This window comes from Opisthocomus hoazin, chromosome 6, assembly GCF_030867145.1.
Source record: "Opisthocomus hoazin isolate bOpiHoa1 chromosome 6, bOpiHoa1.hap1, whole genome shotgun sequence".
NCBI classification, from domain to species: Eukaryota; Metazoa; Chordata; class Aves; order Opisthocomiformes; family Opisthocomidae; genus Opisthocomus; species Opisthocomus hoazin.
Window position 1 is genome coordinate 74,446,658 of NC_134419.1, and position 144,179 is coordinate 74,590,836.

General features: G+C 40.5%; 1 protein-coding gene across 1 annotated transcript; it reads left to right on the forward strand.

Moving 5' to 3' along the window:
• Positions 1-6,021: 6,021 nt before the first annotated feature.
• On the forward strand, positions 6,022-72,846 carry PLPP4 (phospholipid phosphatase 4). Its single transcript, XM_075423842.1, has 7 exons — positions 6,022-6,426; positions 28,517-28,625; positions 33,011-33,101; positions 36,912-36,975; positions 38,531-38,655; positions 66,228-66,398; positions 69,799-72,846. The coding sequence occupies exons 1-7, from the start codon at positions 6,371-6,373 to the stop codon at positions 69,996-69,998; spliced, it is 816 nt and encodes a 271-aa protein (XP_075279957.1). The 5' UTR covers positions 6,022-6,370; the 3' UTR covers positions 69,999-72,846.
• The last annotated feature ends 71,333 nt before the right edge of the window (positions 72,847-144,179 follow it).

Genomic DNA, 144,179 nt, shown 5'->3' on the forward strand with positions numbered 1-144,179 from the left:
CGAGAAAAGAGCTAAAATAGCCTTTCATTTATGTCTTTGAAAGAATAAGTAGATTTTCTTAACCCTAATTGCCATAAAATAAAAAGCTATTTAACTGTCATGCCCGGCTTACTTTTAGTGATTGTTTGGTCAGCTGTTTTTGCTTAATCATCTGGTTTTCTACAGAATTAGGCAACGGGAAACCGGAAATTTTGTTCATTCAGACATGTCTTAGTGTGCGATCTGAATGGATTTGAACCCACGTCAGTTTTATGTCCTGTGACAAACCTGAGTGTAAATAACTCCTAAGTGAAAGCTGGCTGCCAAGTTGTACCTGATACTGCATCAGAACTATGAACAGCTCACAAAATTATCAAGCTTTAGTTGACATCACTTGACTCATTCTTCAAACATACAAAATTATTTCACTTATATGTGTTGAGGTGAGACCCTTGTCTGGTTTCAGGGCTTGTTCCAAACTCCTTACATGGATTTACAAAGAACCAGTGCTCTGCCTCCTTCACCCTATGAAAACCTTGTATCACTCAGAGGTAGCACTGATTTTGAGCTATGTAGTAAATTCTATTTAATATTTGCATAAGATATTATTATATGCTGGAGGCATAATTCCTACTTTCTGAAAGGCTCTTCCTGAAAGTACCCTGCCTGTTGACTTCAAGATTGGTGGGGTCATCGCGGAGAAACATAAACTGAAGTTTTCTGCTCTCAGATACTCCTCTTTATATATAAACATAATAATAACCAGTGATTTCATGGCTTCAGCAGTGCGGTGTTTAATCGGTAAAAAGCCCAGTAGCATTATACAGGGTAAGAGAGAGGGTGTTTTGTCCATGGATAGCATGCTTGTTTCAGGTGTTCTGGACAAAATTCTCTGTACGATATCTCAAAACTTGAAGTTTGGCTTTCTTTTCTGGGGAATCTTTTAGATCTCAAGGAATCCTAATTTCATTGTAATACTGTAATAACAGTAATTTAACTTGGTAATGACACAAAATGATGGCTATTTTTCACTGTTAAGTAACATGGTTCTGAATCATTTGTGTAGATTTGACCCACCCGATGTAGTACAAACCTGTCACATAATCTTTCTTTGGGCAACCAGCTAAAGCATTCTGTAGATGTGCTTTTTACCATAGAAGTTAATAACAAAATATATAGGCTAGTTGTTTCTGCAATGAGCTCTAGTAATTAAGAAATGACTTATGCAGATTTAAGAGTTTCCCATAAGGTACTCATACATATACATAGAGATTTGCTCAGAAATAAATTATGTGCTTATACGTGCTCCAAATTTCTTATTCTCTTCATTCCTCATCATTTTGGTTTAGGTTAAGTAACCTAAAATAGTAAACGACAGGCGGAGGAGGGCTATGGAACTACAACATTTTGGAGAAAAGTTCAAAAAAGACAAAGAAGGAAGTGTGGCTCTTGTTCATTGACTTATGTGACCTGGTCACACCAGTTCAACTTAATGGAGGAGTTTCACACAGTTAATAATGTCACCTCAGAATCAATGAGACTGACTTGGGCAGGAGCCTAAATCTATACGAAGCCCTCTGGTTTTCACTAGGTATTCAGGCACACACGAGGGCCTGCCCGCGCAGGATGAAGTCCTCAAGCTGTGTTTGTGTCCTCGGGTTGGCCGCTGCCTTCAGTCTCACTGCCTCAGCGGGACTGTGACATCGCTCTTACTCACAGGGACACCCCTTGTAGTACATTAGCTGAGTAGCACAGGGGCATTGATACTGTCATTGCCCATTTGCTACCTCATTCGGGTAAAAGAGCTGACTGTACACATACACCACCTAAACCCATGAGTAAGGTGTACTCAGAGTGCAGCTCAATCAACTTCCACTACATTCTGCTAACCCAGACTGAGTTAGAAAGTCTGAGAAAACCTTTACTTAAGAAACGGGCTAGTTCTACTGTGTAGATGGGCTCCGAGCTTGCAAGCGCTGACTCTTACATATTTGACCTTTACAGTAAAAACTTGGACTTCCAAAATGTGCCTTGATCCACAAAATGGTTTTTTTGAGGAAAAAAAAAGAGAAGAAAAGCGACACAAAATAGAGGAGATACTCTATTTTCATGTTTTTTTCAATCAACAGGTACACTTTGGGGATCTAAATGACCTTCCATTTGAAATTTTTTAAAATTTCTAACAGTGTAATTTAATTTACATGATTTTGTAAAAAATACACCAAAGTATTTGTATTTATGTTCATAGATTAGACAGTAATACTAAGCATTGAAAGAACAAAAAAACGAAAATTGTGCTTTGTCCAAGAAAGTCTAAAACCGGACTGAACATAATAGCTACTTTAGATGGCTCAAGAATGAACAACTGTAAAGTCCTAATAGTAAACATCCTTTATGCTCTATTAATGATAACAATGAGCTATTTGGCGATACTTAGTTTTAAGTGGAAGTTCTTGAGTGAGCACAATGCTAGGAATTTTTAAGGATGGTTTTGCTATATTTCATTTTGGAGATACATGGCAGACTTTAACATCCTGAACCAGGAGAAAGATTCCTATCAATTTCAATGGGGCTTAAACATGACTTTCAGTCTTCTACATTTTTGCAGTAACGTGAAAAACAGGTTGTTCAAAAGTATCAATCTGAATTCTGAAATGATTGAAGAATACTGTTTAAAAAAAAATATATTCCTGCTATCACTTTTCCCTGAAACCTATGCATTCTCCAGCTGATGACACATTCCTTAGGATCAAAATGTTTTTCTTCATCTTTCAAAATGGTACTAGTGAATCTTCACAGATTATTTTTTCTACACCTGTGCAGCCTGGGAAGGCTTGATTTATCCATTTTTATAGGTAATCCTTGTCTCTGATACAAAATCATAAAAAATACATAGATGGAGATGGTGGAGTTGTCTGTCAGACACTTTGGGCTGGACCTGTGATTTTTTTTTGACTAACCAGTGCATGTAGCCACATCAGACTAAAAAAGTTAGACTTTTGTGTAAGCTTTTTAAGAATCCTTTACACTGAAGAAAAGCCATCATCAGCCCATGAAACTCCATGGACTTAGGAGTGTCCACACCTACAGGACCTAAGAATGGGTCAGACAACGTTATTTCTAGTGAGTGTTTTTCGCCCTTAAGATCCCAGAAGAGTTACAAGCTCTTAGGAAGCAGTCAGAAAAAACAGCTTCTGCAGTTTCTGTTGTTACTACCACTTTGGTTTTTGTGATGTCCCTTTTGCTGAAAGTTTGTTGTTTTCCACAGCTTTTTGACAGGATAAAGTTTATCTGCCTTGATGGAAAAATCACTCTTTTTTAAACTCAATTTACCACGAGCTGCAGGTTTTTGCCCCAAGGCAGGTAAGAAGCACGCACATGTCCTGCTGTGCTGGTAAAGAGCTGTAACCTCCGGCAAAGCTGTATCAGCTATGCAACTCTTTCTGCCCGTGAACATCTCTTTGTGGATGGAAAGCAGGCTGCAGGTGGCTCATCCTTTCCTCTAAGGATACAGTGGAGGAAAGGACTCAAGTAGCTTTCTCCTTTCTGCTCCACAACTGGAGTCAGTACAAATAGAGACTAAGCCTTGTGAGAGAAAAATAGAGAGCCCCAGCTAGCCACCGAACTGGCTTGATAGCTGCCTCCATCGGAGTGGGATCAGTTCTCTCTCCTTTGCAGTCACACCTAAGAAAATGAGAAGCATTGGAAGCACCTGCTGTGCCTGTTGTAGGGCTGGGATGAAAAGGGACTTGGGCTGTTCCCAGGGTTGTTGTGGTTTGCTCTGAGGATCTGCTGCAGCGTGGTGACTCTGCACTGCTCCCGCTGCAGGGTTGTAGCTTAGTGCTACAACGTAGCCTTAAACCTGTTCCTTGCCAATTACCGCAATAATTCCTGTTTGGTATAAAAGTCAAAACAAGTTTTGTCCAGCAGCCAGCTGCAAGCTGGGTCTAGTTTTGAAAAAAATCAATCTGAAGTATTTATGCTTCATAAATCACCAACAGCTGATACATATTGGAGAATCAGAATGCTGCAAGCAGATAGCTGCAGCAGGACAAATTCTGTTTAGTTTCTAACTAGCATTGTTTATTAGCTCTGCTGATAACTGTTGAATGGTCCCAAACACTAATACAAATCTGGGAGGAAAATCCCCCCTTCTGTAGCAGGATAGTAGTGAAGGTGCCGTAGCCAAGTCAAAGGGGTTGAAGGATCCACAGGCTGAGGCAACACGGCTGAAGAGATATACACTATTCCAGGACAAAAATGAAAAGGGGAAAAGATGTGTGACTGGTAACTGTTTACATTTTAAACACTATATATTGTCTAGATGCTCAAGCAGAACTTAGGCGCTTCTGTCACCTGCCTCCTCCGCAGCTTGCGTGGAGCCGGTAGCTGCAGCGCAGGCTGCCGGCATTACCTGAGAGTCCCTGCAGCTCTTCGTTCCGTGACTGGCTTGATTCACACAAATTATGAGGCTACTGCTGTAAGGAAGGGACTGTTCATGAAAACAAAGATTTTTCTTGCGCACACCTAGCAACAATGCACACACGTTCAGCCATCGGAGGCACAAACTAGAGGGAGTACAAATATTTGACAATAGAAGACAAACCAACTGAGTGTCCTCAAAGGAAGGGGACATGTCCTTTACTAACAACAGCAGCTTAATACGGAGATCTCACAATTTAGCTTTGTTTCCTGAAACAGAATCACTTTTTTTAAAAATCCAGAATGTAAACAGTTGGCCAAGCTCTGTCTTGAAAATTAGTGAAATAAGGCTTACGAGGGAGGCAGCAGACTTCATTTAACTAACACTAGCATTTTAAGTGCTCTCTCAGTTGCCAGTCACACACCTGTGTTTTCTGGGCTTCAGTCACCCTCCTTGCAACAAATCTACCACTGGTGTAGTTATCTGTAGACGAGGTTAGCACGGAAGCTTATGCCTCTGTTCTTCCACAAACGTGGTCAGTAGAGGTTTTACTATGTGGCAGTTAATTCAGAGTTCAAAGCTTTCATCTGATGCGTAGTGGGTATATTAAGCAGATCGGTTTAATAAAGCCTCTCTGGCATTAATTCTCTAGTAATAATCATGTACTAAAGTGAATTGGATCCCTACTGCGATATTGATGGTTGCTTTGTAACTATGTGCAGTATTAATAGCTATGAATACTTTCCTGAAGGATGCACCTTCAAAGGCCACAGGAAAGCAGATAATTAAATGTATTTAAATGCGAATTAGTTTGCTGCATTTTGTGGCTTAAGGCTGAATTTCTCTTACAATAAAGATGTTCAGGATTCTGTCCTTCCACGCAGAGAGGGAGTTAAACAAACTCTCTGCAAAACTAGGCTAAGGCAACACAAGTATTAGGGTGGCTCAGGGCTTGCCCTCGGGAGGAGCAGAGGAGGGACTGGAGGAACCACAGGAGTAAACCAAAGCCCTGGTTGTTTTGCTGCCTTTCTCCCATCGCAGCAACCTGCAGTCCCACGTTAACTACCTCCTCTGCCTGTTCGCTGAGCTGGACCCAGCTCCGGGAACGGACAGACGCTGAACTGAACGCGCATTCAGGCTATACCATTAAATACCGGGCAGAACCAGCCCAAGCCAAGCAGGAGTGACGTGCTGGGTTATTCGCGTTAACGAGAAGGAGCCGGGTTTAAAACGGCCTGAATGTCCGTATGGGCGGAAAGCCTGTTCTACCGCAGAAAGCATCCCAACGCTGTTAGCCCCTTCTGCGAAGATTAAAGACGTGCCAGGCTCGGTGTCAGCGTGGGTGGTCCGGGATGCCGCTGCCCGCTGCACAGACGACCAGCAGTCTAAATCTTTACCAACAGCCGCTATTCTTTATTCCTGGTGTTTCGGGGTGGGTTTTTTTCGCAGCATCTTTCCGCAAAGCTCTCACGCGGCGGCAGCCCGGCTCCCCACCGCGCCGTGCCCGGGCTCTGCGGCGGGGCCGCGGGTTCGCCCCCTCCCAGCCAGCGCCGGGCGGAGCGTCGCGCTGGAGGAGTCGGGGGGGGGGGAGCGCGCTCCGCGCCCCTTCGCCCCCGCACGGCACCGCGGGGCGCCCGGCCCCCTCCGCAGCGGAGGCGGGGACGGGAAATCCCCCGGATCCCCCGGCGTTTGTCACCGAGCGGGACCCTCCCCTCCCCGTGCCGGCGCTGGGCTCCGCCGCGGCAGCCCGGCAGCGCGGCACCTCCCGACGGGACGCGGCGCCCCCGCGGCTGAGGGGAAATGGAGGGGCCCGGGCTGCGCCCCGCGGGGTGCAGCGAGGCGGCCGCCCGCCCTCGGGGAGAAGGGGCCGGCTGCCGGCGGGCGGCGTGAGGCGGCCGAGCTGCCCTCGCCCCGAGCGGGGAATGAGAGGCGGCGGCGCGGGGCTGCGGGAGCCCGCCGGGACCCACCATGCGGGAGCTGGCGATCGAGATCGGCGTACGGGTCCTGCTCTTCGGGGTCTTCGTGTGAGTACCCGCCGGGCAGCGGGGTTGCGGGGGTGGGAGGCACACGGCTGCTGCCCGTGCGGCTGCCTCCGAGACCGCCTCAACTTTGCTGCGGCGCCGGATGGCCGGGGCGGGGGTGCGGGGCCGGCCGCCCCTCCGCGCGGGTTAACGGCGGGGGAGCCCCTCGGGGCGGCCCTGGGCGAGGGGGAAGCTGCCGCCGCTCCCCCGGCCGCGGTGCGGGGAGAAGGGCGTTTGTCCCGCAGCAGGAGCCCTCTCCGCCCCGGGGTTTTGCCGAAGAAATTTTTTTGTCGGGGAACCTACAGTTTTGTGAGGGAAGCGTGCAAAGAGCAAGACGTTAAACACCCCCTCCCCCCCCCCCCCCCCCCCCGAACCCCCCGCATCTGCCTTCGCTTGGACCCTGTAGTCGTTGCTGTAAGGTCTCGCCCGCCGAGGCTGTACCTGCCCCGCAGCGGCGGGAACCGGGGAGCTGAGGAGGGCTCGGGGTGCTGGGCTGGGGCAGCCTGGCGCAGGCTGGCCTGTGGGAGGGAGAGGGATGGGGATCTGGGCGCTGAAGGATGGCAGCAGTCGCTCCGGGAGGACCCTTCTTGATTCTTTAGGAGCAAGGAATTATTTCACTCTGCCTGCTTCGGGCAGGCTTCTCCCTTTCGCCCTTTCTCCCTGGCAGTTCGTGTTCTCCATGCGTTTGAACGATGAAAAGTTGTGCTCTTCATAGAAGTTTGCATTCGAGTTGCTGGATGTTTAAAGATGAGCATTTGCGATCTTTGTGATCTCTCGGGAGCATCACAGAAACTAGACGGGATTCCGCTGACTGTTCGCGCGTTCGTCTACGGAGCGATGGGTGCTGTTCAGGGGTGCGGGCGCTGGTAGCGTAGGGCGTCTGTCCGGCGGTGGTACTGATGTACAGCTGGTGACGCTGGAATGCTTCGGTGCTGCTCCTTGCTGAACTTCTCGTAGTTAATGAATGCCTTGCCCCATTTACTGATATTTGTGTTTTTCCTTGGTGCTCGTTTCTCTCAAATGTTGATGCAAATCTTTTGATTTGCGATGTGCCTGGTAAGTGTCATCCTCTTCCTTTTAGGATAAACTTTGATACCTTCAAAAACCTGTAAGGTACCTTTGATATACCCTTCAGTTCAGCTGCATCTTACATTGAAAGTAGACCTGTTCCTTCCAACAGAACTCTTTCCTGGAATATATGGAATTACAGGGTGAGCAAAGACCTCAGAAATTAATGCTGCATCAGAATCTTTCCCTTCATTACAATTGCACGTGTAGTTCATCACTTACACCATCCAGTAAGAGACCTCTTCATAGAACTTATTGCCATGGTATGTAAATCATGCCCCATTATAAGTAGTAATGTCTAGGCTATGCTTGTCTTCTCTCCTCATTTCCTCTCTAAAACATTCTGTAATTTTCGCTATTCTTTACGCTGTAGTTCTAAAATTGTCGGAGTGGTGGCTAAAGGAAATGCTTTTTTGTAGAGCCACCATAATGCTGAAGGGCTACACGAGCACTTCTCACGTTTTCATGTAGCTCGGCTTCTTCTTTCTTGACATTCTGGCGAATAATTGTAATATTGTAAGAGGTCATTTGGAGAATTCATTGACATTTAAACATCCCAAACATGTAGTATTCTAAATTCACATCCAGAGTGGTGTTTAGTATTATGAAGAACTGCACTTTGTGGCTGCAAAAACATGATCTCTATCTAGACCAGAAAAATGGCTTTTATATTCAGATAATCTTGATGCCAAATTAATTCTTTGCTATTGAAATAGTATTCAGTATGTCTCTCAGGTTTTTGAAAGAGGCCGTTACTCATATTTTGGAGTTTATGTGTTATAAAGGTTCAAGTACTGTGTTTTCTGTGGTTTTGTAGACAGGCAGGGCAAGGATGGAGTGTTGAGTTCATTGAAGTAATCTCTTTGAGTATAAACAATTACTGTTGAATTCGGAAGCCTTGGGACTGGAGTTCGGGCAGCAGCAATGTAAGCTCTACTGCAGAAGCTATTTCTAGGAGTGAAAAGTCTGTGGGGTTCCCACCTCCCTTGGGAAGGAATGAAGTTAACATCAACGGGTTGAGGCTAGGTCAGAGATCATCTCTGTTGTGAATGCCATCTGCAACACAGGTGTTTGTCCACCGGGAACTGGACTGAAGAGAATTAGTTCATTCGAAAAAGGTATTGATGACTTTGGGTCACTACCAGCCTTTGTAGTGCTAGAAATCTGACCTTGAAGATAATAGTTCTATAGCTATTTGCCAGTTGTGAACCATCTGTGCCTCCCAGATGTCTTTTTAGCTTCAACCTACTGATTAATGTCACTCAGAGTAATATACTGGCATATTTTGTACCATAAAATGCAAAAGAAAAAGGTGCATATTCCCTGTTGTAGTTTTGCTTGATGATAAATGGCATTTCATAAAAATGGAGGTGTGAAAACTTATGTTGGTGATTGCTGAAATGGAATGTATTGCCAATTTGAATGTATTTTACAGCAACAACAGCCGTATTTTCTATACTTAGAAGACTCACAACCTTTTTTTCCCCCAGTTGCCGTAATTATCAACTTTAGTCATTCCACCAAAGGCAAAAATCTATACTTGTTATTTGAGTTCTCTTCTATCATGCAAATGTACACTATTCCAAGTAATACGCATTTTTGATGGTTGTGTATTGGCTTGGATGAATTCAACACGCGTTGGATGAGGATAATGACAACAGCTGACTCAGTTCTAGATGTTGTGTTTTAGCAATTGCTAAGTGTTCACTTAGCAATTAAAGACCAGTTTAGGTATTGAAATGAAGCAGCTTGGGCTTCTGTGAATTTACAAAGATCTGTGCTGAAGGGCATTTGAGCCCTCAGGATTTACTGCTGTTGAAGGAGGGACTAGTTAGAAGAGAATTGTTAGAAAAATTACAACTGCCTGAAATTCAGAAGCAGGAGTTAAAGCAAACAAACAAACCCCCAAAAAACAAACCAGCCAAAACCCAAACACAACTGGTTGCAATCAAAAGCATACTACATGCAGACTTTACTGGCAAGGTAAATAGATGTTCTTTGAGTACCTTCAGCAAAGTAGCTCTGAAGTCACAAGTTACAAACTGTGAGGACAGCGATATTTCTGTTGTGTCCTACAGTTTTTCCTAGTTCCTTGACATTAACAAATTCATTTTTAGTTTTCAAAATATTTAGCCTTACACCTTTTGACTGGACTGAACTGATCCGAAAGAGCATAGATGGTTTGCTACTTTCTAGGCAAAGAAAATTTTCACGGTATAATTTGAACATTACATCATTGCTATATTATGCAGTTTCAAATATTAATCAATTCTCACTTCATATTTTTATATGTTTATTTTTGTATTTCTTAAGAAATATCTGTGAGTACAGAACTGGATTTTTTCAAAGGGAAATTTTTCATGTAAGGTCTCAGAAGTAGAAATGGTCAATGGTTTAATAGAACAACTGTGAGAGTGTACTTTGTTTACAGAAAAAAATAAAACACTAACTTGAAGAATGATTGAATTAAGGTCTCGCATCTCTGTGTTTTTTTTCATTTTGTACTGATTCCTATGACCTGGACCTTTTCAAGATGCTTGATTAATGCTAAAACGGGTTAAATGTGATCAGTCTTTTCACTGCTCCATGTGGACAGTAGCCTTTGTCACTTACAGAATGCTCGTGAAAGCAAATTGTTGTGATTGACTTTTTTTTCAGTTAAGGTAATTGTAGAAAGATTTGTGAGCAAGTCTGATATTTTTACACAGGAATGATGCCCTTAAAATTATATTGTTCATCTGTCCTAATAAGAATTCATTGAGTGGTAGCTCAGAGTAAGCCTGTAATTGCCAGTAGGGATGTCTTAGTTTCTTGGTAAAATACATGTTGTTCTGTTTTAGATATCCCCTACAAGAAAAACTTTTTCATCTGTTTCAGAAGACCACATCATTGTCGTGGTAGGAAGATAGAAGAATCTGCGTGTGTTGTAGTATATTTAGCACAATGACTTGTCAACAGCATACCGCTGATGTTTCTAGAGCTGTCTAATTGATTAAAAAGACAGTCTTTCAAGGATTGCCTCATCAAACCTCGAGCTCTTCAGTGAGCATGATGTGATTAAAACATAAATGCCGTTTGGAGTAATTGGATATCTTCCCTGCAGCCCAGTCTCATTAGCAGCCTCCCTTGGGGATAGATGTTTATTTGCAGGCTAACATACGTGTACATTTCACACATATCAGTGTACAGAGTTGACCAATGCTGACGTCTTTCATGTGTATATTTACCATGTTCAGACTCTGGTTTAAGTAAATAAAAATTGTTTCTGTGCATGTTGAGTTTCTTGTCAGTTTACAATATTAAGATTTTAATCAAGTTATGAGTATACATAAAATAATTTAGGCTGAAAGCCTCTGTCAGGTAGCTTGCATTGTCATGGGGTGGTGATCTTCTGGGTATTTTGCATATGTTGCGTTCATAAATGGTAGTATGTATTGTCTTGTTAACACAGACAGAAAATCAATTAGCTGAGGAAATTCCACAGTGCTGCGGTTCCGTTCCGCTGTACTCTTTTCTCACAGCTTGCACTTGCCTTTTCTCTGTCATATCTGCTGGATTTTTGGAGGACAGACTGAGTTGAGAATCATGAGCAGTTGGAGATCTGTAGGTAATACAAGCGAAACGGTATTGAGAAGAAATCACCAATCTGAGACAAAGATTTATTTCGTCATGCTGACACAAACACTGCCAAATTACACAAATCAGTTGGATGAAGATTTGAAAGCACGTTTTAAGTCTAGGCTCTTTAGCTGAACATTTCAAAGCAAACTAGGTATTTGGCTGCATGAGCTGCTTAGTCTTTTTGTGTCCTACGTTCTCAATTTGAGTATCCCATAATTCTGACTTTGGAACCTGATTTTTGGCTTCTGATCTTCAAAGTTTTGGACTTCGTTTCTCTGTACGCTGATTTCTCATCAAGAAAGTGAGAGTAATACTTCTTTTTCTCACCCTTTGTTCATTTAGTTGACAAATTCTTTAGCATGGGGTATGTGGACAGCAGCCAAACCCATTGAACATTGAATATACTTGGTGCTTTTTCAGTGTTAGTTTCGCAAATCACACAGAATCACAGAATGTTCGGGGTTGGAAGGGACCTCTGTGGGTCATCTAGTCCAACCCCCTGCCGAAGCAGGGTCACTCAGAGCAGGCTCACAGGACCTTGTCCAGGCGGGTCTTGAATAACTCCAGAGAAGGAGACTCCACAACCTCCCTGGGCAGCCTGTGCCAGGGCTCCGTCACCCTCAGAGGGAAGAAGTTCTTCCTCATCTTCAGATGGAACTTCCTGTGCTTCAGTTTGTGCCCGTTGCCCCTTCTCCCGTCGCTGGACACCACTGAAAAGAGCCTGGCCCCGTCCTCCTGACACCCACCCTTGAGATATTTATAAGCATTTATTAGGTCCCATCTCAGCCTTCTCTTCTTCAGGCTGAACAAGCCCAGCTCCCTCAAATAATAATGATAATAGGAAGTGGGAATATCAATGTGTTTGATTACTAACCTGCTTAAAAAGAGGTCCTGTATTATAAAACCGAATTTAGATGGCACTAAAACGAGGGAAAGATTTAGTTTTGTGGCCCAGCTTGAAGTCTAGTTCACTGAGTAGGTTAAGGGAAAGACCTGCTATAAAAAAGACCTTAGCCTCTCTGGTGCCTGGGATCTGAGAACATGTATCAAAGGTTGTGTATTGAGCTCCAGTGGCAAGCAACAGACTTGTTCCAGCGCTCAGCAGAGTGTTATACCTTTGAAGTCCTAGAAGAATTGGAATGCCGTGGAGCTTCTCTAACTCGCTGAATGCAGCTGATATATCACAAAGCAACCTGAATTTTAACTTTGCTCAGCTCTGCGTCCTTGAGAGGTTACTGTAAAAACAAAAGGCCGTAAATACTTATTCTACTTGGTGTAATAACACAACAAAACGACCGTGTGCCTGTCCTAATATCCATGAAATATCATCAAGCTAGCAGAGACACTTAGTACTTGGTGTTCCACTGAGCTGAAGCTTCCATTTCCATTGTTTTCTTATTTTATTTATTGAAACTAGTGTAGGAGTTTCCTGAGTTTAATAACAGCTATTCAGGAGAAAGTGTACCTGTTTTTTTTGTGCAGACTTTGGGCTATGGAAAAGATACACTGTTTTACAGACTGTAGTATCAATAGGTCGTAGAACTAAGTTTACTTCATTTGTCTCCCCTGGGTCCTGGGGCTGGGGCGGGGGGAGGGGAAGGAAGGGAAGAGGATTTAATGGCTGGAATTCTAATTATCCTGTTAATAGGATGGGATTTACAGTTGATGTCCATGGCTAATCTCGCAGCTGAATACATGCTAAAAAAGGATGTTGCTGTAAGTCCCAAACATCTGCTCCAGAGTTTTGAGGTTGTGTCTCTTCTTGCCGAGTTCTATTTACTCACTGACTTTGGCACTTTGTATTTATTTGCTCCCAGCCCGGATTGAGCATGTTTTGTAGTGAGAATGCTGCTAAGATTGACAGGATTTCTGTAAGGGAAATTTTTCTTTATAAAAATTGATTTTTATAGTTTGATCTGAGCAGAGTCAAGCTGTGGGACAACTGTGTTTCTTATGGCAAAGACTTTTGTAAAAAGCACAGTCTTATTGCTTAGAATGCATTCATACCTGGCACGGTAAACCAAGATCTTTATAGACTCCCAGTCTGTTGGTGACTTGGAAAAGTGACTACTTGGAAATAGTTGGCAGAATTATTGACACGAAAAATGGATTAAGGATTCATTTAGTGTCTTGTAAATTTTTTTTTGTAAGCACTGTAGCGATACTGAGCAGGGTGTTTCAGTGCTGCAGCTACATTGGCAAGGATCAGCGGACAGAGAGAACTCTAAAGACAATACCTGTGTCCCTGGTTAAAGTACTGGTTGTGACTGACTGATGAATGTCAGGGACTTGAAAGATTAAGGAAAGCTTCACAGGTTTCTGAATCCAAATGACTGCTTTACGGATGATCCAATTAGATTCTTTTCATAGCAGAGACAAACTTGTCATTAGGTGTGGTACTTGAAATAAGCTTTTCATAAGTATGTGGGTTTTCAGGTACTTTCCATTCATGTTTTTCCCTTGCCTTGTAAATGGTAAACTTGTGATTATTGGACCACAAGTCATTACTATGCAAGAAACTCTGTGACTGATCTATATGATTCTGCAGAAAACTAGATTAGGAATGTTTCTTTGTTGTAAATCAGATTGCTGCAGTCACTGTGTGCTGTATTTGTTTATTTCTCTGCGTTACAAAGCACTTTTAGCTTTTACTATCCAAGTGGCTCAATATTTTCCTTGTTAAAATACCGCTGAATTTAATTAAACTTGCATATATAGAAAATGCAATAAGTGGGGATTTCTTTTCTGTAGGCTAGAGTAACAGGTTTTACAACTGGTGTTTTCACAGTAAGTGGCTGATGAAGTTTACTTATGCAGGTGAGTTCCAGAGGATTGAGGAGGCATGAGAAAGATGGTAAGAAGGGTATACAAAACACCTTTTCTGAGAAAAAATGGAAATAATTGAGCTGTTCAATCTAGAAACCTGAGGAGACATGGCAGTAATCTTCACATGTAAGTAGCTGCCTGAAAGATGTATGAAGGAGGCAAACTGCTCTCTGTGTCCTTTGGGAGTTGTACAGAAAGGAAAGATTTTTAAGCTTGTAGCAAGGGAAACTTAGGCTGAGTGTGGGGAAATGCAACCTAATTGTAAGGACTTTTGAGCACCGTGGTAGATTGCCTGAGGCATACGTAGAATCTCCACCAATGGAAATTTTGAAAAGCATGTCACGCTAAAGTATCTTGGGAGTATTTTACATAACATCTGGCTTTGCAGCACAGCTGTGAGGAGACAGGCTAGGTGACCTCGTAAGCTGGCACGGATCTGCTTGGTGGCCTGAGGTTTGTACTGCCTGAGAGTGTCCCAGTGTGCGAGAAAATTTGAAAGACATTAAAGCAAAATTTCTTGTAAGAGATTTTTGGCTTGTGTTGATGGGCAGAAGAGGAAACGGTTACCAATTTGGAGTTACTTGGAGAACACTTTAGCAAAGACTGAGCAGAAGCTGATGGTCCTTTCTGGCTGGAGGGCAGTGGTGTGCCATATACTATATCCTAAATATTCTGCACTGACGAGATTCTGGGGAAAATGAAATCCTACATTAGGTGAAATGTTTCACTCTGCAGTCTTGCAGTTCAACATGTTACTCTATTTTGAGTGAAAAGTTTTACTGCTTCTTTAGGATTTATAACGGAGGTGTAAACATCAGCTCTGAAATAATTCAGTTTTGAAGGATTTGTGGCACCCTGCCAAGCGTTGTGAAGCCTTGCAAATCAAAAACAACAGAGGAGAGTATCATTTGATATAAAGTGTTATATTTTCATTAGCTGCCAATTTTCACTAATGGGAGAACAGATCTAATAGCCTGACTGTACTCTTATAGCCTGCAGAGAGACCATTAATAATTCCATTCATTTAGTGTCTAAGGTGCTTTACAAGAGTGTACCTGGTGCTATTGGACTTCAGTGAGTGCTACAAAATGCTAGAAGTGATGTTCCTGTTCTCAGTGATTATATATTTTTTTTTCACAAAGACATGCTTAATGCTCTGGAACATGCGGTTACTCACACAAGTGTTGCTGGACCGAGTGATTTTAATATGGTTGGATTTGATTGTGAATATTGTTAGACAGGTCTTTCTTTCTTCCCCCCCCCCCCCCCGGAAAGTAATGAAGTCATTGCATACAGCAACTGTGAAGGAAAAACTGGAACAAAATAACTTATAGATTGATATTACATGTAGTGAATAACTTTGCCAAAAAAGTGTCTGTTTATTAATACTGAATTGTTTTATTTTACAATCTGCATTTTTAAATGCATTTTTTAATTAAAATGAGTTTAATGGATGCTCAAACAGATTGTTTCAGTTTGGGTTAAAATGATATGTTCCTGCTTGACCAAAAATTACTATTTGAGTTTTACATAAAGAAACTCTTCATTGAGTCTTCTAGATTGGTCTGTAGTATTTCACACAGAATCACAGAATAGTAGGGGTTGGAAGGGACCTCTGTGGGTCATCTAGTCCAACCCTCCTGCCGAAGCAGGGTCACCTACAGTAGGCTGCACAGGACCTTGTCCAGGCGGGTCTTGAATGTCTTCAGAGAAGGAGACTCCACAACCTCCCTGGGCAGCCTATTCCAGTGCTCCGTCACCCTCAGAGGGAAGAAGTTCTTCCTCATGTTCAGACGGAACTTCCTGTGCCTCAGTTTGTGCCCATTGCCCCTTGTCCTGTCGCTGGGCACCACTGAAAAGAGCTTCGCCCCATCCTCCTGACACCCACCCTTCAGGTATTTATAAGCATTTATTAGGTCCCCTCTCAGCCTTCTCTTCTTCAGGCTGAACAAGCCCAGCTCCCTCAGCCTCTCCTCGTAGGGGAGATATTCCAGTCCCCTCACCATCCTCGTAGCCCTCCGCTGGACTCTCTCCAGTAGCTCTTCATCTTTCTTGAAGTGGGGAGCCCAGAACTGGACACAGTACTCCAGATGAGACCTCACCAGGGCAGTGTAGAGGGGAAGGAGAACCCTTGTCCTGCTGGCCACACTCTTCTTGATGCACCCCAGGATTCCATTGGCTTTCTTGGCAGCCAGGGCACACTGCTGGCTCATGGTTAACCTGTCGTCCACCAGGACGCCCAGGTCCCTCTCTGCAGAGCTGCTCTCCAGCAGGTCCGTCCCAAGCCTGTACTGGTGCATGGGGTTGTTCCTCACCAGGTGCAGGACCCTGCATTTGCCTTTGTTGAACCTCATCAGGTTTCTCTCTGCCCAGCTTTCCAGCCTATCCAGGTCACGCTGAATGGCAGCACAGCCTTCCGGTGTGTCTACCACACCTCCCAGTTTGGTGTCATCAGCAAACTTGCTGAGGGTACATTCTAACTCTTCATCCAGGTCGTTGATGAAGAAGTTAAACAAGACTGGGCCCAGTACTGACCCCTGAGGGACACCACTTGTTACCAGCCTCCAACTAGACTCAGCGCCGCTGATGACAACCCTCTGAGTTCTGCCATTCAGCCAGTTCTCTATCCACTTCACCGACCACTCATCCAGCCCACACTTCCTGAGCTTCCCTAGGAGGATATCATGGGAGACTGTGTCGAAAGCCTTGCTGAAGTCAAGGTAGACAACATCCACGGCTCTCCCTTCGTCTACCCAGCCAGTCATGTCATCATAGAAAGCTATTAGATTGGTCAGGCATGATTTCCCCTTGGTGAATCCATGCTGACTACTCCTGATAACCTTCTTTTCTTCCACTTGCTTGATGATGGCCTCCAGGATAAGCTGCTCCATCACCTTTCCCGGGATGGAGGTGAGGCTGACCGGCCTGTAGTTCCCTCTCTTGCTTCCTTACCAGCTCCCCTGTCTTGCTTCCTTACCAGCTCCTGAGTTTTTGGTCCAGAAGAACAATTGGAGAATGTGTTATGGCCGTTAGCTCTAGTTGTGGACAATTGGTTTGGTACTACTTAATCCTCACTTTTATTCAACCTATACCCTTCAGGCACAGCATTACATGGGAGTAGGCTTCACTGCCATACAGGTCCTCTTTCAGGGTCATGTCTCTGTCTATCCGTCATATCTTTAAAGGGAGCAGTCGTGCAAAGCGAATGGGATACAAATCATGAACATTCATATAATAAACATATTATAGACTAAAAATAACTTGGCAGCAAATTATGAAGTTGTGTTCATATTATTAAAATTCAGCTTCTGGCAAAAAGCTGGGCAAGTAAGGAAATGTCACGTGTAGAAGCGGTAGGCTTTTGATATGGGGCTTTTGAAGAGGTTGGGTGGGGGCAGCTGAAGGGAGATGAGATCCTGCAGAGTGGAGGAATGTGTTTGTGTGTTTCAGAGATTGCTCCTGAATAAGCTGCCAGGGCCAAGCTGTCACTGCCAACTGATTAAACCTTGTTCCCAGCAAGATCTTAAAGAGCTGTCGCAGGAGGGACAGGAGTGAGAAGCACTGAAGTAACAGCGAGCTACAAAGGGAGTTTTGGAGGAGGAGTGGTGGAGGGACAAAAATAACTGAGAGGGAAAGCTTTGGTCACTAAGAGAAAATTGGCATCTTTGTGAGTTTAACCCCTGACTTTCATTTTGGGTACAAACCCATAGTCAATAGGAGTGTGGCACGCAGGTATGGGAACAGAGGAATCTTTAGCACGCTACTCGGCTCTGTCAAATTGCTATGAAGCTAGGATAGTTGTCCAAGGAACAGTTGAGAGTTGTTTGGCTGAAAACTGTTCGAGATGTAATAAAAAAAAGCATTAAAAAACATCAAAAGCAAAGTTTTGACTGTCTGCAGTGTGTTTTGGTTCATTATTCAGATACGTGCTGTGGTGATTTAAGTCTGTAATATGAATTCTGTTTGTCACTTTAGAATAATATACAACTGCTGGCTTTGAAACTTCTAATGGCTACATTAATGTTCATATACGGATGATTTCCTTTTTCTCTACTCCCTGTCCCCAAACACACACGCATTGAAATGACTTTTGTGAAATAGCTTGTATTGTGGGATATATTTAATAAAATAGAACACAGAGGCAACAATTAATACCCTAAGTCGTGCTTTTTATTAATTAAAATGAGAGGTAATGCAACAAAACAAGTAGCCAATAGTTTTCACTTTGTTGGTATCTGTTATTTCTGTAAGACTACCACTGTTGATTATCTCTGTTACGGTAGTGCAGCTGTACTGGATTGCCTTAAGTACTGTGCACTGGCATAATAAATAGCAGCTCCGACCTGCTTGTCTTATGCTTGAAGTGCTATGCTACTGCTCCATGTGAGCAGGGAGCACAAGAGCTGAACTGCTTTTTCACCTCGGGAGCAGCTAAATGTCAAAATAAATATGTTTTTGTTTCAGAATGGTTTATTTTATGTTCTGCTGACCAGAATGCAAAAGATGAAAAGCTCACTTTCAATATTGGAAAAAAGATATTTTTAAAAATGTAAAACTAGCCAAAATTTGTCAATTTGACTCATATTACAGTGTATTTTTCCCATTTCTGTATAACCACTCTTGTCTCCTGCTCTCCTGTTCAAAGCTGCAATGCAGCGTGACCAACTGTTCCGCTTTCTTCCTTTCGCTTTGCTCATTTCCAGCTATTCCGCATCTGTAAGGAAGAAATGATGGTGAAAAGCTTGTATCTAAGCTAGTTAAGTAGTTTAATGCCTGGATACCCATTTTTTATTTCCATTGAATGGGAGTTTTCTAGCTCCAGTCACTGCATACTGGCGATGATGATACTCAGCAATATTTAGTGTAATTTGCATTCAACATGGTCAGCCTATGAGCAAGGAGAATGTATGGATTGGAAGTTTTTGGATTCTTTCAGGCACACAAGAACAACTGGCTGGCTATGTTAATTGCTTGTTCTTGTGCTGTTCATGCATGCTCAGATAATCCTTTCCCTTTCTTGTTAGGTTTAGTACAACAAATAATGTCACAGGAAGGAAATCGTTTATGCAGAGAAAGTTGAAATGCCAGGGATTGAGAAAGCAGTAGAGGTATAATTTAGGTACTAAGGAAACTAACATTAGGTTGTAAAACTCCAGGCTATTATCTTTTTTTCAGCATTGTGAAAAGATTGCTGGTTTACTATTTCGTATTAGGTAATCTGAGAACATTGACATATCATTTATATATTATTTCATAAGCAGCAGGACTCCTGTTGTGAATCTAGATTGTTGTTAGTTCAAGATCTGGGCTTTTAACTGAGCCCAGACTCCCCAGCTGAGTCCTAGCTGACTTCCCAATGAATCCTTGCTGATTCATTTAATTCATTTTGTTTCTTGAATTTGGACCAAGCATGGAAGAGAAAATTTGAGCAGAGGGGTTGGGTCTGGTTTTGACCTGTTTCGGTCCATATATTCAGTACGGGTACATGTGGCTCAAGTCAGAGGCTGTAGCAGACTTGAGCCTAATCTCAGGCACAGCTGATGAAGCCTCTATAAATACAACCCTAGATGCTGTATCAGAGAGAGTCCAGTGCCTCAGTAATCATTTAGAGACACTAACTGGCACAGACTCCATCATTTCATTAGACAAATTCTGGTTGAAGAACCGGTCTCGCGTCACAGTTGGCTTTGTTGACCCAGAAATAGCACAGCTCACCCTGACTGGGGTGCAGTGCTAGCTCCAAGGAGGAGAGTAAAGAGGGTGGCTGTTCATCTTTGGAAGATGTCACACCTAGGTACATATCTGTTAATCAGTGGCTATCTGAGGCAAATTTAGGAAATCTGCTAGTAAGACTGACGAAAAATACTGGAGATTTTCCTCTTCCAGCACATCTGGGAAATATGACAGCCAAGGTAATATGTATATTTTTAAAACTGCATCAGAATTTATTTTCAATCCCTGCTTAATCAAAATGATTTCTCGTCTATCTGAAGGCCTAATGTGGGCATAGGTGCTAATTAAATGTAATACTGCAATTGCTAGCTAATGTAAAATGTTCAGAAATCTTTTACATTGTGATACTGACTCATCTGAAGCCAAACCTACTCTTGAGAACCAGTTCTTGACTTCTCAGTGACATTAAATACAATAAAAACAACCCCCAAAAGATTGCCCTTGCCCTTTGTCCTTATCAGTCCCAGGATTTAATGTCATTGACTTTTGGCTCCGCCCTACATAAAAGTGCACCCACAAGATTAAAAGTGGGGAAAGCTGTACACATTCAGATTAGAATATCAAATAATATCAGGAAGTGGTATGAAGGCTTTGTTTCTAGTTTCTCAAAAATGCAGAAATTTAAAAAATCATCTTGCGCTATGCCCAGAACTGTATTGGGCACTGAATAAGGATGAAAGAAAGAAGCTTCTTGCAACAGCTTTCCTACCATTTACTTTCTGCCAGTATTCCTTTCAGTCTTCGTGAACACTTGCCTCCAAACAGAAGGTTACTGCAAATGAAGAGAGGCATCAGATGTTCTAATTTCTGTAATAATAAAACCAGCTTCTGTCTTTGTAGGGTGTTCCTGATGAGTATTAACTACCCTGTATCCTGCAGCATGCTCAAACCCAATAAAGCTCCATATTAGGGTTGTATGTAGACTGTTAATCAGAAGTGGTAGGTGTATACACTGCATGGCATTATATTGGGAAATAAAAGGTTTTAGCTGTTAAAAAGGTAGAGATAATTTATTTGTACAGCAGCTTCTGTATCTCTTAGTGCAAATGTACATTACTTAATGAATTGGGTTTAGTGCAGTTGCAAGACGATGGTTATAATAACACATTTCCATCAAAACCTATGAAGAACCAATAAAACCTTAATTTCTGTTCTCATGTACATGCTTCTTATGCAGTCAATATCTACTGCAATATAAATTCTAATATATTTTAGAATTTAACTCTTTACTTTTGATTTTTGTGGAGAAGTTGAAGCTGTTGCTTTCCTTCTTAAATCCTTCTCAGCAGTGAATACTTGGCATATGTGAGTACCAGTCCAGTTAATGAGCAACCTACAGCATTGGGGGTCTTGCTTTGATGCTGGTGTTGACGCTGCTTGCTGGAATGAATTGCCCTACCTAGCATTGTAAGACATTGGCAGAAAACATCAAATCTCTTGATGCCTTAACTATGTTTAAAGTTTCTCTTTCTGTCAAAACTGGAGCTCATATTATTGAAGTTATATTTTTAATTCATGTCAGGTTCTTCCTTGGTGAAGTTACAGTTCATCATTAATAGTTGGGCCTTGGTCATATTTTTTGTACCTCGATACATAATTCCCGTCGTGATGGCTGAGGAACTGTGGTTATCCCAAATTGCTATAGAGATTAAATGGCTCAGATCTCTTTCCTTACTCTAGCCTCTGAGCTAACACAAAGCTATCTCATCACGATAATACGCACAGAGAGCAGCATTTCAGGAACTGAACTCCAACATTCACGTGGTGAGCAGAATGACAGTGATAAACCACAGGCGTTGCTTCTTATCTCGCCTTGTCACTGTCCTGTCTGCTCCAGTTCTGTTAATTTTGCATTCCAGGCACAGACCACTTCAAGCTTTTCATATTTTGTCTGTCTTTGCAGGAGTTCCTAAAATAAACACTAAAATGTTACATTTTTTCCCTTAATGTTACCTACAGGGAATAAACAAAGCTAGGTTTTCTTATGGCATGAGAATGTTATTCTCTCCAGGTATATCAAATAACATGACATGAATGCTTTTCCCACTATTAGTATGTTTCAGAATGGAGAAGCTGAAGCCTTGGATTCAAATGTGAGCGGAGGTGATATGAATAAGCAGCATTCAGTGCAATGTGCCCAGCTAATGTAAACACCGGGCTCTTTCTGTTTAGCCTAGGTCACTTGTTGGAAACCCCTAAAGCAAATTCTGTCTTTCTTTTTTTCACGGCTGTTGTGCCCTACGATGTGTTCTACTTTATGGCTCTTCATTCAAAATGTTTGGGTGGCAAATGAGTTGTGTGAGAATCTCTCATTAAGTTATGTATTGTGGATATGCCCTGTAATTAGGCCAACCTGCACAGATCCCTGCCAACCTCAGCCTCACTGACGCTGCTCACAACTATGCAGTTTCAGTGTCAGGACAACTGATTGCACACTTTAACATGGCAGATACACTATAAAAGCTTTTACTACTAGATCTGAGACCTGGTTTGAGGAATACTCAAGGAAATATCCATGTAAGAAAGTGCAGAATGGAGTTCCAACAACACAGTCACAGCGAATCTCTTTCTGTGGGAGAGGCAGCGGTGAGTTTGCTCAGAGAGTTCTGCAGTCAGGGAATGGTATTCAGAGCCAAACTGTGTTTGTCACAAGCCCTTGTTGTTACCGGAAAGCAGCAAAATAATTCACTCTCTAAAACTGAAGTTTGGAGTTTTAGAAAGCAGGCATTTTTCATTGCAGCGCTGGATGCACAGGGGATAGCTGCGCCCAAGTGTGCGTACTGAAAAGACACAATTACTAGGGGTTTATGCTATGTTAACATACATATTCATTGCATTCCCCAAAAATGCTTGTCATATTCATGTTTTTTTCTGAGAACTCATTAGCATTTGTTAATGTCCTTCGCGCTTGTCTGTTGGTGCCACCAGGTGGTCGTCGGGGGTCTTCAGATGAAGGCTCGTACTCTTCATCACGGTGTCCACTGGTTGACCTTTGCTTCAGTGCAAACTCAGTTTTAAGATCACGTATACCATGTCCTTCAAGACTGCTTCATTACGCTCTTATGGCCACATTGTAGCCTCCTTATCTTCATGGCCCTGTGCATCTGCTCTCCCAAGGCCCAGCTGTCTAAGGGGGATTGTTCAGGACTCTCTTATCTTACAACCTTCCCAATTATTCACAAAGAACTAAGACTTGCTTTGGTTTTAATCAATCTGTTGTACAATGATTCTGAGACCTGAAGTGAGAACTTTTATCTACATCCGCAACATCTGCTACATTCACAGGTATCACGGCAAGTGATTTATGAGCGGTTCATGAACACCTGTGGCTTTGCTGCTACCTGTTCATTACTTGCTAACATGAGGAATTGCATACAAAGCCATTTTAGGATCTGTCCTGGCTTTGGCTGGGGTAGAGTTAATTTTCTTCCCAGTAGCTCCTGTGCTTTGGAATTAGTGTGAGAAGAGTGTTGATAACACACTGATGTTTTTAGTTGTTGCTAAGAAATCAAGGAGCTTTTTTCAGTTTCCTGTGTTCAACTAATGAGCAGGTGTGCAGGAGCTGGGAGGGAGCACAGCCAGGCAGCTAACCGAAGCTGGACAATGGAAATATTCCACACCATGGCCATCATGCTCGGTGTGTAAATGGAGGTTGTCCGGCGGGCAGGGATCCGTGAGATCTGTGAGTTCCATGAGTTCTGTGATTGTTGCTCCCAGACAGGCTGTACAATTGGTTGTTGGGCGGTGAGAAATACTGTATTGTGTATTGCTTGTTTTGCATATTCTTTATTGTTATTATTCCTTCTTGTTGTCTTATTAAACTGCCTTTATTTTAACCCACAAGTTTCACTTTTTGTCCATTCTCGTCCCCATCCCACTAGGGGAGAAGCGAGTGAGCGGCTGTGTGGTCCTAGTTGCTGGCTGCTGGGTTAAACCATGACAGGATCAGATCTGCTTATCAGCAGATGATGCTTAGAAAAGAGGAGGGTTGTTCATTAGATATCTGGTATGAAAGACTGACTATCACAGTCACAAGTTCATACTCATTCTCTTCTGGTGCTTTGTCATACCATATGTACTTCTCTGTCCTCTCTCTCCTTTCTTAGTTATGGCTACTTGTTACTTGGGACAACCCTTACCTGCATCTATGAAGAAGAGAAATTTTTCAGAGACAAAGCAGAAGGCAAAATACCCAACCTTCCCCCAAAAACACAAATAAAAACCCTCTTGTACATCCTTTAGTTGATGCTCAAAACCAGGAAGCAATTGCTAACCTTTCGATGTACTGTGAACACATCTCATGGAGAAGAGAACTAGTTCTCCAAGATTGCCAGGATGAAAGCGCCTGTGTCCTCTGTGTGATTTTGTATTGTTAGTCTCTGAAAATGGGGCCAGCAGCACTCCTTGTAACGCTAGTAGGTGCTTCTAAGGCAAATGCTCTTCATGATTTCATTGCTGGTAGCTTGTATTTTGCGCTCACAGGACACAAGAATACAATCTTAATGTTGCACCCATCTATCCTGTTCCTGTCCTGTTGTTGTTCCTAGATTGGGAACATACTTCTCTCCTTCAACATTTAAAGGTCTCTACCTTATGAACTTTGCCAATGCAGTACTGCTTATTGCTCTTTCTCTGATCTTGGCAACTTCCAAATGTCATTGCTTCTTGATTTCATGCTGCTGAATGCTGGGGAATGGTAGCTACTGTAAGCAGCATTTGAAACAACAAGGTGAGGTGCTAAGCAATTCCCTACTGTTAATTATGGGAGATGTAGACCATGATGGAAGCACAGGTAAATGACTCTGTGAGGGTATTAATGCAATATTTAATTCATTCACTACCAGTGAATAGTTTAATAAAATCATTATTAGTCCATATCATCACAAAACTACTGTGTACTTTTACCTTGATCAATCTGTGACGTGGTGATTTCATGGAATTTATCTTAAAGGGCTACCTGCTGTTAAATGGAAATTAAGTTAATGTAACCTGGAAGTGCTTGTGTCCTTAGAAAAGAACAGCAGCTTTATTTAGTGTAGTGTTGTAGCAAGTAACATTGGGATGTCCAAAGCAACCTCAAGCCCTTGGACACCTGTTCCTCACTGATGTTTTTAATTGAATTAGGGCTCCTGTTTCCCTTAGGTTGCTTTGAAAGTGACTGTTAAAGGCTCTTGAAGTTAATGGAAGTCTCTTTGTGCCTTAAATATACGTTATCAGGCTGAAGCGTTCAAAATCATGCTTGTTAATCTGTTAAAAACGTAAACATGCAGAAAACGTAAGACCAAAAAGCTCATGCTAAATTTTCGTATACTAATACGAGGTAAGCTTCCTAAGTGGCCCACCTGCTACCAGGGGACATTGTGTGATTGAGCCTGTGTTTTCAGCCATAGAAGGAAATGTCAAAAAATCAGTTTTCTTTATCCAAGGACTATGTCCATTTCTAATAACATCTAGTCATTTAAACAAGCTTGTGCTGGCTTATGCATAGTAATAGACTGTACTTTTGGTTAGGACAAAGGTATATAAATCACTAAGTGTCAGGCAGCTTAGAAACCAGTATGTCCTCATGATTGTTTAATAGACTACAAAGGGAATTGCCTTCGAACTGGGGAAATCTCATATCCAGTCACCCATCGGTGATGCTTCAAAAAGAGAAGAGAATTGTTCTCTTATGAGTCTTGGCATAAAAATTTAATTAGCAGCTGAGCTTTTTCATTTCTTTTTATATAGTCACTTTCTCTTAACTGTTTACTGTGCATTTCTGTGTTGTTCAAGATCTGCCGCCTTCTACATCTACTGTTTTTTTTTCCTCCTTCAGCAGTGATTTTCAAATTATTTTTACCCAGTTTCAGCATTTCTTTTTTTTTTTTGCATTACGTTTCAGTGTATTTGAATACTGTTCTTGGAAGATATTCAGAACACAAGTCAGAGGAAGAAATGGATACATAATCAGGTGTAATGTAGTGGATACAAAACTGCTGTCATTAAATAAAATAATTATAATAATTATTGCTGTCATTGATAGATTTGTTGAAATGAATTTTCCTTTAGAAGAGTTCAAAGATAGTGAGTATATACTAATCAGAAAATCAGTCCTCAATTGGAATCAGATACTGGTTATGTTATTTATTATAGTTTTCATCTCTTTAGCACATGTTATTTTCCTCTTAAAGGAATTAAATCTTATGACTTAGATTGTATTTGCAGTGTTGTAGTATGATTCCTGTGAAAACTATGAATTTGATTTTTAATTTATCAGATTTAAACAACTATATTTCAATCTTAGTTTTCATACATAACAAGGAGACAAGAAACAAAAGAACAAGAAGAGCCCCAAACCTTTAATTCTGTAGCATTTGCTCATAATGTCAAATGTCTTAATGTCAAATTCGTTAAATATCTAGTCTAATGTGACACATTTTCCAAAAGTGCACTGGTGCATGGATATACTGTGATGACCTTGAAGCATAAATGTTTGTGTGTTGTTTGGTTTTTGCAGTTGGTAGAAATGCTACAAAGCCTAGCTATGTCAAAGAACGTGTCTCTGCTTCAAGGCATTCCTTGGTGTATCCAGTGCTTTGGGAACTGCGTAAGAACAGTCATCAGACTGGCAGGTACCTGAGGGAGTATGTCAGGAAAGACGTGACTGGCTGAAAGACGTGGTCATTGAAACTCAGCTGGCGCCTATCATTTCTTGTATGCCCAGACATGCACATGCTTACCTATTTATTTATGTTTAAGATGAGAGCGGTGAAGTACCTTCTCGCCACAGGTCCTGTATTACATCGTCATAGCGAATGTTAAGTCGTGGACAGCATAGATGTGGACTTTGCTATTCGTCTCTCCCAGGTGACACGTGTTGGATGTCATACCCAGGCCTGTGACTTTGCTGGGCAACAGAACCCTTACAGCCAGCAGTTAATTGCTTCTAGCTGCCATCAATGTCTTTGAAGACTGAAAGTCAAAATGATATACTTTAGGAGTCTCAGTTCAAATTTGGAAACAAAGTTGCTTGCTTTGTCTAGAAATCAACCTTTATTCTTCTACTTGAAGACAGAAAACTGTAAAATGAATTTTTCTTTATATGAGTTGTTTTATATCCTGGAAATGGTTGTCTTTAGAAATGTTTCCCTCTTTCATGTTTTAACACAAGTCATTGTTTTTTAAACTTAAATTTTCATTTTGAAAACAGTGAAACAAAGTGTTTTGACTCTTCTGAAATTCACCTTGCACTTTCTTTGGAGAGCAGGGTCAGACTCTGGGTTTGAAGAAGCTGAGTAAATAGTCTCCTTGCAGTACCAGACTCCTTAAGTTTCCAGAAGAATCTGGTTGTCCGTGTAGGTCAGTAAGTGAAACATAACTATCGGTACAAGTGAAAAGACACTGTTTGACTTGTTTGGTCCTCAGATTTTGTTGTTTTCCTTTAGAAAGAAGAGGTTGGTTGGGCTCTTTGGAGCAGACAAAGAGTTTTGTACCTTCTGTCTAGTGGGAGTCAGAGTGTGCTTAGGTGAAGGGGGTCGGTAGTAGTGTGTGCTGGGGATGCGGGAGACCGTAGCTGATACAAAGATCGTAGACTACAATGAGAAAACAACAAACAGCTTCTCATTCCTCATCAGGAATCAGGTGTAGCTGTTATTTGTATAAAACCTGGTTTTGGAAGGGTTTAAAGACCTTGGCTTTGGGGAATTTACAGTAAAAAAAGCTTTGGGCCACTACATCTCTGTATTCTGGCTTCATGGGCTTGTTGGGTAAGACCAACCTGCATAAAACTGGTCCCTGTGTCTTCTCTCAGCAGCCGTTCTTTCAGTCCTGGTAAACTAGCCCTGAAATGAGTAATGTTAAGTAATGGCAAAACTTCCCAGGATAGTGAAGGACTTTGTGGAAAAAGGAATATGGTTTAAATGAAGAGAGACAGTTTATGTAGTCCTGAAAAGCTTCTGAAACTTCTGATTGCAGTCAAAGATCACAGTTCCTGCTTCCTCTTTCTGTGCTGGACAAAAGATAACCTGCACAAACAATTCGCTTTCTATAGAACAATGTAACCTCAACAGTTTATTTTGATGCTCTTCATTTCAAAATAACATAATTACAAAACTGTGGAGTTTTATTGTTTGTTTGGTGATTGTTTTTTGTTTTGTTTTGTTTTCTTATTTTTAAGAGAGCTAAATGACACGAGAATGAAATTAGAACAGTCCGCTTTAGTAGAATGAGACATTTCTGGTAGAGCTAGATACTTCTTAAGCTTGACAGTCAAATAAAAATACTGGGAGTCTGAGAAAAGAAAAAATGTTTTTCTACGAGCCCATCCTGTTATAGGAAAAAGTCTCTTCTGGAGATATTCTCTAGTTATCTGTTCTTTCTGTCGCTGGAAGGAATTGTCAGGGCTGCTTCTTTCTCCCTGCTTTGTTATCCTGCAAATGCAACTGTCATACTTCAAGTTCTGGATCTTGAGATTTGAAAGGCACGTTTTATATTTGATATCTGGTATATAATTTCTCCGGTGCAAAATGTCTGCTACATGCGATTTTTCTAATCCCACAATATTCTTTGCACACTTTTCCCACAAAAAAATCAAATGACAATTTATTATCTGCAGCAAGGCTTATGGAACTTTTATAAAGTTGTAGAATATAGACTTTTAAAAAGATATTTTCTATCTGTGTATTTATGAATGTTGTATTACTAAAAAGCAGTGAGGTAGATAGCAATGTATTATGAGGATAATTAATGCATGCTATACCATAATTAACTTTGGAGGGAATTTTAAATCAATAGGACTCCTCTGGGTTTTTTGGTCATCATTTCAAATTCTGAAAAAAAATGTATCTTTAATTGTTATTTTCAGTTTTACAGAATTTTTGGATCCATTCCAGCGGGTTATCCAGCCAGAAGAGATCTGGCTGTATAAAAATCCTTTGGTGCAATCAGACAACATACCTACACGTCTTATGTTTGTAAGTACTAAAGGTTGATTGGTCACTTGATGGCTGTGTATACTAAGTTCACTTTCATTTGATAAGCAGTAGGAAACCTCTCAGAAGTATAGGATGTTCCTTTAATTCTAATGACAACTGTTTTCCCAACCAGGGATGTGCAAAATGGCAAAATATACGAAATTGTGGGGAGTTTCTAAAAAGCAGCATTATCAGGTGGCTGAATTAATGAAATTTGATTTTACAGTTTTTTTAAGCTAGTGTTAAATTAGAGGGATGCTAGACAAATGATTAAAGAAACTTTTAGAATTAGCTGGTCAGGTCACCTGACAAAACCTTGCCATACTCTTACTAGGTTAAGAGCTTGAATTTTGAAATCCAATTTGTTTTAGGCATGTTAGGCACTGACATATTTGCCTTGAAATATTTTTTTTTGCCCCGCCTGTAGACAAAACCTTTATTTTAGCTTCTGCTGACAAGGGTACTAAACATATCATAGAGCTGCTCTGCTGTCACTGTTCTGGAACTCCCTGGCACAGCTCGTGTTGACGTGCAGACTGGCTGTTGGATTTTGATGGTTTGTCTGGTGATCAAAATTCATGGGTTTGATAACCTTCGCTAGCAATGATTAACAATCATAATAATCTACACATGTAACTGTAAGAGTGCAGTAAGATAGACTACTACAGAAATGCTAAGAAGTTACGGGCATAGTTCAGGCTATTACAACAAGTAGGTCAGTCGTTGCAAAAGCTTCATCAGTCAAAGTGGAGATTTTGCAGGAACGGGCATAGCAGATGAGGTCAAACCCTGGTGCCCATATGTCAAAGCAACCTTTCCTGTGTCTTCAGTGAAGCTAGGGTTTTACTGTTCAGATTAAGCCTTGAATTCAGAATAAATGCAAATCAATTAGGTAATTTGTCTTCAATGTTTTGTTTTGTTTTTTTTTTTTAAGGGCTCAAGCCTTCAGTTAGGGAAACTTTTTAATTATCTAAGGAAAAACCTGAGGGTACTTCCTATTTACAAGGTGACGATGTGTCTCAGCCTCCTAAGACAGAGGCTGAAGGCCTGGTTTTAAATTCACCAACATATTGTTTATATTGCATTAAGAGAAAGCTCTATTAAGTACTTTTTCAGCCTGGATGGGTGAAAATGTATGTTCTTCCTGAAATGGAAAACAGTGATGTAAAACCAAAAAAACCCCACAAAACAAAAACATGAAATTGTTGTGCTAGGAAAGACTCTTAGGATTAATTCTGCCAGTTGTCTTATGCTGAGCATTACCTTGCTACATGGTTTGTCTGGTCTGTGTGTACAACTGAAGAGTTCAAAAACCAATAGTGAATCATTGCACAGGGGTTTGCTGCCGTGGTGAAACTGTTTTTGAAACCAGTTAGGATAATCATTCGTCCTTGCTCTGTAGTCTAGGCAGTGTCCATTGGGAAGCACAGTTCTGGGATATAAGTGCAGCACATTCCTCTGTTAACTAGTTCCCACTGAGACAGTTTTTGGCATACTTTACAGCAGGTGGAACTTCCAGGCAGCTCTGAGTTAGCAACATTTGTGTAGTCTGTATTGTCTTTCTGGCTCAGACCATGACATCTCAGTAACTCAGTGAACAGCTTCTTAAATTAAGAAACGTAGATTATTTCTAAATGTTTTTTTCTTATTTCTTTAATTAAAAAGAAGAAGAATCCAACTCTAGCATTGATCGCAAGCTTTCATTATGTAAAGAATTTCTTTCCAATAGTGTTGTACTCTGATATTGAAACATACAGCTATGGCTTACCAGAAAGCAATCTCTAAGAGCTTATGAACTGCTGACTGATTTTATACGCTGAGAGATTTGAATTCAAGAGAAATGTTGTGAATACTCCAAATCCAGATCCAAACTAGGCAAGGCTGACTTCTACATGGGCAGCAAGCAAACCACAAGGACTGGGAAGACCTGAGCCTTGTTCTGTCTCTCTATCAGTGGATATTCCTTTTCTTGGAAAGTGTAAGGTACTGTCAACTTCCCTTGAACACGTGGAAGTATGTGGGAGTCCCTGGAATTTTAGCATATCTCTGGCTTGCCAGGATGACTAATGAATGAGAGAGATTTTGTCCATGGTTCACAAAAGCAAGGCAATGTTGGAATATTTCACTACTGGAAAAGAAAACATTACTGAGAAGCAACTGAGAAGAGTATTGCTCATTAGACTATTGCCAAATCTGTTATGGATATGAGCCATACAGAATCTTTGTGCAAAATAAAGAAAAAAGAGTCTTTAGCAAGCCAGACTTTCTTTATATGTGCATTTTGCTGCAGAATAAAAAGCTTCCAGCTAATGCTTTGGTGTAAGGAACAGCAATGTGCTGCAAACATGAATAGTTCTTCAACTCTCTGAAAAATCCATATGGTTGTGATATATCAGGAAGTCTGCAGTTTTACCAGATTTTTGAAGATTGATTGTGAAGTGGTTTGGAGCAAGCTTCCACTTGAATTCTATTTTTTGTTGATATTTTCTGCTGCTCCTGCTTGTTCAAAAGATTTCTAACTCTATTAAACCACCGCTATAAGCCTGTCAGCCTGGCTGTATTTCTACTTGTTCCTCAGCAATGGAATGCAGATATCTCTTCTTTTCTTTCATTGTGGCAATCCTTAATTTTTAGAATGAAACTAGTAGTTCTAGGTTTTGCTTTAACCTTTTTTGATTTCACACTTTGTTTCTGAATGCAGAAATTAAACTACTGCTGAGGATAGAAGTGAACATTTCAGGAGCAGTAATGTGGCACAGGCATTCTAACTTCAATCTCACACACACTGTAGACAGAAGTGAGTTTTAACTGATTTTGAGAGTTTTGAATGGTGCACAGAACCTGGTGCCTGCCTTTCTGAATGTAAGAAAGGGGAGCAGACTCCAGGCTGTGTTTTAATCTGCATGCCTCTCAAAGTTAGAGAATATTTTGCAGATGCAGGTGAAGGGAATCTGGTCCAAGATGTACTACCAAAATAACAAATATAGTGCATTTTCATGTTTTTCCCTACTGAGATATTCTAAAAGCATAAAATGCAGCCTGGGATTAATCTGTGTTATAAAAAGAAGAGAGTCACACATCTTCCATTGTACCATGTCTGTCCTGTCTCTGTGTTTCATTTCAGTGAAGCTGTTTAAGAACTGAGGCATTGTTCAGCCTCAGTAATGATAGTGTGATCTTAAGCCCTGGTGTCCCTTGTGCCATATATAGCTTAATTTCACCTTGTTTAAAACAGTGATTTTCACTTTTCTTTGAGAGAATAAATGCTTTTTGAAAGACCTTGATTTGTTTTTGAACAAATGTGATTCTGAAGAGGTTTGTAGATTCCAGAAAGGAATTGGTTAACTTAGGCCAGAAACAGCAAGAAGCATAAATGGACTAGATGGCCTACAAATTGCCTTTTACTTCTGCAATGGAAGGTCTGAGTCAGAAGGGATGATGGAAGAACCAGTTGGGAGCAAAATCATAGTTTCCGTGGCAAACTACTAACGAAAAACTCCCTGGTATTGTGCCTGGGAGAAACAGATAGGTCTCTCTGGAGAAAGACAATAAATACCTGCTCTGGGAGGACACACTATGGTATACAGATACTGTTCAAAGTAGGATGCTTTTTGGATAACTGGCACATTTATGATGAATCATCAACCATAGTCCAAATTGCACTATGATAGTGGAGATGCTGTTGGTGGAAATCAAGCATGCGCATTGATGTGCAGATGCCATTTCAGGTTCCTTGTAGGAATAATCCCGTTTTACAGCACTGACAATAAAAGAATATGGCTCAGCTTAACCAATTCATATACTTGTAGATGTTCAGGTGTTGTTTTTCTGGTTTTGAGCAAAATCAAGCAGTTCGCTCCACATCCACACACTGGTAAACCAAAGAATCATAAAGACATGATTTTCTCAATGCATTCAAGGACAGTTAAAAAGAAACCAAAAAGTAAATTAAAGTGTATTTTAAAATGTCAGGACGTTGGTGCTGGAGTCTGTTATGTTGAAAAAGGTCCTAATGAGAGCACAGACTGGCTGGGCTGCCTTCTGGAGCAATGCTTAGTGTGGAAAAAATGTACAAGATCTGTATGGATCCATGTATGAATTTTGTGGACCTTATAGACTGTTGTGTTTTCAGTTATGAAGCTGACATTTTAAATGCAGCTCCAGGCAATTAGAAATGAATTATAACCCACAGCTATATTACAATTTTAATGTATTCGTTGCCCTGTAGTTGCAAAGACAAATCATCCCACTTTGCTTAAGGTCAGGAGTTTGATGAAGATCATTCAGCCTTCCGGTTTAAATGGAGCTAACTGGAACTAATTATTAATCAGTTGGACTGAAAAGGAGTTGATGCTCTCACACATGACATTTGTTATCTCTTACAGGCAATTTCGTTCCTTACGCCACTAGCGGTCATTTTTGTGGTGAAAATAATCCGTCGAACAGACAAGACTGAAATTAAAGAGGCTTTCTTAGGTAATGTATGTCATACTTCAAGATGGAAAATGTATGATAGGTCTCAGAGATTGATTCCAGTTGTAGTCTATGCCTTGAAGAAAACCTGTGTCCATTACGGTAGTTTTCACTGCAATTATGGTTGCGAGTCATCTCACCAAAGCCTTTGTTTTTATATATGTTTCTAAATGTACAAATTCTGTGCCTTAATTCCGCAATCTAGCTAGCAAAGGCCAGAATTCAATCAGCAAAGAAGACTGATCATCTGAGAGACTGTTCAGGTGTGTATTTTTCTCTCACAGCCAATCTGTTACTCAGCTCTTACTTATACTTGCAGCTATTCTAAATTAAGGGTTTGGCTGGAAAGTCCTGTGGGACTCAGCTGCTTAGTGTAGGAAATGACTCCTCTCATTGTTTTCTCTGACCTTCTCCTGCAGTTTACTGTTCCCCACTGCAAAATCTGTGCTCATGGCTCAGCTTTTCTGATCATAAGTTGATGTTTCATCTTAAACTGCCAGTGGAGTTAGATGTGTACTTAATCCTGGACTGTGAACTGCTATGGCTGTGTTATGGGTGAGGTCTAATTATAGTTGTAGCAAGCTGCTTTGAGGAGAGGAGAAGGTAGACAGTGGGGATAGCAAGTCTGAAACTGTTCCAGCTAATTCTGGCTGTGCCTATCTTTTGAGATCTTTTCATGCTATATGCCGAGATCCTTTTTACATGGATATTGCCAGAGATCAAAATGGACTAAAGTGCTTTTACTGGTGGAGGGTACTCTGAAGCACGAAGAACTGCAAATGTTTTTGTTGGCAGTATGTTTGAAATATGCCTAATTCTGAAATTCTGTTTTATTGGCTAATTTGCACTTTAATTTATTGGCTTTTAGATTGCAAGGTCAAACTGATACTGAGCCTTGCCTTAGCTAGATAGAATGTAAGTGGATCTATTTAATGGCCTTTGAAAAGTTATTTTAGACAAGGCTGGGTTCCCATAGCTTGTTCTTTCTCCAGTTGCTGTAACATACGTTAACATTAGAAGAGCAACGAGGCTGGTGAGGGGTCTAGAGAACAAGTCTTACGAGGAGCAACTGAGGGAACTGGGGTTGTTCAGTCTGGAGAAGAGGAGGCTGAGGGGAGACCTTATTGCTCTCTACAATTACCTGAAAGGAAGTTGTAGTGAGGTAGGTGTTGGTCTCTTCTCCCAAGTAACTAGTGATAGGACGAGAGGAAACAGCCTCAAGTTGCATCAGGGGAGGTTTAGATTGGATATTAGGAAAAATGTCTTTACTGAGAGAGTGGCCAGGCATTGGAACGGGCTGCCCAGGGAAGTGGTGGAGTCACCATCCCTGAAGGTGTTCAAAAAACGTGTAGATATTGCACTTTGGGACATGGTTTAGCAGGCATGGTGGGGTTGGGTGGATGGTTGGACTTGATGATCTTAGAGGTCTTTTCCAACCTTAATGATTCTATGATTGTAACAGAAGTGTGAAAAGATCCCAGTTTTGTTTTGGCTGCTGCCAGTCATTTGCAGTAAGTTCAGAAATGCCTTAATGGTATTTTACTGACAAGTCCATTTAGTAAAAATTACACTGATTCATAAATGCATGCAGTCATAGTGCTGAGTTTCACTTTCTGTTGTGGAAGAAGCAAAGGAGCTTTGGATTAGTTTCTACATCACTTATTCTCACCTTTTTGTTCTAAAGAGACGTTCATTTTTTATGCTGTTGTTGCCTTCTGTTATGATTCCCTCTGTAATGTCCAGGAGAAAGCTTGACAGCTTCCCCAGTATTCTTGCTACCCAGACTTTAAGGAAACCCCAGCCTTGATGTTCTGTTCCGCAGGGTATCCCTGTTCAGTGTGTGCCGCAAGTGTGGAAGTTCTTGTGGCTTATTTAAGTGTACTGTACATTAATATGATTCAGTATGTTAATGTGTCTGGTGATGTAAAGCTGATGTGAAGATGCGGTGGAGCTTCGCTGATTTGCTGAGATCTGGCACATAATGTTCATAATGAATGATGAGGAAGTCCTCCAAAAGGCAAATTTCTTTAGGCATCACACGTAAAAGAGATCAAAGGTTAAAAAGAAGTGAAAATGCCTTGCCCCTCATGTAGCCATTAATATAAAGAAGATGATTCAGTGCATCTAGGGTAAGGAGTAGTTAGCTTCCTAACTTAGGTGCCCTTAGTCCTTCCCCTGGAAGTGCCTACCTCTCTCTACTGTCTAGATTATACAACTTTTGGTAGGCAATGTGAATATTTCCTGAAGTGGACAAAATGAGAGCAAATGCAATTTGTTTGTCATCTTACATTCACACTGTCATTTGATACTTGGGTTGCCATTGCAAGGAATATCCAACAGTGAAAGCATGGTGCAGTCAGGTATGCAATGAACAATCAAGACAATGCTCAATGAAAAGAGTAAACTGTACCGCGTGTTTCAGAAAGTGGATATCTCTACATCTCCGATTTTTTAAAAAGGAGAACGTAGTGCACAGACATAGCTGGTCATATGCATTTGACTTTGCGGAAAATTTCATTTCACCATGCAACCACCATAAATAACTGAGAGAAAACAATTGAGACGAAAAAGAGAGCATGGGATTGAGTGGTCACTGTGAACATAGGTGTTAAAAGTGGAAGACACTTTTGAACAATATCAGTGTCTCTAGGATTGACTTGTTCTTTTATTTTTGGTGGCAGCTGTTGCTATAGTCTGAGAAACCCTTGTTTTTGCTTTGATGGAGGACCTTTATTTAACTTAAAGAAAAATAGATCCTATAATACACACATTTTTGTGATCTATGATATCCTCAGGCAAAGATTTTATGGAGACAGGATGAGTGCTGCTGGAGTGTTGTATCTGGGGCAGCAGTCCAATGAGAAAATAGCTCGTGTAGCTGTCGTAATGAAAAGTTATATTACTGTAACTGTTCTGCTGGAAATCAGAGATTTGCCTGATAGTTTTTTTTTCTGATGGGAAATAAAATTCAGTGGCTCGTGTTGTAACAGGGAGCTACAGTGTGGGCCGCAACATTGAATCAGTTTTAATCTTAAAGGAGTGCGTGCACTGGATCCAAGTGCCGCTGAAATCAAGGCAGAGATCTCCACAGGCTTTAGATGAGGTTCTTTGGAAAGTCTAGGGACTCGGCATGCAAGTACAAATAAAAAAGATGATTCAGTCATAGCTAGTATGACAGTTCCTATTTATTACTCCACTTTTATAAGGAAAATTGGTTAATCCTGGGAACAAATGTAAGGGGAAAATGTCAAGTTTTTTAGTCAAAACATCCACATCCTTGTGGAAGAAAAATAAAAAGTTCATCCAATTCTAGTTTTAGCCAAATGGCAATTCTTTAGCCTGAAAGTGGACTGTTGGATTGCCTCATACATACACATCTATATACACGTACATAAATACACAGAGACATGTATATATCTTGTACATATAGGTCTATACAGCAATTCTCCTTCACCCAAAGAGCAGAAGATTTTAATCTTGTAAATTACAAAACTGATAAGCACGGTACTGGATCCTCTAATAATTTTTTCTGTCTGATGATTTCTGCCTGTGCAAATGGCATGATAGGGAAACTGGCTTTGCATAAAGAAATAAGATTTCTCCAGAGTAAAAGCAGAACAAAGTCAGTTGTGATTGTTGTGATGCTCTGGGTTCTGTCCTTGGTCTGGGTGATAAGAAAAACAGTAGGCTGCAAAGATCATTCAGTTTTCAGTCCAGTAAAGGTTTCGGTCTGTAAATCAAATGCTGTAATGCTGCAATTTATAGCTTGGTATTTAGGTTACTATTGTTCTGTTTGTTCATTCTGTTTTGTAGCTGTTTCCTTGGCTCTAGCACTGAACGGCGTCTGCACAAATACTATCAAATTAATAGTGGGAAGGTAAGTCTTGTCATGTTATAAATAATAGCTTTAACTGTTATGAGAAATGAAGACAGATTGACAAATACAATACATCTTAATAAAAAGTAGCTGCTGCTCCAGAGCACATTGAATTAGAATGGGGCCCCGTGAAGCTGTCCTTTCCTTGGTGCAGGTGTTGTGCAACTTCATTATGTGACATCCAGCTGTGGTAGGAGTCTATGCCCTTGTGTCTTGTTATTTGTTTGACTGGTTGGCAGATCCAGACAAACAAGGAGTTTGAAAGAAAAGGTTTGAGCTGAGATCAGTTCATTAAATTGGCAACACATAAAGGAAGAGTCACAGCATGTGGGAGTTCAGATGCCAGTGCCACTAGTCTGATTAAATAGGAATCAACTGAGTCTCTATATAACCTAGTGCCTGCATTTTGTGGGCAGTGTGTTACCGAATGTGATATTTCCAGGTAACATCAAGCTCCATGGCAGAACAAGCCTTGGAGCTAAGCAATAAGTGGACTCCTAGGTAGACTATTTTTCAGGAAAGCGTAAATTTGAATGAAGGGCTCAGAAAAATGCTAGCAAACAAAATTCACTGGTAAATAAATTTTTTTAGGTATATTTGGCTCTTTATCAAAATTTTGAATAATTTCAGCTGAAAAATTTATATTTGACTTGAATTCATACACTGTTTAATAGAGTCCAATGCTGCGTTGTTTGTTCACCTGTTTTGCAGCATTGAGGAAGCGGTCTTTGCGCTTGGTTTCTGATGAACCCTCTCTGCTAGTACTGATGCCCTGACAATAATGGTACTTGGCACTTGTATTTTAAAAGTGCTTTTGAAATGTAATTAAGAATGTCTGCTCCACCTTCTTCAGGCAGACATGAGCTCATTTTGCCTGCACTCCAAGTCAGCTAGTTGCTCTGCCAGCTTGTCTCTGAATCTGTGGTCGTTCACTCTGCTTCTCTACATGGTTTATTAGCTCAGGATCAGTACGACACCAGTCAAACCCACGTGCTATCCTTCAGCTCAGTGCTGGGTCAAAGGAAACTCGGAGTTTTGTTCCATACACTTAGAGAGTCAGCATCAAGGCTGGCATTAGAATTTGGTGGTTGTTCTTGTGCCAGTCTTGTAGCCCAAGTTGTAGTCCTGTTCTCAGCTAGATGTATCAGCAAGACTTGAGCAGCTTTGTGGGGTTGCTACGCTACTTTGCGCTGTCACTGGAAGTGCTGTGCAGGATTGATTGCTCTAGGCAAGAGTAACACTGCACCTTTGTTTTCAGAGACAACTCCTGCTTGCATGTCTTCTCACTGGAAGCTTCCCTGAGAGAGCCTGGCTGCAAAATAAAGTGACCTTGAGGGGGAAGGTTTAGTGGTGGCCTTGGCAGTGTTAGGTTTACTGTTGGACATTATGGTCGTAAAGGTCTTTTCCAGCCGAAATGATTCTGTGATTTCGGTTGCTGCCTTAAGGCAGGAGGGAATGAACTCTGTATGCAATAAACAGTAAATGTAATAATCACTTTGAGGTTTATTTGTTACTACAGCTTTTATATTTTTAATATCCATGGTGTTTTTTGTAGACCGCGTCCCGATTTCTTTTACCGCTGCTTTCCAGATGGAGTAATGAACTCTGAAATGCACTGCACAGGTGATCCAGATCTGGTGTCTGAAGGCAGAAAAAGCTTTCCGAGTATCCACTCTTCCTGTAAGTTCATTTAAATGCAGTGCTTCTTTTGTAAAAAGCTGTTGTAGCTATGTTTTGGAATTGCTCTTTTTTTTGTTAGATCGTGAACCTGATTTTTGCTGGAGGGACCTGGACTGCTGCCTTAGGTCACTACTCCCACAAATTTCCTTCTGGAAATAAAGTTGTGAGCCTGTGACACTTCTTTACCTTGAGAACCACCTGACTTCACCGAGAGCCATAGCAGGACAATCAGTAGAGTGGAGCACTACTCAAGATTAAAGAAAACGATGTGGTTCTGAGGGGCTATTTGTTCCCTAATGCAGACCTCTGTATCCAACCTTTGTCTGCAGATAGTAAATATTTATTTTGTTATATTCCATTGAAACATGAAATGTGACAGGGCATGTTTGTCGTGCATAGTTTTGACAAGATCTAGTTAATATCTTTAAAGTACAAGGTCTGTTAAACCAAAGTTCAAGTCACAAAGACAGTTCAACTATTATCTTTAAGGTTTCATTAAAAAACCCTGTCCGTCCATTAGTGAGGTGCTTTTCGTCATGGGAAGTTGTGTGCTTGAAGGTGGAAGGGGTAGAAAGGAACGTACAGTGATCGTGCTGCATCATTTGGGTGCTGTTCATCCTGATGAACTGGGTACAAAGTCAAGATCAAGAAGTCCCTATCGCACTAGCAGCTATCGTAATATGCCAGTCGAAGGACGATGCTTTCATTCCCTGTTTTCTTACTCTTTTGACAGTATCCACTGCCTGCTGTGCCTAAAGAAAGGGTCCTGGTCTGTGTGGACCTTTATTCTGAGGGGTTCTTACATTTCCATACTCAGATGTCTGCTGCCACTGGAGTGCATTGCCTGGGCACAGGCAAGAGTAAATTGTAGCTCTGTCCCCAGCTCAAGCAAGCAGAGGGGAGTAGGTAGAACATCCTGACTTTTTTGTCAACGTGACAGGACAGAGGTAGCACGTGACAGGGCAACAGGTATATCAATAGTATCTTACATAGAGGAGCAGGGGGGCAGGAAATGGAGGCAAGTTTGGCACAGTTTGGAGTTTCTGTGGTTTGTTGTCTGCTCCTAGGGCAGCAGTCACTTACCACTCCGTTTGGCCTTGAGGTGGTCCTCAGTCTAGGTCTGACGGTTTGATCAGTTACTCCTAGCTTATGCTGTATCCTGACAGATGTTTAGGTGGCTTTATGAAAACTCGTATGTCTGATTTAATTAATTGTATTAACTCAGATGTTTACAAAGGTTCCTTTCTCTGTCTTGAGGAGCTGGCTTCTAGAGTATTTTATGTCACACATCTATTAAAGCTTCTTTTCATCTGTAAAATAACTTAATTGTTGTGAGAGTTTTTGTTTTTTTGGGCAGTAATTTTTTGTTGCCTTGTGCTGTTCTGTTTCTGAGAACTGCTAATTGAGTATGAGTAAGTTGTATCTCTGGAATTTGTTTTTCTGATCTTTTTTTAAAGTAGTAACTTCAGATTGTCTATTTGTGCATAATTATATATTGCAAACAAGTTGGGTAATGAGATGAATGAAATTCTGAGCTGATCTTGCTCCCTTTTTCCTGTTTGAGTCCCAAAAACAGATAAGGGAGTAGTGGATGTTTGTGGATATGTTATAAGCTTTATAGTCCTAAACAATAAACTAACTTAGCTGTCTCAAATTTTGTTTATAAGCTTCGATTATATTAAAGAGGCAATAGCGGAATGTATTGTATGTCGTTTAGAACGAGTGGTATTTATTGCTATTTGTATTCTGTGTTCAGATCTAGTCATCACACTTAATTGCAATCGTCCGGGTTAAGCATTTCATCCCTGTATAACAACAAAGTTTTAATGTAAGTACATGTATACACTGACGTACTAGAATTTACAGATTAGCCCTCGGCAAGTGTTATAGCTGGTCGCTTTCCTTTACCAAAAATGCAACAGTTTACTCCGCAGCTGCAAAGTGTGAGTTGCAGAAGACACCCAATGTGATTTTGGTTTTGCACAGACTAGAAACCCTGTATGTGTAGGATGCTCCACTTAGCTCTGGCACACATCCTAGTTCCCTTACCGAGACTGTTGTCACACAGCGAAGAGCTTTGTCCCTGTGCCAGTGGGGCAGCCATAGAATGCATACTGGGGTTTTACTTTTAACTGGTATTGGTTTTATAACCACTGAGTTATGTTACTGCAGCTCACACAAAATTCAGTTGGAGCTGAACGATGGCCTAGTGTATTTAGATGAAAATTATGAGAACAGCTTTCTCCATGACTGACTTCATTAGAATGTGGCTGAGCTGAATATATTTCCCACTACAAAGCCTTTTATTACAATGCAATAAGAATGAAAAGATATTATATATGCAGAAATTTTTATCTGTTGGTAAGTGTATGCTAGAGTGAGGCAATTCTGCAGCAGCTTGAAGTACTTAGCTATTTGAATCCTGATGTTGTGATATCTGAGTCTCTGACAAGACTATGTTCTTTGAAGCCTTAAAATCAGTACGTGTTTTAGTCTTACAATGGAGAAGGAAACCATTTTAATTTGATGATCTTACAGTGCTAACCTCTGCTCCTTCTGTATAGCAAAATTATTTAGAGATAACCAGGATTGTCAGTATTGTTTTGTCAAGAATAGTTTATAGTTGTGGTGATAATCTTTTTTCTTGCTGTTACTTCATCCTTCACTAGATTGATGAGTGAAAAGCAAAAGATATTATGTGAAACACAACATTCTACTACCTTCCTGGACCTGTGAAGCAATGAGAATATTGAGAATATAATAATTCACCTTCAGAAATTTTGTTATAATTCTACATTTTCAGTATTTTGTTTTGTGTAATGTATGAACTATACCTCCTCTACCTCCCACTCCCTGTGAAAAATTATCCTCTTATCTCAGTTTTAAAAAGCTGTCCTTCCTGCCTTCTTGACATGTAGGTAGTTGCAAACTTTCCTTCTATAAACTCAGTCCAAGATCTTTTTTCTTGGCTCCTTTCTCCCTTCCTTCGGCAGAAGATTGCTGCTAGGTAAAATGAAGGAGTTCCATTCTTCAGATTTCTGTCATCCTTTTTCTGTTTGTTGTGGAATTCATGCAGCAGCACCAAAAAAAGAGGTTTTGTTTCTGTTACTGTTTGTGTTTAGTTTTTTTTCTATTTTCATGGCTGCAGAAGTGTAAGTGGGGAGAATGAGAGTTAGCATAAACTATATTAGCTCTCTTGGAGTGATAGTTACAAGTGGCCCACTACAGTTTGGTTTTTTCTTGAACACATAAAGAAAATAAATCACAAGTAAAAGCTGCCAGGCAGCTTGTAAAGAGAGGTTAGAAGCTTCAGTCAAGAGCCATTTTCAGCTGCAAAACAGTTTTTCTTAGACCATTCCTTGGACAGGCTGTCAGTCAAAAGCTTTGTTATACCAGGATCTAAAACCTCATCCACGCAAAATGAGGCCTTTATCAAGAGCGTTGGTGGTGCTGTGAACGCTGTGCTGTAAGGATGTAGTGCTGGGCTGTGTAACGAGCGTAATGGTACTGACACCCCCAGATGGCCTCACCTGACCTTGCGTACTCAATAAAAACGTTGTGAACTGCCTGTCTTCCACTTGGAGAGTCAACATGTGCCCCGAAGGAGAGTGCGTTCTCCTTATTAGAGCACAGATGATTTTCTTGGCTTTAATTACCATGTCTGTCATCTCCCTGGGCCAAGGGCTGCATGTCATACAAATAAGAAAAATGTAGGAGCGCAAACCATTTTGTAAAGCCAAAGAGTGACTTGCAAATAGATGCAAACAACAGTTGCCTGGAACAGCTGAGACATTTTGGGCCAAATTAGGACAGGAGGTTGACCCACATGAAGACAGTGTTGTTACTGCTTTCTCTGAACAAGGAGCAGAACTCTACCTGCAGTGGCTGCTGAAGATGTATGTTGAGCTGGCATGTCTCCTAGCTCTGTCTTTTGTTGTCCTTTTCTGGAATGACTGTTGAAGGTTAGGTGACCGCTCTTGGTAATTTCTTGTAACAGCGACTTGAGTTTAGAATCTACACAAGCACAACCCAACTTCCAATGATGTCACTGAAATTCACCTAGTAGGGCATGTTCCACTGGATCAAAAATCCCTGGACCTTCTGGATTGTTTGGAGCATATTTTGCCTCTTTTCCGGTTGAACTGCAAGTAGGTCTTGTTTGAGGGAACCAACATTTTGGGGTTGGGAGCCTGCCTGGGTCCAGTAGCTCAGAGGTGTTTCTGAGTCTCAGGTTTATATGTAGCTGTTCTGATGAAAATGCTTCCAAAATGCAGGTCTGTTTTCCATATTTAGTATCTGCATGGTTTTCTAACCTATTTGCAATTTTATGCTATTTAAAACTGCCTAATCTGTGAAGATGCTGTGCAGCTTCTCTATGTCCAAATTTTGTTGAAAGGATGATGTTTATGAAGATCATAAACGCAGCGTTTCTTTCTCTTGCTTGTGTCCTTCCTGTGTGTCTTCTGTAGACTTACCTTGCAGAGAACCTTCAGGCAGCCTGCCTTGGAGATATCTCATGGGATCCTAGCCTCTCCAAATACATGGAGTAAGCACACATACTCTTTAGGGCTTGTTCTGGTTGTACTTTGCAAGCTTGTTATCCAAATAATAAGCAAGTCTCTCTCAAATGTGGCCCTGAGAATAGTGGGAACATCCGAAAGCCAGTTACACCATCTGAAAGTGCTGGTCGTAATAAGGAGTAGGGGAATTCAGCCATCTCTGTGGTGAGCTTCTGAAGAAACTTTTTCTTACGTTTGGTGAAGTGTGGTGGGAACTGCCCTTTGCTCTATTTATTTTTTTCTAGTTTCCCCACTTCAACCTGCTGATGTGCAGCAGAAGTGAGAATACATTTTTTCCTCGGATCACTCCTTGCAGTGCTGGAAAATACATAATGCAGCTGCTGATGGACTGATAAAAGGCCTTTCACATTCTCCTGTCCTGGCAGCAAGATTCAAACAGAAGCAGCAAGCAGCAGATAAAAAATGAACATGAACAACCAAATGGGTAATCATACAGACAGCTTTAGTGTATTTAATGAAACAAACAGAACAAATTATGCAGAAATCAGTATAAACATTTTGTTGTCTGGAATTAATAAGTGTAATGATTACCCAGCATACCAATTGGTGAAAATGTATAAATGAAGAGTATTTAACTGAATGCAACGCATGAAAACTCATTGATAAGAGGAAAAATGTGAGTGAACACAAAACAATTAATTGGATAAGCCACATGCATAGCTGGTAGCTGAAAAGATCACTGAATTTGCAGGCATGCATTATGCTAATGGCATGGGTAGAGAGCTTTTTGTAATTGATTTCCTCCTTTTTATCTCATGACTGATGTCATTTTGACATTTCCGTCAGGCTGACAAGATCTTTCCACAAACAAAATATGAACCTGCAGTGTTACTTATCTGAAAATCAATAATATCTAATTCTTAATATTTGTTGTTGAAAAGTTACCATTATGTAGAAGTCTCCTGTTAGGTTTAATTATTGCCCAATGTGTTATTGTGCAGAGAAGGTGGATGGGAAATAAATGCTTATAATACCAGGTTTAGATCCAGTGGAGAAATTCCAGGTAGACCAGCTATTCAGTGATTAAAAACTGGAAAAGAAATCAGAAGGGTTCTTTTCAGTATCAGTTGCTACTTTAAGTAGCTTTATGCGTTTGCTAGTTCAAGGAAGATTTCACAGTGTGCCATTCTTTTTACAGGCTACAAGCAGTGAGTATTTGATTGTCCGGTTTTCATGTGGACAGGGAGGTCTGAGTTTATTTTGGTGACAAAACTTGGAATTTTTATGATTACCATGGGGTCCTGAGGGAGAAACTCAGCTTCCTACGCCCTGTTTTAGTCTTGAATTGCCATTGATATAATTGGGTAAATATCTTTGTTTAGAGAATATATCTAAAATTTTCAGGGAATGTATTCAGCCTACAAACCATCAGGGTTTTTTCATGCGCTAGGAAGACTGATTCTGCTTGTGAATGGAGGACTGTATGTCAAGTACGTGTTGAATTAAGGTAACAGAAGCACTGAGCATGTTTTCCCTATGAGAGCTCACATTTCTGTAGAGCACGTAAGGTTTATGTGTTGCAGCTTACATTTGTTGCAAAGGAAGAAGAGTGAAGAAGCCCTGAGACCTCTGAAGAGTCCTAGGAGAGGTGCACACAGTGACAATACCAGATGTAGCTGTTCTCCTTACATCAGTCATACATTATAGCTTTAAGAGATGATGACAAGTCCAGATTTCAGTTGCTCACCAGTGAAAACTCAGTTCCTTTCCCAAGCACAGGGAAATGTTTTAAAACACATGAAGTGATAAACATGCCCATTCCTTTATTGTATAGGAGATTAAATTTTTGCTTTCCAGGAGTGAGAGATATAAAAAGTTAAGTTTATTTGTTGTCCGTCTCTGGTTAGATAGTAAACTATCTTCCAGATACTTGGCAGGTGTCTGTCACCAGTGCACGCTGGTAGCCCAGAAGGCCAGCCGTCCCCTGGGCTGCATCCCCAGCAGTAAAGGCAGCAGGGAGAGGGGGGACATTCTGCCCCTCTGCTCTGCTCTGCTGAGACCCCCCCAGGAGTCCTGCATCCAGCTCTGAAGCCCTCAGCACAGGACAGACCTGGACCAGTTGGAGGGGGGCCAGAGGAGGCCAGAAAAATGATCTGAGGGCTGGAACTCCTCTGCTGTGAGGAAGGGCTGGGAGAGCTGGGGCTGCTCAGCCTGGAGAAGAGAAGGCTCTGGGGAGACCTTACTGAGACCTTCCACTACTGGTAGGGGCCTGCAAGAGAGCTGGAGAAGGGCTTTTTACAAAGGCATGGGCTGACAGGACAAGGGGTAATGGCTTTAAACTGAAAGAGTGTAGATTTAGATTAGATATAAGGAAGAAATTTTGTACAGTGAGGGTGGTGAAACATTGGAGTGGGTTGCCCAGAGAGGTAGTGGAGCCCTCATCCCTGGAAACATTCAAGGCCAGGTTGGACGAGGCTCTGAGCAACCTGGTCTAGTTGAAGATGTCCCTGCTTACTGCAGGGGGGTTGGACTAGATGACCTCTAAAGGTCCCTTCCAAACCAAAGCATTCTGTGATACTGTGGGGTGGATGGAAGAAGCACAGTCACCCTTCACAGTTGATTAGAACTTCCATTCACAAAGAATGATGACTTGTTTGAACCACGCCAGTGCTTTGTCAGCTGGTGCTGACTTTGGTTTTTAAACTCCCTGTGTTCATACTCCATTAATTGAAGCAGCAAAAGATGCGTGTTCAAATCCAGCAGTTTTACTGGAACAAATGAACTGCAGGAGATCTGTAGCTGATACACTACGAGTATGCTGCTAGAGGAAGCAGTGGTCGTGACAGAGGGGCAGAGGAGAGAAAAAGAATATGATCACTAAAGTAGCTGTGATGTTGCTGTATCACCAGTCAGGTGGCTGTAAGCTGGGGCAAATTCTCTTATCACTTTATGGTCCTGGTAATGTTACAAATATAAAGTAGTTCTATCAAATATTGCAGGTTGTTTGGGGTTTTTCTCCCCTCTGTTTTGAACAGTAGAGCTCAGTTAAACTCTCAAACCTTTCATGTGCAAAAAAATGTTCAGAGTTTGCATATGAAGTTTGGGAATATCTGCTGTCCTCTATCTGTTTTTGGAAGGTTTGGCCTGGACCCATGTACGCTGACATCTCACAGAATTCGGTTTGGGAACAGACTTCATCTTTCAGGTTCACACATGGATTCATAGACAATGAAGATGGAAAAGCTGCCTTGTACCATTTACAGTCTATCAGTTCATTGCCATATACAGATGATTCCTGACAAATTAAAAACGTTCTTATATTAATTTTAAGCATCTTAGCAGGATTTCCCTGCAGCTTAAAATTAGGCTGGTTATTATATGGTTTGTGAGTTCAGTCTAGGATAAATACCTCCCTCTGATTAATCCTGAGCCACTTAATCGGACATTTCTTTTCTGCACTTGGTGTCTCATTTCAAATTGCTCTGAATTCATCATGTCAGTATGATTCTCCTCTATTAAGCTACAGTTTAATATTGCAATTTATTATGTGTTCCAATAATTTGCGGCACAGTTTGTTTTTTTGCTGTCATGCTAACTTTATTTTCTGTACTTATAACTATCGTTGGCAGCACATTTGCTTGTTTTTCTCACCAAGTATACTAATAAGGAGTTTGGGACATAATTTTTTGTGCTACTGCACTGTGGAACTGTCCACAGGAACTCTGATCACATCTGAAAGAATTATGTGCTACAACTAGATACAGTGAGGAGGGGGAGGGAGAGATGCATGGTGTGCTGGAATGAGCAGCAGTAGGTGAGAAGTTAAGAGTCTTTCTTGGTTTCTCCACTATTCGTGGGGCCTGGTGCAAAGAGAGATGACTGCCAGCTAATACAAGGACCAAGATGATGCTGTAGGAGCTGTCACAGTATCACTGATACTTTCTTTTAAAGCCTGTTGATACGTTTCTTGGCAGGTGATACATAGTGATCAACAGTGCATGTTGTAATTGCACACGCTGAGAGTTCCCTGTGTAACGGTAAGCTGAGGTGTGGGGTTCCTGTCAGATAGTATCACTTGGGGAAGATGCTATGTAGAACAAGTGTTTGAAGACAAAGAGGTGCCCTGTAAAACAGATGCTCTCACAATATATGCTCTAGTCTTCTGAAAATCCTGTAAGGCACTCTGTAATGCAAAGCAAGGAAATTCATTTTCTGAATGCATTTAAAATCTAGTAATTTTAGAAGTGGAGCAAGTGAACCAAAACGAATTTCCATTCCTTAGGTCTGAAATCTTTGAAAGGCTGGCCTTAGTATCCAGTAGGTTTTTACTTTTTCTGTTTTATTTAACAAAAGAGACTGTCAGTTACAATTAGCTTAGTTACTACTGCCAAAAAATAATTTTATCTAAGACCGTTTGGAGGGTCTTTATGGAAAAAGCCACAGTTTTGCAGTAAATGGATGGAGTCTTTGACCAAGAATGACCACCTGTCTGTTTACTGGATATTGTTAGACTGTTTGTATGCTGTCTGGTAGTTGACTTCAAGCGCCATTTACCAGGACTGCAGGTAGATTTCTGCAGGTGGAGAAGGAGTTGAGCATACTTTGTGTGTGTGATGAAGGAAGACGAGTAGGCAGTTTAGGGAATGAAGAGGTGGAAACTGAGGGATACTATAAAAGACAGGAAAAGCAGCCATCAAGGAAAGCATGTTTTAGAAGCACAAATTCAGAGAAATCGAAGCCTTATTCCAATTACTAGATGAAATTAATTTCCCCAAGCTTTTAACTGTGAAGATTTTGGCTTAAAATATGAATGCAGCTCATCTCCCCAAGTTGGTGATACCAAGTTTTGGGTACAGAGCTCTAAATCAGAGGGAGAAAGACCTGGCCCATGGCATTTTAACTGAGTATTTGACCCAGAATTCACCTGTATAAATGAGGATAGGCCACCAACAGCAAGCAAAAAAGTGCTACAAAAGTATTATGTGTTTATGTTAATATAGTTTAATTAGTGGGTCTTAAACTGTTGCTAAAACCAGGTCACCTTCTGATTAGATATGGCCTTAAATGTTCATAAGTTTCACACCAGAGCAGTAAGTAGGTAAACAGAGTAAAGGAACTAGACACTACTGAGCTGGCAGTCAGAAATATCGCTGTACTGCATCCAGCCACAGAACGGTCTTGTGCTCCTGTGTCTGGCTATGCAGGTTGTGAACTGTGGTGACAGAGAGCGTTCAGGGGAGCATACCATAGAGATCTCAGACTGTGGGGCTCTTAACCTGCCTTCTCTTTCACATTTTTTGACTGTTTATTGGGTAGTCATAAGAAAATTTTTTAAAATTATTTTTATTTTTATATTTATTAATATTTTTATTATTAAACTGTTAAAGGAATGTCCAAAGCCATACTGTGTACAGAGGAAGGGTGTGTTCAGAGACCTGTTTCATATCTCAGCTCAACAACCAACAGGCAATTCTGATCTAAATATAACTTTGCAACAGCAGCAAAACCCATAGTATTGTTTTCTGATCTGCTTGCCATGTAAATGATTTCTGAATGCATTATCTTCTGAAGCTTTCTGAGAAAAAAAGTAGCAACTCTGCAATACAGACTTGCTTCAAATGTTCAGTAAAATAGGTTATTTAGGTTAAAAAAAAAATTCCTTGACAGCCAGATATCTTATATGCTGAGATGACTGTAATAATGAAGTCCTCGTACAAGCAAGTATGGGGAAATAATAGTAACACAAAAAATTTTGTTTAGAAACACCAAAAAACTTCTGTGAAGGAAATGCCAAATTCTTGACCCTGTTTGCTTTCTTAAGGAAGTGATTAATTCATCACAATAGAACTCCCTATTGCAGATTGCAATTCCTAGAGTTTTGGCCTCAGCTTTATTTAGTGGCTGTTTTTAAATGTGTTAATTCTGAATTATTCATAACTATTTCAGCTGTTTTTTTCAGCTGAGGGATTGCAGTCATAGATTTGAGAATGTTGCATGAAACTGGTTGTGATACCTTTGTGCTAAAAGAAAAAAGAATGGCTTGGTGAGAGTTTAATTTAACTTCCTTGGAGCATGTACTGCTTAGTGTCGGCAGTCAGTGGCAGGTCAAGCCCATGATTGTCATGAATACCCATATATGCAGCTTGAAATTGATGTGTCTGCTATGAATATATGAATAATCACTTGCTAGTCTGGTTTGTATCAGCTCATAGTTTGATTCACAGAATTGTTAAGTTGAAGATACCTCTGGAAATCATCAAGTCCCAACCCACTGCTCAAAGCAGGGTCGGTGAGAGGAGGTTGCTCAGGACGGTGTCCAGTTGAGTTTTTATGTGTAACTGAATATGGAGATTCCACAACCTTTCTCATAGGGAAACCTGTTCCAGTGTTTGACCACCCTCACAGTGAAAATGTCATTTCTTATGCTCAAATGCAATTTTCTGTGCTTCAGTTTGTCTCTGTTGCCTCTTCTCCTTTTACTGGGTACCACAGAGAAGAGTCTGGCTTTACTTCTCTCAGTATAGGACTTTGCGCTTCGCTGTGTTGAACTTCAGGAGATTAACGTCAGCTGTTGATCTCAGATAGAAAGATCCCAATTGATGCTAGTGGATTCGCATCGACTGACCAAAAAAAAATATGTGATACAATTAAATTCAATTGAATAAGACAGTGGCTGCGGAGATAATTAAACTTACTATTTCATGTTGGATTGGATAGATTCATGGGAATAAAATCAATAAAAAGTAACATTTTCTCTACAGAAGTGCTGTACTAGCAGCAAAATAAAATACTTATGAGATTTTATTTTTGTAGCTGCAATTTAGTTTCTTAAATTAGTTAATTAGTTTGAAAAGTTTACTTTTGGCTAAATTGTGCCATTGATTGGTGGTTTGGGTTTTTTTTAATAGAAATCTTTATTGATTCCAGAGGTTTCTTTTACAAGGAAAAATCAAGGTTTGAAGAAATTATTTTGTGGTAACAACTCAATTTGATTTGTACAGCTTCCAGAGTGAATGTTAACATACTGCTGTACACGAGCTCTTTTTTCTTGTGTGTGTGTTCTTGGTTTTGTTTTTTTTTCCTCTTTATATTATGTTGGCTGAAATAGAGTTATAGTGATTACTGCTGAATACAGCTGAAGAAATCAGAGAATTTCATCAGAAATCTGAAATGAGTATGTAGTCAGAGTATTTGGTTATGGGGACAATAACAGTGACTGTTATGTCATATGTTTTTTAATTATCTCCTTTATGAATGAAGGTATCTCTATATGTTTGAGAGAATAATGGCCTTTTAGAAGTGAAGAAGAAAATTATTTTCTCTGCCTTTCAATGTATAGCATACACTTACCTCCTAGTCTTCATAGACAAGATGGCAAATAATATGTAAACACTCAACTTTTATGTATTGGTTGACCCCATTTTTACAAGGGGTTCTTGTTTTTAAAAAAAATCATTCCTTTCACTGTATATTTTTAATAACTTGCGCTTTTTATACAAAGAAGACCTAGGTAGTAATATGTCACTATTAATGTAACTAACGTTAGCAGTGGCCAGATTTGCAAGGTTGTATCATCATGAAGAATTGATTTTTCACAATTTCATTATTAAGGGTGAGCCTTTGCAGGTATAAACTCATTGCAAATTAAGATAAACATCCATTTCATTACAGGGCATAATCTTGCTCTGATCAAAATCAATGCCAGAACTGAATTGTCTGGAGAATTCTAATCTATTAATAGTCATCATTACTATATCAAAGAAGTAATCAGCAAACAGCATTAATGGGAGCAGTGACCAGGGAATTAGGATCTTAATACCTACCCTGTACTTTAATATAGCTTTAAAAAAACATTGCCAGTGGAGCGTGTTACATGTTGTATATTCTATTTACATTAAAAGTAGGATATGCACCTTAGAAGAGTACTGGATATGAGGTCATCTGTGCTTATTTGTTGGGAGAAAGAACAGTGTCTCTAAGGAAGAAAGTACAAAGAGCAATAGGAAAAAAGTAATTGTTTACCCTTTTCTGCTGGCATAATAAATAAGATTACATCTTCAGACCAGTCCTGAGTAGTAATTTCCTACTTTAAGTAGCCAGATTCCATTATAAATGACAGCAGTAATTGCTCAATCTGTTGTAATGAGTTTAAGAATATATAAGAAAAATTATTCTGTGGAGATTCCCTGGCCCTGTCTTTGAATAAGGAGAGAGGACTCCCAGCTGACTTTTTTCAGCGCATTACCATTTCTTCCTTTGTGAGCAAAGTCAGTCCCCACGTCCTGCAGATGGTAGGAATATGCGTGCCTTTCCCTCCAGCATTGACACATTTCCCAGAAGTGGAGTTCTTGTGTTAGCGCCTTGATCTTTAGTAAGGTCCTAAAGAGCCCAGTGAAAGGGACTATACTGGAAAGCTAATATAATTTTCATTTGATGATTGTCATTGAATGCAGGTGGCAGGAGGGGAAATGATCCTGTACCTCACCAACTGCATCCCTTACACAGCATCCCATCTGGTCCAGAAGTGACATTACACACAGCTTTAGAAGCAGTGCTCAGGACAGAGTTCCCTTATCCAGAATAGAGAAGGTGAATGCTGAAGGTCTCTGCTCCCCCGTTTTTCTAGGAAGAATCAACAGTTAATTTCCACAAGCTGTGAAGAGTTTGAGTGCAAACTGGCTCAGGTGCCAGTTTATCAAGCAACTATAATAGATATTATTGGGATAAACAAGGTGGCTATTACCTGCCTATTTTCTTGATGAAAAGATGTAGCCATGCCGGTACGCTATTCGATGCTTACCACTTACCTGTCTGAGAATGTACCAAATCTTGAGCTGAAAGGACATGTCCTTATCTTTCTGTCAGTTTCTCTGCAAAGATGATTTACGTGCTTCCAAGCTATGTAAGAGCTCTTTGCTTCTCACCAACACCCAGTCTTTTTCATTAAAATGACTAAAAGAACTGAAGCATGAGGTGTTCTGTCTCTCAGCTGTCTAGCAAAATTCGGTAGACCTTCTTGGAGAAGAGCTGAAACTAATGCGATTCTTCATGGTAACGTGTTCTTTAGCAATACAGAGGACTGCATGAAAAATCAGGAATTGTACCAGATAAGCCTGTCGCTTTCTTGATCTCAGGACTGTGATTTTTAACTTCTGCTGACTTGCAGTCCACTGTAATTTGTGATTCACACCGGATGCCGAAGAGGGGTGTGTGTGGGCTTTTTATTTGTTTTCAGTTTTCCTGATCTGAAGACCAGATCATGCAGGGAACTCAAGAGTACAGTGAGACTTCAGAGGAGAGTAAGCAAAAACATGGAATCATCCTGGATTCTGGGTCATTAATAAGGAATAGAATGAATCACTTTGTGAGTCAGTGTGCTTCTTCCTCGAGTGCTGGAGAGCTGAAGTTAAAAAGTGAGCTGGAAGTATGACTAAATCTCTGAGCTTAGCTTTGATAAACTAGTTTTCCTAGCAGCTATTGCTGTTTCTTGGTTATGTTAGCTGTTCAGTTTGCTTTCATCTGTGTAGGGAAGAAGCTTAATTACCTTTCAGTCTAATTCTCACTTTTCTTTTGCCTAACTTCAGCTTTTCAGGGAAAATTGGTGACCTAAGGTTAAGGTATATGCTTGATTTAACATCCTGCAGAAGACTTTGTTGTGATATTGTAGACTTTAGCTGTATGTAAAGCTAAGACCATTGTTCTTCTGACTGACCTTTTCAGTTAAAAGGACTTTGAGTTACACTAGAGATCTAAAGATCCATTTTCATCTGTGAACTGCAGTGACAGCTCTTCTCCAGAGCAAAACAGTTCAGAAAGCTCAAGACTAATTTGAAAATGGATGGCTATCAACTCAACTCAGACAGAGGAGGCTGTCACATCAATTTCTGACAATCTTTAGGAAAGAAGGCTCATTATACCACTGGCAAATACTGAGATTCCTTGAAATTGCCATTGCAGCATAGCACTGACAACATGCTCCAAAATTCATTCGGTATGGTTTCGTGTAGCATTTCTGTGTAAGAACAAACCAAATGTAGACATGTTTCTAGAACAGGAGTGCTGTTAGCTCTTCCCCAGTAATACATCCTTCAGAGTGGAGTTTTCTTTAAGGTAGGTAAGCTCAACAGCGGGCTGTTTTAGGCAGCACTTGGGAGGTAAGAGAAGCTTGGCTACTGTATTGTATATGAGAAGCAGGTAAATAGCTCAAGCAAAACCATGGCTTGGTTGCTTGTTCATTGCATTCACTGCATAAATATGTTTCTTTGCTCTCTTCTAACTTTAATTTCAGGTCAAGTCCTGGCCTTGTGAGGGATGTCCCTTCATCCTTCTCTGCAAAGATGATAATAGAGAATCATAGGTCTAGTCAGAATTCCTGTTTTGAGAACTAGAAGCTGATATTTGTGTGTGACTTTGTCCCCAGTCCCATCAGCTGTGAAACACTTTGATCAGGTTCAATCAGGAATGACAGCTAGAAACAGACCTTGCTCTTAATCTTGATAGTGTAATTTTCTGTGTCTGTAGAAACTAAAAGTAAGACTTTCTGTGGCTGCATTTTCATTCTGATCAGGCATATGCTGTTGAAGACAGTGTTATGACAGTCCCCTCTTGTTACACTGTGTTTCACATCACGGTGTGGTCTTGGAGCCCAAGGTAAGAATAAATCAGAATATGTATGAGAGTGTCCTGCCTAGACTAGAGCTACTTGGAAGTAAAACCAACTATTCTGTTTCCATGCAGACTTTAAATCTGTCTACAGGGTGGTCACCTTCATGAGTTGGCATGTGTGTTTTCCAGTCTATAAGAGCTAGCTGTGATCAGTCTCCAAATGCTACTGGTTGACTCAAAACGCTTTTGAGCAGCGAGAATGATAGAGCTGGCTCACATAAGTACATGTTCTTGTAATACAAATAACCCCGGGTCAATCCAGTGTTATTTCAATAAAAACAAGAGTATCAACTACACTTCTGCAGTAAGCAAAAGAAAAATAAATCAATAAAACCCTTGCAATTGAATTATAAAGTTAAAATGCTAGGCACCTTTCTTTAGAGGTGGCTGACTGATTTATCAAATTGCAGAAATCTCAGTCATCTAGATTTCTGAAAACATTAATTTAGGCCTCTTGAAAACAAGAGGATATTAAAATTCTCTTGGGATAAAAGCTATGAGATAAATGCAGGAAATCAAGCATATTATTTATGCCAGTAAGAGAAAAGTACAGAACATCTGCAGAAAGCCCTGTTTGGATTTTGCTTTTACTGTCATTTCTACATAGAAAGCACCAGCTATTACAGATAAGTAAGTAGGTAATTTTTTTTTCATCTGTTCAGCAGAGGACTGAGCAAATAATGAAGTCAGTGTTTTATCTAACGAAAGCTACACAAAAAATGTTTACGCAAAATATTTTCCAAACTAATACTGCTTTGTTGCAATCAACTGATTTCTCTGGTGATTTTCTCTTGAGAGTTTTGTTTTTTGCTTGATTCAATCTGAACTAAGGCAGTCGCTTTAGAAGTCTCTCTGTCTGTGATTCCTACATTCTGTTTAAAGAACTAGAAAGTTTTGGATGTTGGAAGTTTCTGATCGTGTTGGAAGGCAATATAAGTTGGACTCATGGGTGAAACTGCCAGTGGATAATAGCATAGCACATCTTTCTAAAAAAAATTCTCTTGTGAGGGGAGTAGGGGGGAAGGAAAAAATCTTTAGATGATTTTACTGAGGGGATTAATCGGAAAACAGAGATCAGAATGGTTGACCCAGATGTTTTTGATATCACAGCATTTACACAGACACTCGGGACTAAATGTGATTTGAATTGGTGAGGGGTGCTCAGGGATGCAAGAAGTTCTCTATCATATGTTTGGCCATTTATTCTTCATTGTATTAGTCTGTCTTCTTTGATGCTTTCTTCTCCCTGGTATCCAGTGATAGGACACGTGGGAATGGTTCAAAGCTGCACCAGAGGTTTAGACTGGACATTAGGAAGTGTTTCTTTGCTGAAAGGGTGGTCAAATGCTGGAACAGGCTTTCTAGAGAGGTGGTCGATGCCCCAAACCTGTCAGTGTTTAAGAGGGATTTGGACAATGCCCTTCATAACATGCTTTAACTTTTGGTCAGCTCTGAATTGGTCTGGCAGTTGGACTAGATGGTCGTTGCAGGTCCCTTCCAACTGAAAATATTCTATTCTGTTCTAGTCTGTTTTATGTTATTCTGTGCTATCCTATGCTATCCTCTGCTCTGTCTTCATTACTTCCTTGAAATCAGTAAGTTTGTGTGGATGAACACAGCAAGATCCTGTCTAGAAAAATGGGACTACCAGTTGCTGTAAATAACAAAAAAGTCTAAAGGCAAGGGTTAAGTGATATTTATGTTATCAAGCAACAGAATAGTGTATCAATTTCTGGTATTGCTTAGTAGGGCAAGGAGGCTAGAGTCTGAATGAAAAAGAGAGTATCGCTGTATCCAGAGAATGCCTCTTGCAGTAAGGAAGGTAATGGGTAGGAGTTAAATGCTAGGAGCAGGAGTATAGTTTGGATGTGCCTGTTTATGGGTCTGGCCTTGATTCTGTTACCAAAAATGTTATATGACATACCTTGGAAATGCCTATTTATCTCTAGCAATTACAGTCGTGATAACTGGTTCACATATCAGTGTCTGCATTTGTTTGGATGTGTCCCGTTCCCCCTACCTAAACTCAGCTTATTTGGGCAGAAAGCATTCTCAAGATTACTCTTAAATTAGTTTTCTGGTCAGTCCACTCTTTGGTTTTGGGGGAAGGACAGAGAAATCTCTTCGTATTTTCCTTCTCTAAAACAGTTATAAAGTCTCTGACAGTCAGACTAGGAGTCTCCTTGGTGTGAGTTATCATCTTCGACAGGTAAGGACTACTGCAACAGTTCTTAAGAGAAATAGCACCTTTGCTGTTGACTGTCTGATTGGTTAATATTTTGTTTTCTCTTTATCTCCACTATTAACTGTTCCACTTGGCGTTCTTTGTCACTGTGTAGTGCATTACTGTTGTCTTAGCCCTGAAGAGTTGCCTTCTGTGGTGATATCAAAGCTGATTATGCAGTTCAGGCTTGCACCAGATTTGCCTGATGAAGCACTTACTCAGTCTAGTATTTGTAGTATGTCTTGCTGTGTCACTAAAAAGAAAAAAAGAGACTGGAAAATATTATGTCTTTAGAGTGAAAGGACAGCCAGCTCCTCCTCCCCTTTTCAAGAAATAATTGAAATTAGTCAGTTGTAAAAATGAAAAGATTTTTACATTTTAAAACCCATTAATTTGTTTGAAAAATTAAAATGATTTATGTGCTTCAGAATGAAGAAACTACTGAATTTCGATAGAATTGTTTGGTATTCTGTGATAATTTATATGAAATATTACTGCAGTACATGTAATTATAGTTGGGTATCTAAATTTGAACTGTTAATTATCTTTAGCTAGCAATTTCATGGAGGATAATCATATTTCCTTGAGTTGAAAGTGAACATTTTAAGTAACAGATGAGCTACAAGCCACAGGTTTTTGGCAGTAATGGCTGCTACTTCCCTATTTTCAAGATAAATCTCTTAATTAAAAGCTGTATGGCAGTGTCTCTCTGAAATATTTCATCCTCTTAAAGAAGAATCCAGGGAAATAAGGAGTGGATGCCAGGTAAAAAAACATCTTCTGTGGGGTTTATTTGCTTCTTAATTCAAACTGTAAGTATACTCAGGAATTGTTGTGTTTAATGCTTTTACCTCTTCTCTGACATGTTTACCTCTCAGTACTCAATAGCGAAGGCTGTTTGAATTCATGAGGGGCTTGAGATGAACTCTTAAAGTTTAGTTTTCCAGCTCTAATAATAAATCAAATCCTGCTGGTCTGTTTGATGTTGAGATTATGTATATGTCTCAAGCATACCTCCAAAAGACTTTTTATTTTTCCTGAATTAAAAAATTATGTGTTTTTAATACGTGGTATCGTATCAGTGTAAAACAGTGGTTCCTCACTGGTATTTATACTACCTAGTAAACATGTTCTATGCATTGTCTTCTACACTGTAGCATTTAACTCAATTACCTTTTTTTTCTTATGGTAGTATATGGGATTATATTTTCTCCTTCTCTATGCATGATTTGAGAGATTAATCCCAGTTCTACTGCGTACTCCAGAACAGGCAGCAACTTTATTTTTGCTGTCTTCAAAGGACCTAGACTTAGCTGGAAATGAAGATACCCAGTTTCCAGTCCCTGATTCTTTTGAGAGTTATTTACAAGTTTGGAGCACAGCATTGAATTCAATGATGATGTAATGCAGCTGTGCAGCCACTCTCCTCTTGGTGTCCTGGGTCACTTTGGTACTTAAAGTGTAGTTGAAGAAGGCTTCAGATCACCTGCCTTATTTCTCCCCCAAGTCTTTTTGTTTACGAAAATCCCCCAATGAGAAGTTACTGTTGCAAATAGTGGATAGATCAGGCTTCATCACCTTGCACCTTCCATTGTAGCAGGAATAAATACCATTTTCCCATTCCTGCTGCATGCAAAGAAGCAGGGATCTTCTATGTAACCCTTACTGCTGTAGCTGTGCATAGTCTTGGGGTTTCCCTAATTTCTTAAGTATTTAGGGGGATTATTTGCAGGCAGTACTAACACTGGTATAATCCAGCGAACTCCTTGACGCTGCCTACCATGCTGCATTATGTGTTTGACAGAAGCATTCTAATCCTCCAATGTAAAAAAGTTTCTGTCCATTAAGGTACTCTTCAAAATGTATTTTGACTGTGTTTTACATGCTAATCTGTATGCTTCTGACAATTCACTTCAAACAAATTTTAAATTAAATGCACATCCCTGAAAGATTGATACAAATACTTAGCGTGGCTAAGGGGAGGACAAGTGGTTGAGCAGGATGTGGCCTCTTATGAAGGATACTGTTGATGGCGTATGTCTGGCAACGCAGGAAGCAGGAAGTTACCCTGATCCAGTGTTGAACTGAAAATAAAAGAATTATCTTGACAGGGATTATTTGTAGCTAGATACCTCATAAATCCCTCAGTGACAATAATTTATATTAGAATTGGAGAGCTTTTGGCTAGATACTGTACTTGTGCTAAGGTCTAGCAGAAAGAGAGGTTTATTCTCTGGTTATTGATAATTGACAGGGTAGTAGCTGTTTAATTAGTACTGACCTGTTTGAATTAACCTGGCAACTCAGTTTTAAAAATTTTTTCTCAAGAAACTAGAGGTATACTGTCAGGACTTTATTTCACAAAGGGATGCACATCTGATCATACAAAAAAAAAAAAATCAGTCAACACATGGTATTCCTGACCCCTGTAAGGAGAAAAGTGTGTTAGCCAGGAATCACACTAAAGCAGCACCATCATGGGTGTGTGCAGGGACCGGCTGCATCCTGATGTCATTCTGTTGTAGATTTAAATCTGATACAAGTTCATTAGTTCGACCTAATTTCACCAAGTGTAATTGAGAAGCATGGAGAACTTGGCAATGAGTAAAGAGTGAAAAATGTACCTTGCAGAGAAGGATGTCTTTCCAGTCTGATACAGCTGTATGATTAGGGCAGAGTTTACAAGACTGTCTCTTGTAGCCTATATTAAGGTTAAAGCTGCTTTGATTAGTGTCTGAGTGCTGACCCCTTCTTTTCAAAGTTATTTCAGAATCTGAGGCCTTTTAGGCTTGTCTTTCCTGTGTTCTCAGAAAAAGGAGGTTTCTTCAACATCTCTGTCAACAGAAATGGCAAAGCCAGGCTATGCAGCAGGTTCTTTTTTAGGACTTTTTGTAAATGGCATAATTAACTGAACAAATCAGGACTTCGTTCTCATTTTTTGGTAGCTTTGATTTCCACCCTGAGACCACTTTAGATATTTCAGCGAAATGAGGTTTCTTGAAAGGTACATGTAAATAAAATACACCAGAAAAAACAAAAAAGTGTCACGAGAATTCACTGTGACAGTCTTGCAAAAACAGCCTAATGATTAACACTCTAGTTACTTGTTTTTCAGATAATGTAGGTCTCTTTTTGTTCTAACATGTCTATGTCCCTGATACCTTCTTTTTGTTTCCCAAGTCCTTGCGTACATTTGTATTTTGTGATGTGTTTTTCATGTTGCTTCGCTGAACTGTCTTTCTTTGTGAAAAGAAACTAATTCAGCTAAGCCAAAGGGAAGGTGATTGACTGTCCCACTTGGAAAAAAAATAAAAATAATTTGCCTGTGACAATAAGCTCAAAATGTTCTCTGGGAATTGTACTTCTATAAAATCCTCTTTGAATTGAATTTCAGCATTAAAATTTATGCAGTCATTTGGTATCATACTTTTTCCTTCAGGAAAGATAAATATTTTAGTCTTTGAACAGTGTGAAACTGAAAACATTCACCAATAGCCCCAGCTAAAATTGCAGTAGGCTGCTGTGCAATTCCAGTGATGAATACTGTATGTTTGCATTTGGAAAATATACAGTAATCGCTGCGAGCATAAAGCATTACAGACAAAGAGATGGATCATTTTCTGTGATTGTTACAGAGGCCATTTGAATGGTTGTTTTGCAGTTTCATAATTTGTTGCCACTTACATATGTTGAGGATTTTGTCTTCAGCTCAAGAACTGCTTAGTGTAAGGAAGACATGTATTGCATGCTTAGCAAAGCATCCATTAAAACTTGAGGATCTGAAGATCCTCATGGGGTAGTTTAATTTCCAGAAAACACCCACAAAAGCAATTACATTTTAAATGAATAATTTATTTGGGGTGCTTTAGGTCAGATTCTTGTTCACAGTTTCTCACTTTATGCATTTCAACTTGGTAATCGGTTTGGTTCATACAGATGGGTTTTTAAACCCATCTAGATATCTTGTCTGGAGAGAATCAGATGTCAGGATGGTGTCTGCTGTGTCTCTAGATGCTATCATTGTCTTTATTTCATCTGTGATTTTTTTTTTTTTAGAAGAAGGTGCTACAGACTGAAAGATTGAGTGTAACATAGTTTTATATATTCCAATAATGATAATTCCCAAGAGGAAGATGTTTTTGACATGCTTCAAGTACCTTTATGGCATGGTTTTTAAACACGTCTTTCAACAGCAATTCCAGATATCCCACCTACACAAAATAAGGTGAAAGGTACTCTCTTAAGTTGGTAATTCCTAAACCATTAGGATGTAAATATCAAAACAATACTTTCTTGTCTTCACATAGGAGTCTACAGCTGTCCAGTTAGTTCTAAAAACCTATTCAGTTGGGTTTGGGAAATGGAAGTAAACAATAAGGGGACAAATCAAATATTGCTTAATATGTTTTCCTCTGATTTCAAGTCTTTTATGCCTTTTAAGTTATTTCATAGCACCTATTCCTGTAAAACTTAAATCTTCCCATTTCATTCCAAAATTCCCTTCAACTCCGTAAAATTCTTAAAAAATTAATTTCCGTTAGTCTCCGTTAATTTCTTAAGAAACCATAGCTCCCTTATTTAAAGAGAAAGTTCAGTAACTTTCAGAAGGCCGAGGGAGAACACTGAGGCGGCACAAGCCTCGAGCTGGGGCACTGTCGTGAATGAGTCGTTTAGGCTGCTTAAAGAATCATCGTCAAAGGTATTAGCAAAAGTGGTTTTAATAAGAATTTATAAAAGTGTGACTTAACAAAGTTCAGTGGCAAGGTTCACTATATTACTTACTATATGTGTGGAACATAGATGGGAAAATCAAGTTAGAAGCGAGTTAGAGTGATTTATACAGAGACTGAAGATGGAAAAGGGTAATGGAGACCCTCCCATTGAGTCACAAGGTTCGGAATGGACCCCCTGGCTTTCCAAACTCCTTCTTGGAGAGAAGCCTAGGTGCGGCGGGATCCAGGCTTAGCCCCAGACTTTATTAACAGTTTATGTTTAAAGGATTATATGTGTCTAGAATTAGTCTAAGGTTTATTCACAGTTTTAAGGTGGATCACAAGATTTTTAGCAGCACTGACTAATTTAACATTTACAAAGTGATTCAATAGAATTTACTGCAGTCACAAGGACTTAATTACGGATTCAAGATGGCAATATTTATACTGTATTTGCAATCAGGTACCTAAATCAATGCACACATGCACGCACACAGACACAAAGATCTATCTATCTATCTATCTATCTATCTATCTATCTATCTATCTATCTATCTATCTAAAAAGGTATATACCTGTTAAAAAATCCACTCAAGTTCAGTGAAATAATCACTTCAAATGTCTCAGCATTTCTCAGTGGGTGAGGTTTGAGCTTCAAGGACTGAAGGGTTTCAGCCCAGGTCCCATCATCGGTCTTTGGTGATGCTCCTCTGAACTTTGCCATCTTGAGAGTCCGCGAGCTCTCAGAGGCATCCCATGCAGAGGGAGATGCTGAGTGCGGCCCGCTGAGGTCTGGGAGAGCTCAAAGGGCCTCAGTTAGGACCACTGTTTGTAAGGTTGTGAGATGACTGACTTTAGGCATCAGTAAATTTCCATCCTGGCCACAATCTGGGTCGGCAGTTACTGGAATTCCCAAAATTCCAGTAATGCTGGTACTGATCCACCTGAGGGGCTGTGAGGGGATGACTGATGATTCCTGCTTTTGTTCCCCACCTTGGCCAGGCAACTGGAGTTCCTGGTACGGTCAAGGGACGCTTAACTGCCAAACTCATTGCATAAAAGCCAAGACTTGATGGGAATTCCTGATATCCTAGAGCGGTGCAGGGGAGGGGGTGGGGGGGAAATGCATCACCATAGGCACAGAACCTGGCTCTCCAGCAGCCAAGTTTCATCCCTGACTGAGCAAATCCCTTCCCTCTCGGCACTTTACCTTCCTTACCTTACCTTTGTATCTTTAGTTGCTAAGCTCTGTGGGACAGTGTCCTCTCTGTGTGTTTGCATAGCACTTAGAATAATGATAACCTTGTCTCAGCCGAGACCTCTCAGAGCTGCTGCAATGCAAATATTCCATTTTCTGTCTTTCAGTATATTCACAAAATCTCCAGTGTTTTATCAAGCCCTGACAGAACACTTGGCTTGTCTCAGGAGAGGTTTTCCTATGTTCAGCAACTTCTAGGGTCAGGACACAGTATGAAGAAAAGCCATTTTAATCAATTGGTGCAGCTAAATCAAAGTCACAGAATCACAGAATCTGTGACTTTGATTTAGCTGCACCAATTGATTAAAATGGCTTTTCTTCATACTGTGTGCTCGATTCATTCCTTTCTCCTTTTCCAATACTTAACTAAATATTTCTGTCTTTAATTTGCATCAACATCTGTCTTGAGTTACCATTGTTTTAAACTAAATCAGACTGATTTTCTTAATTTGATTTGTGTCAGTGTCTCCAAAGAGGACTGGGTGGTGTGATATGTTGCTCCTTGCCTTCTTTATACAAAACAGACTATTAATTCTTATGGTCTGGGAAGTAACCAGCTTCACAGGAGTGTTTGTGTAGATGAGAACCGTTGCTTTGCTGAGTCCTTGGAATCTGTCTTCTTATGCAGAGTGATAACTTTGATTATAACATTAGGCAGTATGTAATATGTTGCGGCATGTGATGGGTGTATGTGTGTATTTCCATTTTCTTTGTGATACAGTGAGATATTGACTAGCTGGTGCAGAAAACAAATTTGCTCAAATATATTCTACTGATTGACCAATTCTTCAGTGTAAATATCGCCTCTAAGCCCAGGATTCTTGAAGAGTGAATTGTTTTTCTTAATGTTATTGAGTGACAACATCCTCAAAACGCAGCCATCGTGCAAAGTTGCCTATATGGAGTGCACAGCAATTCAGTTGTCTTGGAGTATATAGTTACCTTTATAATGGATATTGCCACATCCCAGGGCGGTTTGCTGTTAATTCCATGTTCTTTGCTGCTGACTTGGCACACACTGGGACTATTGGGTCAAGCAGCTCTTTCTGGATGTGCATGCCTCAGGGTAAAGGAAGTCAGTCTTACAATATTGCAATGTAAGGCTGCTCTGCAGAATATTAGTTTCATAGCCACAAGATAGAGCATCATTATGTTACTTTTCCATCCTCCATTAGGCATAAGTTCCCCTGGAGGAGTGTTTGTGAGTCTCTTTTCTTCCTGACCTTTAGTATAGAGGAACACATCAACCATCTGAGGCAAAATCTGCCTTTGTGTCTCATGCTTGTACAGATCCTGCTGAACTTCTGCATACATTCATGAGCATCTCCTTCTGGAAACCTGGCAGATCCTGGAAAAAAAAAAACCAATTCTGGGGAAATAATTTTTTAAGAATATCATGAGGTTTGCTCTGAAGCCCATTTAGCTAAATGTGCTGCTGCTGTCTACCACACGTTTGAATCGCCGGACAATTGCTGCTAATCCTTAATACAAGTCTGCGTGAACTGATCAACTACGCTGTGATTTGGGCAATATTTCTTTAACCCTTCTAAATTGCTAGGCGTTGTAGATTGCCTGAAAATGAAGTCGCAAAGCGCTTGATGCTTCTTTCTGGAAACACTATCTTCAGATTTTAGTTCATCTTCTTCGAAAGATCTAGAAAAAGATAAACTGGGATGGAAAATGGAAATATGAAGATAAACCTAATTTTTGAGAGGAAATATTTGGGAGTAGTCATTCCAGGATTGCACTTGATACTGAATATCCAAGACAGATTTAGTTTTGCTCACTCCAGTTAGCTGGAAGATGGAATGATGCAGACGAGTCCTGCCCTTGCAGTCTCGGATAGGTTTATACAGGTTTCTAGTTCCAGAGGTCTGCAGAATGGACAACACTATGCTCACACAGATGCAAATGTGTGTTGTTGTTAGCCATCAGAAAAAAAAAAAACAAACCTATAAAGAGCTGCATATCTTTGATACATAAGAAGAAAGAAGAGCTCTTCTACAGGAAGAGCACAAAAGAGCAGTGTTGTCTTTTGTCATATTCCAGTGGCTAATTAGCAAATGTGAGAGGCACAAGAGAAAGTCTAAGTTGAAAGAAGAAGAAATGTTTACTTTTGGTTTAGGTGTGTCAGTCTACATTGGGTACTAAGAGTTGGTGAGGATGTTGGAAGAGGGAGGGAGGATATTCCAGTTTTCTGAGATATGTTGTCAGGATCGTATATTTATTTTTTCCATGGTGGCTATAGCCTGGTTCTCTGACTGTGCATCTCATAGCCTGTTTCTGTGTAAGACATGCTACTGTTAGGAAAATACATTCATTTCAAGAATACCATGGCGTAGAAATGTCAGAAGAAATGATTTCTGCTTGTCTGATAGATAGGCTGAAAGGCAAAGCAAGTTTATATGACTCTCCAAGGGCTGTACACATGGAGATAACTCAGTCTGCAAGAAATCTTTTATTTATGCAGGATTGTTTCTTATATTTTAAAGTTCACCCCTCACTCTCTTTTGGCAAGTATGGAATCAGCACTGGTTGAAAAAGCTTCTAGGGAAAAATATATTTGGTATAGTGGTTTGATGATGAATCAACAGTCTGTCTTGCTCCACCACATCCAGTCTAAAGAGGTGATTTATTTGTGTGTTTGAAGATGAAAGGCAAATCTGCAGTAATTGCATTCAGACAGCTCTGTAGTATAAACTTAAGAAACCACTCGATTGTAGTGTCAGCTGAAATTGGCCATCCCATACATTTATCAGCAGAACACAAAGTAATTACTTTATCGCATCTAGTGTCTGGGAACAGAGGAGAAGGCCACTAGAAAAGCCCTGGCAGGAGATTAGAAAAAAGATGCATGTCTGACCCAGCACCGATGGTGATTTTACTGTTAAATTCACTGATAGCAGAATCAGAACAGAATTTTGTGTTATGAATGTGACCTACTACCTCTTATAGAGGTGAGTAGATATCACAAAGATAAAAAGTATAAAGGTAGTCAGAAAAAGGATGTTCAAATGTTTGCATAAATATTTAAAGTTTTGCTGTCTGTGCTTTACATGCCTATATTCTATTTTGATCTCTGCAGTCAGGAGCAAAATTGAGTATTACATTTGTTGAGAAAACAGAAGCTATGTTTCACAGAGCTACCTGTTCAGCCACAGCACTGATTTTCCTGCACTGATTTTCCTGTAGCCTCCCTAAAAATTGTTAAATGTTAAAAAAAAAGAAAAAAAATGCATATTTACCTCCCCCCCCCCCATTCAGCATCTCTCTGGAAGGTGAAGAGCTTCAAGAGGAAAGAAGTTCAGTACAGAAACTTGGTGCCTGAGTTCTGTCATCACTACCAGTTGAGCATGTTCTATAGAAACAGGTTAATGGAACCTAAAAATAGAATTTAAATGTAATTCAATTGCAGTACAAACGGACTGAAACCTTTTCTGCTTTGAACCTTAACTTTTTAGAATAGGTCTAAAATCAGGAAAGACATGCTGAAGGTTAACCATGAAAGAGCTTTTGTGACCCAAGTTAAAAAATTTGCCTAAATGTTTAATTTAATGTGCAAATAAAATCAGGGATTCTTTCCACAGCCAGCGTCTCCCCTGGGGGAAAAAGGTAGATTGCTAAAGGACAAAAAATTCAATTGCTATTGGATAGACGAATGGCTAGAGGTAGCACAGTATTTGCAGACATGTGAGATTATACGAAAGCTGAGTGTCTGTGAGAAGGAATTGGATTTGCTTTGCAGTGTGTTCTTACCTGATTGCTTGCATTGCTACGTAGGTAACACGACTGCTGTGGCAAACATACCTACGTCATGGATCTTGCGGGAGATTACCTTTTCCCATTCAACCCCCAAAGTAATGTGGTTTTTCGAAGTTTGTAAGATCGTGATTGCTTTATTAAAAAAAAAAAGAAAACAAACCCTCTCTCTACCTAGGCAGTTTACTACACCCCTTGAAAATACTAAGTTATGACAGCATCATTTATATGGTTACATAGGAATCACAGCTCAAATTATGAAACTCTCTCAGTTTTTTTGCAGATGGGTCTTCTCAACTTGCCTTAGCTCCTAATATCACCCTAGAGAGTCCAAGACTTCTCTGCAGTAGAAGGATCCTGCTGTCAGATCTTAAAGGATAGTATCATACAGTGTTAATGATAAAATACTATAATTATGTGTTTTTCTTTAACAGTTGCGTTTTCAGGCCTTGGATTTACCACCTTCTACTTAGCTGGAAAGTTACACTGCTTCACAGAAAATGGCCGGGGGAAGAGCTGGCGGCTTTGTGCAGCAATTCTCCCACTCTACTGTGCCATGATGATTGCCCTGTCACGTATGTGTGATTACAAACATCACTGGCAAGGTGAGCCATGGAGATACCTTTTCTCTACAATTTTTTTTATTAGCTTTGTATTTCTTTGATTTTTTTTTTTTTTTCATTAAATCACATGAGTTAAAACACGATAGTGTGCTAGAGATTTTCCTTGCTCCTGGATTGATGCTGAGGGTTTCGATGTCTGACAATACTGCAGGGGCCCTGTACCATTCTATATTGTCATATACACAACATACATCATCATATTTATATACAGTTCTACATCAGTAGGTTTTTTACATCATCGTTCTTCACAAATGTGTATCAGTGCCATAGCCATTTTGGGTGGATCCAGCTATAGGTTGGGTCTGGCCCATCAGAGTAGCTCTGTCGTGTGGCCTAGTCCTTGCCCACTGCTTTTCCAGGTGCCTGCTACGTACCTGTTGGGCACGTGAGTGATTGCTCCTATGTGGGTGCATGTGCATTAGACTAGACTGACACATCTGTGTGTGGCTGGTCATTGCAAAGATGCACTCAGTCATTTGTCTGTGTACCGGTCATTTGATGCATGTGATGTAATAACCTGTTTTTCATTCACATCAAAGTATATTGGGCATGAGGTGGTTTCATGGCCCCTCCTTGAGAAGCATAGAAACATTGCATACCAAGCTGCATAGCACAGGTTGTAACAGATTCTGCCCACACTGAAAACCTTGCTGCAAAGTTTGATGTTTTCTGTTCTCTTAAATTTTTTGGCCAAGGTTGTAATTGCTCCCACAGTGTCAATTCCACACTTTCCAAAGTCAGGTCCTACTTAAGGAAGAGAAATATTTCATTTTCTTGTTACCTCCTATTAAAAATGATTTTCCATATCTTTGGGTTGCAGATATTTCAAGGCTGATATTTTGTTGTACTGACTAGATGTTAGCATGATGGGTTCAGTATGGTGCCATACCTGTGGTACCAATAACTATTCAGTAATTTGTAACTGCAAACAAGTGCTGCATGTATTCAATATGGATGAGTAGGTCTTTGAAGCAGCATGCAGTGTCTTTCTTGATTGTAAAGCACGTCCACAAAGCTAAAGAAACATGCCACACAATCTTAAATCTTACCTTTGTGAGAGAAAGACAGTTACTGACGGAATGGGAGGTTGCTCGTAAGACTCTAACAGCAGCATTTGATGTGTGCGTGAGTTGTATAAAATCTCTGCTCTTGGATGAACCTGCATCCTTAAAAGTCTACGTATCATGAACAACAGGGGATATTGTATGCGAAACATCAACACTCTGAAGGATGCTTAATCCTAATCTCTTTTTCATTTTCTTCTTATTGTTTCTAGTGGAAACTTTGAATCTTCATATTCTGTGAGCATTCTCATGTAAATGAGGCATTGTTATAATACAATGCGACTAGAGCAGATACCTTTCAGGAGGTTTCTTAGTGCAGTTGAACTAACCAGCACCGACTTTCATAGCTTCAGGTCTATATTGCTCTCTTCCCTCAGAGTAGGTGCTTCTGGACTGCAACACCAGCTGCATCTGTCACAGGAAGACTGAGAGTCCTTTATAATTCAGGTGTGACGTGTAACTGATATAGAAGACTATGCTGTTTATTAATTACACACATATATTACTAAGTTACAACTCCATGACTTCATTCTATTAAGTTACAATTATATTATGCCTTACCCTCCCACACTGAGTCTTTCAGACCTGGACCTGGTGGAGAGTCTGGCAAGTTTTCAGCAAGACTTGAAGTAGCAGGGAACTTACAGAGAACTGGCAGAAATCTGGTTTTTCTCCATAATTAAAAATAGTAATTATAGGCTTGACCTCATTGTTAAGCAAAATAAAAAAACATCTGGAACAGGATTCAGTCAACCACAGTTAAAGAAGAGTGATCTGAGAATTGCAACCAACACAGGTTTATAGAAAATGAATCTATTGCTGCCATTCAGCAAGACCTGGACAGGCTGGAGAGTTGGACAGAGAGGAAGGAACCTGATGAAATTCAACAAGGACAAGTGTAGGGTCCTGCACTTGGGGAGGAACAACCCCATGCACCAGTGCAGGCTCGGGGCGGACCTGCTGGAGAGCAGCTCTGTGGAGGGGGACCTGGGAGTGCTGGTGGACGACAGGGTGACCATGAGCCAGCAGTGTGCCCTGGCTGCCAAGCAGGCCAATGGGATCCTGGGGTGCATTAAGAACCGTGTGGCCAGCAGGTCAAGAGAGGTTCTTCTTCCTCTCTACTCTGCCCATTGAGGCCCCATCTGGAGTACTGTGTCCAGTTCTGGGCTCCCCAGTTCAAGAAAGATGAGGAGCTACTGGAGAGAGTCCAGTGGAGGGCTACGAGGATGGTGAGGGGACTGGAACATCTCTCCTATGAGGAAAGGCTGAGGGAGCTGGGCTTGTTTAGCCTGAAGAAGAGAAGGCTGAGAGGGGGCCTAATAAATGTTTATAAACATCTTAAGGGTGGGTGTCAAGAGAATGGGGCCGGACTCTTTTCAGTGGTGCCCAGCAATAAGACAAGGGGTAGTGGGCACAAACTGAAGCACAAGAAGTTCCATCTGAACATGAAGAATTTCTTTACTGTGAGGGTGACGGAGCACTGGAGCTGGTTGCCCAGGGAGGCTGTGGATTCTCCTTCTCTGGAGATATTCAAGACCCACCTGGACGAGGTCCTGTGCAGCCTGCTCTGGGTGACCCTGCTTTGGCAGGACTAGATGACCCACAGAGGTCCCTTCCAACCCCTACCATTCTGTGATTCTGTAATCTTGTCACAATAACTGAATATTTTACAAATTGATTGATACTTTAATAGTATACTGTAGCAAAAATTCTTGCCCTTGGTACCTTTTGTACCATGACAGTTTGACAAGGACAGTCCGAATGGTACAAAATCAGTCAGCTACCAGTATGGGTTGGGTAAGCATCTGTCTACTTGCAAATACTGTGTAGGCACAATCACCTTTTAAAATCTTACTTGAGTCTGACAGAGCAGGAGAGCTCTGCATGCTGTACACAGCATAGTTCAACTGTAGTGTTCAGAAATAGAAAACCTGGTGGTGGTCACTGTAAATCATGGCAAACTGAAAGAAGATGTGCAGATTGCTGACCCTTAAAGGCTGGTCAGCAGTGGACTGGAACATCGTGAATGTTTAGTGCCCCATGGAAACCATTCTATTTCCCTTGTTCATCTCCTGAAACATAGCCAACCATCTATCTTTTGGGTATTCAAAGTGTTAGAGATGTCCCCCAAAAGTCGCAATTTTGCGTGTTCTGTGTGAATGTGGTATTCAGCTCGAAATTCTTTACGAAAATTTGATGTTCATATTTTCTGGATTAAACACTTCCTGGTCAACCAGCGGTCTTTTATTTACAGTTGCCACTACTGGCTGTCCTTTCCATGGTAACATACTTATGGTTTTGTTGCTTTTCTTACCTAGATGCTTTTGTCGGAGGGATCATTGGCCTCATTTTTGCTTATATTTGCTACAGACAACACTACCCTCCTTTGGGTAATACAGCTTGTCACAAATCTTACGTCAGCCTGCTAGATCAGAACTCTGTGAAGAAAGAAGAGAGACCCACAGCAGATAATGCTACTGGCCTGCCTCTGGAGGGAATAACTGAAGGTCCTGTATGACTTCAAGAAATGTGCAGAATGAACTTTTAGCCTTCTCACATTTCCTCCAAACTGGTCTCTTAACACGGTGTTTCTTACTCTACACGTTTTTTTCTTTTTTTTCTTTCCTTTTTACAAACAAAAATGAAATACATGATTTTTAATGCCATAATATCATCATATTTTTGAAGTTAAATTTTCAGTTCATATTGACTTACTGAATTATCTGTTTTCAGTCTACAGCAAACAGATAGACTGCTTGAGGGATGGGGAAAGAACATTAATAAAAACAATCCCATATGGAGCATGGTTAAGAGAGTAATTTTAAGAAGATGTGGTTGAGGATATAGTAGATCTGGAAACAGTTTTTCTGAAGTACTGAGTGTCTCCTAGAAAGTTGTGGTCGTCTTCAGCACTCATGGCTTTTGATGGGTGATGAGTACACACAGCACTTTTCATCAGATGTTCAGCATCTGTTGTGGCCAGCCATTTCTTTATATAATATGATGAGCTGGGCATCATCCTTGTGTTTATCTTGTTGCCTTCTAACATAAAAATTTCCACATGCTGGTAGAACTTTCTATTAATTGTGAAGTCTTGACAAGGTCACTCTGAGCTACTAATGATCAAGCAACTGAAAGGTATGTATGGCTAAGTGTTTGTAAAAGCCAAGCCTCATGCATTAGTAGTTCCACAGGATGATGCTGACGTTCAAGAAATTCCACACTGTTAAAATTTTCAGCTTGCAATAACATGTATGTTCACAGGATGGATTAGAATCTTGGTATTATATCATTAGCAATTTTTTGAAAGCTCTTGCAGTAATTACCATCAAAACAAAATGAAAGGAAAGAATATCCATGACAGTCAACAAGATAAAGTCTTTAAAGCAAATTTAAAAAAATCCTAAAACTGTGAGAATAAAGAAACACAATGTTTTCTGTGAATCTCGGTGTGCCATGTTCATTCTTGTGTAGTGACTCACTGCAGCATGGGTGATCTAAAGAAATGCAAAGATTTTCATTTGTGACTTTGGGCGCACAACCATGAATGCTTGTGGTGGTCTCCAGCACTGTAACATGTCCAGAGGAATGCTGGAGACAGTTTTCCACTAGACCCATTCCATATTTTCAGCTCATCATGTTCTTGAGCATGGTGTTTTCAAAGCTTGGTACCTGAATTGAAACTCATTTGAATCAAAACATGGTTGGTATGGAGAAGATTACTAAGTGTATGACTTTGGTTAATTTATTATTGGTAGGATCCTGTTTAGTTATGTATGCACTATGCAGTATACATCACATTCCTGTGAAATGATTTACCTTTGGGTGGCAGAAGGTCAGATTCCAGAGTTATTTTTCTTAGATAATCCTGTGAAAATGCAGGCAAATGTTCCAGACCACGTCTTGGCAGTTGAACATTTCTTAGCCGGAGCTGCTGGTTAAAGCGATCAAAATAGGGTTGATTAACGACCATTATTACAGTGCTTTAAACTGGAGGAGACTGCTGCCATAATTATAATTTATGTGTTCCTGTTGGAATATGTATTGGTATTTTGTGATTCAGACAGCTCAATGTCTTTGTGTAAGGCTTGTCATTTACTTTTCTCAAAGGTAAGCTTTGTAGATTTTTTCAGAAGAGCTACTTCCTAATCGGCAACACTTGAAATTTTATAGAAAGCAAGTAAATTAGAATCCCTTTAAAAATAAATGTAATAATTGTGTACAAGAGGATGCAACCTTACTACATATAAACTTACATGGTATTTGGAAATACCTATAAATAGGCAATGACGTTAAGGAACAGAATGTAATAGGCATGAACCCAGGAGGGTTCTGCAGAAATTAGGCCTGATCTACTCATAAAACTGATACCAGTTTGACCGCGTCGGTTAGAGGTAGGATTGTTTTGCTGACAGTTACAGTATTCTGAGCTCTAGAATAGAGACGGTCACCCAAATATAACGGAGGTTTTGCTGGTGTGTATCTGCGCTAGTTTGCAAAACTAGCATCAGCAAAGCAAAATAATTCTGGCATTGCATTTGCACTGGATTTGACAGAACGCTTCTCTAGTGTACCTGAGGTCTTATTCTAGAAATCCACACAGTTTAGTGGATGTTTAATCTTTCTATAAAGTTTTTAAACCATCCTACAGAATTCTGTAACAGGGATATAATTTTCTATTACTTCATATGGGAGGATTAACGAAAGCCCTAGAGTAAGGGTCTCATGTCTCTACGTTGGATAGGGCTTAGCCATAAGCTTTTCTTTCAGCAGGAACCCTAGTCTTCCAGGTTATATGCAAATGTTAAAAAAAAATCTTAACTCAAAATTAAAAGTTTAATACTGATACATAGAGCGTTTTGCATGTCTTTATATAGATTTGGCTTATTCTCAAAAATGAGTGGGGCCTCCTAGTTGTGTTGTACACATTCCCAGTATTTTAATGGCTTTTGATACAAACAAGCTATCTTCTTTGGGATGGGAAAAGCTTATACAGCCCACAAATGAGGGGTGGCTGATACAAGATTGGAATATGAAATATAATGCAGCATAAATACTTCCATTGCAACAGTAATTGGTGAACTTTGCAAAGCAGTAAAGAATAACATATTTCAATGGGAATAATTAAATTGAAAGTCATAAAATAGACAATGTAAAAGCTTTGATTAAAATGTAATTAAAATTATGAAATATTTAATGAAATGAAACTTGTGGAGGGATCTGTAGGCGCTATAATTACCAGTGCAAAGTCAGTGTAGGGAAGGCATTTTTGTGGATCAATGTATTTTAATCTCATGCTTTCTCAGTGTGAAGGAAATGTAATGTTGTAACGCACCAATAAAACAACACATGAATGTGGGTTTGTACAGCTGTGTGTTGTCATTTTTTTTGAGAAGAATAAAAGTTACCAAGTTAGTTTCATTTATAAACCACATGGAGTATTACAAAAAACCAAGCCCTAACGTGACTGCGTTATTGATAAACAACAACAGTTCCAAAAGTCATTACTGATAACCACTAAAATGGAACAGCCTTCCTCCTTTAACCAAAATATTCTATCCAACTTTCATCCAGGAAAATGTGAAGTGTCAGTCTGCAAGGTTGAATTTTTGAAATATTTAACCAGCTAAACTGCAACAGGTCCCTTTCACCTGTCAAGTTCCATATCTCAGATAATACTAGGAGTGCCATATTTAATACTAGGAGTGCCCTATTTAATAACAAATATGGTGACAATAGAAAAGGGTAACAAAATCTAATTGAACACAGCAGAAATATCCTGAAACCAAGAGAAGCAACTGTTCTGGATAACTAAGCACATCACATCTAGTAGTTGGAATAAAGCCTTCACACATTTTTTGCTCACACTCTTACATTTTTAGGAGTATGAGTAGCAAGATATTGCAACTACTTCATCTGCAAGTTTGTTTTCTTGTGATAACATATGTCTCTCCCAAGTTACAAAATGGTTGGGTTTCTCTGACCTAACAGAAGGGGCAAAGTCTGGAACGCAGCAGCATCAGGATGATGGGAGTGAAGAGGTCAGACACAAGTTTCTGTTGCTTTTGATGTTCACAATGTGTTCAGAATTGCTGCAAGCAATAGGTAACAATGATTACAAAATTTCTGTATTACCTGCTCACCAGTGGTACTGCTTACAGTAGTGCTGTGCCGGCTGGGACAAATACAGTATGGGTCCTTTATTGAAGAGTTACGCCATATTTTTTATGAATTCACAGAAATAAAACAGAAGCTAGTGTGACCGCTGCTGCATTGCATGGAGTCACTGCACTATAATACTCTTGTTATCGATGCAAAATTGGTCTTCTGTCACTGTAGGCTAGATCTTGCTTCCAGTGAACTCTCATCAACTTAAACATGAAAAGGAGACCCTATAGTTTCTTTCCAGACATATGTGTTGTATTGCATTAATCATCCTGTTGTGGGTGTGCTTAAAAACCCTAAAGTTTCAGGGCTTGTGTGCCGAAACATTTGTCTTGGGAAGGACAGTCTAGAGAGTCACAGTTACCATCTCCACAGGGCAGGAAAACCTTCAATGTCCCTCTGTGTAACAGAGAGGTTTAAAAGCTGCCTGAATGTCTGTCTTATGGAGAATTTCTTTCTCACAAGAGAAAATAATGAACGCTTTTTTTTTTTCTCCAGAATTCTCATTGATCAGAGAGTCTAAGCATCCTCTCCAGATGTTGCAGTGTTTTTCTCTAATTTTTTTCTCAATTCTCTTAGAAAGGCAGTCCTACATATAGGCAGTCCTACATATAGGCAGCTTCCTTTATTAAGAACAATTTGAAAAATTCAGGGCAGCATAAATGATTTTTAAAAGTTAAGCATGTAAATCTAAATTAACAAACTTTGCAAAATTGAGTTTTATGCAGAGAAAGCAAAGGAATATCACACTGATCAAATGTTATTTGTAACTATGCATTCAATACAATTGGTAATCTTTAGGTAACGCTGTAAAATAAAATTAAAGGCCCTGCTAATATGCTTTATATCCAAAAAGAGCTAAATCATATAAACAAACAACAGTATAGCTAGTGGATTAGACACAATGTAAAGATCAGTTAGAAATAGTTCCAAATTAGTTAATTGAATTGACTCTGTTTTAAATACAAAATTAAAACACCTACTAGGGTTTTATTCCCACAGTTTAAAGTGTATCTTAAAATGGCTAAGCAGGACCATATTGTTGAACAGTTAGGATTAACACCCACACGCATAACCTGTAGGCATACTTTCCATATTGCTCTTTCCCATCTTTACAAGGTATATGATTTCATCTACTACCTTAGAGCACACTCCATACTCGTCTGGTAACCAGAATTTCCACATTGCTCTCCAAAGAGGCTAAAACAAAATTGGAAGTTTCCCATAGGATACAGCCTGTTCCACGCAGTTTATTGTGTAAAGAACTCCTGTTCTACAGGTGCACAAATCATTCCCTGCTCAGGAACATGCTCTGAACAGAGAGAAAACATCATTTTGCCATTAAGTTAAGACTTCTTCGACATGTGTAAAATTAAAATGACAAGACTGGGCAGATAATTCCTGATACACTGAATTGAACTGGGATTCCTTTTACAGATGCTTGGCACATTGGCTGAGTGCTACAGGACTTTTGCTTAAACTTGCAGAGATAGCCAAGAAATCAACATTCAGATTATTGAGGCCAGATTGGGATCTTGTCTGAACCCAGCTAACGACACTACAAACATCTGAGCTGCAATAAATGTATGCTGAAGTTACTGAAATAAAGATCTGCCCATTGTTCTTTTGCTGCCAGCTTCTGAGAAAACTTTGCAAAGGGAAAAGCAAGAGGCATTGGGGGGTAGCATGCAGTATGCAATCTGTGTAGCAAGGTATGAATGGGGCATGAAATAGAAAATCCTCGGTTAGTGCTTTGAGTTGATAAAAACAACACAGCGATGCGTTCGACCAGTTCATGAGTGGTGCAGAATGTCAAGCATGAAACACAACTCAACCCGCTCCGTAAACCTGAAACCTTTGGACTGAGTGTCTCCGTTAGTTCTCAAAAAACCCTCCTAATTTCACTGGCAGCTTTACAGCTGTCATCCATTACTCTGTCAACCTGCAGGAATTTACCACTCGTTACGAAGACGAAATTCACATGGTCTGAAATAAGTTTATTTCCAGGAGTAGATCGGTCTGGGCACAAGAAGGCTCTGTTTTTTATTCCAATGTTTAGATATGGTTTGCTTTTATTTGACCTCTTGTTCACAGGTATAACTGTGCTTTTTAATTACCCCTCCATGTCCTCTGAGCTTCTTCAGGTCCCTTCCTGTTCTTTTCATCTCCAGAGCTGCTACTCCACTGATGAAGGGAAGGGGAAGAGAAGTGTTTGCTGATATCTATCTACACATACCTTCTCCTGGATGGTGCCCCTCTCCCTCCTTTCCCTCTTCCATCCTCTCTACATTAATTAAAGGATTTTAAAGTGGTCTTCTCTGTTGTTTTGCTGTATATTCTCTTTTTCCTGTTTGAAAACTGCCTTCTTCTGAAGCCACAGCTGTAGTCAGCTTGATACACGCAACAGACACCCCTCGTTTGGAGCACTGGTTTAATTCGTAGGCTGGAATGGTTTGACCTAACCCGTTAATTCCACACTTGGGGAAAGCAGCCAGCAGTTACTTTGGGATCAACTCTTTGGGTTAACTTTCACTCCTTGATGTAAATGAAATGAATAGGCTGACACTCGGGGATCAGTGCCAGTGAGACAGCTCACAGGTGTCACAAACACTGCAACTTGAAGGAGTCTGCCCTGCGCTTCCCTGCCCCTCCTGGGCTAAGCAACGCAGTGCTGTGCTCCAGGCACCCAGCACGCAGAGTGGAAGAATCTGCCCAGGCTGCACGAAACCAGTTCCAGACCTGCTCTGTGAGTAGCAGAACAAAGGCTCTCTCCCTCAGCAGCTGCCGCTGCCCTAAGCAAACCCGTATGAGGAAACGCTCTGTTTAGATCTGCACACTGAAAAATCTTGGGAATGGAAAAATCTGCACTTCGTATGAATAACAAATGGAGAAACTGAGACCTCTGAGTAGCAGTAGTCATACTGGGGCTAAACATTAATTAACAACAGGAAACCACTGAAATAAAATAGCTTGGAGTATTAAGAATTAAATACATATGTATAATAACCTGTCCCAGCTTAATCCCTTACTCAATTATCCCAGAGTGAGAGCTGTTACATTTGAAGGTAACAGAAGGATCAATGTCTATAAGCTTCGAAGTATAATTAATGCACTTACATAGTGTAAACAACTTTTATCCGTAACACAGAATGCAACTCTTAAGGGACTAGATATTATTACAGAATTACCCTGCTCAATCAGAACAAGCTCCAACAGGAGGACTCAGGTTGTCACCATCTGATACACAAACTTCTCACTCAAGCCACAGGGCACTTTTAAGAAGTGGCTTTTACAATTCCTAATATTGCAGTGAGAAAGGGTAATAAGAGAAGTGTCCAAATACACTCTTGCTCTCAAGTTCAAGGGAATTCTTATCCTGATCCACAGCTGGAGCAGAAGCAGATTTTTGCTCTTCACATTTTTGATGTTACAGTTTGAGCAAACCCAAGTCTGTTCTGCAAGATGCTATGAGCGACTGGTGAGTGCACTTTTATGTGCGATTTGGAGACAAGAATTCAGAAAAATTCTCGTTTCTTCCACGATGCCTTCAGCAGGCAGTCTACTGACAGTTACACTCACAGCAGGCTGATGGTTCACTTCAAAGAGCCTTCCGAGATCTACTCTGTGCTGTCATCAAATGTCCTCAGCCTGGCACAGGTATCATCACCCATTTAAGACAGCGAGAATCCTGACATGGCTACTTCAGGAAGGGCCAGGGTATATCTAATAAAACTGCTCTTCAGACCACTGTCTAATGAAACTATGTTGTTAGCCTTATTCTGTGAAATCCAAAAGCTTTGTAAAACAATTTGTTCCAATTCTCCTTATTCTGCATTTCCAGCATTGTGATGCTACTGCTGTTAGAAGCCTGCTTCTGTCCTCCAGCTTTGAGACCTGAGGGCACTGCAGCAGAGCGCAAACAACCTGTGAAATAAAGATGACACTGATCTGCCATCATGGGAATCATTGGTTTGGGAACCATAGCTAAGGCCAATTTTGCCACTATTCTAGTTAGCATCTCTCAAAGTGACCTCCTGACACCAGGCAGAAGATTAAGAGAGAAGAGATGCTAATTAAGATACAGGCCCATCACATAATTCCTGGAAGAGATCTAAATGAGGGAATGCTTGATTTATTAGTCCCTATAGCCTTGCCCATTGCCCCTGGCTGGACACACAGAGTTGGTAGCTCTGACTGAAGGCTCCCGGGAGTCATATTATTGTCAAAATTCTCCTTGAGCTTTGTATTCAATTCCTTATATCGGGGCCATTAGGAGAAAGGAGTCCCCACTTTATTGAGGGCGATGTTTCCAAATCATTTATTGTTGCTCAGCAGACTATAGTTGAATAACTATCTGCTTTACCAGACAGGCTGAATGTACACTATTAGTCTGTATTCTGTGCACATCATTTCTTATCAGCGTAACAGACCATTTGTGTATACAAAACTGCATTTCATCTTCATTTCCAGCCCAATGGACTGAAGCCATAAGAAAAGATTCAGATGCGAGCTCTTATTGAAACCAATGTAACACTGTAAAAAAGGAAGGAGGAAAGAACATTACGACAATGTCACTCTAATCTAAGAGATTGTCTAAGAGATAAGCTTGTCTATGTAGTGAAAGTGCTGGAATTCATATCTGCAGCATTGTCCAATAAACTTAAAGCAACTTAAAACATCCTCTGTATCAGTAACTGTTGAAGAGACTGGAACTGGCCTCTTTAAACAAATAATTTCATGAAATAAAGGGCTAGCAATCATGTTTCCAAGGCTTGTTTGCAAAACAGAAATTCCATTTCACAATCATGTGATGGTTTAGGAAACAGTTTTAATTCCGTATGTTAATAAACCTTAGAACTTTAGAAATATTCTAATAGAAAAAACTTTACGATCTCTCCTGCCAGCTCATGGAGAGAACAGTCTCCACCCTTGCTCTTTTGAGGCTTCCAACCCACTCATGTCAAGCAAATGCCCACGGTAACAGGGTTATTCTCACATGGGTGATTTCTTCCTTCCTAATTTGACCATAAATTCTGTCCTGGGCTGAGAAACCTCCCCCAGAATGTTAGCGCAACCCTTCTGCTTCTGATGGGAAATATTTTCATTTTCATTTTTGACCAGCTCATGTTTAGCATCAGCTAGAGTCCCCTCTTTTTTAATACTAGAGGAAAACTCCTGTGCTACTAACCCTCAGAGAGATGAGCACAGCTGATATGAGTATTCAGTTCAGGTTAATGGAGAACAAGCACAATCACAGGCAAGCCCAGCCTCCTGCAGCAACATTTTAAGTAATAGCTGGCAAAGGGAAAGGACAGGGAGTTGGTTTGTGGTGCAAGAAGAGGGACTAGAGGAACTTGTGATTAGTAAGTGGATTTATATTTTGCATAAATAGATGAAAACAGCCTTTATTCTATTTGGGAATTCCCAAGGTAAATGGGAATAAATTAGTTGTGAGTGCATTTCAGCTGGGAATTTGTGAAGTTTAAGCACTGCACAATTTAATGCAGTGAAATTATAGAACAGCTTCTTTTTATGGATAGAGAGGGGACAGAAGAATTGACCTTGTTTCTTGATGGCCCTTACTTTGTGGAAGGTTTCTGCAGCAGGGAGAACTGGAGCTGATCACCTAGCGATCTTTTTCAACTTCAGATTTTTTTTTTTAACTCTTAATGAACAGAGAAGCACCAGGGTTTGTGTTCTTAACTGTATTCCCCTCTGCCCTTAAACAAAGGCAAGCTTTGAAGTTTGAAGTGCACTGGCTTATAACTAATCAAGACTATTGAACTCTTCCAGCTTTGCTTTTATGAAAAAATTATTCCGAAGGAGTCAGCTAGTTTTTTGAACCTGTCTTTTTTTAGTGCTTATAGTAGTTTCTATGAGTTATACAGAACTGTTAGGCAAGTAAGTACATATTTTGCCGTTATGTTGTCCTCTCTAAAAATAAGAGGAAAGCTTACACTACCTAACATCCTCCTGTAAAACTGTAGTTGTGACAGGATGGTTTATTGAGTTTAATGGCCCTGGTAATGGCTATACAAGAAGAAGTATCTATAATGGAGTTAACGCGGCTATGAAGTAAGGTACTTACAAGTTAAATCATAGAAAGACTGCCTTGTTATGTTGTGCTAATCCACTAAATAACTAGAGTCACTGCTGTAATTAGTACTAATGTTCAGAATTGTACGTGAGGTGTAACATCCTCAGAACCTAGTGAAGTAAATCATACATTGAGGAAGCTTGCTCTTCCCCTTGCTAAATCTTTGCTGGTAGCATTGCTGCCACTCACCTAGGTACATTCACCGAAGTACATCAGGATTGTGAAGAATTTGTTTAACCACCAGAACTAACAGGTGCAATACATTCTAAAACAGTCCTGTGACCTGAATTTCAGTGGCTTTGCTAGGAGAGACCGGGACAAAAATACATCTTGTTGTCAGCTGAACTCACCTAAAAGCTTATCTGTCACTTCCCCATCACGCTGAATTTTCACTTAGTTTCAAAGCAGGGCGAGAGGTCTGATATACTGTTCTTAGTGTGTTAAAGGAATAAAGGTTAGGTTCAAAGAGGGAAGCTAATCATACAACGTTCAGAGAAGTAGAGAGAGATTCACAGACTCTTTCCTCTCATAGCCCTGCCCTTGATGTAGAGTCACAACTGATATTTTTATGGTCCAGCGATGCACTTTCATAAAACACACCATGCCTTTCTTCAGGCTAAATTGAATGTTTATATTTTGGGTCATTTCTAAATGCTTACATTAGTGCTCCCACTAACTTTTGCCAGCTAATGCTAGTACAGAGAGAAAAATGGCTTAAAGCCGAGTTTTTAGTTGTGTGTTTGTGGTTGTTTTTTTTTTTTTTTTTTTTTAAATGGACTCTCGGTATCTTTTGTGTGTGGTTATTGCTCGCTGTTATTAAACAGTGATTCCCAAAGGTGACTATTTAAGAAACTGAGATTTGCCTGCAAAGCACTGGCTCTTACGATTTCAGTTAAATGACGGATTCTTTTTTGCTTTCAGCAGTGTCAGGTACACAGCTGAGCAGTTCAGATTTTATTTAGAGAAGCTGGAACTGGCTCATATAATTGGGGTCTGAGCCAGGCTCCACCTAACATTAGGGGAGGCTTAGTGGTTCTGGGCTTTCCCTTTAGTCAACCACTCATTCAGTACTTACTCTGCTCTAGGGAAGGTTTTAAACCTCCAACTGCAAGTGAATCCCTGACTCTGTTTAGGACGAATGTGGACATCTGTCTATGCAATTGATAAGGAAAAGTTTATACCAAAATTAATGTTGCTACTGGTCATTAAGAAAAAGAATTTGCTTTGCTGATATGGAGGCCAAATACAGTTGAGGAATATTAGTACAATACTGTGCATTATCTCTAGAAATTTGTCCATGGTAACATGAGCTGGTTGGCAAGCTTATGCTTTTAAACAAGTCATCAAGCTCAAAATAGTTCTTTACATGAGATAAACTTCCCTGAAATCTGAAAGTGGGTCAGTCAAACTGTTCCATTTCAACAAATCTTAGTATCAATTATTCACACTGATACTCCAGCTCTGATACCATCTTTCACTCTTTCCTGCTACACAGCAAATGCAGATAGTGGGATGGATAGCTGTCTGGGGTACACATGGGCTGAATCGCTTCTAAACACCTGTAAAGGTTATTTGTTTCATTCCTGATAACATCCAGTGAAGGACATGAAAGGGCTTGGGGGATAAAAGTAGCTCTCATCTTTCCTTTTGCTCTTATGACTGTAAACTCCGCTGGGCAGGAGCTGTTTTCCCCTTCTTCCTTTGTTCAGTGCTTTTTACAATGATGGCCTTTGATGCTACCCAGCAAGTTGCCATCTTGGTGCTCTGAGATCCCCCCATGGCTCTATATCTAAGCCTCAACTCTTCATCTGCAGCAGTGTGGCTGCTGAAGCAAGAGAATCTCGCCAGTAACCAGATGTCAGAGCACTCATTAGAAATTTAACATTACAAGTTATTGACTTACAGGTTTTGTTTGAAGAAATGCAAACCTGACTTGATGAGAGGGTTTTTGTTTTTAGACAACAATTTTTTGCAGAGGCCACATGATCAGCAAATGTTTGCTAACTGCTGAAGTCTGACAAATAATTTCGAATGTTTAGGGCTCCTCATCCCCACAGAAGTGGTGTCCTGGAAGGAGCTGAATCAATGACCTTTTTTTTTCTCTTTCTTTCTGGTTAAATGAGTCCAGTGAAAATGCCTTTCTCCCTCACATGGTGTGTTCCTAAGGAAAATATGCATGTCATAGTGAATGCATGGCAATATTTCAGACAGTATTTAGATTTGCATCAATAACATCAACTTAATTAGCACCACTGAATTTATTTGCACTGAGCATAACAGCCCCCTGTTCTTCTGCAGGAAAAGCCTGGAAGAGCACTGCTCTGACTCGCGTCCCTTCTAGAGGCACCACTTTGGTGTCCGGTCATTTTTGCTGGAGCCCCATTCTCTGTGTTGTCCTATGCATATCCCTTCCCACCTGTTGAATGTAATACTTGCTCTATGATCATCTTCTCTAAGAATACGTAGTTCTGCTACTCTTTTCCTGAAGCTTCAGCATGAATTTGATCCTGCTGGTACTGACAGCTATTGACTCCCCCCAAAGTGCCCACTTTTCAAGTCGGTAGCTGCTGCCCACGATCAAGATTTGCCCTGGCATTCCAGGAGAATGTGGTTGAAGTGCCCCTTCTAGAACTCTCCAGGATGGGTTTCGGCACATCTTTCTTGGTACCCAAGCTAGTAACTGCTTGAACAGGGCAAATGAATGTGAAGAGTAAATCTAAAGATATTTTAACACCAACACAACAATTAAAATTACACTGTAGCCTCGGAAAGCCATGAAGCTTGTATGAACCCTTTATTTATATGGGCTGTAAGTCTGGAATGTTTCAGGTTGTTAGGTATTAATACCTAGTTCCAGTTAGCATCATCAAATTTTTTATTAAGTGCTAGGTATTAAATAACCCTTTCCTTCAAGTACTTAAAATCAAGTAGGCTAATTATTGATCATACATATCGTTATGCTTTTCTCTTCCTTGGGTTTTGTGCTAAGTGAAAATCCTGATGAGAATTTGGAGATGGAGTTACTCCCTGCTTGGTTTGGTGGATTGTTTAATTCATGGGCTTTGGGCTTCCCCCACCTTTTTTTCTTGTTATTTTATTGGACAACCGAGGGCTTTTCAATGGTAGATGACTGTGTGCTGTGACCCCACTGTTACCTAAGTGTACCTGGCTGCAGAGTTACATCTTATTTTGTTGAACTGGGATCACAACAGAGGACTGAGCCAGAGGAACGAAGTCAGCAGCTGATTGAGATGTTTGAGCTGAGCAGTTTGCTTTTGCACAGGCGGACAGCAATGGCTTCCTTCATTTTGACTCCCTTATCTTCATTGCTAAGCAGAAAAGGGACGTTTGGGCAATCTTTCGAGGCAAAGGTTTTATCTTTTTGAAAGTTTGAGCTGGGGAATGGCTGAAGCGAGCCCCAGAGGCTTCCTCAGTGAAGCGCTATTTTATTCCTTGTGCAAGGGCACAATCCAACAGTCTCTCCCTGAAGCAAACGGCGATTAATACCATTGACCTGATGGGGCACAGACAATTTATTCTGGATACAGCTAGGAATATAGTACAAATGGTTTGCCTTAAGTCTTTTCTTCATTCCAGTTCTTGTGACTCATGAGACTATAATGTGGAAGGAAGTCTGGTTTTCCTTCTAAATCTCAGTGGCCATACTTCACTTGCCAAGCAGTTATTTGTCACAGACACTTTATGCTTATACGCAGTTCCTCATTTCTGCTATAGTCCCTCATTTCTATTTTAATGAGGGAAGTAATGGAGAATGCGGAAGAGCTATATGCTGTGCAGTATAAACCTTGAGCCTGGGACTACAAAATAGATGCTCCTCCTCCTTAGGAGAAAAAGGAGCAATGGCAACTTGCACTTGAGCTTGCATGCTAGACAAGAAATAACTGGAAATATTTCCATCTCCTCCACAGCAAACATTAATGACCCACTGCATTTTTGTATGGTCCAAATTAATGTCAGGCAATTGTTTTACAACTTAGCAAGCCAGGAAATTTGCCGCCTGTGAATGAAAGAGAAGATTGATTTGCTGTGAGAGTACAATGAACTCCCGAGGCTACTTGCTTGGATTGGTCAGTTCTGTAGGCTGTGTTAAATGGGAGACTAAATTAAATTGCATTGCAAATTACCTCTGAAATCCACAGAAACATGGCTTTGTGCACACAGATGAAATACTGCATTAGCAACGCAGATAGGAGATTCCCAGTGTGTCAGCTGCGGCAGCATCCCCTGGGTAGGTGTCCATGGAGTGCACATGCATTAAATCGGTGAAGGACGGGAGTGACAACACGATTTGTGACCAGTGTTATTAAACAAAGTCCTGATATGCACGCGGACGCCTGTGAGACAATGTGTTATCAACATGGTGTGTGTAACTGAGAGGCAGGTGTCTTCCCTGGGACACTGGTGGGGCATTCGGGAAGGTGTCTCTCTTCCCGTGGGAAGTCTTCTGTAATTTTCTTTACATGCAACAGTGATTACAGACCTACTCTATTTTAATTTAAGCAGGAAGGACTGCGGTGGTATTTTTCCTCGCCTCTGGCCTTGATCCAAATTCATTCATTAATTTAAGCCACTTTTGGAGAACATCTTTAATTTTTCATGCTTCCAAGTAGAAAAAAATGTCTCAAAACTGTTTTATTGATATATTTGGGATCTTCCCCTTTGTGTATGTTCCAGGACAAGAACATCTGGAAAGCTGCACACAATGACACTAATAAATTATCCTGGAAACTTTTTCAAACCCTCAAACCATGCAGTCTGAATTTGGGTGACTCATTTGGAAATGAATCTGGCTATGCTTGACTAGGCAGATGTACTGTAATGACTCCCTGGCACCTAGCTGCAGGCCATTTAGGAAATGGTTAAACAGGTTTCTTTTTGTGTCTCTAGCTGCTGGCCAAAATCAAAATTGGAGCGGTGTGTAAAGTATAGTAGCATTACACAGTGCGACTGCGGCAAGAGGTCAGACCCTGGACCTTTAAAATATTTGGCAGTCTGAAATGGAGAGAAAACACAAAACCGGGAAACGAGGCAGGGCAGTGTGGACTCGCCAGTCCTAGTGCATCTGCACTAGGAAAGTGGGGGGGTCCTTTGGATCCCCAGTCTAATTTTCTAGAAATAGCCTAAAATGTACATGTTCTACTCTAAAAACACACACAGGAAAAAAAAAAAGGCAGTGAGGATTACTCCCATCGCGCATGACATGAAAGAAAATATTTCAGGGACTTTCACTAAATACAGTTTGTAATGTTCAGCAGAATGAAGATGAATGTGTGGGATTAGGTATGTTTATAGTGAGCACAACTTTAAGATCTTAAAGATCATAAAGAAACATTGTAGAATATTTCTGAAACACTAGGCCAAATTGATCACTATCATATGACCTTTTGATTCCTGACCAAGCGAGGATTCTTACCCCCAGATAGTTGTCTGTAGTATTGCTTTTGGTTTTCTCTCTGAGGACTCTGTCCCATTCCTGGGTGCCAAGAATGTGCACAGCTTTTCTCATGCTCGTTCTTGAAGTGCAGCCTGAAGTGTGATGGTGATGTTCAGTTTAAACTTTCAGTGTGCAAAATCAAAGCTCAGCTCCAGTTTACCCACATCCCAAAGAGTTTTGGAGTAGGATTTCAAGCAACCTACCACCTACGGCAGTAGAGATGAGTGCTTTTGAATAATCCATATTCTAGAGATATGAAGCAGTTTAAGGCCACAGTTTCAGGTAACAACAGACCTCAAGTCCAGGGCTTGGCTTCAGGTTACTACAAGCTTGTAAACAACCGTGGACCAGGAGTTTTGCAAGGAGTCGAGCTCGTTTGTTGTACCTCGCTACAGCCAGATAAATAAGTTCTTGTTAGTCCTGTATCCAAAGACTCAAAACAATGGTCAGGGTATTCAGAATATGCCCTTGCACATCCTGAAGCCAAAAACAGAGTCCACTGCAATGCAGCAGCAAGTTTGCCATCCGTAGGTGACCATCCAATTGGCTAATAATTTATTCCAGGCAGTTATCTGTCACTCTGACCTTTCTATGATGGTTATCTATGGTGGTTATCTATAATAACCTTACATATGTATTTTTATCCTACATCTATATACTGTTATGTCCTATCAAAAAATACATTAATCCATATTTTGGCATGATAGAAAAGACAGCATAGACTCATAAGCTATAGAATTTCTCCAAGTCAAACTGCTGTTTACATTGTGTTTAAAGGGGGGAAGCTATTGCCAGTAATAAGCAAATAACTGTTAAAGGTAATAACATTTATCAGCTAATATTAATCACAAAATAGGGCTTGGATTTCCTGGAAAGAAGCATTTGTTTCCCCAGCTCAGTCGGTTTTATGCCTTTGATATTCCACTGAGGAAACTGTATTTTATGTTAGCATAGCTACTTTTATGAAGATCCACTCTTTGTAACGTGCATCTCTAATTTATTTTTAGCTTGCATACTAAATTTCATAGCACATAGCATGCTCCATTTCTCCAGTTCACCCTCCCAGTTAACATCAATAGCACTTTGCACATGCCCATCAGAACACTGAACAATCAATTTTGGTTTTATGAAGCAATAATCTCTTTAAAATGCAAAGGCAGACATTCATGTGGCAGCAAATTTTGTAGCTTGCTTATGTAAGTCCTAATATTCGGTGAAAGCCTTAATGATGCTGTTAAGGTAGATCATTCCCATGTCTCTGGAGAAGGAAGGTTTTGCAAAACCCAAGACCCCTGAAGAGCAGCATCGCCAGCACCCCGCAGTGCACACTGGCTGCAGACGTCCTCTGCTTGCAAGGATTCTGCCTCTTGGTCAGCAAACAGCATCAGAGGAGTCTTGGCAGGAGCCCTAAATTTTGGTTTCCTGAATGGGACTTCCATACCTCTTGAGTTTTTACCAACATTTTGTACATGGACAGCTTTTATTTCCTCTACATTAATTTGCCATGAATTATCCATTATAAATGATATATTTAATTTTAAATCCACCAAGGGATAAGTTTGGAAATATCCAAGAAAGACTGTGGATCAATTACATGGAAAGCTGGCTAAATAACCTACATTTATCTTTACTAATGAAGTTTAATGGCTGATGGCATAGTAATCACTAGAATAGTGCAGCTCTTACATTCCAGAGCAGGTTAAGCGACAGCTTAGCTGCAGTTAGGCAAATCTTTCCTACCAGGCATAGCACACATTTGGCACACGACACATTGACACCTACCTCAGTGTATAAGCGATAGAGTTACATGGCCATAGGCTTAAAAAAAGGAAAAAAAAAAAAAAAGTCGTCAATATTTAACCCCTGGGTGAAGGTCCTACAGTCTGTTATTACACTGAAGGTAGGATCTCTAAAGTAAAAATCAAAGCTTGGAAAAAGAACTGTTGGTGGAAAATCTGAGACAGAAATAATCAAGCTGGAGATAAGATACCACTTTCCTGAGTGAAGAGATGTATTCCTAATCCTTTCTGATTGTTAATTACAAGTTGTAGCAATATCATCACCATTTGAAGACCTTACATTAGGTCTGTGTGCCTTTCTAAAAGATATGCTCTACTTAAATTGCAGGTTAATGAGAAGTCAGGCTAAAGAAAAATCGTCATGTTTTTTCTTGTTTAAAACCCATTAATCTATGTAAGTGGATGATTAAACTTGCTGCCAGGAAAAAATCTCTGGCTTTAGAATTTTGACTTTGGCTGGTACAGGTAAAAAGATCCAAAGGAAGAATTTTAGAGAAGTTCCTTAGGTTGGAATTATTTCCTTTTCACCAGTTTGCAAGGAAAATTAGGTTAGGTCTTCAGGATTTAATAGAAGAACAAGGATCCTAAACACATGCATTAGATTTATTTTAGCAGTTTTATATTTTTTTTTCACCCATTTCCTCCCCCTCACATCGCAGTCTTTTTTGACTGATAAATACATGTATAATTTTCCAAACATCTGTTGCCAAATCTATCAGGAAGAGTTTTTACTGTATTTTTTCTTACATATTTTTATCTACTAGGAAATAATGTTTTCTGGGGTCTCTTTCACTTTATAATTCAGTAATATTAACCTGGTAATGCACACAAGCAAATAGGCATGTAGTTTATGTAGTAATTTTGCCAGCAAAAAGAAATTAAGTGGGTTTTGGCTATGGAAGCGTGGGCTCCGGATGGAGATCTACCCACTGCACTGCAGACTTAATGTGCTGTGTAACTTTTCTTTTCAAAGCCTATCTCCAAATTGTGGAGCAAGAATGAACCAAATTGTTAGATTTATATTAATCTAGACTTCATACTAACAAAAATACCTCACCACCTGGCATCATTAAGGTTCTCATTACAGTTTTCTGATTTAAACAAAATCTGTAAATTTTTAACTCCCAGATTTTTAACCCCCCTCACACACTGTCCTGGTAGCTCACCGTGCTCTTGGAAAGGATGATGTATCTCCCACAGGGGACAGTGGCTATCAGCAATTCCTGTCCTGATAGGGATGCTTCTGCAGGAGGAACCTGAAAATACCTGAATACTTGCATATTCTGCCAAATATATTTATACTCCTACTTATACTTTCAATCAGATTTACACCTTGGCTCGGGGAATTAGGCAAATTGTCCACATAAATAGGAGAAGGTGAGGGCTAATAATGATGGACAAGGGAGATTTAGGCTTAGATCTTCAGCCTGGTTACGTGGGTAATACTCTACACAGCATTATTCTGTGCTGTTTTCTTTGTGAGAATATACTGTTAGGAAAGTAACAAGTCTTAATGTTCTGGGCAAATAATGAATAATTATACTTAAAACATCAGTTTAAACTATACATGGGAAATCCGGAAAGAGCCTTGTTTCACACAGGTACAGTTCAGCTACGTTTTCTAGGGCAAGAAAAAAACATTTCCAGTGTGGGATGTGTCCTCATCCTGTCAGATCTCTGGCACCGAACGCTTCCTAAAGCTTGAGGTAGCTCTTAAGCTGATTAGCAGTCGCTTGTTAAAGGCAGTATGCAAGTTGTCACTGATCACTCTTTCCCAGGAAGAATCCCTCTAGGAGATGTCAGCCATCCATCATCTGGCTTAGGACACAATCTTTCAAGAAGGTAAAGTCCCCTTTATCTTCCTTTTTGGGCAAAATACAGCAGTAACCTTCATAAAACTCAGCATTCATGAAATATAGAATGTTGGTGCCTGTAAGTATTTGCTGTCATCACCTTGGTTTGCACTGATCTGTGGGTTTTGTATCAGCAACACTGCAGTCAGGTAACAAACTCCCTTAGTTTTGGTTATGATGACCGCAGCGCAGCTCTCCCTGCTTCCAGAAGTTCGTGTTTCTCAGAATTAGTTGAAAAACTCAACTTTGCATCTCCTCTGTCCGCCTTGGGGACTGCAGGTGACCTCAACTGCTATACTGAATGGACGTTTGGAGAAGCAACTTCTCGTAGCTATCAGATAACTTTGGATAACCTATTCTACTGCTGCTTATGAGCACCGTCACCTATTTTTGATGCATCCTGTGTTGCGGTGGTGGAGTTGTGACAACCAAACCAAGGTGTGCTTTGCCTGTAGCCTGAACTGGTTGAAGATATCCTCGCTCCTTGCAGGACTTTGGACTAGAGGACCTTTAAAGGTTCCTTTCAACCCCAACTGTTCTATGATTCTATGCTCTGTCTGTCAGCTCTCATTGCTCCCAGCATTAGTTCTGTAAGAGCCCTTCCAGCTCCACGATCGTGCCCAGCCGGTGACTGAAGGACAGTGCCGCTGGCTCAGCCTGCGTCTCCTGCAGGGCTCGACCTCCTCAGACCTGCTGGGAGAGCTGTGCTGCCGGGGAGTCCCCAGACAACGGGCTGAATGACATTTATGTGATAGCTGCATCTTTCGTTGCTGTTTCTGTGTGTTTAGGTCATGAGAGTGAGCTATTCGCGTGAACACCCAGCTTATCATTGAGGCATTCAGACTGGCAGCAACTATGATGAGATGCTGCAGTGCTGTTTGAAGAGCATTTTGACCACTGTTGAGAAAGTTCTCCTTTGCTGCTTTAGCCTAACAGCTCAGGCCTTTCCCAAGCTGCTCTTCCCAGCCTTATGTTATTGGCATATTTGTCTCCTCCTTGTCGTTACAATACTCGCTATGCTTCTTTCTGGAGTGTCTGGGGTGCCAAGCATAGCGCAAATAGCTACTACAGATCTGATATTTTTTTGAAATTATTTTTAAGGATACCATCCATAACCCCAGTGATGCGCAGCATTTAAATTTTTCAGTTCTCATGCAGAATTTTTGCCTTTGGTAGGCAGCAGTATGGGTTCCTCTGTGTCTGTATCAGGAACTTCTGGATCCTATAAGTGAAGGATTAGGTCATCTTTCCTTATGAGCAGATAACACACCGCAGCAGGAGAGCCGAAGGGTAGATCATTCATGGACCGCGCAGATCCCTCCAGCTCTAATCTCTGCCTGCCCTAGGAATCTATCCTTACTCTCTGTATGGGATGTTTTATTCCCCTGCTTTTCTAATGCACTCGCCCTTTTCATCCACATAGCAGCCACCATATTTTACTGGACCTCCTCCCCATATGCGTTTAGGTCCCACATTTTAGTGAGAGCTTGCTCTCCATGCTCCAGCTATTTGCTTTCTATTGCCCGAGGCATCTGGCACCATCCTGGCATGTGTGCCAGCATCCAACACCATCACACAGGCAGAACACTTCTATTCTCCAACTGATAATCACTTGTATGACCAGTTTGCTTCTTGTCACCAACAATGTCACATTCATTACAGAGCAATATCTCTGTTTTATTGATTTCCTCTGAAATAGGTGCCCCCAATCTCACTTACTACAATTCAGCTAACTATTGCTCTCTCTGCTGCGTTACAACATATTACAGCAGATGCTTTTTGCCTTGCAGCTTTGCAAAGCTGGTGGAAGAAGTTGGTCTTTTCATTAACCCTTTTGACAGCCAGCTATGCAGCACTTGTTCTGTTCCGGGGCTTTGTGCTTTGTCTGACTCGCTTGTCAAATTCTTGGATTTCTACATTTCTAGTGCTGTCAATTGCTGCTTTTTTATTGTGATTCCTTCTGCTGTTATTAATGAGCTCTTTCTGCTGTGTGCCTTTCCAGCTTAGACCTCTTCACTGAGTAATTTTGATTTTTCTAGCGCATTCATAGTTCCCAATTTGCTGAGACTGACTGGATACCTTTGCCTTACAGGTGCTAATTGCCTAGTCAGGGGCTAATTCTGGGCCAACGGCATTTCTGTGTGGCTTTTCTCATTTCTCATACGAGTCATGGTAAGGTCCCAGAACTGTAAGATTCTTCCCTTCAGCCTAGCTGGTGGTACTTGCTGAAGAAAATACCAGTGCTTTTTGTATGCTTTGTGTGAGTGTGCAGCTCCTCAAACCCCTAGAACAGAATTTCATTATTTAAATCCATCTTCCTAACTTAACTGATGACCGTTAAAACACCTAGTACCTCAAAACCAGATATAGTCAGAAATGTGTTGTCGTCTTAGTATATGTGGCTCACAGGTGCAGGCTACTTGCATCTTCTGCTACTTACACCCTCTTTCCTTCCATTCTTAGGAGGTTTTAGCTACCATCCTGTTACTTCTATTGTCCTCTGCTCAAGGTGGTTCTGTTAATGTGCTTTGCTTTGGCTAGCTGTGTTATTTGGGAATTGCCAAAGGACACTGACAGTCTTTCATGCTAAAAGCCTGAATTCCAGCGGCTGGGCTGGGCTGAGGTCAGTCAGGTGCTTTGCATAAGGCCCTTGCAGTTTCTAACTTTCTTGCTTGTCAAGGTGGTTCTCCAGAGTAACCAAGATTTTCACCCTGAGGATTGACTGACTCATCTCATTATCAGTATAAAAATAGAGGGTTAGATGAATCCCTACAAAAACATTCCTTATGTGGACATCAGACCTCAGAGAACTCTACTCCAGCAAGAGAGAATTTGTCTTTTGTGAGTCTTATTTATTCTTGATTAATACAAACTGGAGGTTGCTAATTGTCTCCGGAAAATATATGTAGTACAGGAATAGTGTGCCTGGCCTTTCTGACTGCATCCAACTGCAAGAATATGTTTGTATTACCTGATGGTTGAGTGAAGTTTAATGGATATCATTACTGTGCCAGTCAGTAAAGAAATGAGCAGAAAGGCTTAGTGCAAATCGTGTGATTGAGGAGAGTCAACTCATTAATCTAATTATCTGCAGGCTCTCTAAAAATGTCTTATTGACTGTGGTTGTTGAAGCATCAGCTCAAATACAAGGAGCTGAACAGCACTGAGACACCAGAACCTCCCTCTATTCAGGCAGCACAGTCTTGTTGGAAATTCCCATCCTGAGCGAAGGGGACGTGCTGCCCCTTGCTGCTCTGTGTGTGAAGAGAGCAGCACTTCACAGCAACGTATTTCTGATGCAGATGATGAATGGTACAGCTAAGGAAAGAAAGCAGCCACCCCAAGAAAGGTTATCTTGGTTTAACAGTCTGTATGCAAAATGCTTTCTGATATTATTAGCCTAATGCAGTCAGTTGTGAAGCCCACATCGATTGTCAAGCATTGCGTGCATGGTTTTTTTATCTCACTAAAATATAAAATACTGGATAAGAAAGCAAATACATGGGATTTATTCTCCTTCATAGTGAATAAATCTTGGATGGGGCGATCTTAAGGGTCATAAGCCCAGCCTACGGGTTTTTAACCTACAAAGCTGTCTGTGTACCAGGCTCCCTCCACAGTTTGTGCTCTCCTTTTTGGAAGAGTAACGGTGTCTCTCAGGGCAGAGAAGTGACCTTGATTCTAAGGATGAAGCCTGGAGAAGCTCCTCAGCAAAAGCAGACATCAGCCAACATTTGATTTCAATCAGCCTAAGCCCTCAGGCTGCTTTGAGCTTGATAAAAATGCATGACAATTCTGGCTCTAGGTCTGTGTGTAGCTGGGGAAGAGTGAGAGCACAAATACCAGTGGGAGGTGTGTCAGGTTTACTGGCAGATGGTCTGATTGCTCAGCACTCGGGAGGTTCCTTTAAAGCAAGTTTTGCTGATATTTTCAATGCCAGTAGGGCTCAATAAAGAGTTGCCACAGAATAGACCAATAAAGCAGTAGTCAATGTGAAAACGTGGCCTTTCAGTAGCAGAATTTAAAAGTAACCCCAAGAAGGATGGATAATACCCACAATTTGGTGTGGCCTGGCATAGCTCAATATCTGGGTGGGCAAGTTTGTGTTGCAAATACAGATTTAATCTTCATTTGTGTTGAAAGACTAAACCAACCTTACCTCTATCATCTTAAAATAAGCTGTAGCCTTGTATCGGGTAATTTGATTAAAAATTTAAAACCCATGAGATGGACAAAAGGTCACTAGCAACACCAAGTTTGGTGGTATGAACTGTATCTTCACCAAACGCATTTGAAATGAAACAAGATCTCAGGAGTTTACTCAATAAGGCCACAAATGAGAGTATGATTCTTATTTTTCCAGCCTGCAGAGGCTGTGGTACTTCTGTGTAAAAGAGATAAGAGGAACTTGCTGAGCTTTAATCCAGACACAAATGCTGTCCCCAGAATCAAGTCAGACCTTGTCTTTTTTCCACATTCTTGCACCTTCTTGAAATATAGAAAGTTGTGGGTATGAGCAGCTGCAGTGGAGTCTAAGAGTAGCTCTTGAAGTGATATTCAGGGCCATGCGTGCTGTGGTCCAGACACTGCAATTAGATCTCCATATGCTGCCAGATCCATTGCTAAAGACAGTGAGGCTTGATGCCCACTGGAGTTTTTGTTTTGCAAGATCTGGACTGTCCTAAATGACAGACCATAACAAGAAGTCTGAGATCAGAATCTAATGGCCAGACCTTATGCTCAAACTACCCTGAGCTTTTCAAAAATGTTTGGATTGTCATGTTTCCATCCAGCCTGTGGCTATCACTACAGGTCTACCAACAGCAATCTTCACCAGCTCTAGCATGGACTAACTTGCTAAACTAGTTAGTTGAAACTAGAGAAAATGGAGTTGTAGATAATTAACCCATCAGATTTGCATAGAAGACTGAGGACAGTTGTAGCTGGCTACCACAGCATTGACCACAGGTTCAGTTTTGACATCCCAGGAAAGTTGATGGGAGCGTCTCTGGCCTGGTCCTTCTGCCGGCTTTAAATTTCTGCAGCAAATGTCCCTGTACAAACAATTCCTAACACTGAAAGACACGAGGGCACAGAGCATACTTGCCTGGATACTAGTACTTTCCAAAAATATGGATATAATCTCTTTCTGAGTGATTGGAAGAGGTGCATTTATGTCTTACCACTAAATCACACAAAATTACTTAGCAGCAGTTTTGTATCACAGGAGGTTAATGAAAGAGAAAATGGAAAGTGTTCAGATAATAGCACCACATCTTTTAAATCTGAAAGGTCTTGTGTTTATACTGTCATTATCTTGGTCTTTAAACAGACTAAGAAAAAAAGCAGTATTAAAACAAGTTTATGGAGTAGGAAGCTAACCAGTGAATGGGAAACTGTTGTTATGAACATTTATGTAATGTGTAATGAAGATCACATGCGACAAAGGACTTCGTTGATTTAGCTTGGGGAGGGGGAAGGGCCTTTTGTTGATAATTTACTAATTTGACAAGGTGAAGGCTGAAATTTAGGTACGGAAAAGTGGACAGACTCACCTGAGGCCATGCAGCGAGTTGGTGGCTAAGTCTGGAATACAGCCCACAGCTCCTCAGCCTGAAGATGTCTTGGCCCCCAGTAAAGGATCTCCGTAGGCAGAAACACTCAGCAAAATAGCAGTTACATTTACATCCACCACTTGCAATTTGTTGTGGTAATTCCACCAGCTCAGCACAAAACCTTGAGATTTATCACAGGACTAATGCCATCGTTCATCTCATGATCTGTCCAGTCAGAGGTGCCACCAACTTAATTGTGCTGTAAGGAGCCACTGATGAAAAATTACGATCTGTAGGGAAGGTACAAGTTAATACCGAAACTTTGAGAGAATAATTTCATTTTGTAAAAATATCATAAGATCTAATTGTTTGTATGGAACCTTTTCAGTCTGAACAGCTGCAAGGCAATAGAAACAAATCATCTTCAATCTCTGTTTTTTTGACATAAAGATTTAGATGCCAATGTGTAGAGGACAGACCAAGAGATGCAGATCTTTAAATCACCCTGTCATAAAGTTGTATTTGATCCCTCATTTACATTGGGTTAACAGTCCCCCATGAGTCCAGTTGTGTGATATTTTTCAGTACTTTCTGAAATCTAGCCATGCTCAAAGCCTTACAAATCAGCTTCCAAAAAAATATAATTTTTTTCTATTTTTCATAGCTATTTGGCTGCATTCAAAGTTCTACAATGGTAGTTAGCTCATTCTTTAACTTAGGTCTGCGTCTTTTTGTGTATATGACAAGTCTATCACTGTATCCAGTGTTTAGATTGGATACGTTTAGACCGGATATTAGGAAAAATTTCTTTGCTGAAAGAGTGGTAAAGCATTGGAACAGGCTGCGCAGGGAAGTGGAGTCACCATCCCTGGAAGTGTTCAAAAAATGTGTAGATATGGCATTTCAGGACATCTAGCAGGCATGGCGGTGATGAGTTGACAGTGGGACTTGATGATCTTAGAGGTCTTTTCCAATCTTAATGATTCTACGATCCTTAAAATCTGAGTATCTGTGAACTTCAGGTGTTATTTGAACATAGTACTAGCAACAGTAGTTCTGTAATTACAGTCTAGCTTAGAGTGCCCTGACAGAAGTAGGTAGACACCTCAGATAAGTAAGAACTAAATTTTGTTCAGGTAGGGAGAGGTGGACATGGTCTCGGCATGCTTTGCTGAGAGCCCTCCTTCATATGCTCTCCCAGATGGTGAGCAATGTAGTTTTTGAGAGAACAAAGTTGGAATTTTGTTAACGAATTCCCAGACCTGTCTGGCTGCCAGCTGTACCAATTTTATTTGCCTGCAGCACAGGGGCTACCTCAGCTGACTGTCTGCCAATGCACCCTTCTGATTCAGCCTTGCATGGCAATCCATCTGTGCAAATGGCTTTTCACAAGTTACGTTGGTTTTGGACAGTGTTTGACTTCACTTGGCTGCAGCAATTAATTAAATTGGTTGATTTCCTTTTGATATTAACAAAATACTCCTGGGTTTTGACAGTTTCCATCTTTACAGGGGTTATCTCAAATTTCTCTGCGATGCATGCCAGTCAAAAAAGGCCAGCAAATAAATTTCCATTAGAATGGCTTTCAAACAGAAAGACTTTTCAACAAAAATATTCCATTTTTCATTAAAATATTCACAAGGGTTTATGGATCAAAAGCTATAAATTTTAAAAATGAGCATATTTTCGATCTTGGTTTTATTATTCATAGGAGAAATAAAATTCTTAGCAATGATGCTAAGAATGTATCAAAAATACTCTTCCACTTGAACTTAAAAGTCTCGAAGTACCATGATACTACATGACCTAAACTTCCGGTCTAATTTGCCTGACCAATTCTCCTTTCAGTGAAATCTTGGGAGTATTTATCACTTACTTGATTAACAGAACAGTTCTCAGTGTATTCTGTCCTCATTCCTGTCAGCAAACATTCCTGAACTTCTGTTAAATATAGGTGGTTTTTCTGATATGCACAGCTAAATGTGGAAAGGGAAGGCTTACATGAGCTGATGAGAGAGGGAATTGCTGCTTTGATTTAACAGATACTGATTAGCCTAAAAATATTCACTGAGGATAAAACTAAAAGTAAATGGGAGGAAAATTGGGTAATCATGATCTCATAGTACTGCAGCATGGGAATGGATTGAATAACAAGTTTGGACATGTCTGCAAGTACGCAGAAAAATTGACACTGAAGTTACTCAGTGAATGGTTATTAATTAATAATTTAGGTGTGATAATACGTTTAGCCTGTACAGTACAGAAAATGGAGACAAAATCTATTTCCACAGGTTATGGCCAAAATATACGATTTTTATTAAATCATTTTTTGTGAAGAGTCTGATTTCTGTTGTGTGTTTTTGTACTTTTCACAAAAATATTTTCTTTAGCTATTTCCTTTGTCAAACAGTAAGTCCCAGAATAGCTGGACACAAACACTTCAGATAGGCCATGTGAAAAGATAAGTAGTATTTTATAAGTGAGAAGAGGGATGTAAATGAACGGGAGGGGGAAAGTTGTTTCACAGTCCAACAACTGAATCATGATACCAAAGACGTGTAGAACAGAGAGGCGCATCAAGAGTAAAACTATTTCTATGGTGATTTGTGCTCTGTAATAAAACCAGTACACTTCTGCCTATTTTGTATAAGTTTAATTTTCGTTCCTTCCTTGGAGGATGCCCAAGTTTGCCAATAATGAAAATTAATTTTATTCTCAACAGCTTTTATATTAATTAAGCTGTGTATGGGTAAAATTCCTGATTTTTTTCACTTGGATTTGAACTTGACATTCTGTGGTGATGAGCTAGACAGTGCTTCACGCTAAAGCTGTGTCATGTCTTACAATGAAAATTAGCCTACTTTTAAATGCTGGAAATGAAAGAGGATTTCTTGATGGAAAAGCTGTTCAAGACCCATAATCCTGGAATTTAAGCTTATTAAACACCTGTTATTCCCAATTTCTGATGGATCTGTTCCGAGCATTTCTTTCCATTGCTCATTTCTAGAATAAAGCACAAGTAAATCAAAATGACTAGTCTTCCTCAGTTCATCCTCAGAGTCTCCCACCCTTCACTTCAAAAGCACACAGAACAGACTTCTGGACCTGCGCTATTTCTTTTAGACTGAGCAGAATCACTTTAATTTGTGGGTACAGCTGTGAGGGTCTACAAGGGGGTAATGAAGCCCAGGTAGGAACTGTAGAGTATCATATATGTATTAATTAATGTACGCAAAATCCTCAGAGTGGGAAATTAATGAAGTAGAGAGACCTTTATGGTGTAGAGGGAGCTGGTAATTGGCCTTCCTATTTGTTTTTTTTTTTCTGAAGTGTTTGTTCATTAAATAGCACAGACTGTGCAGCTCCAGGTCAGAGAATAGGAATGGGTGGGTAAACCACTGTCAGACATTAAAAGCAGAACAAGATGAATGGGACGCGCTAACAAGATGTGGGTGGACTCATTTTACTACCGCTTTCATAGCTGTCTGCCTCACCCGGGCCCTCTTGGTATGCCACCAGAAAGGAGAGGGCTGTGACTTACTGAAACAGAGGAGACCTGCAGAGTGCTCTGTCCCACGACCTTACCCCAAGCCCGAATGTCATTTTCACAATCACATACTTTTAATCTTTACCTGTTTTGGTTTTCTCCCTGAAGGCTCCTCTGCAATCTCCACCTGTCCACCTGGATCTGATCACAATCGCCTTGAGCATCCACAGTTCAAGTGATTACTTTTAGAGGTTGCTTCTCTCAGCTGCCATAGCTGTCCATTAATTCTTCTTTTTATTCCATTCTGGTCCTACCATCATGTTCATCAGCTCTTTGGTGCTTTTCCTTTCATCTGCCTCTATCTTCTCTTTGAAAGTTAAAGCTCAAAACTTTGATAAATCCCCGATTACACTTGCAAAGGCTCCCTGTAACACAGCTAGCTCTTTGAGGCATCCTTTTTACTTAGAAAAGCAGAAGTCATTCTCTCTATATTGCTGCTGTTTCTTTTCTATTTTTGTTGTTTGGTTATTTTTTTTTAAAAAAAGTTAATTCTGCGCCTATCAGTCTTGGTGCTAATTACAGTCCCTTTCTTCCAAAGTACTCATAGCAGTTTCTCTCTCCCAGTCAGGATTTGGTTGCTACAGAGGAAAAGTACGCATGCTTTTGTGCCTTAAATTTCCTCCGGGCAGATAAGCTCTGTTGCTCATGCAAGACAGCATGTGTAAAGTACACATAAACTCTCTGAACTGATGGGTGTGTAGATGTCTGTGTGGACTGTCATGCCAAAAAGGTACTGTGGAGGGAGTTACCCAAACAGGTCACTGCTAAGTGGCAATCCTCAAGATACACAAGAAACCCCTGTGTGTAACAGTCAAAGGTGAAGCATGTAAGGTTAAAAATGACAAATTTCAAATTAGTCTAATGTACCCTCCCCCTCTGCAGAAGACACTTGGTTGACACACTTAAGACAAAAGAATATTTTCTGCATGATAGTTAATTAATATGAAGCAAAACTCCATTAATCTCCCCAGACACGCAGATAACTGTATTAACTCTGTCTTTTCTTTTAAGTACAGTAAAACTTGCTTTCTCTTATCCTGAATTATAGCCTGGTCTCTGGGTTAAACTTACATTTATTAAGTGGTTTTTTGGTTGTTGAAGTCAAAAAAAAAAAAAAAAAGCAAATTTGGTGCATGAGAAAATAGATCACTGCAGTTAGAGCCATATGTTCAGGAAAAGATGCTGTAAAAGAAGGAAGAAAAAAATATTGAATAAATAAAAATACTGAAGAAGCAAGAAAAGACACTACAAAAGCTCAGTGATTAATCTTTGGTGACTGAATAATAAGGGTGACCACGAGGTGCATTTAGCCACCTCAAATATGCTCATGCAGCCTTTCTCAGGAGTAAGATCCCATAAGATAAATTCATGAAATTAAGTACCATTTTGACTGAAGCTACTAAGGAACATCAGTGCTTTGAAGGTGCCCCCGTTTTTTTTTTTTTGTTTTTCTTTTTTATTGCAATGTAGCACCCAAGGTGTACTTGCACCAAGAAGTTTAAAAGCATCCCATTGAGGATGAAGGTGTTTATTGCTGTTAGAGGAAAGGGTGAAATGTCATTTAATGATGAAAAGTCACTGTAATGGATTGTCGCAAAAATATAGAATGAATTGCCTTTGGTGTATAAGGACTGAATTGTATTTTGGAATTATAAGTTACGTCATGCTCAGAAGTCAAGAAAGGAGGCTGGACACCTGTTTGTGACAGTGGGATCCCCAAACAGAGTAAGAAATACTCTATAAGGAATGCTATGAATTTGTATCTTTGTAAAAGCCTACCTGAAGGCCCTAGATTCCCCTCAGAGCTGTTCGCTGCCTCTTCAGCACGTGCCTTCTGCAGCGATCAACCATTTTCAACATGAAGGTCATTACCAGCAGGTGATGGCTATAATGGTGGCAGTGTTGTGGTATCACTTTTGCCCTCTGTGAATATACTGGAAAGCCAGACTTGCTGCTGGGCTACAGCAGCTCTGTCACATCCTTAGTGTGGAGGATGCTGAAAGTGCCATTCCAGCTTGGTCACCCGGTTGCTCTGGCAGCCTTTGAAGCACTGGATAGGAAATCCTGTGTTGCTCAATTTGATCTGTTTGATTTGTATCTGAAAAACATTAGGCCTCTGTACTTGTCAGTTTTAATCACTTCTGATTTACAGCATCTGATTCCATGACAGCATGGATTTTAATTCATGCAAAGACAGCTCGGAAGCAGGGCAGACTGAGTGGTTTCAGACTGTACTTGGCAAGTGAGCTGGTGTTACACTTCTGTTTGGATAACCGGATAATGAGCCACAGGCCACAGAAAAACCTATTTGATCCTACTTCAATCTTAACTAGAGTTCTGAGTATTTTCTTTTTGAGTTTCTCTGCATCCTGGATATGTGTCCATTGATTTATGCATGACAATTACCCCTTCAAGGAGGGGTTGTGTCACTGTGTGCAAATTTGTTTTGCTGAAAGCCTTTCATGCGTACTTCAACTCAGAACGCTTGACAGAACTGAACAATACAGTTGAAGAGCAATAATAATTGCTTTTCCTTTCTGTTATTGTTGTGTATATACAGAAAAGAGATGGAAATTTACATCTGTGAGTTAAAAAAATAAAACAAAAAAACCCACAGGAAAATAAATGAGTTGATGAGATTCCAGAGTGATTCCCTGGAGTCCAACCTCACTGATGTAAGAAAGCTCTTGCTCCAGCTGCAGGGGCTGCTTGCCATGGAAGGCAGCGGTAAATGAGCAGGGTGGGTGCTGCCCCTGGGATGGAGGGAGAAGGAATTTCAGGGAAGGAGGGACAAGTTCCGGAATGGCTTTGCAAGAAGTGCACTTGTATATGGTTTCCTCTGCTAGCAGTGCCCTTTCTAGCTGCAGAAATCTGGCTTCTGGAGCTTTCATAAAATCCTGATCACACTGATATATAACTTCTAGGAGCCTGGAAGAGTGTAAAAGTTCAGTGGCTTAATTCTCATTTATATCTTACTGTCATATTTTGAGGTAAACTTGTTTCCATTAAACAAACTAACAAAGTTAGCCTCAGTTGATATTTGCTTTTTCGTAAACCACTTTGGACTGTACTGGTGCAAAACATTGCATAAGAGATACGTATTATCATTATTCATGAAAGAACAATTCTGCATCCAGGACTCGGGCACAATATATAACAGTAGCGATGTGCTTTAGAGTTAGCCCTGTCCCTTTATTTCTGAACTAACAGTTATTGCCCTTCCTGAATCCTGCTTAAAGATGGAGAAACTGAGGCATTAAAGGATTGAAGCAAAAGGACCCAAACCGTTCTTACTCTGTGAGAACTCCATAGAGCTGGATTTATGGCAACAACAGCAGAATATTCACTTTCTATACCAGTTATCTTTTACTAGTAACAGGTGTATTCCTTAGAAAGATGGTGCTGAAACTTCAGAAGATGGATGTTGAGTTAAAGGTAGACCTTCTGCTTAGGAGGCAAGGGCAATACTTCACAGAAAACAAAACACAGAGGATGGAGGGAATGCAGAGAAACATCTGAAATCAGGCAGCTCTACATTTTGAGACAGATGAGGCACAGGAATAAAGGAAACTCAATTCTGTATCACTAGATGTATTGGAGACAGTATTCCATTTATATAGCAGGGAAAGGCGTGAACAATACTGCTAAAATGATCTGTGATAATACAATGCTAAAGATCTGGCTAGGTTCTGAAGGGACCTGGGACACAAAGGACACAGAATTTTCAAAGTATTATGGTGCTTATTAGAGATCTGTAAGGAAGACAACTGAAGGTAGGCTAGGAGAGAGTTATGCTTAATGCACAGTTCATTTAGGTAGCCGGTCAAAGAACTTCTTCTAGATGTTAGGGTGTTTTTTTCAGTGATTTTTTTCTTTTGCTACAGTAGTGTTTGGATGAATTCTTTTTGAGTTAAAAAAAAAATCTGCTTTTTATGGAAATCTGGAATTATCATTCCATAAGTGGTGTGATCCTGTCCAAAACCAGAGAGACAGTTTTGTAAGACAGACACTTTTTGCACATCACAAAATTGTTTCGTTGATTTATGTCTCCCTTTTCCTCCGTGCAATATTATGGATTTATTCTTGTCATTCACTCATCACTATGGTATCTATAGGTCAGATGTATCCAGCGAGGGCTTCCAGTCATGGCCCCCTGGTCTTTAACACAGTGTGGCTCATACTGGGAAAGGGACTCTGGTGTGGAAGGTCCTGGGCAGTCGGTGGCGGTGGGGAGAGCAGGAGTCTTGGGGTGTGCTGCACTGAAGATTATTTTAGATCTCTCTCTAACCTTGAAGTGCCTCTGCGTTCCACTTCTCTCTCTGTAAATGTGTTCAGCCATTTGTCTGTTTGGATTGTAAGATCTTCAAAGCCTTACTTGCTTTTTCCTAAGAAAACAGGGCTGACCTTTCCCATCTTTTAATCCAATAATAAATAATCTTTTATTGTCTGTCCTTGAGTGACACAAAGAAGACACGATTTTGCTGTCTCCTCTTTGAGAAAAAAATACACGTGAAACCTTGCTGGGCTTACAGAGGATACTATTATTTGTATTTCTTATCTTAAGATCCGAGGAATGGAGGAGAAAAAAGATAAACTTATTCAAACTAAATGGGAAAATGTATGAATTATTACAAAAGAATCTCAACAAAGTTGATTTTGTTTTCCATTGTGTTATCTCTAGGCTATAACATAATATTTCTTACAGCCCTCCCTCCCCAGTGTTGACTAATACAGTAGCTAATGATCTGCTATGGCTATGCAAAGCACAAATATTTCCAAAGGTCTTAATCTTTCTTCATAAATATTACATAAAAAGGGATTACTCTAATCAGAAGTATTTTCTAATACATAATTAATTTGCTGTTTCATACTGTGACCCAATATATCAACCAAGGATGCATAAATGTCTGCTTCAAACACCTTCAAAAGTGTCTGGGAAATACATTTTCTTTGTCCTGTTCCTCTGGAAATGTCTGCAAGCTTCTTTTCTATGAAACCAGAACATGATTTTAATGTGTGGATGCTTTGACTCCTTAAGGAAAATGATGGAGTTGCTATAAACTGCAGAGTGGAGGAGATTGTCATGACTAAACTGTTTTCTAATGTTGCTCTGGGGGACAGAATTTGAGACTCACAGTCCATAATGAGTCAAGGGAAGTTGGAGAACAGTATTCCTCTTCCTTTCCCTGTCATCTGAGGAGAGACATAATTTGCTTCTCCTTCATCCCAGCTGTTTGGCAAGGGGAAGGAATGAGTCAGTGAAGAGCATCTGCTCCTTTGCCTCAGGACCCAAAGTGAGCTGGAGGTGGAAAAACAAGGACAAAGGTGTCATTTTCCTACCCTTTCCTTCCCTTTATGATTTGTAATCCATTAGCCTCCATTGCTCTATAGGTCCCTGACTCTCCCTGTGTGCAAATCAGGAGGCAGAAATACGGTAATTTAGGTTGGAAAAAAGTGATTATGAAGAGGAGAGAAAGTGCAATCTGTAATGCTGTGGCTAACGCGTCATTCTTAGGACAGTCTGGAGACAGGACGTCTAGGGTTGATGCAGCTGAGCAGGGTTGTTTGGGGCTTTTAAACTCAAGCTTTGGAAAGCCAGTCTTGTAACAGAGTATATGTATTACGGATTTATAATCCAATTGATCCAAGGTGTATGGTTATAAGTGAATGTTCTCCACATCAGACAAAACTAAATTCTTGTAGCTTCCTATCTGAAAGCTTGAACCTTTTGCTCATGGGGTGCTGGGGGGAAAAAGTGAGGTCTCGCAACGCTCTCCTCTGGACATAATTTCCCCTGGTAAGAGGGGTACTGCTCGCTCCCAGAGTTTACCGTTTCAGGGGCAGCTTGGACCTCAGCTTGGCTGACCTAGAAGAATCCCTGCTCAAAGCGTTGGCTCTGCAACCTCTAGCACCTAAATTTTTTGGGGCACTGTAAACCAAGGTCAAAGTGTCTAATTTAGGACTAGATTCCTCTGTGCAGCAGGTACAAAAAAATAGGGTTTGCAGTACACGATGTAAAGCCTGCATGCACCTTGAAAGGTTGGGATTTGAAGAGTTTCTCTATATTACAGTGCAAGCAAACATGAGCTTTGACCTACCTGTGCTACCAGTAGGCACGAGTAAGGTCTGATATGAAGCTGTGTTTCTGCTTTAGTAATAGTAATCCTGGCCTTAGTGCCTCATTAAATCATACTGATTTTAGTGGGCTTTAAGTGCAGGTGGAACAAGTTCATATCTTTCCGAGTATAAATCACGTAGATGTATCCTGTATCTCAGTTCTCCGTTAACAAGTTGTTTAATATCATAAGCCTGATCGTAGGGGTGCTGTGAGGAAACATGTAATGAAATACTGAGAAATGCTAGAATACCACATTACTGAGGTCAGATTTACAGACTATTTCGCAGGATATAAATAATCAGATATGTGGTATTTTGGGTAAGATTTTTTCAGTTCACTCGGTGCCTCAGAACAACAGACTGTTGGAAAAGTAGCAACACTTCAACCCTAGAATAAACTTGTTATTTATTCTTCATTAAAAATGAGAAGAAATACTCATTTCCTCTGCAATGGCTCAGAATGCCTGATGATCCATAGCAACTGATTAAAAAAGGTACAATTTGTCTAACTGGTAAAAAAAAAAAAGCACAAAGGAGCATTACATAACCTTAATTATTGATAGAACCTCACATGGGCTTAGCCAGAGAGAAGTGTGAGAAGCCTAGATCTGTCCACCCGTATTTGGGAAAATAGCTCCTATCCCCGTTACTGTACTGTTTTGGGACTAACCCCCACCAGTGATGACTATCGTGTAGAAGGAACTGTAGGACAGGCCCTCGTGCAAAAACCCTGTGCTTAACAGATTGGACTCGGACAAATGGTCGAGTAACTGAAGCTTAAACTCTCTTTCATTGTTTGAGACACATTAACTGTGTAGGCGTGAAATTTTGTAGCCTGTGATAAGTGACTCGGCCTGGCTTTCATCTGCTCCTGGGCAATTATCACAGCTCATCCGATATATGTGACTCGTTAAACTTCAGCTGGTTGCATGTGCCCAAGACCTCCAAATGATTTTGGTACTAGGTGAATTAAATGTTTTTGTATGTGTCTGAGTGTCAGGAATCTATAAAACCATATCTTGCAAAATAACACAACTAGCTTGAAATCAGAATAAAAAGTTTCTGACTTCACTGGCACTGCTGATACAGAGACTTCTAAAGCAGTTTCTCCCTTGCGCTCCCTTTGAAATAATGGATTCTGCTTCCTTTTACACACAGTCATGAACTATTACAGGATGGGAATATTAGTTTACGAGCACTTTCCAAATAATTAAAAATACATATATTGGGCTACCCAGTGCTATAAAACATAGATCAATGATTAACTGTGCAGCTCATGAAAAGACTTCTGAAGCCTATAAAAAGTACCACTTTTTACATTTTTAATTAGTTTCTTTTGTGCTTAAGTGGTTGTTACAATAAGAAGGCTGCAAGTACATTTTTTCTGCATGCAGAAGGAATGCAACGTAGAGCATTAATAAGACAGAGCCCATTCCCTAACCAAAGAGTCTTTACTCTGAATTACAGAAGTCTCTTTAAGCTACCTGTATGCTTATGCAAAAGAAACTCACTTATAAGCCTCCATTGTTAAAGAAAGTGAAATGTAAATTAGAACACAAAAGAAAAATTTAAGTGATTGTTGGAGGCCAAGTAAAATTGTTTCCTGAAGAAAAATTGTAAGACTCTTTTTCATCATATCACAGAATAAGGAAAGATAAATCACTGCCATTCTCACAGCAGAATATCTCAGTTTCAGATCCCCAAACACAGACATAATTATGAGAAGAATACAGAATTAGCATCCAAGATATCAGAAACCAATAAATATAGCGATGGCAAAATGCTGTAGTGTATCACCTTGTTTTGAATTATTTGAGCACAATTTATTCTTTTAAAGCTCAGATGGATACTATATCCATTCCTGTGTTTAAGTAGTTTATTGAAAAACTATTTCTAAAACAAGTTAAAAAAACACTCGAGTTTAATGGATCTTTTAATTACAGATGGACTGGCTATATCTGGCCAGCCAGGCCAACTAAATTATCTGATATATCCGCTAAATATTCTTTCTGAAGAAATGCAATATAAATAGAAATAAAAACGGTCCATTTCAGTATTTTGTAAATGATAATGTTCCTCTAGGATGTCAGAGGACTCGAGACCTAGTGCATCAATTTTGCAAACAATTTTGGTTGACCTCAACATGCAGTATTTTACGAAAAGAAAACATTGTCCTAGAATACTCAGGCCACATCTGATCATCAGCAGTGAGAGTGAGACTCAACGGGGTGATTAACAGCTCCTGTGCCTGCTGCCTCTACCTTGCTGCCTGGATTCTGGAAGCAAGGACTTAGTGATTCTGGTGCTATTTTCTAGTTCTAACTTCTTCCACACTATTTATGCCACCTTTTGCCTCTCCTTTGGAAATACAAAATTTGGTTTAGTTTTTGCAGGAAACGTTCTTGTTAGAATGTCAAAGATGAAGAGCTGATGGGCTTTCCTGAGGACTTCTGCATGCACCAATAAATAAAAAGTAACCATTGGTGAATATAATCTCTCTAGTAAATGTTTACCTGTACGTTTCTGAGCACTATAACATTGTATTGCCAAATTATTTACACAGGCCAATTAACTTTTCTTCAAGCATTTGCTGAGGAAAATAACCAGATTCTAACCCTCCAGGTTATTACGAATTTCATATACTCACAAGGATTTCTATATTTCAGCATATCCCATATGGTGATTTTTATATCCCCACGCAAGCTTTCCATTCAACAGATTCAGCACGGATCAGATGCTTTGGGTTACACCCCCACTGGTGACAGAATGGAGGGAAGTAGATTTGGTCCATTATCAAAAGTTCACTACATTGAATTCTACGATGAAAAGGGCATAAATTAGGTTCTTTCTGATAGTGGTCATTAAAGGCTAAAAATATGCAATGAAATGAAGTGGGTGCAGTATTACCCATTACAAGCTTTGGGATACTGGGATTTAGAGGTATATTGTTCAGGCACATCTCCCTTTCTCCAGGGCTGTGTGGTTACCCCATGTGAGATGGCCCAGATTGTGGAGACAGTTGCCTGATGTCTATCCTTGCCCATTGACAATGAATCATCTTCCAGCAAGGGTGGGCTCTGCATTTTAACGGAAGATGCAGTTGAGCTCAGACTTGGCGCTTGGCATAACTTGCAACTATTGGCAAACAGATGCAGTGTGTTAATGCCTTGGTCCTGAACAGCTTATTAAAAAGTGCTGGGAAATAAATGATAATCAGAGTAGCTGGTAGGGGAACCTGTTCAGAGTGGTTACTCCTGCATAGCATCAAGCACATGGCAAAGGTATAGCTAGGAGCTTTGTTAACATGTGGCTAGCACATATGGCTATATACATTCCTAAAACATCTACATTTCTTCCTAATACTACATACCTAGTCATTCTGTTCTTGAGAGAAAGGGAGCTGGAATACAGGATGTTTGACCCTGAATTGTAGTAAATTTAAGGAAAGTCTCTCATTTAATTATTTTTGCAATAATTCCTTTCCAACAATCAGTGGCAATTTCCGACAAATCCACAGATTTCCAACAATCTGTGATTCACAGAATCACAGCCTACTGTAGGTGACCCTGCTTCGGCAGGAAGGTTGGACTAGATGACCCACAGAGGTCCCTTCCAACCCCTACCATTCTGTGATTCTGTGATTCTGCAAGCAAAAGGTTATGCATATGCATGGACTGAAATTCAAGCCCCCCATATGCACAAACACATTTGTGATGGAGTCCAAAGAATCCACGCTTCATGCTTTGATTGCTGTTTGAGGATTCCTGTGCCTTTGTAATGGTCCTGCATCAAATTTCCACATTCAAATGCTACAACCTGCTAGGCTGACGTGCATCAAGAATCCTGCTGAACACTCACAAATCCCTATTTATTTTAAGTAATCCACTACAGATGGACCAGTATATCTGACCTATGAGCCCCATGCATGTAGCTATGATACTATGTTCTCTTTCACATTATGTGTGTTTTAAACAACCATGCCTTTGGACTATGACATGCAATGTCTGAAGACACATCCTGCTCACTCTTTGCTGCAAGCTGGGTTTCCTCAGACCTACTTCCGTGCATACCATGGCCAGTTGTTATACACCTGCACTATATTAAAACTGTAAGTAGGCGATAAAGTTATTCTATCTTTTCATTTCCTGGTATATTCACTGAGAGCTGGAAAAAAGATGTTGGAGGCAAGTATTTTCTGTGGAGGCAGCAACTCCTTGAGAAATGTGTGACAGCTGACAGATGTGAACTTGCTTCTAGATTGTGGTAAGGTCCCCTGCCTTGGTAAAAAGCCAGAAAAGAAGGTTGGCCCCACCTCCAGCCTCAGCTGAAATATCAGGAGCAGCAGAGACAAACCTGAAGAGCAATCATATAATAAGAGACCCCATAAGACAAAAAATTTTCATGTCATTTGAGAGTATCAGAATATCAGTCTGATGGAAATCCCACAGTGTTGCTTTTCTTTCCTAAATGCTTATTGTAGAAGTATTTCTAAGGGGAGCTCTTTAAGAAAGAAACATATCTACACAAACTTATTTGGAAAAAAAAAATAATTGTTGGATTGTTCTTCTAAAAACTGAAAAACTTATGGGCTGCAAACTTCATTTCATAGAATCAAAGAATAGTTTGGGTTGGAAGGGACCTTCAAAGCCCATCTAGTCCAACCCTGCTGCAATGAGCAGGGACATCTACTAGATCACGTTGCTCAGAGCCCCATCCAATCTGACCTTGAATGTTCCCAGGGATGGGACATCTGCCACCTCTTGGGCAATCTGCCAGTGTTTCACCACCCTCATCATAAAAAAATTCTTCCTTACGTAGTCTGAATCTACCCTCTTTTATCTTAAAACCATTACCCCTTATCCTATCGCAACAGGCCGTGCTAAAAAGTCTGTTCCCATCTTTCTTACAAGCCCTCTTCAAGTACTTGAAAGGCCATAATAATATCTACCTGAAGCCTTCTCTTCCCCAGGCTGAACAGCCCCAGCTCTCCCAGCCTGTCCTCCCAGCAGAGGGGTTCCAGCCCTCAGATCATTGCTGTGGCCTCCTCTGGCCCCGCTCCAACAGCTCCAGGTCTGTCCTGTGCTTGAGGGCTCCAGAGCTGGACGCAGGACTCCCGAGGGGGTCTCACCAGAGCAGGGCAGAGGGGCAGAATCCCCTCCCTCGCCTTGTGCTCACGCTGCTGGGGATGCAGCCCAGGGGACGGTTGTTCTTCCGGGCTGCCAGCGCACACTGCCGGGTCATGTCCAGCTTTTCATCCCCCAGTACTCCGAAGTCCTTCTTGGCAGGACTGCTCTCAGTTCCCTCATCCTCCAGCCTGTATTGATTCTGGGGGTTGCACTGATCCAGGTACAGGACTCTGCCCTTGGCCTTGTTGAACCTCCTGAAGTTCACATGGGCCCACTTCTCGAGCTTGTCCAGGTCCCTCTGGATGGCATCACATCCCTCCAGCATGTCGACTGCACCACTCAGCTTGGTGTCATCTGCAAACTTGCTGAGGGTGCACTTGATCCTGCTGCCTATGTCATTGTTGAAGATATTAAAGAGCATTAGTCCCAATATGGGACACCACTGGTCACTGATCTCCATCTGGACATTGAGCTGTTGACCACTATCCTCTGGCTGCAGCCATCCAACCGATCCCTCATCCACCAAACAGTCCACCCATCAAATCCATCTCTCCAACTTAGAGAGAAGGGTGTTGTGGGGGACCATGTCAAAGGCCTTACAGAAGTCCAGATAGATGACATCCGTAATTCTTCCCTTGTCCACTGATGCAGTCACTCCATCATAGAAGGCCACTAGGTTGGTCAGGCAGGACTTGCCCTTGGTGAAGTCATGCTGGCTGTTTCTTCATATTCAGTATTATATTTTTATTAATAGTTTAATTATATTGATAATATTATAAGTATACTATTAATACTATCATATTAATAAATATCAATAGGTTTAATATTAACTTAATATTGACAAAGGCAGATGGCTAAAATAATTAAGATCAGGAATAAGAAATTGATTTAGAGAGAAAATTCTTCCATTTTGCTTATTTTTGCTCTCACTGATGCTGGTGAGAAAATCTGGACAAGATATTGGCATAAGTGGAGCTGCACTTTGTTATGCTTTTTTACAGAAAACCACCCTGATGCAATGGTGAATTAGGATGTACCAGTAAATAAAATCTGATCCTGGAAATCAGTGCCTAAGATAGGTGTACACACCTTCCTAACTACTTTTTTTTCAACTTTGTCTGGCCTTTCAGTCTCACTATGAACATCTTATTCAGCTCTAGTTAGAACTTCTTTCATTTTTAATGTTTCTGAGAGAAGCTCTTTAGAATACCTCTCTGGAGGTTTTTTCCCTTGTGATGTTATTCCATTTTGTTCTTCACAGAAATCAGGTTATATCCTTCCTAATTAGATTTTGGTAACTTTTTTCTTTTTTTTTTCTTGAATATAAAATTTTGAAAGGTTAGGCTTTTGCTAAAATCCTATTTTGAGAAACAGTGCCTCTAAAACCCTACAGAATTTGATCTCCCAGTCTGTTCTCTTTCTGACTTTGTTGTCCTCATCCTCCTCACCATGGTTATCAGTCTATTAGGGTACAATATAAAAATGTAAAAATTTTCCACACATCCCGCTGTTTAAAGAAATCAGCTGAAAAGCCAGAATTCTAGGATTGTTTTCTTGAGTTTTATAATTCTTGAACTCTTTAGAAAGGCATGCATGGAAAGTTTAGGTCTAAGTACTTTGCTTGATACGCATGACGTAAACTTTGGCTATACTGATACACAGAACCAAGAACCATTCCATTGTCCAGAAAATCTATTGGGGTCTTACTGTTCATTAGGAAAAACAGAAGTATACCTTTTTCTCTTGTTTCTATTTATATTTCTCTCAGGATGGCTTTTAGTAACTAAGTACATCATCAAATTGCAATAGTAATATAAGCATAGATAAATGCCAGTTAATGGAAATGTAAAAGAATCATCCCTATCATGAAGAAGAATGAAGTTGTTAACCATGTCCATGTTAGGAAATGCTAATAATTGTTTTGTAACTAGATAAAATTAATGTGTCGTTCTGAGCTTTCGAAGAGCTGATGTTTCTTGTCCTTGTCAGATGTTACGCAAATAGGCAGTAACTTGGGTGGGTGATAAATGTTTTTCTTTACCAGTAAAAGATTTTATACTCCCATGGTTGAGGCTCTGATAGAGCAAGACCATCACTTTTATATTAATGAATGACTTAACACAAATGAACTTTTAGGAAAAGTTCAGTTAGGTCCTATCTTATTCTTGATCTAATATGAAGGTTGAAGAGAGGCACAAGTGGCATTGCTTTAGGACAGGCAGACTTGCCACACAAGCAGAACTGTCCCTAGCCTGTGCTTCCATTTGGAAACGTGATGCCTGTGACTGACGGCTGTTCTCAATTGCCTTTTCTTTAATGAATCCTCAACTGACTTGTACTAATCTTACACCAACCTGGGAGGGACTCATTGGTAAGAAAATAAAATATTTTGCATATCTGGAACTCTCAAAGAAGCTCAAAGCCTGGGGATAAATTAATTTCAAATCACTCTTTCTAAAAATATCAGAAATCTAAAAGTCTGAAAGGAGTGAAATGTAGCAATACTAAAGCTTAAGCTAGCTGCTGGACAACTGACATGCACTTCAAAGCATTGAGACCTTGTATAGGTCAATATGTTTAAGAATTTTATTGATTCTGCCAGCATCTCTATCCATCAGTGTAACATCAGAGTCACTGAGGTATATCTGGGTATTGGCTTCTGGGAGCAGCCCTTCTTTTTAAAGTCTTTGATCAGAAAGGTTGTGGTTCTGGGTATTTCCAGCCTTTTTGTTATATAAATCAGGAAATTAATATGGGAGCAGATTCTCAGTTACACTTCTTCCTTGGTGGCATCCATGTGGACTCAGTGTTCTTACTAACTGCTGGGTGGATGTCTGGCAGATGAATGCAAAAAATGCAACTCTGCTCAATGTCGAGTCCTCTTTAAATCCTTTAAATCATCCTCTTCAAATGAAAGCATTTCCTTTATAGTATCATTTCATTCTGGAATTGCCAAAAATCAGATATATTATTCTTCTGAGTTTTAATGAGATTTAGTCTCCTGTTTGAAAAATCTCACCTTGAGTGTTACTCGTTTTGCACAGAAGGGTGTTTTTTTTTTTGGTGGCATGAAAAAGCATTAGATAAGTGAAATAGCGCAGTTGTATGGCTGTATTGTCCGCACCTCAACTCAGTCTTTCTCACAGCTCTCCTTCCTTTTCAGCTGCTTTCATTAACTCTTGGAGAGAACAGACATTTCTGTCATGGGCAGAAATTATTTTGATACAAGTTTTCTCTTAAAATACCTTATAACTTCAAAGTAAATAACGTGCAAATGTAGAGATCTATAACATGTTTTGTTTAACACATATAGCGCTTCGTTTTTTGAAGGGATGTTGGTGTAGAAGTTTATGAGAATTCTATTCCACTGTTCTGATCATCTTCATTTACCCCACCATTGAGAAACATTGTGTGAGCTTTCCATCATCAATGAATCCGACTGGAATTTAGGGATTTTAATGCAGCGTATCTGGTGCTTAAGATATAGCTTACCACTAGAAAGTTGCCATGTTAGAGCCAATACTGTATTTCAGCCTAGCTTTCAGCTGCCTTCTTCCTCTTCAGCTTTCATTTCTTTGTAGTTTAAGCCATGACCGGCTTTGTTGTTAGACAGCCCTTGTGCTCAGTTCCTCAAAACATGCAGACACGACCTCCAGCTTCAGTGCAGGCCTTTATGATTCCCTCCTCTTCCTAGGAAATACCTGAACATCATTTTCCAATTTTGCTTCCATTACAGAGGAGAGGAACTGATTGATTCCTCACGTTATATTGCCATAGGGTCTGCGGGAGAATAAAAACCTGTTCTCCAGCACCCAATTTGCCAGTTCAGTGTAGGCTGGCTCCTCTTTCTGCATCCTACCACACTGTGCCCACAATCACCTGTACACAGTCACAGACCAGTCTGGGATTTATCATGATGTAGACTCTGCACAGGCAGAAGATAATTTTAAGAAGTAGCAGAATTTTTTTCTAGAGCACAGTTATTCCTTGTGGATTGGTAGAGTAATAAAACATAATTAGTCATGAGTCCTTATCAACGAAATATTTGTTGTTAACATTCAGAGACATTGCACATCACTTTTAGTCTATTATTGTCCCTCATGTCTCTTCTGTGTTTAATAATGTGTTCTATTTTTATTTATCATGGGTGACTAGTCTCAGACTAAATTAAACAAGCCACTAGGACCTTAATTTGAAAAGCATTACCTAGGGTTTTTTTTTTTGTTTAATTAAAAATACTTGAAAGATTCTAACTAAAAAGACCAGAGAATATTAATCAAAGGAAATGCTATCTAAAAAAGTAATTGCTGGGCAGCTCAGGTTAAATACCTCAAAGGAGCAGCCACATTTTGAAATTTTTGAAATTTCAGATAAACTACTGTTTCTAAAGGGAAGAAGGATTTTTCAGTAATTGGATTCAGTACAGATCTAAATATATTACGCATACTGCTTTACTGGAGGTACAATTACCACATTGCATTTTTATTTATACAAGCTGTTACCTAAGAATGCTTTAAGCCAAAGACTGCACATAAATATTTCTGTATTAATTTTTTTCAATTATTAATTTAGTCTGCTGATAATTTAAAATCATATTTAGGGGAGAGTCTGAACATTCTGAAGCTGTAGTTTACAGAGTGTCAAGCAAGTGAAGTGGTTTGTATCTGCATCTATATATCAACTCCTGTCCCAGAAGTTTCCAGGTTGCTTAAGAAAAGATTTAAGTCTGTGTATAAGGTTTTTGTGTCTGTGCATATTGCAGCTCTTAATCAAACATAACTATCTCTGGTGTTGAATAAATTTTCTGTTTAACAAGGCATGTAACACCTTGCTGCAGTTTAGGATGGAAAGTAAAGGAGACTGTCAGCTTGTCTGCAACTTCAAGGAAAGGTGGGAAGAAGAGATGTCATTATCTGAACAGGAATCAAAAGCAAGATGAGTATTGACATGGGTATTGTTGTAAAGGAAGTTCCGTGATTGCCAGGGTCTGCCTTTTTCTGTTATTTTTAACCTCTTTCAAAACAAGAGCATCTCTACTAACTTAAAGACTCAAAATACCATATGGTAACATCAATGTTATGTAGCAGGATCTCAAAGGGATGAACTGGCAACAACGGAAGTTAAAAATCTGTTCTGTCTTGTGGACAGTATGTCATATGTACCCTCAAAAAGCAAACATTTACTAAGTGCTGCTGAGCTGTTTCCTAATACTCAGTCTTTTATATTTCTTTCATATCTCATTTTCTCACACTGAAGTACAACCTATTGCTTTATGAAATGCCAAGTGTGAAACTTAACAGGGAACAGCATTCACTGCATAAACTGGCATTCCCACGGACTTATGGTTTTGCCTATATGGACCTTTGATAACAAGAACTGTGAGCATAACAAATGGCATAAAAACATGCAGCTCATCCCCCCACGCCCTGACCCTGCTGACCCCGATCAAATCCACAAACTACTTGTAAAGGCAGTGCTTTCTCCTAACCCAGCAGATGACAAGATAGCCATGCCAAGAGTGCGCAGGCTCAAATGCAGGCTTTATCTTTATTTTGAACTAGGCAGTGATTATTCCCATTTCAGAACCAGCAATCATGTGACAGCCATTCTGTGAGGCTCCCCTGTAGGACGAGCAACAACACAGGTACTGTTACAAGGAAGAAATGAAGCCCAGGTAGGTGTGAAGATCAGGTCTCAATATAGAGAACATTTCCACTTCATTTCCAAAATGTTTACCTCTTAATTGGGCTATTAATTGCATGAGAAACACCACCGCAGCAGTGAGAAGACAAGGATCGACAGCAGATGATGTGAACAATTTCCAAAGCAGAGTTTAGTTGTATCATGAGCTGCTCAGCAACGATGTTTTGGAAACAAAAGATACTTTCAGAGGAGCTAGATACATTAATTATATAATTGGTTATCCATTCAGCATGGTATATATTATTGTGCCTGACTAGAGGCCCTAGCTTGTATAAATTATTGTGGTGACCAAAATGTAAGCTATAGTAGAACTGGGTAAATGTTGTCCTTTCTATAAACAGCTTTTGCAATTGTAACTGTATTCAAAAGTACAGTTCTAATGAAGTTACTAAAGTTACAAATGCAGGATGATTAGTTGTTTTGGATTAATTGTGGACAAGAATGGAAAAGTCAAAATTACATAATTCCATTTTATTTTAGCCTCTCTTTAGTTCAGCCATCTCTGTTTTACCGTATATGAAAAAATTACAACACCCCTGGGTGTTGTTTCCCTTTTCACCTGCTCTGTCTTCAGGCATATTTTGAAACAGAAGAAAGTTCAGCCTCCTGCTGATCACGAGCAATTGATCTGGAGAAATTCTATTCTGTAATTCGACCAGTGGTATCAATATGAACAATTTCTAGAGGAATGGTAGGTTTAACTGGATTTATACGGGATTATTCCTTGAAAATGAGATATGGATTTGCAGATCAATTGTTCTTGCTCTCCCCAGGTTTGTACATCATGATACAATTCCTAAGTAACTGATATTTGTATATTTTTTAAATACCCAACCTTAGACATGAAGAAAAACCATGATATTCATAAAGTGCTAGGCATCATTTCCCTAATAAGGTGCTCAGAGTTTGCAACCACTTCTGAAAATCCTCATCCGTGTTTGATCAATTTTACCAGATGTTGTAAGATGTCAGGACTGACTACTACCAGTTTTCTTTCCTTAAGAATGGATATTAAATCATTACTTGTTGAGTTATAACCCATCAGATATAACTTCATTTTTAATGACAAAGAAAAATCAATAAAAACCAATTTTAGCTGCAGATATGAAAACCGATACAAATAAGCACAAATAAATATGATGTATAATTAGTTACCATTTGCTTTCTCAACCTTTATGGAAAACCCACAGAAGGATTATAGTTTCTTACAACTTCTTAAGAGATTCTGACCTTATTATTTCCACTCATATTTAGGATTAGAAAATTTTTCCTCCTGATGGTGATTGCAGTATGAGATAAATTGTGAAATTCCGTAGGCTACTGCTGCTATTATGGCACAGCCCATAGCTTCCTTCAGCAATTACTCATTCTGGTCACAGAAGTGGTAGAATTTTTGCAAAAATCATGTTGTAGTGTGTGTCAGTCGCCCCAGATAAGACCACACCACTGAAGTCGAGGAATCGAGGAGGTGGTCTGGGTGAGCAGCTCAGTGATGCTGCGGTAATGGCGGGAGCTACCAGGGGCTTCATTGCTGGTCGACGTGGCCACACTGAATCTCCTCTGCAGTATTTTGTCTTCAGTCCTTACAATGGGAGCCACACTGACTTTATTACAGTCACAGCAGATGTTCATCTGAAAGCTGCTGGCCCAGATCTTTGGTCCTGAGGCAGAACTGACTATTATGTAAACCTTTCCTGACACAACATCATCTTCTTGGAAACCCTCAGGGACAAAGACACCACAGCCAGCTGTGGTAATCTCTTCCCATGCTCCACTATCAGTAGGCTTTTCCTTTTACTCTACCTTGAACTTCTCATCACAGTTTAAAGCTACTGTTTCTTGTCTTAGAGGGTGCTTAGGGAGAATCACCTCTTCTTTGAATAATGTTTATATATTTGAAAATCTATCATGTTTACCCTCACTGAACTAAAAAAATGAAAAGTAATTCCAGTTTGACAGCCAGCAAGTAAAAACATATGATGCAATCAGTTAACAGAGTCTTCAGAGGAAAATTACCCATAACTGAGAATGTGAACACCTCTGACTTTTACAAACAACTGTGCCAGGTTAAAATTCCCATATGGAACTCTTGAATTACTTTCTGCTGAAACCTTGAGCATCCTAAATCTAATATTCAAAAGTCTAAAATAGTTTAGAAATAATGAAAGCTTTCTGCGGTACTTCTAGAGCTTTTCCTTTAGTTTTGCAAGCACGTCCCATGATATCTCAATCTATAGTCTTGATAACGAAAGCAACTATAGAATACTTGATCAAACCTCAGAAAGTGTCGGGTTTGCCCTTAGGAACAAGTGGAGCCCATTCGTCCACTGCTTGGCCACTCTAGTTTGGTCTTACTTATTACTGGATCTGACATGTTGCTATGAGAAGGGACCTTTTTTGCACTTTCCTGCTTCCGTGTGTCCATTAAAGCCAGAGTTTTTGATAGCTTCCTGACAGGTCAATATAACACACTGCAATGTAACACACTCCAGATAAGGCTAAAGTAATGACCCCAAATAGGACTATCAGCTCTGTGTGTTAGTCTTCACAATAGTCATATGTATATCTGACAGGCTTTAAAAGATAAATAATTATCAAATGGAAATAGAAACAGCTCAAATGTGGTATTACCTCAGCCGGGTGCAGTGCTAAGCTCTATTTAAAACTGCCATGCACCTGCATCTGTTGAAGTAACTGGTACCGAGGAACACTTTGTTTGGCAAAGTAAGTGAGAAAAAGACAAACTACAAGGAGTATTTCCCTTGTAGATTCAGTTTGATAAGTCATAGTATATTTAAGTAGGATTAAAAAAGTAAAACTTCAGTTGTAGGAACTGAATGGAGGAATCCAGGTTTGCCACCTATGTCTCTGCTGATCCGTTTCTACCACAGCCTCCCTTGGCCAGCAAGTAATCTCTCAGCAAACATCACCGGACTGCTGCTTAGCGATGTTACGGCTCTGACTTGCTGGCCTCTCTGCTTCTGTTTGTGCCTTCTCACACTACCAGACTTATAATACCATATAAATTTAATGAAGAAGAAGAATGGCAGAGAAAGGAGACCACACAACCCCAGGCAAGTCAGGGTGACCATGAACACTTTCTTCATCGGCGTGTCCTAACTGTTAACCTGGAGTAACAGGCTAATGCTGCCACTCCGGCAGCGATAAAAGGTGCAGACTTATTTACTAGACACTGAGAGCAGTGATTCATTGTACACAGGTCTTCAAATAGATGTCAAAGGGTTTAGGTCACTAAAGGTGTATCTAGCAGTGATGTATGATGCTGTGTATAAATACCAATTACTTGAGCTGTCAGGTCCAGAGAGAGAGAAAGATCAGCAAAAGAGCCTGCAGAGGAAGTTGAGGAGTAGGGGGAAAACAGGAAAACAGAGGAAATGATACTAAAACACAACCAGCCCTAGGCTGGTGACACCCTGGAAGAGCAGTTCTTCCCCTCAGTGGGGACAGAGATGAATGTCCTCATACGGGCGCTTCTGCACTGCCACCTCCATGCTTCCTTCTGCAGCCTCTGCTCACTCCGCTCCCTCAAAGTCTGGGGATTCCCCATATCGATAGACCCAGATGAGAAGAACCAGTCTGTGACTTGGTAAGTATTTACTGTGGTAAAAACCAATTAGACTGTGTGATTAATACTCCTTGATTTTTCTTGTTCCTTGTCAGTGCTTTTTAAACAATTATCATATTAATAAAGAATCAATGAGAGAAAAGGCTGAGGGAGCTGGGCTTGTTCAGCCTGAAGAAGAGAACGCTGAGAGGGGACCTAATATATACTTACAAATATCTGCAGGGTGGGTGTCAGGAGGATGGGGCCAGACTCTTTTCAGTGGTGCCCAGCGACAGGACAAGGTGCAACGGGCACAAACTGAAGCAGAGAAAGTTCCATCTGAACACGAGGAAGCCCAGGGATGCTGTGGAGTCTCCTTCTCTGGAGATATTCAAGACCCACCTGGACAAGGTTCTGTACTGTAGGTGACCCTGCTTCGGCAGGAGGGTTGGACTAGATGACCCACAGAGGTCCCTTCCAACCCCGACCATTCTGTCATTCTGTGACATGTCAGTGACTAAAATAGTTGAAGTGAGGGCAACGTACTAATCAGAACTCTGTTGCACAGACACTGAATAATTATGACCGGATATAGGCCTTGAACACTTGACTTCTTCAGGTTTGCTTTAACTGGAAATTTTAAAAAATAATTTTGCCGTTAGATAACATTGCTCACATTATTCTCAGCTCTCAGGTGATGCACGGTGTACCTCACCTTTGGCATGCCAGGGAACTGAAGGCTGAAAGAGGTCCTTAGGTCACCTTGGCTGATCTCCTTGCACATCAGACATCTCAAATCCCAGCATGCGTTTGCTCTGCAGCTGTGCAACAAAGCTGGGCCTGAAATGACCAAACCATACCTGATCCCATTACAAACCTGAGGGGAAAGATAATGTTCTGTTTGGCAACTGGACACGAACTTTCACAGAATGCATTCAAATGTAGCCCAGCTTTTGCTTTTCTTTCTCTTTAGCGTATTTAACCTTTTAAACATGCGCTATTGTAAAGAAAACATTCAGAACCTACATTCTTTAAGCACAGCTGTATAGCTGTTTCAAGTGTGGTCTGTGAGCTGGCATATTGCCTGGGAGAAGAGCTGATAACTGCTCTCACAATGAGTTTTGTTCACAAAGTTAGTCTTCATACATGTTCTCAGGAAATGTCCAGGGTGAGTATAGGCAGCCCAGGTAAATAATTTCCAGTTAATCGTAGTTCCCTCTCTCCATTCCTTGCCTCTCTCTCTGAAGTCTTTCCCTGACATTTCAGTGTTTATTTCATCAGTACGGTTGATAGGATGCAGTCTGTATTTCTAACTTGGACCTATTAGGCAGAAGTGCTTAACACCAGCAATAATTTACAAGGTGGACAGGCAGGGAATGGTGGCAAGACTTTGTGAGAAAGTGGAATATTAAACCGAGCAAAGGTTTCACCAAGAGAAAAATGTACCACAGCTCTGAGCTGAGGCAGGCTTGCGCATCGTTTCAGGACAATGTCAAGTTTTTTCAGAGTATATAATTTATCTTGGAGAACTTGGACTTGTTCTTGGTGAGGATTTTCCTTTTACACCATAACTCATTATTCCCATTGCAAGCGTATGGTAGCTTTTTGTATATGGGGAAAATATCACACACCTCATGTACATCCAATGAGGTCAAATAAGGCTAATTTAAATTGTGAATTAATACTCTGCAAAGGTGAAATTTATTAACATGTTTAAATTAATAGTCCAATATCCAAATGTGCAACTCGGAGTGTTATCAAACACGTTAATGTCTCAGTTACTCAACTGCCTGTTTTATATCACATGGTAAAACTTTCTGTTGCACATAATCCTTGCGAAACCTAAATGTTTATGCAAAGATAAGCTTGCTTTTTCTCCTGTCCTGTGTAGCTTCAGTAAAAGTGTCAACTAAGTTCTTATTACAGAATCTTTGATGAATAATAGGAAAAATGTTAGCACCATTCATGATGCTGTCCACAAAGATGGCAATTAAAAAAAAAAACAACACAACACTAAAGCCAAGAGTTTTTGCATCAAAAGCTGAAGAAATCCAGTTTACAAACAAATGCATTTAAAAAATAATTTCTCTCTCTTCTTTTTTACACTTACTCATTGGAATATAACTTCCAGTATCTTCATATGCTGGCTATTATGTATACCTTTAAAATTTTAGCAACTTTTATAAGATATCATTTTTACAGCCAATGTGCTATTCTTGATATTTGATTTGACATAAATGTGTCAGGCAGACTGGAATGATTGACAGGTGCCCCTTCAGAGCTCTAGTTTTCCAGAAACTTGACAGAGAGTTCTTTTGTTTGGAAGAAAATGAGCACTTCATTTTTAGCCACTTGGTACACAAAACTACTTGTTAATTGCTGATTTTGTGATGTTCCCTGTTGTTCCATACAACTGAGGATCCAGGAATTTGCTGAAAATCATGCATTTATAAGAGCTGAGCATCGCTTGTCTTCGTGTTTGGTAAACTGCTTCTGCAGTTCTCAGGTTTGCTTTTTATTAGTGATGCCTGGAGGCTGTTTTTTAGCAAGATGTGAAACTACTAGTTTTGAGGTTTATTAGCAAATAGATCAGATACACTGGTTGAATTAATTCAACAGAATTAACTTTCAAATCTACTGTAAAGGACCCACCAAAATAAGGACTGTGACCAGAGCTGCTGAATTCTTCCATCCGACTTTGTTTCCTCCTTGCTCAGCCCTTGCATGTCGCTGATGCTACCCGTGGGTCAGAGCCTGCTTCTCTAGGGCAAGGTATGTGTGAAAGGGATTTGGAGAAGGTCTTACCAGACCGCTAATGCGGCGGTATGGCCTGGGAGTAAAAGACTCCCTGGTTTATTGGAAGCAAGGAAGAATCTTTCTGACTCTCAACTTGAACTCTTTGAAAATTTTGTTCTTTCTCAGTATAAGGAATGAATTCTTTCTCTAGGTTGTTGCATGGCTGCCTCAGAGCCTCAGAGAGTTTGACAGACTTTCCTGAAGCTATCACTTAAACGAATTACAGGCATATCCTTTCTACAGCATCTACAGCTGCAATAAGTAAAGTAAAACTCAACCCCCCATTTGCATGTAGAGATTTGTTCATCTGTGAATCCCCTAAACTACTTCTCTAATAAAATCCAGTCACATGGCTGTTTGCAGATACCAGCAAAAAAAACAAGTTGCAAGAGGGTATCAGACCAGGAGTTGGAATTTTGCAGCACAATCATGCATAATTTTTCCTCAATAGATTAAGGCAGCTGATTAGCATTGACTAAAACCATTTCCCCATTTGAAATTATACTCTGCTTACATTATTATCTATTTCTGCTGTTGGCCATGCCATATTGTAATTTTTCACCCCACAATTAGATGTGGCTTTGTTTTCTCAGTTATGTTATCGCCTCACTGCAGATGTAGCCTTACAATGAGCTAGTCTGGGTGCTCTCAGAGTTCTTATTTCTGCTTAACATCTTGGAAAGATAAACAAACAAAATCTGTCCCTGTAAACCCCTCAAGGCTGACAGGCAAGCTGAGTATGAAATTTGCTATGTCCTGAGAGTCATGCTGTCTACTGATGAGGAATGCTGTCTGTCAGCCTTACTTTGCAGCTAATTTCTTAGAAATCATCCGTATGCTGCAAGGAGGAGGTATGGAAGCTTTAATGAATAAAAAGCAAAAAGCCTATGCTGCCTGGGATATATGTTGCCATTCCTGCTTTTGTTCTCTTTCACCTGTGGAAAAATAAAAGCACCCCAACTCTGAAAGAAGTGGGGAAGCATCATGAGCGGGCATCAAATCTGCCCCATGCTAGTAAGATCATCACTTTTCTTCCCTTTGTCTGCTTTATTGAAGCACTTAAAAAACCAGCATCTCCTGAAACTACAAAGAAGTTTCACTGACAAGTGTAATAAAGTGATTTTCAGTAGACACTGGCTTCTCTTTATCTGTTTCTGCTCAGGACAAGAACAGACCAGCATAATCTGGCCCTTCTTCTTCAGTCCTTCCCATACCCCTAGTTATCTTTGGGTAAGTTTGAGGTATCACAAATGATTTAAAAATTAACTTTAATCACAGTATTTGCAACTAATTGGAACAGTTATTGAGGAGCTAAAAATGGGGATGAGCTTCACAGTGTCAATCTCTTCTTGGTAGACATCAGTGAAACATCCCAGTGACCTATGGGCAGCCCACTACTGGAACGGTCCATAGACGGAGGCAGAAAGCAAGTTGTGATCACACGGAGGGACGCGGATCCTGGCCTTACAGCAAACTGCTGCTCCCAGATTTATGGTAACTGCCTTTGGCTTCTTCACAAAATGTAGCATTTTTTTTACCAGAAAATATAGCGCACAATGCTTTTGCCTGCCAAGGTAGATTTCACAGTGAATATACAGCCTCCGGTGAGGCAGAAGAAAATTTATGTATAAGATAACAGGAAAGGTTAGTAAAGTCCAGGAATTGTAACATAAAAAATTTCTCTTGCATGAGAAATATAAAGCAAACAGAAAATGGTAACGTGCATTTTGAACTTAGGAAACTCCTGCATAAATTGCTAAACCAGAAGAGTTCCTCACTGTGTTCCTAGTTTTCTTAGTCAAAGTGATTCTTCAAACAAGGAGTGCTTTTTCTTGATTAGATGAGGGTAAGGAGGACACAGAGGCTCCAGAGAATTTTGTGTCTTGACCCTTATGGAAGATGTTTTTCTGACATGGATGTTTGCTGTTATGGGATGCCTAGGTTAAACACAGGTTAGTGAAGCTGAATTGTGCTCTTCTAAAGCACCTGATGGAACACCGTTTTCCAGCTCAAAGCATCATTCTTCTCCTTGCTTCCCCATCTCTTCAACTCATACCATCATTAATGCTGCTGCCTGCACGTTACCTTTTCTTCCAGTGTGGAAAACAAGTGGGATGCGATAGGCACCCCTCCTTTAGTCCCCATCCGCCTTTGTATGGGCACTATTTTCGGACCTCACTGGAGACTCTTAAATTTATCCAGTTAGGCTGCCACTTGTCATTTTCCCTCTTTGACTGATGAGCTTCCATTATCTGTGCAATCTCTGTTTTCACTACCAAACTGTGGTATTTTACCTTGTCACATTTGGAGTGGCTATATGTCTTGACTTTGTGCTTTCCTGATTGCAAGCTTCCCTTTAAAGGGGAGATCCATCAGCACCTTGTCACAGAACCACAGAATGTTAGGGGTTGGCAGGGACCTCTAAGGGTCACCCAGTCCAACCCCCCTGCCGAAGCAGGGTCACCTACAGCAGGCTGCACAGGACCTTGATTTTCTTTCTGATTATTTTTTAATCATCTCAAAATCTTAGCACTTTACTGGGTTTTTGTTAGAAGTGAACTCAATCTTGAGATGGTACTCCGATCTAAGCTTAGGGTTTCTTTTAGGTATACATCAGTTGCTCAGTAGTCTACGTTTTCACTACTAGAAAATGAAATACCTCAACTGAAGTCAAAGGAAGAAACTGCAATGCAGATACAATTTTAAAAAACTGAAATCAAGAGCATTTTTTAGAGTTAATTCAGTGCTCCCAGCCTTTCCTGATTTCAGCCACTGGAGGAAGGAAGACTGCTTCTAATTAGAGTCTGACTCTAGAACTGCACACCTTATTTTCAATCTGTTCCCAATGCAGGCAATGAAGATACAGCCTGCCTTACAGGGTGCCAGTTTTGAGCAGTCTGGACTCATCAAGTCCATAGCAGCTGGCCCAGGAGGGGGATAAACCCAAACACATTAATGATGTAGGAAAGATCCAGGCTGGGGAGGGAAGACTGCATCTTAAGAAGACACTGAGATCCCAGGGGTTGCGATGTATTTCTCGCTGGGCTGTGAGAGCCCGTTTCGGTCTTAGTGTCCTCATGGAGTCATTTCCCAGCACTCCTTTGACAAGGGGCAGAAAGACCTGAGGCAGCCTACAACCAGGGAATAAATACACACAGCAAAGTCATTTTACTAAATAGTTTATTACAGGAAAATATGATTTCAAAGTGACAGGTATTTATTGCAAATTCACGTCCAGTTTAGACAATAGCTTCAGCAAAAGATGAAAATGGAAATACCCTTTAGAAGTTAAGATACTTCCAGTTTTATCCTTAAAGCAAGAAATTTAAGACAAATATTTGAGAGGGTTAAAACAGTTGCTCTAAAGCAAAGCAACATTGTTTTGCTCAGCTTTTGTACCACGTAATAGACCCCATCTTTCAGATGCAGGTGAAGGAAGAGTTAGCATTTTTCATTGCTTGGGAAACTGAAGTAGGGGTGCCTACAGGTTTTTGCCTTTACTTCTGGCAGTCCCAGTATAGAAATTCACCAATGCATTTCAAGCACATAATTATTCTGGGGAACCTACTGAGGCTAGAAATGGAAAAGCCTAAGGTATGGAGGACCTGCTGGGCTGACATTATGGGCCCAGCATGCAACCAGCATCGGGGAGACCACAGCATTGTGGGCAGTGCAGAGAGCCCCGTGGCTGCTGGCTGGAGCCTGTACATGTACATCAGGAAAGGAACAGCTGCTGCTCAGAGAAGAAGATGATTTTGAGGGCTGCCTTATATGGTGTCAGCTTATAAAGTCCGTGTTTACTCAGACCTGCTTGTAAAGTCCATGCTGATTGTACTGGCTGTGATGGGAAATGAATAAGCACTAGCAACGAAAACCTTGATTGTGGGAAGTGACAATGTTAAATGAAGCTATCAGTATTAATTTTATTCTTGCTAAATGTCCTGCTTTACTACAAGCATTCAGAATGACTTTGGGAGGTGGGCTTTTCAAACTTTTTTCTCAGAATCTTGTAATACAATTAGTTAAAAAAAAAAACACACTAGTGAAAATAATTTTTAAAATCCTTCCTCTTTTTTTCAATAATATTTGTGCCCTGGCTGCCAAGAAGACCAATGGAATCCTGGGGTGCATTAGGAGGAGTGTGGCCAGCAGGTCGAGGAAGGTTCTCCTTCCCCTCTACACTGCCCTGGTGAGGCCTCATCTGGAGCACTCTGTCCAGTTCTGGGCTCCCCAGTTCAAGAAAGATGAGGAGCTACTGGAGAGAGTCCAGCGGAGGGCTACGAGGATGGTGAGGGGACTGGAACACGTCTCCTACGAGGAAAGGCTGAGGGAACTGGGCTTGTTCAGCCTGAAGAAGAGAAGGCTGCGAGGGGACCTAATATATACTTACAAATATCTGAAGGGTGGGTGTCAGGAGGATGGGGCCAGGCTCTTTTCAGTGGTGCCCAGCGACAGGACAGGGGGCAATGGGCAGAAACTGAAGCAGAGGAATTTCCATCTGAACATCAGGAAGAACTTCTTCCCTCTGAGGGTGACGGAGCACTGGCACAGGCTGCCTAGGGAGGTTGTGGAGTCTCCTTCTCTGGAGATATTCCAGACCCGCCTGGACAAGGTCCTGTGCAGCCTGCTGTAGGTGACCCTGCTTCGGCAGGAGGGTTGGACTAGATGACCCACAAAGGTCCCTTCCAACCCCGAACATTCTGTGATTCTGTGATTTGCAGTTCCTTGTACTACTGCTCACAATCAGCTTCTGTTCTCTTTGTCATGGATTTATAAATGCATATGTTATCCATAGGCAAAGGTCCAATATTTACTTATAGAAGAATCTGGGTCATCCATTTACATCACTTTAAATCCTCCCAGTCCCTCCCAGTATTAGCAGGTCTTCCTTGGAGGTCAGGTGAAGTTTCCCTGTGGCATTATGCACTGCCCTATAGATGTACTCCACCATCCAGAGCCGCCTGCCTTCCAGCTCGGCTGAGTGACTTTAACATAGATTTCATAATTTATGGTAGCAGCTGGGGATAACTGGAAGAGGACTACAAGTCCACCTTTCAGACGGTCTGATTCCTGCAAGGCAAAGGCTGTGCTTTGTTATTGCTGAAGGAAAAACATGAGGCTGTGAGATTCCTTCTTCCCATCTCCTCAGTCGTCCGTGATCTTAGCATCTTGAATTTTAATTACTAGATTACCAAGGGCACTTCATAATGTTTTTTTTCTTGTTTGGCTGTTGAAGAAACCTGCATGTATCCAGCCACATAAAGTGTGAAGGTGAAGAGATCCTGATGTGATGATCTGCAGGCAGTGGTGAGGCTTCATTTGGAGTTCCCTGTGCAAATCTGGGCACACAAATGGGCAAAGGAAGATGGAAGTGAGTTGGAACAGAAGCAGGAATAAGGAGCTTGATTCACGGGGGAAGCCTAAAAAAGCTTTCCATTTTGAGCGAAACAAAATTATTTTTGAGAAGGAGAATAACTCCTCACTTCATGAACATCTGGAGAGGCTGAAAACCAGTACAGCAAACATGGGAACAGCACATTAACACCAGGGCACAAGAACAGGTAGAAAACACCACGCCTGAGGCTGAAGGACTGCAAGACTGCTAATGAATTCATCCAGCCTTTCCAGCCAGTAAAGGGGGAGCCTGGCACAGAGACAGCTGGTGTTGGAACCTGCTTCTGCAGGAATGGGACTTGGCAGCTTCATCTCATCATATCCCACACTGCTGAGAGGCACTGGCTGTAGCCTTGAGCAGAGGTCTGGAGAGTTAGTCAGAATTTTTTCATTTATAAGCCATGGCTCAGAGAGCTGAAATTTAGAAGCGCTGGTGATAACCACATTGAACCTCCCAGCTGCAGATTTTTGTTAGACAAGAGCCAAGAAAAAGGGGATGAGAGAGATCATAAGCAAGGGAATCCTGTTGTGAGAAGAAAGATACTGTCATATCCCATTTACTGTTACACGCCTAGTCCAGTTAATGTGTTTCCACTGCCTTCAGAGATCAAAGTAATCGTTACAGGGACTGGAGCAGAAAAATACTTAGCAAGACCTCATCTATATGCTACTGTTACGGCCATGCTTGTGTGGCAGTGTCATGTCTGCTCATAAGCGTTTTTTTAGCAATGTACTTTGGGAAAATCTTTTCCATATTGCTTCAGTGAGAAAGTGAGAGAGAAATTGTTTGTATCCAGAGAACAAGGGAATGGAGCAGCAGCATCTACGGGGTCCCCACGATAGGCTCCCAGCCAGTTTTGTGGAAGCGTTGTGGGCTATTCGAGTTTTCTGAAAGTGAAAAATCTCGGCCAACCGTATTATATGGAAACATTTCAACGATCCCTGCAAGGCTACAGAGAAGCATGTTACAACCTAGCTCAGGAGAGAGCATCCAAACTAGGCAGGATGATTCATGATTAGCTGCCATATTTACTCATACAAACTATGTTGTGCATGAGCTTAAACTTCTAAGTCCTACTCTCAATGGGAGGTTACAGATGTAAATTAGGATCCTTATTGTTTGTGGATATGGGCAGGAACATCCATCAGTTAACTTCAGCCTTCAAAATTCACAGACCTGTCCTACTATCTGAGTCGTCTTCTGTGAACAAAAGCTCTTCTTCTGGAGGGAGAGGGCCAGCAGACATTTTGTCAGGTTAATTAAATTCAACAGTGCTGCCAATGTTGCAGCTGTCAGAAATTACAAAAGAACCAGACTTGTGTAAGCCTAGTGAATCAGTGAAGTATTTTATAGCTTATACAAACCTTTGGAAGCCAAAAAAAAAAAAATAATCAAAGCGGGGGGTCAAAATGTCGACATGAAAGAACTTTTTCTTGTTGAATCTTTCTAACATCTTGGACGTGAACCTGATGGATATTCTTCTCCCCAGCAAAGTTGTACTGGATGTAATGAAATAACTTACACTACTTAGGAGCAGACTGAAAAAACTTCATAGAAAACCTTTTGAAAATTCACAGTCTCTTTGATGAGATGATGCTTAATACACTTAATGATGCTAACGTTAAGCAGCAAAATCCTTTACTGTCCTGAGGCCAAAGTTGCTTTGATAAAGGAGAGTGGAGGCAAAAGATGTTGATCCATGTCTCTCCTGTCAGCCTGTCTATTTAATTAACATTGAATTTTAAGTAAAATGTTAAGTAATCATGTCCAGTAAGTGATATGAAAATGAGTATGCTTCAGCTAGACAAACATTAGACAAACATAATATATTCATGTTCCATAGTAATGCTCTAGTGGCTTCATGTTTTCAAGCTTCTTTCCTTTCTTTTTCTATTCATACTGACAAAACCCTATTCCTGCACATCCAGTCTGGGTTCATCATTACAATAGCTCTAATCCTAATAAATGTCCTGTATATATTCACCCTACGTTAAAGTAAGGTGCTTTTTTTTTATAAATTATCTTTCTTTTATTGAGTTTTCCCTTTGTCAGTTGTGTTATCACTTGGTTCGTGTTTTAAAAATCATCTTAAGCAATATTTTGAAAACAGAACTTTGTTGTTTTCAGCCCAAAACCTCAGATTAAAGGTGTTCTAAATTTTGAGTTGTATCTAAGTATTCCAATCGTAAATAATATTTATACACTTTTGTGAGGCATGGAGATGAACTCATGCAAAATGCTTGTTAGACTTTTGGCAAATATTAAAAAGTTTCAGTTTTTTAGATGCAATTAAATGCATTGTACTTAATTACAAACAAATTAATTTAATTCACAAAATGTTATTTCCTGGGTAAACACTTAGTATTAATCTGTAATGGGTTATTTTTTAGAGTTCTGGAGCTGAAGCTGGACCTTCCTCAGTTTATCTAGTGCTTATTTCTGTATCTTAACTGCCAAATCCTGCTAAACTTTGTAATTCGATGATATTGGGCCATTTTTAAGGGAGAGTGGTGTGATTTTCTTTTTGTTTTCATTGAAAAACAGCAGGCATATAAACCTGAGATTAATTGCTAATGTCCATATTCATTCATGCTTTAATGTCCATGACCAGAGACAAGGAATCTGCAAGCCTTCTTGGTTTTGATGTGACTTGCATATTCTCAGAAGTGCTTGAGAGGAGGAGACTCTTCCACAGAATATTCATGTTATCTCTTTTCTCCAGGTGTCTGATTTTTAATGTTTGTAGAATAAACCAGAATAGCATTTTGTAGGATAGACATGGGGATTCAAAAACTCTTCATGTCTACATTTGTTATCATCAGTGGCGTTTCTGTCCAGTTCTTCCTGGAGACTTTAGGAAGGATGTTAGAAGGGGAAGCACTGGAAATTCTTCAGAATGAGAAAATGATGAAAGCAAGATGTAGTATGGGGCTACCTTTATGCTTTCTACACTGGAATTTCACAGCAGAAGGCAAAGACAGAAGTGACTGCAGTTACAACAGGGCAGAGAGAGAGAAGTCAAGCATGGAAAATCCAAGCTCTCTCTGAGTTGAATGTAGGAAAATAATAGAAAAGATAAGTGAAACCTTTAAAAATCTTAAGCATAACAACTTGTTCTTCAGATAGGAATGATTTAATCAGAATCTCCTGGAAATGCCTACAAGGCTCCTAGGCAGATGAGGAGGAATTTTTTTTATAGCCATTCAATACAAGGTAGAGGTGTGGTAATGTTTTATTGTCGTGCCTTATACCTACCCTTTCTCTATTCAGAACCGCACGGACTCCATAAGTGTCCGTTCTATATAGGTGAAAAAGAGACATATAAATAGAAACAGATATTCGAAATCCATATTGCTGGAAATGACTTGCATCCATGGCCATAGCATCGACAGTCCTGTATTACATTTTCAGCAAAAACAAAGCAGTTCCAGGGCAGAAGTTAACCCTGTGTAGGTCTGTGTCTTTCAGAGTGATCAGCAATAAATGCCCCGTTAAGAGGTCAAATAAAGCATTTGGCACTGCAGTGTTACAGCCAGGCCTTTGACCAGATGGAGCTCCATTCAGCTGGGTTTGTATGTTGACAGCAGACTCCTGAAAAAGTTTCAAGTGCTTTTCTGTCTCTGTCAGTTCAGCGAGAAATAACAAAGTGCTCAGACCTTTGCAAGATCAACCCTTGGCAGGGTTTAATTAAATTAACTCTCTGCCTGGGTGCAAGTATTACAGGCTATTGAAAATGTTTTCTGCAATTTCTTTTTACTACGGAAAAATGGATGAATTTTCAAAAGTCATTATCTTCATCAAAAACAACCTGTTCTAATTAGACATACTTCACTTCAAGAATAGTTGATGTTCATTTGTTTCTGGTGCCATCTGCTTTTACTGCTACAATAGACATTTCTGGGAAATTGAATATGGTAATGCTCTTGTTTTACCTCTTGTGTAACAAGAACTTATTTTAACATGTCTCTAACCGAAAAGCAGACCAAAATAAAGGAGAAAACAAACATGCAAAGAAAATTTCTCGAGCTTTCACTGATAACTGACTACGCTAAGCAGTTTGATCTTGCTTTGTATTTTATTTCCCCAATACCTTGTAGCAGCCAAAAATCTATGAAAAATGTCAAGTTATCCATTTTTATTACTTCTAGAGGGTAAAGGCTCTACTGTCTCTGTACACTGTCAGCCTTGCTCTTTAGACTGACGAGGATTGAATGTCCTTTATGAGAATGCAATTTAAGAGTGAAACTCTTCTCGTCTGCTTCCACTGGAATTCATATTCAAGCCGTTTCAGCTGAACACCAAAAATTTGATTGTAAACTTTCATTTGGGTTATTAAATGGGGAATCTGTATTTGTCCTTTTTATTTAAAGGTATCATAATGAAGTGGCACAGCCAATTCAGTACAGCTGAGCTCTACTAACTTCCTGTAGCCAAGGTGGTCAGAAGAATAATCTAACTCTTAAATATTATCATTTTCGTTTTACTCTTTTAGTAGATTTTGTGCTGTCATCTCTAATGAGAGTGAGCCCTTTTGACTCTTTACAGCCAGACTATTTTTCATGTTCTTCTTGTCATTCTCGGTCTTGTGTTAAAAAGAAAACTGAACAAGGGCAAAATGTTGTTGGCTTAATACACCTTAGTGTCAAAAGTTATGTTCAATAATAGAAAAGAGGGCAGACTGATTATTTTGGAAACAGTTTCCTATATTCTAATGGGCAAGGTGAATAAAGCAAACTAAAGAACAGTCTATGAAAGTCTGAATAGGACTGTGTCACTTTCTGTCTGTGGCATGGCAGAATGATTATATCTAAAAATTAACTTCATTTTAAGATAGGACTCAGTTGGCAGACACTATGTTGAGCTAAACTACAGCTTAGTTCTGCCAGGCTCAAGGACTTGCAAAAACAGCTTCTCGATCCTTCAGATCAATCAGTGCAGAAGGTATCTCCAGATGGTGATTGTTGACTAACAGCCAGCTCTGCTGTCCTCTCAAGGCAAAGGCAGCCCATATAGCCAGTCGGGGTACATATGTACCTGTTTGGAAATTACCTTAGTGCGGTTTGTAGGAGCTGCATGCTCCTATTACAATAGACACATTCACTTTTAGAGCTAGCACTAGGTACCAAAAGACTGAAAGTCACAGACGAATAAACTAGTCCTTCATTCTGTCACAAAGGAGTTCCTGGCAGGTCTATATCAGGATGGTCTAATCAGTGGGGTTGATGATTTGGTGTTGATTTTACCCTGCTGAAGAAAGATGGAGGGTACCACTACAGAGGATCACTGAACTTCCAGCTAGCAGCAAGTGTTTGTCAGCAGTTCCATAAACTTCTAAAAATATTATACTTCTGTTAATTTTATCTGTCTTAGAATGAACATTTATATATACATAGCTCAAAACCTGATGACTATAGAATGAAAATAACATGAAAGAATCCTCTTTTTCCCCTTTTTAACAGCAAAAGAAAAAGTCATTATTGGAAAAGTGATTACTACAGTAATGAATTCCTTTGAGGAATATACTTTTATCTTTCATAATAAATGCAGTCATTTAAATCTTTGAATTTACGGGTTTTTTAATTCATCACAGTCTATTTATAAAAAAGATCTTGGGATATTTTGTAAAATTAGAGGTTTAGCTTTACTAGGTTCTTCTTAAAAATGGAAGCCAAAATTGCCCATCTTTTTTTTTCAATACCATGTAGACTTTGAAATCCATGCTCAGACGCATAAATGGCTTGCTTTCAAATATTATTCCAGTAGACATCTGTGGCACCATGTTTTAACATTTAATCACTTTTACTCAGGTGACCGAAAATGCAATTAGCAGTCTTACCTACAGATTAGTTTTGGAAACATTACCCAAGCTGTTTCAAGAGCATTACCTGCAGTATACATATGACTATGCCTGATTTCTTCAAGTCACTTTCCACTAATCATGATGTCTTATTTTTCTCTAAACCACCCCACGATGTAAAATAACTAGACCCAAACTCTCCATCATGAGTTTCACATTTAGAACTTGAAATTGTATAGGTTTGGAAACCTCTGTGTCTTCTCTCTAATTTTTGAGAGACAGAACCAAGGTTCAGAGCAGCTGTGTTCTGTTCTGAAGAAATCACTGTGATTTGTACTTCTGCTTTTTTTCTCAAAGAAATAAATTTTCTACGGTTTTGGTGCAAACTTGTCTCCTTTTCCTTCTGTCTATAGGGCAGTCACACACAGAGTCTTCGATGTTCAGGTAAATTCTGGTTTTAGCATGAATTCATCTAACTTTCGATCTAGCCATGTAGCATTTCAATTTAAACAGATTTTTTCAAGCCAGTTTAGACTGCCTTATCTAAAAGTAAGTCCCCAATCCTTACTTAGATCTCCATGAATACTGGAGCCTAACTTAAAACCAAATAAGTTCTTTGAAAGTTTTAGGCAAATCTTTAAAGTACTTTTTTTCCACAAACCCTATATATTTTTGTCTTCTTCATGCTCTCTACTGGATGTGAGTGCTCTTGTCTGGACGACTGGTACTGGGGCTGAATCCAAGGACATGGACTCAGCTGCTCTCGGCTCCAGGCTCAGGATCCTCTCCCCCCTCATCCCCCTCTGCTGGTACATCTTTTGAGAAAGCAAAATCTTTCCATCTCCCCCTCTTCCTCACCACGGGAGCAAAGCTGTTTTTTTTTTAAGCAAATAGCTGCAAGACAACTTTGTTCTTCTGGTTGGTAGAACTAGGTTTAGCAAGCTCAAGTTGCAAATGAATTCCTCTTGCTGTCAACTGCTGCCAAATCTTTTTATCTTCCAAACGCTTTGTAGCAACTCCGGACGTACACAGTCAGTTATATCCCACTTCTGACTCGTTCTGTATTTCATCTCCTTTTTCTCTGGTAGTCAAGCTTGGCAGTGATGGGATTTACTAATGCAGATGTACATGTTTTGCACTCTGCTTAGAGTGTCTGACTTTTTAGTGCAAATATTATTAACAACATCCTGAAATCCTCCCTGTCTCTTCCATCAATTTCAAATTCTGACACAGATGTCTACTAAAAGTAATTACATTAGTGTGTAGAGAAGAAAGGTGTCCTAAACATATGTACTTGATCAAAAATTACATGTCTTCATCCCAGGAAGATCTTGTCACCCAGAGGTTGAATTGTTTTAGTGGAATTTATTTTGATTTTTCCATACCTCAGTTTCACAGCTGCAAAATGGGAATACAGTAGAAATTCCTTGCTTTCTCTAAGACTCTGTGTGTCTATTATTATATGTTTATCTAGATGTATATCTAGATGATGCCTTCATACCAGTTCTTTTCCTGATGCTAAAACAACATATCAGGATTCCCATGTTCTTTTGATGTTCAGTTTTATAAACAGAATACCAAATACACGACTGGATATTCTGGAGTCATTCAAAATAGAATCTCTGGCACTAAAATAAAAAATATAAGGCCATAAAGCCAGAATCTTTCACCTGAACTACAATCATTAATAAAATGCTAAAATGCATCCTTCTCTTTCTGGAAACAGAGGTTCTCGATAGTCTTCCCCTTAGCCTTTCATACTTTTCATGAAATTCAGAGCTAATTATTCCAAATCTTAAGGTTTTGTCCAGGTTGTGGGCTGCCTCACAAGCAGGAGAAGCTGAATGGGTAGCTGAATGGTATCTTGAGTTAGTATTAATAATGATAATGTACTGTGCTGAAACCTAAGAATCCCAGTCATGGATTAGGACACATTTGCACTAAGTACTCTCAAAACAGTGAAAGGTAACAAGTTAGATGAGTTCCACAGCTGCAAAATGCAAATATCCATTGCTGCCTTTGTCTAAGCTGCTGTGACTATATATTTGTATAAATAGATGCTGCCTTTGTACAACAAAAAAAACAACTTGAAAGGCAACAAGGTAGATCTTCTGAAAGTTAGACTCTGTTTCACTCAAGCAGCTCTTGAACTCAGTACCTAAATTTGTCTTTAACGGTTTATGAGGGCAATAGAATAGATGAAGTATATTAAATATGGCATTAAAATCACTACAGCACACTGCCTCCCCCAGTAAAAGCCCTGTTTGCTTTACTAGCTGCATTAAAAGGTTTTCTTGACTCTATTTTGTTTATTTGAGAAAATCAGTCCAGTCAGGGCAGTTCTGCAGGAACTGATAATCTTGCACCTTTATAGTTAATGAAATGTTCTAGGCTTTGCTTCAGCATCAGTTTTCTTCAACAGTGAGGAAGCAAGGTAATTCGATTACACCCCCTAAAGGAAAACAACCCAACAACAATCTTTTGCTGATTGAACCTGTTCCATGTACACGTTTGTCTTTCTAAGCTGTTGTAGGAAAGGCCACCCTGAACACCTCAAGGGTGCTGGAGTTTGTCAAGGTGCAATGAAGCTTCAGCTTGAGCTCCCAGAGCTATGCTGAACATCTCGGGAAGCGCTCAGTGATTCAGGGCACGCACGAGCCTGTGATGATGATATTTGTGCAGAGTACAACCAGTATTGTTAATTATTGCTTGGCATGGCAGTGCTGCTAGAACAAGCCAAGGGAGGTTTCTGGCTTGGACTATTGATTTGAATTTGGCATTGGATGGTGTTAACAGGCTCTCGCTGCTGAAGTTTGGAAGTAGGGTTTTTTTGTTTGTCTTTTTTTCTCTGTCCTCCTTCATACCTAAAAATTTGTCTCCATGTCAATTCAACTGCTAGCAGTGTCCTGCATCAGGACAGGATTTTTAATCTTCTCAAAAGTGATGCACAATTTGTGAGACTTTGTGGAAGACCACGTTATTTTTAATAGCTTCTGTTGAATGCAGAGGGCAACACTACCATAACTTTCCTCACCTTACAGTAAAACATTATAATAAAATTCATTGGCACAAATATGTCATAATCTAGTGAGGAATCCACCAGTCAGACTGACTGTCTCTAACATGCGTTGGTAGTTTTACTTTCAGATTAGCTTCTTTATTCAATAGTGAGTGGATGCTTCTAATTCCTGCAGGCACCCAAGGAAATCATGATTCAAATTAAGAATAAACAAGGTCTGATTTCCTAGAAAAAAATATCAAAGAAGTTTTGGGATCAGACCACAAAGGAGACAGGTGTTCACTTACCAACTGTTTACTGTTCAGCTCCACCGCCATCTCGCTGCATCGATTTTCTTTCACAACAACATACTCCTCATCATTGACAAGTCAATTCCAAACAGCAAATCCTCCTTGCCAAGTGCTGAGTCTGTGTTCCTCTTGGGCTTCAGAAATGACTGGTCTGGTTTAATGTAAGGAACTCAGACTTTCTCCCTGGCAGACCTGTCAGATTTGCTGATTATCTGGGATGCTTTTTTAATCACCAATAGAAAAATTAACTCCACATTTTGACATAATACCTGATGAAATAATTGTGCTAAAATTAAATGAGTTAACTCTAAGCTTTCCCATTTCAAGGTCAGTCGTGAAAATACTATTTTTCATGCACTGCCAATGACAGTGTAAATCCTTCCGAATTTTTTAGGCTAGGTTTTTCATTTCCATATCCAAACAAAATGACAAAAATGCAAAAAATAATAAATAAGCAGTTTATGTCAGGTGAGAAAATTTAAAATACTTTCTTCTGAAGACCTCTCCCAAATCTGGAATATTAAAATCATAATATCCAAATTTTGGATGTGGGGGACGTTCTGCTTTTAAACTTACCTGTATTTAAATAGGATTGTTGGCAAACAAGCCATGTGTTTCTGGTGATCATTTTTACTCCTGACTTTCTCGTATAAATGTGGCTTCAGTTCAGGAAATCTCTAAGGCATGGCTCTACTGGATCTGCGTTTGATGCAATAGCTGCAATGGATTTTGAGACAATTATTTAACTTCAGCATGTGCTTAGATGTGGAATTGTTTCATTTTCTTGACCTACCGCTCCTGTTTGCAGTCTCCAGGCTAGCTCAGTGTACAGCCACATCCGAGCCATGAGCGTCTGAAACAGATGTGGATTGCTAAATAATTCACTACCACCCTAGCACACCTGTTTTTAGGACATAAAGCTTTCAAATCTGAAGCATAAAGATGGTGTGATGTATTTTGTTTAAGTAAGGACTCCAGATGGGGTCCTTAAGCTGTATTTTGGACTAGTGAGTCACGAGAATGCAGAATTGCATACTTCCCTGGGTTTATTCAGGACTAGCTTCAGACTAAATCACCATGGGCTTTGAATGGGCATACAGCAGAGGGATGGGTAGGTAAGAAGAGCATAAGACTGCCCAGATACTCCTTTTCTAATCCAATACAGTGGTTTCTCATAGTATAAAGAAGCAGTTTGGTGCTTCTCTCGGCAAATCTGTAGGAGATTCATGTTCTCATGAACATGTTCTGTCCTTTGTTAATATAGTGAGAGCTTGTCCACCCATTCCCTTCTGTTTTATCCTTCCAGCTCAGAGAGGCTGTTCTTGGCATCATGGGGAAGACCAGTAAGAAACAGCCAGGCTTGATGCTGGTGGCTGGGGGCAGAGCCAGCCACTTCCCACAGCATTCAACTGGAGTGCTCTCAGTGGCTTTCAGCAGTGCAGCACTAACCCTGGTAGGGTGGTCACTGACCACAAGGGGCATTTTCTTTCACAGAATCACAGAATCACAGAATCACAGAATAGTAGGGGTTGGAAGGGACCTCTGTGGGTCATCTAGTCCAACCCCCCCGCCGAAGCAGGGTCACCTACAGCAGGCTGCACAGGATCTTGTCCAGGCGGGTCTTGAATATCTCCAGAGAAGGAGACTCCACAACCTCCCTGGGCAGCCTGTTCCAGTGCTCCGTCACCCTCAGAGAGAAGAAGTTCCTCCTCATGTTCAGACGGAACTTCCTGTGCCTCAGTTTGTGCCCATTACCCCTTGTCCTGTCACTGGGCACCACTGAAAAGAGCTTGGCCCCATCCTCCTGACACCCACCCTTCAGATATTTGTAGGCATTTATAAGGTCCCCTCGCAGCCTTCTCTTCTTCAGGCTGAACAAGCCCAGTTCCCTCAACCTCTCCTCGTAGTGGAGATGTTCCAGTCCCCTCACCATCCTTGTAGCCCTCCGCTGGACTCTCTCCAGTAGCTCTTCATCCTTCTTGAACTGGGGAGCCCAGAACTGGACGCAGTACTCCAGATGAGGCCTCACCAGGGTAGTGTAGAGGGGAAGGAGAATCTCCCTCGTCCTGCTGGCCACACTCTTCTTGATGCACCCCAGGATCCCATTGGCCTTCTTGGCAGCCAGGGCACACTGCTGGCTCATAGTTAACCTGTCGTCCACCAGGACACCCAGGTCCCTCTCCGCAGAGCTGCTCTCCAGCAGGTCCACCCCAAGCCTGTACTGGTGCATGAGGTTGTTCCTCCCCAGGTGCAGGACCCTGCACTTGCCCTTGTTGAACCTCATCAGGTTCCTCTCTGCCCAGCTCTCCAGCCTATCCAGGTCACGCTGAATGGCAGCACAGCCTTCTGGTGTATCTACCACACCTCCCAGTTTGGTGTCGTCAGCAAACTTGCTGAGGGTACATTCTAACTCTTCATCCAGGTCGTTGATGAAGAAGTTAAACAAGACTGGGCCCAGTACTGACCCCTGAGGGACACCACTTGTCACCAGCCTCCAACTAGACTCAGCGCCGCTGATGACAACCCTCTGAGTTCTGCCATTCAGCCAGTTCTCTATCCACTTCACCGACCACTCGTCCAGCCCACACTTCCTCAGCTTCCCCAGGAGGATATCATGGGAGACTGTGTCGAAAGCCTTGCTGAAGTCAAGGTAGATAACATCCACAGCTCTCCCTTCGTCTACCCAGCCAGTCATGTCATCGTAGAAAGCTATCAGATTGGTCAGGCATGATTTCCCCTTGGTGAATCCATGCTGACTACTCCTGATAACCTTTCCACTGGACAAACTGCATTCTTCAGTGGCTAGGACAATCTGGGTAATTCTTTCCACATCCTGCATATTACAGTTGGATTTAAGGTTAGAAAGTGATTGTCACACTGAAAGCCCTTGATGACTCTCATTAGGGGACTTTTGAACGAACAGACCATCTCAGGCCTAAGCCTTATTAAAGGTTGGAAATGCCAAACCCTCTTTCCAGCTCAAGAGAAAGAGCAATCAAGGCCCATTCTGTATCAAACCCAGCTGTGAATTGCAAGAGTGGGTCAGAGTTAAACGCTGAATCTTCACAAGCCAAACTTGTGTTGTTCAGAACAGGCAAGAAGCAATCATGCAGGGCCTGACCAATCAAACTGCAGAGGGACTCATGTCGGAGGAGAGGTCATGGCTGCTATTTTCTTTACCCAGCCTAGCTGCAATCATAAGATGTGTGAGAACAAACTCTGTTGTTCATCTGAGAGATCAAGCGGTGGCTGTGGTGGGCTGGAAGCTGTCAGTGCACTTGGTGATGCAGCCAGGAGCATGCACAGCAAGTGGGAGCATGGATCTCCTGGTACCAAACACACTGGAGTGCCTCAGGGTTAAGATAGGATTTTAGTTCCTGCTGTGTTCGAGGTCAGAGGACTTTGTGAATGGAAGAGAATTGCTGAAGTTTACATGGCATTAACTCTCAATTTAGATAGAAAAATGCCACAACACTATATGTGCTTTGAGAACTCAAAAATTGTTATTGCGACAGGAAAAAAGTCTTAATTTTCCTGAAGACATCAGTTCCTTAAAAGCAGGAATTCATTTTTAAATGCACTTACGTTTAGGAAACTTCATCCCAAGCAAACAAGCAGGACTAAGATATTCTGGCAATGATTTCTGGCCACAGAACACTTGGTCTTTGGTTAAAATCAGGAAAAAAGTAGAATTTCTCAATTCTCTATAGCAGTTACAGGAAGAAAGATGTGATTTTCTGATTTGTCTTGATTTGGCCCTGAATAATGGAGAAAACCATGGCACTGCAGAGATTTAAAAGAGAAATGTTAAAATTGGTCTGGATAAAACTATGAATGGAAATGTCCATGCATGAGAGCACCAGAACCAGCAACAGAGCAGGTTTAAAAGATTGGTATGTATTGATAAACCTTGCTCTCCGTCGCGCACACCAGTGACCCTGGGCAGAAAATTTTGATGCACACTTTTTGGTGCTTGTGGATACACGTGTACAAGAGGAGTGTGATAACTGAGTTTGAATTAAACTAAGTATTACCTTCACTTTCATAAGGTTTTTCAGTGAATTTTGTTACATCAGTTTCCTACACCACATAACAAATTAGTAAGTTGTGGCTTAAAACAAAGTAGGTGTCTTGCTCTTCTTTATTAGATTTTTTTTGTGTGTTAACAGCTAAATCCTGTTTGACCAGGAATCAGTAGTATTGACTTTTCTGAGGCCAGATTGTTTTAACTTTTACTTTCGTTTTTCCTTTAAACTCCATCCTGGATCTGTAAAACCTTCATGACAAAAGTTTAATCAAAATTGGTTTTATCTCTGACAAACTGTTCTGTCCTGCTCTAGTGCAAAATGTGACAAAATCAAAAACTACTTCGCACTGCTTCGCTTTTCCAAATAGAAATCATTCATTATCTGTGCCAGTGAAAAATATTTCTAATGGCAATCTGGAGCTTTCTGCAGCAGCAAGGCAGAAGACGCGATGTTCCAATCCACCACGGCTGGAGATGTCGGAGAAGCCAGCTCTCACCTCAGGCAGCCCCATGGAGCCAGTGGAACTGTGACTCCCATGGGAGCATCTGCCAAAGGTTTATCATCGTTAAAAGCCAAAGGTGACAGCCCTGAGTATATTCCCCATGCATCTGTATTTATTTCAGAAGAAATGGGCATTTGCTGCCTTCAAACTCTGAAAGACTGAATGGGGGTTGCTCCAGAGCAAGCGGCGTTAATTTGTCACTGCTGTAAGAATAAAGAGTTTTGGTGAGAAGAGGTTGTTTAATTCCCTGCCTCCTGCAAGTCAGAGCAAAAGGTGGCACATGATTTGCTTGAATATGCCACAGGAGCTTAGGAGAATCAGTTAGTGTAAATGAAACAAAATAGTACAATTTTGGATGTGTCTGCTGTGGGCATAAGCAGGAACAAATGGATATTAAAAAATTGCTAGCATGACTTAAGACCTGCTAGCGAGCTGGCTGATGGAGGTCAGGCTGCACCAGTGGGGACCAGAGCTCTGCACTGGGGGAAGAAACCTGAATATTCTGAAAGTGTTGACAGAGCCAGTAAGGAAACAAGTATTAACAACCAAACAGTGCTTCCAGCAGGTGACTTTCATTGCAGGCAGGCTACAAAAGAGACTGGAAGCAAACAAATAGGATGGGAATGCAATCCTTTCAGAAGCCATTTCCCCCCCTCCCTCCAATTAATCTTTTTCAAACTACCGTTGGTACAAAAATATCTCTGTGTACGGTGGAAGTGAGAGGAAGAACTTTTAGCCTAGAACCACAGCTCAAAGGGATATTTGACTCTAATAAAGCAGGGGAATTGCATGAAAAGCCCAGAAAGCTGTCGCAGACTATTCTTACCTGGCAGAGAACTGAGGACAGCGGATCTTTCAAAGCATGTGTTCCTTCTGCTGGGTTACGAGGGAATCACAGACCCTTAATGAGCTGGAAGGATTCTATGAACATGAGGTAAGTACTCTGGATATTTACAGATCCGGCAGATGCAATGAAATGTCATGGGGAGAGCTGTATGCCTGTCCTCTTCAGCCCTACAGGTCTACTGCACACAAAGGTATGGACCGTAGCTCCCCATGATGAGCAGCAGTGTGCCGAAAAACAAAAATCACATCCTGGAAAATTACGAAGTCCCAGAGGCAAGTCAAAATAAAATAGAATCAGATAGAAGGGGCTGAGAGGGGATATTTGTTAAAACAAAAGCCTTCCAGAGATCCTGGCTGTGTCCTGGAAGGGAAGCCATACGTGTGTCAATCACATGAGCTACATGTGACAGCTGGCCAGTGATTCTTTTTTATGGAGATGAAAATTTTACTGTGTTCAGTGGAGGGTCCTCTAGACAATCAGCTTCCAGATCAATTCTAATTAATCACAGACTTGTTTCTTTCTAGAGAAATTGGTGCACTGACCCAAGTATTTCCATCAGTAAACAACTGCCAATCTTGGTGTGTCATTAAATAAGTAGCCACAAAAATCGTTGTAAGAGCACTACACCTTTACCCTTGATAGCAAATATTTACTAAACCTAATCTAGTCTGAGCGAAAAGTGAACTCCCTGTGACCCAGACACACACTGGAGAATTCCAGATAATTTACTAATCTGCATCTAAAGGTACATGGCTTTGCCAGACTTCTTTTCAAAAATTTGTAATATTGTCACTGTTCTCCTAATACCAGGAGGTTGAGGGAGGTGATTCTGCCCCTTTACTCTGCTCTGGCGAGACCCCACCTGGAGTCCTGTGTCCAGCTCTGGAGCCCCCAATATAAGAAGGACACAGATGTGTTGGAGCAGGTCCAGAGGAGGGCCACAAAGATGATCAGAGGGCTGGAGCACCTCTGCTATGAGGACAGGCTGAGGGAGTTGGGGCTTTTCAGCCTGGAGAAGAGAAGGCTCCAGGGTGACCTTAGAGCAGCCTTCCAGTACCTGAAGAGGCCTACAGGAAGGATGGAGAGGGGCTTTTCACAAGGGTGTGTAGTGATAGGACAAGGGAGAACGGCTTTAAACTAAAAGAGGGCAGATTTAGATTAGATATTAGGAAGAAATTCTTCACCAAGAGGGTGGTGAAACACTGGCCCAGGTTGCCCAGAGAAGCTGTGGCTGCCCCCTCCCTGGCAGTGCTCAAGGCCGGGTTGAATGGAGCTCTGAGCAACCTGGTCTGGAGGGAGACGTCCCTGCTCATGGCAGGGGGGTTGGAACCAGATGATCTTTAAGGTCCCTTCCAACCCAAACCATTCTATGATTCTATGATTCTATAATACATGCACGCAGAGTGCTTCTGATTCCTTTGGAAAAGCAGAAAACTCAGGGATAACTTACACCCATATTTATGCAAGCTGGAAAGTTTGTTGTATTAAGGCAAGGGCTTTTGGTTCTGGCTACGCAGCGCAGTGAGTGCATAGAAAGCTATGTTTAGGATTTCATCTTTTTTCCCCTCTTAATTTCTTACAAATGTCTCTGAATTTACCATAACAAACATTTTCTCACCGAAGTGCCTAATCCTGAAATAGGACACCCTTTGCAGTCTTTGGCAGGGGTCTTCATGCCACTGCTTTGAGGACCACATCAAAAGGAACTTGCTCCCCGCTGCAGCAGCAGCAGAATTCCAGCCACTGACCCACTGCAGCCCACAGACTGTGCAATGTTTAAGGTCAGTGTCTGATTTAAACCCCATCCGCAGCGAGTTACTGTTCACGCTGTGCCACAGAGTGTTTCTGTATGGTGTCTGGTCACCTCCCCTCTGTTCTCCCTGCAGACCCAGACACCTTAGCAGAGATATTTGCCTCACGCCGCTCTCCGTGGCTGATCTCACAGAGCTCGTACACCCTGTTCGGGAAGGAGGGAGAAGAACCCCCAAAGCAGAGGCAGGCTTGCAATGCAGAGTGCAGGAAACAGCTGCTGTGAAAGCAGGCAGCTGAAGTCAATAGGAACCCACCTGTGCCAAAGAGCAGGCAGAACGGGGATATAAGGAGCTCTTCAGCGGCTAGTACTCTTACTTCAAAGGTATGGTTTATGTAGAAGAAGTTCTTGGCTATATTTATTTGTCTATTTGGGGGTTTTTTTTTGTGTGTGTATGTTTAGTTTTTTTTCTTTTAATTAGAACATTTTAGGGTTGTTTTGGTTTGTTTGTTTTAAAAAAATATGTTGTTTTGACTAGCCTTAGTGCTATTGCTTATTTTGAAGTCAGCACAATATTACCCCCTCCTGCTTCCTCGAAGACTGTGTCTAACAACACAACTTTGGTGCGGTAGTAGAGAAAACGTAAGTTCATTTTAATTTCACGTATACATTATCTGGAAGCAACAATGATAGTATTCGTTTTTCTGCTGAGCTCTGCATGTGTTGAACACCTTTTTTCCTCTACTAAAAAAAGAACAAAAATCTCTCAGGTGGCTTTAATATTGTGCATGGTGATGCTAGCTTAAAAAATACCACCTTTCTGCAACTCCTTTTACAGAATCTTGTGAATCTTCTGGGGGAAAGAAAAGTTCTATTGGGCAAAGGAAATTAAATTTTATAAGATAGTTATTAATTTTTAAATCTTATATTTGTGACTTGTGTTAGAACTGAACAGGAAACAGGAAATATTTTCTTTTCTTCTTTGTATAAATTCTACAGACTTCTGAAGAAATAAGCTCATGCTGCTTTTCCTCATGCTCTTTCCCCTCAACACTTCTATCCCCAACACCCACTGCATTTCTATTTTCTTCAAATCAAGAAATTCTGACTTATCCTGTAATGTTCGGTTTACTTATTACGTGTACTGGTGTCAGCAGATACTGAGTGTGATTTAAGTCTGTAGCACTTGCACCTGATAAGATCAGACACTATGGAGCAAAACAGGGAAAAGCTAAAGTAAAAACCTGAGCTTGTTCAATGATGAATGAAGCTCTTCTAAGAATCCTAAGGAAT

Coding starts and splice junctions, on each gene's coding strand:
- PLPP4 (XM_075423842.1), top strand. CDS start 6,371: ATGCGGGAGCTGGCGATCGAGATCGGCGTACGGGTCCTGCTCTTCGGG. Junction 36,976..38,530: donor ATCAAATTAATAGTGGGAAG/GTAAGTCTTGTC, acceptor TGTTTTTTGTAG/ACCGCGTCCCGATTTCTTTT. Junction 38,656..66,227: donor TCCGAGTATCCACTCTTCCT/GTAAGTTCATTT, acceptor TTTCTTTAACAG/TTGCGTTTTCAGGCCTTGGA.